The sequence below is a fragment of the Dendronephthya gigantea genome, unplaced genomic scaffold, assembly GCF_004324835.1.
Source record: "Dendronephthya gigantea isolate DGI-Jeju-01 unplaced genomic scaffold, DenGig_1.0 000030F, whole genome shotgun sequence".
In the NCBI taxonomy this organism is placed as follows: Eukaryota; Metazoa; Cnidaria; class Anthozoa; order Malacalcyonacea; family Nephtheidae; genus Dendronephthya; species Dendronephthya gigantea.
The window spans coordinates 1009362-1145000 of NW_021163040.1; the positions used below are offsets into that span (position 1 = coordinate 1009362).

At 36.8% G+C, this 135639-nt stretch overlaps 11 protein-coding genes across 11 annotated transcripts; 9 read left to right on the forward strand and 2 right to left on the reverse strand.

Moving 5' to 3' along the window:
* Window positions 1-7191: 7191 nt before the first annotated feature.
* LOC114524237 lies at window positions 7192-11144 on the forward strand. Its single transcript, XM_028545377.1, has 2 exons — window positions 7192-7274; window positions 9765-11144. Exon 2 carries the CDS (start codon window positions 9823-9825, stop codon window positions 10780-10782), a length of 960 nt encoding a protein of 319 aa, XP_028401178.1. The 5' UTR covers window positions 7192-7274; window positions 9765-9822; the 3' UTR covers window positions 10783-11144.
* A 15962-nt stretch (window positions 11145-27106) lies between these two features.
* LOC114524264 lies at window positions 27107-38098 on the forward strand. Its single transcript, XM_028545411.1, has 5 exons — window positions 27107-27555; window positions 27884-28285; window positions 34690-34974; window positions 36540-36818; window positions 37384-38098. Exons 1-5 carry the CDS (start codon window positions 27492-27494, stop codon window positions 37494-37496), a joined length of 1143 nt encoding a protein of 380 aa, XP_028401212.1. The 5' UTR covers window positions 27107-27491; the 3' UTR covers window positions 37497-38098.
* Window positions 38099-40329: 2231 nt separating this feature from the next.
* Window positions 40330-53439, forward strand: LOC114524184 (histone-arginine methyltransferase CARMER-like). Its single transcript, XM_028545312.1, has 17 exons — window positions 40330-40605; window positions 40717-40839; window positions 41915-42018; window positions 42306-42344; window positions 42774-42839; window positions 43037-43064; window positions 45462-45544; window positions 46707-46769; window positions 47374-47488; window positions 48308-48398; window positions 48472-48553; window positions 48949-49034; window positions 49715-49804; window positions 50881-50935; window positions 51878-51960; window positions 52274-52569; window positions 52902-53439. Exons 1-17 carry the CDS (start codon window positions 40431-40433, stop codon window positions 53036-53038), a joined length of 1716 nt encoding a protein of 571 aa, XP_028401113.1. The 5' UTR covers window positions 40330-40430; the 3' UTR covers window positions 53039-53439.
* On the reverse strand, window positions 53391-60738 carry LOC114524186 (protein YIPF1-like). The gene is made up of 12 exons (XM_028545313.1): window positions 60696-60738; window positions 59632-59665; window positions 58742-58816; window positions 58491-58537; window positions 58278-58358; window positions 57850-57937; window positions 57210-57320; window positions 56887-57041; window positions 55438-55504; window positions 55018-55070; window positions 54219-54281; window positions 53391-53891 (listed from the first exon to the last, which is right to left on the reverse strand). The coding sequence occupies exons 1-12, from the start codon at window positions 60726-60728 to the stop codon at window positions 53715-53717; spliced, it is 984 nt and encodes a 327-aa protein (XP_028401114.1). The 5' UTR covers window positions 60729-60738; the 3' UTR covers window positions 53391-53714.
* A 2531-nt stretch (window positions 60739-63269) lies between these two features.
* On the forward strand, window positions 63270-68391 carry LOC114524208 (uncharacterized protein C7orf31 homolog). The gene is given in 7 exon segments (XM_028545345.1): window positions 63270-63697; window positions 65188-65356; window positions 65358-65380; window positions 65962-66033; window positions 66807-66836; window positions 67136-67430; window positions 67997-68391. Coding segments are annotated over 7 exon segments (864 nt in total). The 5' UTR covers window positions 63270-63557; the 3' UTR covers window positions 68132-68391.
* A 1167-nt stretch (window positions 68392-69558) lies between these two features.
* On the forward strand, window positions 69559-78130 carry LOC114524199 (endoplasmic reticulum metallopeptidase 1-like). Its single transcript, XM_028545335.1, has 10 exons — window positions 69559-70402; window positions 71146-71319; window positions 71900-72226; window positions 72402-72646; window positions 72891-73289; window positions 74602-74748; window positions 75359-75555; window positions 75742-75860; window positions 77059-77243; window positions 77662-78130. Exons 1-10 carry the CDS (start codon window positions 69619-69621, stop codon window positions 77821-77823), a joined length of 2739 nt encoding a protein of 912 aa, XP_028401136.1. The 5' UTR covers window positions 69559-69618; the 3' UTR covers window positions 77824-78130.
* Window positions 78131-78959: 829 nt separating this feature from the next.
* On the reverse strand, window positions 78960-82418 carry LOC114524200 (intraflagellar transport protein 25 homolog). The gene is made up of 5 exons (XM_028545336.1): window positions 82235-82418; window positions 80959-81065; window positions 80508-80576; window positions 79648-79691; window positions 78960-79527 (listed from the first exon to the last, which is right to left on the reverse strand). The coding sequence occupies exons 1-5, from the start codon at window positions 82324-82326 to the stop codon at window positions 79423-79425; spliced, it is 417 nt and encodes a 138-aa protein (XP_028401137.1). The 5' UTR covers window positions 82327-82418; the 3' UTR covers window positions 78960-79422.
* Window positions 82419-83303: 885 nt separating this feature from the next.
* On the forward strand, window positions 83304-88163 carry LOC114524271. Its single transcript, XM_028545418.1, has 4 exons — window positions 83304-83381; window positions 84623-84863; window positions 85579-86580; window positions 87225-88163. The coding sequence occupies exons 2-4, from the start codon at window positions 84634-84636 to the stop codon at window positions 87865-87867; spliced, it is 1875 nt and encodes a 624-aa protein (XP_028401219.1). The 5' UTR covers window positions 83304-83381; window positions 84623-84633; the 3' UTR covers window positions 87868-88163.
* A 13599-nt stretch (window positions 88164-101762) lies between these two features.
* On the forward strand, window positions 101763-123331 carry LOC114524165. The gene is made up of 14 exons (XM_028545295.1): window positions 101763-102021; window positions 102468-102533; window positions 105220-105315; window positions 105946-106074; window positions 107687-107815; window positions 108786-108917; window positions 110142-110267; window positions 110934-111056; window positions 111333-111455; window positions 112462-112635; window positions 118536-118709; window positions 119539-120863; window positions 121146-121287; window positions 121905-123331. Exons 1-14 carry the CDS (start codon window positions 101763-101765, stop codon window positions 123329-123331), a joined length of 4425 nt encoding a protein of 1474 aa, XP_028401096.1.
* On the forward strand, window positions 123315-125704 carry LOC114524166. The gene has a single exon (XM_028545296.1). It carries the CDS (start codon window positions 123803-123805, stop codon window positions 125702-125704), a length of 1902 nt encoding a protein of 633 aa, XP_028401097.1. The 5' UTR covers window positions 123315-123802.
* LOC114524138 lies at window positions 125380-129825 on the forward strand. The gene is made up of 6 exons (XM_028545259.1): window positions 125380-125749; window positions 126582-126752; window positions 127148-127318; window positions 127831-128052; window positions 128879-128949; window positions 129315-129825. The coding sequence occupies exons 1-6, from the start codon at window positions 125704-125706 to the stop codon at window positions 129498-129500; spliced, it is 867 nt and encodes a 288-aa protein (XP_028401060.1). The 5' UTR covers window positions 125380-125703; the 3' UTR covers window positions 129501-129825.
* The last annotated feature ends 5814 nt before the right edge of the window (window positions 129826-135639 follow it).

Consider the following 135639-nt stretch of genomic DNA (forward strand, 5'->3'; position numbering starts at 1 on the left):
AAACAGGTAGGTGGTGTCATTTGCTGTCACTAAAACTTAAAAGATACAGTTTACTTGTATATGAGCTTGATATGTTGTTTTGCAAAGACATAACTGATTACAAAAAGCTATCACAACATTGCTTTAACTTCAAGAATGTTTTTGAAAGTGCATGTAAATAAGTAAATTTGTTTTTGATAAAACAAATCTCACTTAAAAATGTCGGTTGCAAAATGCCAAGATTTGCAGTAGCTATAAGCATTCAAAGAATAAGTAGCCTCTGATAACATCTGACATTTAGTCCTTGAAGACGCTTTATCAATTGAAGTTTGAACTGGTTTTTCAACCGTTACTTAAGGTGGTGTAATAACAAAAAAATTTCTTCAATTTTCAAAACTATAAAAATCTTTTAATGCCATATTGCAAGCCAAGTTGCTTTGGGGCCGGTTGTATAAAAATCTTAACTACATTTTGCGTAGTTAAATCGTAGTTAACTCAGAAATACATAACTCTGATTGGTCAATTCTGTCCCTAACTATAGTTAAAAGTTAACTATGTTTTTATACAACCATCCCTGAGTGAAAAAAGATTTGTAGGAATCTTCCATCACTACTGTTACCCAGACCAAAAAATAGACGAATTTTGTGAACACGATGACCAACTAGATTTTAACTCTAGAACGACGGAATTGGCTTTATTTAGTTGTAAATATTTTTGCCTCGGGGCTGAACTGGGATAAATAAAACCATTCCAGTATTAAACGTTTTACAGGCTATAAATATAAAACTTCTACGATCTATCTGAAAAAAACAGTCGCTATTTTACTTAGGCTGAACGGAATGAAAAACGTTTAGTTCAACTCCGAGTCAATTATTGTCTTTAGAGTCAACCATAAAAATTTTATCAGTTAGATTTATTATTTTTTTTAGTTATCGTGCGCGAAAGAAAGGGGAATGAGAATTTTAGTTTGCTAAGAAAAGCGACGAAAGAAGTTTTGTATATATTCATAAATTATAGAGAAAAATACAATAGAGCAATGAAACAATAGAATAAGCCAACCGATCCCTTTTTCTCGGGGTAAAACGCTAATTAATAAAACTTTTGTTCAATTCTCGCGTTATTTGTATATTTTTTGGAAAAAAAATTTGCATTTCTTGAAATTTTTAAAACAGAATAACTCATGATCTTTTTGTATTGGACCACCTTAAGCTGCACTGCTGCAATGATTCATAAATTGCCTGCTCAATGCAGCAGAAAAACGAGTGACTGCATGCATGCATGTATTTCTGGTTATCATTACTGGATGCTTAAATTGCATATATAAATTAAAGGCAAAGCGGAGGAGACGATCGTCTGAGAGAGCGGCAATACCAGTGCTATGAATTAAGAGTATAGGGTTATTTAATTGTTTAACAGGTGACACACATGCACACGATTGAGTCACCATTGCAATGTGGGTAAACTGGAACGCTAACTCTTGACAAACAACCCATGCATATTGAAGCCAAAATAGTTCAGTTCTGAGTTGCTGAAATACCTGACGCCAGACGTTGGGCTGTACCTCAAAAGTTATATTTTATGTGGAAATTTCATGGAAATATATGAAAAAATACTAGCACAGGAAACTATATAAAAAACCCAAAACCAATTACCAACCGGCAAAAAAACGGGAAATTTTCAAATATTTTTTATATATTTCCCTTTAAGCTTAACTCTAAAAATTTTTACACGAAATATAACTTTTTAATACCTTTAATTTCATATACGGCTCAACATTTTGCGTTGTATTCCTCTAGATCTTAACTCAGATAAAGTAAAAAGCACTGGCTTCAATTTCCCCTCCTGAGTTATCGTTCCAGTTTGTTTACATGCAGTTCATTGGGAGTCACTCGGAACAGATGCGAATACTGGGCAGAGTATCTATAAGTTTGCCTGACGTCTTTCCTCTGAGTTGATTCACCCGGACAGGCAAGGGGAACGTGGAAAAACTTCCTTAGCCAATAAGTCACAATGAAAAAGGTTAGAAGAAGATTATTCTAGGCCAGGTAGGTGGTAAATTATTGAAGACGTCGTTCTCACCTTTGACAAGTTGCCTGAGGTCGGACTGGAAAATATTTATGAATCTTCATAACAAGATAAGTTATGCCGCGCGTCATCAAGCACATTGGCATTTTTCAACTGAAATGTTATCGCCTCTTTCAGATAAAGCAGCGAACCAGCAGTAATCATTCACCCATGCATTTTACTATATATGCACTGCATCATAGTATGCAAAGTAGGTGGCTAATAATTGATCCAATGAAGTATAATAGGTCGGAAACTTTAGTTTTTATTATAGAAAAATTTGCATGCATGGCAAATGTTTTTAATCAATGCCGGCTCGTCCTTAGTGCAAGAAACAGCACTCGCGGGAATCTTCATGCATTCTTTATCTCGACTATAACGAAACTAAGAAAATAGAAATATTTCATTACGACTAGCTGATTTTGGAAAGAATTTCATTTATACTTCAAATAATTGAGTGGTTCATATTGGAGAAAATTGTTCATAGCCTAAAACTGTGGATATAAATGATGCATCAATCAAGACTGAAGTGCAGATTATTACCAATTATATGTTGCATGCCGTTAATAAAGAAAATCGCCCAAACGCCTACCTCGAATAAATAGGGTTTTTAAGCAACAAAACATGCATTAAAAGTGATACACAGCATCAAGATTTTTTTACGTAAGTAGAGTCTGCAGAGATGATCAAACATTTCATTAAACATTTATCCTATATATAGGATTTTACCGCAATTAAATGAAGTTATCGGAATCATTTCCTGTATACTTCTCATGCATGTTTTCGTATTTTTGATATTAATATAGAGACAACATATATATTTAGCTACAAGAGTAAAAATGACTTTTATGCACATGCAAGAGCCATTTGTTGGATAAATTTTCTATTGTGTACTCCCATGCAGTGCAAGTGAATATAATATTTTTGGCTGAAATGAAGATATTCGCTACAGCTAGGCATAGAGTGGACAAAAGTCAGTGATATATATTTTTCTGCCGCCGAGTCATTCTTGCTGAACCGTATGTTTTCTGTCAAACTAAAAGCACATTACAAAAACACAGGTTAGCAAACTTGTAATAAAATTATATACAGTATACTGTCCAGAAATAACCTGCTGGGACAAAAACCGCAGTTAACCTAGGTCAAACCACAGTTGTCAAACCTCGGTCTGATCGCGGTTGAACCGCGAGGTCAGACCGAGGTCGAACCGCGATGAGACGGAGGTTAGCCTAGGTCTAACTCGGTCTGACGGACATTTCTTAAGATGTTTTCGATATGATTATTGTGTTGTAGTTCTCAGCTGTTCATAACATTCCGTTCGGAACGAACGGCAACCGCGATCGTATGTTTCCGTTGCGGTCGTCTGCGGTTTCTATCGGTCGACCGCAACCGAACTGAATCTATAAATGTATGTTCTACTTGCAGGTCTATGTACTTGTATAGTTTGACATCAATTACAAGGGTATATAGAATAATATGAATGAAAGGCAACATAAAAATATTGATATCTATAATGCAAAGACATCAAAGCAAGTATAATCAAAACCTGCACTGGTTAATTTACTAAATTTTACTTCAATTTATCGTGCTAATCATTTGGTCCATATACTTTAAAATAAAAAAGTCAAACGTTTGCGAATAAATCTTTAGAAAAACAAGACAAATACGCTTTCGCTCGAGCATAAAATGTAGGATTCCGGACCGTGGTCAGATATCGTAAAATTCCTCCCACTGCTACAGCCACTAATAAATAGCTTTGTTATATACAGTAGGTGCTGTGTATTTTAAATGTGATTGATTCATTCGTATAGTCACATGACTTTAAATAAATGCAATGTTTCCGCCAGGTAAACAAGTGAAAAATTCAGTTGCCCACATATTGTCATAACAAAGAAAAGTTTTTTAAACGTGTTTTTGTTCTTATATATAACTAAGCACTTAATGTACACTACCTCCGGAAATAGTGAGTTTTGTTTTCCCTCGAGTTTCAATGCATGTTTCTCTCTACTTCGTCTCGGGAAACATTCAGACCCCAGTTGGGAAAACAAAACTCACCACTTCCCTCGGGAGCATACAAATTAAGTGTATATATAATATTTATCAATCTCTATAGTTGCTTATAATATGTCTTAATTTGAAAAACGACAAGCTCATATATCCAGGTTGATAAACTGCATTTCAGTTATACAACTGGAGTGTACTTGGTTATTAGCAGAATCCATCAGGCAGAGTCCTAGCTGAGTGTAATTCTTTGAAGTTAACTACGATTTTACTTTTCGAAAGATAGTTAATATTTTCTTAGACGCAGTCCTTGGCAGCGGACCGATAGCAGTGCGGGGGCAGCAATTTGCAAATACAAAAAGTCTGTTTCATTCTACCTATGGCAACGACACGCAGGGAAATCTCAAACAGATCTGTAGACTCACAAGTGAACGTATTTTTAATTATATTAAAGTTATCAGAAGGTTAAATAATGAGAAGAGAACGCATCATAATTAAATCATATATATAAATATACCAGTGCCCATTTCATCTGCATGTATAGCCTGAACACGAATAAAATTGGGTACGACTGTATTGGGTATTGGGTAGCCGTGCCGTGCGAATAAAGCGAGTGTATATATAGTGTAAACGTGGCTTATATTGATAATTATAGCACAGGACTTCCTCAAGCTAAATTTAACACTAATACATGCGGAACCGGACAGCGAAACGTGTTTACGTATGCTCTGAAACAACGCTGAAGCACTGGCATATACATCGCTTCAGGCGGAATTTCTGATCGCGACGTTTAGGCCTTGTTTACACTAGAGCGGTTGCTAGTCACAACTCACAACAACTTTGTTCGCCTTCAAAGAGAAACGGTCGGCATACAGCCAATGAATCGTTTACAATAAAATTTTTATAAAGCCGGATGTCTAGATCACGACAGGATTCTTAGAAATTAGAATCCTGTTTACAACCTCCAAAAATTTCCTGGTTCGTGCTGGTAGTGTGGAACGAGTAAACGCCCCGCATTATTTTCACGAAGGGCCGGTAGACAATGAAAATTGAAGGCGGATATTAGAGTCCAGTAAATATTAACTTTCAGTCTGAAGATTTTTTATATATATGCCTGGTATATTTATATAATTATATTTATGCATATATAATAATACTATTTTTGTTGTCCCAGTAGTTGAATGAGGAGTGCTGAATATCAGCAATTAGAGCAATTTAAATTTTTAATCTTAAAATATTGTCATTGCTACACGGTGTTAAAGTAAAGGATCAAAACTTTTCATACGCACGTACACGCACGTAAAAGTATAAATCCTTATACATGTTATATACCTTTGAAAAAATCAAGTGAATAAATCGAAGGAACTTAGTTTTCTACATATTTTAGTATGCATCAGTTGACCTAGATGTTAAGTAATAAAAATTTAAAAGCATTTAAAGCACGTATACGTGCGTATAAAAGACGCGTATAAAGTGGAAAGCAGCCTTAACTGCCAAACGATTGTATACATGCACACGTATACAAAAACGCGCGGTTATTGGAAAAAACGGCATATGGCTCAGTGTTTCGAGCTGTAATGTGCTGAGCCGTAGATTTGTTTTCAGAATTCAAACTAAGCCTAGGCTAAGGTTTCTGGCAGCTGGTGGGGTCGATGTTGCTACAACGTCAACGCGTTTAAGGACCGAATAATGAATTCATGTGTCAGTGTGTGTGTGTTCTGAAGCACTGTATACATAAAGCATCATCTGACAATTCACAGGTAGTTGATTCTGGAGCCGAAATATATTTGGTAAATTCGATCTTGTCTAAATTAGGTAAGCTTATATATAGCAATACATTTTCCTATGTGCCTTGAAATAGAGGTGCATGCATGTTTTTTTTGCAATATTTCGTTATATTGTATATATATACATATATATAGTGTCTATATATCGATTGTAAAATGAATGTTTATTATACGGTGTCGAATCATTTTAAATCTTTCCCTGTGATAAGAATTATTTCTAATTTTTTAGGCATGTAGCTACAACATGCATGATGTAGCTACATAAAGGGGTATATTTTCATTAAGGCTGTTTCCCATTACGCGCGCTACTCAGAACGTAAAGGAAGATCGCCATAACTTTGTTCTTCCGAATACGCCCGATCCGCTATATAGATACCTATAAATTTAAACCTTCATAAAGTCTGTAAGGTTATGTTCAGGACATAATATAGCCACTGGCTCAGCCGGAAATCGCAAGGTTAAATGTATATTGTAATTTTGTAATTAAACTTCTTGAATTTCTGTGTACGTGTAAGTGGATGGAGTCTCTATAATATTCGTTCTTCTTTGTTGCTTTATAAGCAAGCTTGAAGCAAATTGCATGGTTCAATATCAACTATATAGTCTGGCTATTCTTTTATGATATTGATTAAATTTAAATACTTTATAACGTTTAATAATAGAGGTTGCATGAAACATTCTTTGGAAGACCGCCATGCTGCATGGTTCTCTTTTATAACAATCAACACCAAAAAAGTGTAAATTCGCTAGCAGCCTTTAACAAGTTGTTCTAAGCATTGCCATCGGTCGATCGATTTACATAACTGAATACATGCTATTGTATTGATATATAATATGTTGTTATCGTGAATATTCACCTATATAGACTTCGTCGAATATTCAACGTTTTTACTCGACTATAATAATGGTTTAATATTACAGGTTACAGACTACGATATTTTCTGTCAAATCTTCTTCAGTATGAGCAACGGCAGAGAAAACTAATTATCCTGTGTAATTTTGTTGTTTTATTTTCTTAAGTCGCCTACACTGCGATATTGCTTTGCTTGTGTCTGGGCACCTGACCATTCGAACTTCGCTTTAACGTCACACAAAGTGTACACATATTTAATATGTTTGTGTCACAGGGTAAACACAACGAACTTATCATTTTCTAGTAAGCTTGACAAGCAATAAGTCATTATCAAGTTGCTAAATTTCAGCAATATGACACTGGAATTTTTCATACCGGATGTCATGATCATAGGTGTTTTTTAGCCCTATAGCTTAAAGAGGTTTCCCTGTTGCAAGAATGCGGAACCAGGAAGTGAATACGCTATACTTGTAGCTGCACGTCTGCTACGAAGTTAATTTAGGTGCGGTCTGGCATCGTGCGAGGCCACAATTTCTCATTCGGAAGTTTGAATAAAAATTTTGGCGTCATTTGCTTGTTTGGACACGCGGGTAGGTTCACTTATAAATTGTATATACGTAATTTCATTTTAATGTGGCATATGTTTCACAAATGCGATTCTATTAATGTAATACAGCTAGCTTAGCATTATATTTTTGCATCTATATACCATCAGCACACACGATCACCAACGGCAACCACCTTGACTTAATGAAACACATGCAGCTGCATGAAAGGCTGACGTACATATCATGTACATTTCAAAACGTACGAAAGTAGATCATTGTAATTGGCGAGATCAGCTGAGGTCTGATGCATTTCTGATTATAACTAGAATTTCCGAAGCGTAATTGTATATACACTATACGTATATCATACTCACGCACTTAAAGGCGTAACCTTATAAGTAAGACAGGAAGTTTAGCACATAGTATCAACAAGAAATGTTTGAACATATAATTTCTTACATTTTGACAAAGGTTAATATTTGTTTTTAATCCATGCATATATAGTATTTATCATTGTCGCGGCCACGAGAGTCAGCAGTAATTTGTCCATGCGATTATACGAACTCTAATCGAGATTGGGCATAAGCATGAAATGCGCAACTCGATAAATCCAATATATTATAACTTAAGGTTATTCATCTTCTCTTTTCGTCAAAACGTTTTGCTTTTGGTTCGGCCGTCATTGCATATCTATTCTGTTATATTTTGTCCGCTGTCTTACGATCAATTTTTGTCCTATCCAATTCACTTCTGATGGATGTTTTTTTCTGTTACCTTGCAACGCATATACACAGAAAATTAACTATAGTCATATTGCAGTACTGCCCTATCAATAACAAAATACATTCCATACGTCAGAAGTGAATTGGATCCGACTACGTTGGATCGTGTATATACGCGAAAATTAGCTATATACTACAGTATAACGAACAAAGAAACGCTTTGCTATATACTATATAAGTATAACGAACAAAGAAACGCTTTGTTGCAGTATAAGGAACAAAGAACGAACAAAGTCAAAGAATCCAGAGTAGCATACACGACTTGATCAGAGAGCTACAATAAGCTATAGCAGCTATAAGCACAAGAAAAATGTAGAAGATCAAACGTTCTATAGAGAAGCTGATCGAACGTGAAAGTGTAACAGAATGTGTGGTATTTTAATCATTTAATGATTGCATGAAAAAACAGCAACCTATATCTGGCATCATGAATCTTGTTATTATATATATACGAGATCTCTGTATTGGACTTTTTTTACACTTTGTTTTGCCTGGCCTCTCAAGGCGCGTAATATCTCATTATCATTGTTTCTTCTATGATCGAAAGTTCTGTTATAAAAACATGTTTATTGACGCGGTTGAAGGAAGTTTTTTTGCACGGGGAATGTACTTTTGTGACCAGAATTAAACATAATTATTGAGAAATGTTCTCTGGTTGAAATATTAATTTATAACAAGCCACTTCCTGGACAATATACGATGCTTATAAAACGTTGAAAAACGTTATTTGCTTGTAATTGCATCATATTTCATTGTTAGTGTCCTTTTAAAATTTGTATTCTACCCGTTGAAGGCTGATCGATAGACTGATAGCCGAAAGCTAGTAGGGCCTAATCAATTAATATTTCAACCAGAGAACGCTTTTCAAAATAAGGTTCTTCGTTCTCCTTCAAATCGTAATTTTATTATTAACGTTTTTAAATTATCATCACGATTAATATTTTCTGGTTGTTCTCGTCCTGCTAAGCTACAAGCAACCTGGTATCATTTCTGTTGTTACTGATCCTTATACATAATCTCTGTATTGGGTCTTTCTTTACATTGCGCGAAAAATCTTATCTTTGTTCGATCCGTCCACCAACGCTAATTGTGGTGTGTCGTCTATAAGAACGCGTAGGATTACAGAACCTCTGTTCTAGAGGCATGTTAATTATTTAATCAGAGGAAGTTTTTTGTATGGAGAGAAAAACTTTATACCTAATTAAACAATGGATATCGTAATATTTAGCGATTTATAAAACTCTCCCGTTATATATAGCTGATAATTGTTGACGATAATTGATGCAATTGCACGAACTGAAGTTGTCTTGAAAATCCATCCCCCATGTATATCAATCATACAGTTTGCAATAATTAAGTATATGAAATCGAAGTCGTCTTCCCAACGTTTCCTCCATCAATATTTTATGAAATTTGAATTACATATATTATATTTCGACTCAGGAATTCGAGTCTTCTCTTAAGAATCATACGACTCTAGTACAAGAATCTTTAAGATCGATTGAACAGGTGGTCATTTGCATTGGATATTGTGTTTGTGTATAATCTCCTTTTATAGATATTTCATTGTTCCAGAGATGACCAGTGACTAAAAAGGGATGGTTGGGAATAACTCAAACAATTCTATATCCACTCTTTAGTTAGCTGCAGCCTTTCCTTTCTGGTTTTGTAAAAAAGATCAAATACAGATAGTGAGAATCCAGCATCTATTCTCACCAGCGTGATCATTGAATTTAACTTTTTTATCTAGATATACAGTACAGAACAGGATCGTTCAGTGAGGCAAGCACAACATATGAAATCGAAAGATGAATAACAAATCCCTCAACACAGGATTAGAAGAGTGCTCCATTGCTGGCTACCCATATTACGTTATTGAAGAATTCCCTTCAAATGAATATGTCATCAGCCAAGTCGTTTCCTCTGTGATATGCGCTGTCCTAACCATACCGGTGATACTTTTGAATGGTATAACCGTCCTCACAATATTGAAAAGTAAAATTTTGGGCAGTAAAATTTGCCATTTTCCCGTTCTTATTCAATCAATGGCCGACTTGACTGTCGGATTCCTTACGCTTCCATTGTTCACGTTTCTTCATCTCAGCGAAGTTTACGGTGGGGTAAACTGCAAGTTAAGTTTCGCACTTTCGACAATCGCATTCATACCGTGGGGACTGTCGCTGGCATCTTTATGCGCGCTAACCTTCGAGAGATACATGGGTGTCTTGCATCCAATTGCCCATCGCATTTACCTTCGAAAGAAGACATTTGTGATGTACACTGTTGGGGTGATATTGGTCACATTTGTCATCGTGCCATTAGCTGGAGTATCAGTGATATTTTACTACATATTTTGCGGTGCCTATGCGATTATTCCTTTCTTCCTCCACACATTTTGCTACGCTCGTATCTTATGCTCGACAAGGAAAAGATTGCGACACCCAAGATACAGCACGAGCAACAGCACAAGCAGCGACCAAAGCGAACAAAAACCTCAGACAGGTCGTACTGCAAGACGGTATTCCCTGAGAGAGGTAAAGCTGACTAAGTCCTGTGCGCTGGTCGTTGGCACATTCTACATCTGCTGCATTCCCGGCGAGTTTCTCAACATTTACTATTTGGAAAAAAGCCTGATAATCTATCGAGTCGTGATTTCGTGGTATGTTGCAACTCTCGGAGTTAATACCATACTTAACTCGATCATCTTCTTTTGGACAAGGCCAATTTTGAGAAAGGAAGCCTTCAAGGTGTTGAAAAGTATCTGTTAGGTTACGGCCCAATTCAAACGTCGAACGAACCTTTATAATCCTTATTATTTATAATTATAAAGAGATGTTTCAGATAATAGTTTCTGAAGCCCATTGCATGGGAAAATTCATAATAACAAGTCATTTATATAACTGCATATTTGTGTAAAATACACAGAAAGACAATATCTATAATGAAGTATGTTGCTGCAGTGCTTACTCACATCGTATAACCTGGGTAATGCATACAGATTCTCATAAGAACACACGAAATCTGACTTGCTGAACACCGAGATTTTTGTAGGTCGTTTGGGCGAAAAAATCTTAAATACTTGGCATGCAGTTCTTGCTATTTCGATGCTTGAATGGCATGTAAAATATTCAGGGAATTTGTATATATATATATATATATATATTAATATATATATATATATATATATATATATATATATATATATATATATCATGATTATATCTATCATATATAAACATGTACTAACTGAAATACTTCAGCTAGTAAAACAGGCTGAGTCTGTATAACGTTAGATGCTGTACACACAAACATTGCATGTCATTGTGTCTAAAAATTATACAACTTTTGAAATAGTTATCGGAATTTCTTCTGTGGCCGCGGTTGTTCGAAAGGCGTTAAGCTTAAACGATGGATAAGCCAAAGTTTCAAAATACTCTCATACATCTTGTGAATGACTGCAACTACATCTTATGCATTTAGTCCATTAGAAATAAAGCTATTTACATGGAAATATTTCTGCTCATTTGTCCAATAAATATGTGATTTTGTTTTCCATTTTTAAATTATCCGCCGTTTAAGCTATGCGCGCCTCTAGAACAACCGGCCATTGGATTTTCCATAGCGGCAGAGTTTGTACTGTTGTTGTGTAAACGACCTTTAATATTATAATTTATGTTAATTAATATATTTAATCATATAATTAAAGTATATGGTATATACACATTATATAACCACGCTTCCTCTTGTATATATGCACATTAACCATGCACGCTTGCACTGCAGGTTAGTGGCAAGAGCATTGCACCGGCATTGCAAAAGCGTAGATTCGATTCCTGAGGACCGATAGTGTGTCAGCATAATTCCACTCGAAATTAAGACCCTTTGAACCTCTAGAATTTACCTGCATAGAGTGAAGTGCCAAAAATCATAATATATTATAGCTATGCCTAATGTGCTCTCTTCGCACGGATAATATTATTGAGTCCTAATATTATTGAAAGTACATCCTCCTATGGATCTGCTGCAACTGACCTGTGTCTACCTTAGTTTAGGCTTTCTCTCGGTGTGCATGGCCTTTTCTAAAACTTTGCCCCCACCGCCAACAATTCCATCCGGCCCCCCTACATTATTCACCGAAGGCGAAGCCGGAATATTATTGTAAAAACTAAAATAAAAACCAAGACAAAGTTGAAGTTTCTCTCAGTGTAATTAACTGAGCCTAAGGTAAATACTCTTTTTACAATCGTTAACAAACATCTAAACAATTTAAAGTTTAATTTAATAACGGTGCATGGTTTTCGCAAAGTTAACCACCAATCTACCTGCAACGTATAGTTTAGTTTAGAAACTTAAAAATAAATTTAGGCTTCAAATCATTTTTTTCAAAGTTTTTTTTTATTTTTTGTAATAACCCGAGGTCGTTTGTCACATAAATTTTCTTGTAGCTGATCACAAAACGTGCCGTGCCGTTTTGCGTACGCTCCGGGTAACTCTGGAACACTGCAGATTGTAAAATAACAATGACGTCGAAAATGACGCGATGCTCTTCCGCGCATAACTCCTCAAATCAAGTCTAACGCCAGAGTCCAAGTAGACCAATTTGTTTGAACTTGCGAAACATGGTGATTTATTAGAGGGAAGATGTTGCGAGGAGTTTCTCGTACTATTTTCACGGTTAACATGCATATCCAATCTATGATTGTCTATACGACTTTAACTTCCTGCCCTTCCTGATATTGTTCAAATTAACGTCCTGCATGTCATGTGACTGTGTCTGTGACAATTATAAATTATTGGACGAGGTCGAGCAAAATATCGTGATTTGTCGGTGGCGAGCAGATCAATTATTTGCCGATGCCGAAGGCAGAGGCAAATAATTGATCTGCGAGCCACCGACAAATCACGATATTTTGCGAGAACCGAGTTCAATAATTGTTTTATCATTCACCACTCAATTTTCAATTCATTCACCACTTAATTTTCAATTTTGAGTTCGTTTTATCGGACAGTTCGGCAAAGCGAGTCGCCATTGTTTATAAAATTGACATTAATGCGCATGCTCAGAGTATTATTTGCAGCTGAGTATTATTTGCACGCAGTTAACTGCAGGTAAATTCACCAATCAAAATTGAGAATACTATAAGTGAATGATAATACCTGTTACATCACATCATGCCGTGTTTTCAATTGTGACACGGATTTAAAGACTTCCTTACCTGAATACTTAATTTACTGTAAATATATCTCCGACGTCTCATTCAAACTATTCTTAACAGTCAACACTATACAAACCTAGGCCTGTCACATTATTCACTATAGGCATTCTACTTTAAACGTCATGTGATTCTTGTCAGGAAGTAGATTATTGGCTAGATTAGACCGGCTATATTGATTTAATTTCAGCCAATCTTTCGTTGAATGTTTACATATTTAAACACCCGCTTTCATGAACAAAAAACTGCTTTCTGCATGTCAGTTCTACTTGCCCCTAAATATTTTTATTTCAATTTCTGTTGATTTTTTTTAAATCTCTGGGAACTGAACTTTCAAAAAGTGTTTTAATTCCCTCTTTATCATTTCGTTCTAGCTACTCACCGCGTATAACTATGAGTATGAGCAAATATACGGTATCTCCACTAATCAGATTCCATGCCTGATAGTTCATACACATGCAGTATAAAGCTATATTATAAATACGCATATATATAATATTACTGAAATAATATTTCGACTGAAAAAGTCTGAATTATACTACAATAAATACCATGCCTTTGGCCTATGGTGATTATACGGTTATCATCTACTTTAACTTCATCTATTACTTAACAATTATACTTGACGAACGAGCGGCATATATGTATATAATACGTTTATTTTCTAATTCAACGTGTTGATCATCGATAATGGCACAAAATGGTATTCTTCTTTAATTTCCTGTTTTTCTAAGTTGCGTGCACGATAATGTACTTGCTTGTGGCCGATTGTTCTGGTGGCATCTGACTAAGCTCTTGAATGGCGCTGGGACGTGTGTCACGTCAAGTAAACTATGCTGGCAAGCCTTTCATGCTTAACTGTAGTCATTAGGGCAGAGTCAGGCATCGTGTGAACTGGTATAAATTTTTCATTCAGAAGCTGAAGAGTCTCTCGTTTTTTCCCTGAGGTAGGTGCACTAGCTGTATGATCCATATAGGACTCGATTACGCTGTAATGGTAATTTTTTAGCTTATGACAAGCACCGTGTACTTTCACAATCAGCAACGCTTGCTGGCGACCATTTTAAATTCGTTAATTAGAGAAATGAAAGCTGCATGCCGCGTGTAATCAGGCACGCATGCATGCATTACCAAAAACATGCGTGTAAAAAAGCTTTATTAATTGGCAAGATCATTGCATGGGTGAGAGCTTAGTACAGGCTCTCGTTTCCTTATTGTGGTTCTCGTTAATTCTCATTTCTACAGCACAATCGAGCAATGAAAGAAGCGGAACAAATGAACATTAAGATATAGTTACTAGCTGAATGGAAATACAATTACCCATATTTCGCAAACTGCATGGTATAAGATTGAATGTCATATCGACATACTGGTTTAATCAGTCATTTATTACGAATTCACGTTGATTTCACGCGATTATCATTAAAGCAAGCCCGCAGGAAATTACCGTTCAACTTGTTTTGCTTTGAGCTTATATTGTACAAAAATCGTGAAGTACGAAAAACACAGAGATGACAAGTTAATTCGACAGTGAACTATCGTGACAAATTATAACGTTTTGTGTAATAATTATTAATGATTTTAGTGAATACATATTTCTAATGCTAAGGGTTTACTTTTTTTGTTAACTTATTACTTGTTACCTATTAGTACTGAACAATAAGACACTTTCTATATATGCATATATATATATATATATATATATATATATATATATATATATTATATATATATATAATATTATATATAATATATATATATATATATATATATATATATATACAATTCTGGCTGCCTGGAGTGTACAATAATTAGAGCTACTATGCGTTATTTTTGGTCACCTGTCATCATGCTAGACGCACTGCCGGCCCATGAGATTTGAAAAGTTGTATCGAATCATCAAACTGCATGGTAAGCAGCTATATAGGAAGCAACTTTTGTCTTTAATTAAAAATTAATTATCAATTTCAAATGCATTAGCTCTATATAGTAAGAGAATACAATAAAAAATTATAATAATTGGTGATGTAATACGCCAGTTTCAAAGTACAATACGTTATAAGCCTCGTCCCCTGGCGCTTTAAATAAAAATATATATAGGAACACTACAGGCTTTTACATAGAACAGTGGCTAAGCTAAGTGAGCGCGCAGGGGATTTGGGGGAGGTCGCGGGGAACCGAAGCAAGCGCCTAACAGAAAATGCATAAAACATGGCAACGACGATTTATTATTCATAAATGCAAATGAGGAACTTTTAAATTTCTGTCCGAATTGGAAAGACCTATTCACAGAAATGTATGCATGGAAAAGAAAGTTTTATGTCCAAACAATGAGTGTTTGGAGAGAAAATATTTTTTTGTTGAAAATGATATCGCACATCATTTCCGAATAAAGCATAGGCAAGAATTTTCAAGCGAGGCAAAAGGCAAGTCCATCCGGATTTGCAAAATATATGAAGAAGCCGAAACAAGAAAGTGCATGAATAAGATATTTGATCATCGTAAAACAAAGGTATGCACCTCTATATACAATTTTCAACTTTTCAATATATCATTTGCCGTTTGAATGGAATATTTTTATGATATATTTCACAGAAAGAAATTTACAAAGATGTAAATGTTATAGCCTGTGGTCGTGAAATGGAGTGTGTAGTGCGAAATGAGCGTGAAGCTGTGTAATTTATTTGCCTGCTGTTGTATTATGGCGGAGCCCTTCATTCCAAGAGCAAAGGAAATAAACCATGCGATGTTGTTAAAACGTACTAAATAAATTATTACCACCAAATGAGAGCTCCTTCGATCAGCGATGCTCCAGTTCATCCATACTAGTGTCCACATTAAGACCACAAAGGGCCAGGCACAACTACCAAAAACGCAAGAACGCACGAGTAAAACGACGAAAAGCTCAATTTGTCAGAAATCGTATTTCTGGAAAATCAGTTATATTTTCATTCTCTGCCTGGCGCTGCATTTCTCCGTCGCGTCCTTCCCAAAATTCTTTTCGCGCTCGCTCAGCTTAATCACTGATCTATGTAAAAGCCTGTAGTGTTCCTATATTTATTTTTATTTAAAGCGCCTAGCTACGAGGCTGATACATTATACTTACTAGAAGGCTTAATGATGCTGGCAGGATCAACCGTTACATACCGTCCGTCCTTCCTTCAGGAATAAAGACGTTTTCACAACAACGTTTTCACTTTTCTCTGCTACAACTTCTTTTTGACGAAATATTTGATTCACTCTGAATTATTAAATAATACAGTTTCAATTATAGTGTATTTGTAGTAAATAGTGGTTTTCATACAGTGAATTGATTATAGTAATCTCGGGAGTTATTCACTATAGCCAGACGTGCATATCTCTACGTTGTGCATCAGGTAGTGTTTATATTCAGAACTAAGCACGTGTTTTCGTTATTATGAATACGCATATTTCGCCACTGGCAACATCACTTATTTGCCTCAGTATAGTTACGATGAGTATATAAGCACCTCGACAACGCCCATTATCTACTAATCAGCTAATGATTGTTAATTATTTGATAACACATGCAGATGCATCTTGATTGCGATTGGCTAAGATGAGTGCGTTTACAGTTGAAATTTTTCAATTTGTCTCTCTCTACATCACTTTGCAATATTACTTTGCAACATTCGCTTGTTGGCCGTCTGATTTGGTGAGGCATATCGTCGCTAGCCACAGTTTTTTACTCATGAAAAACATTTTCGCAGCCTTGTTGGACTTGCGGGTAGGTCCACTAAGCTGTCTGTATAGCTAATGTTTATTTTAATTCAGCCATATTTTAATATACCGATCACAGTTACTGTAACCTATACACCTATAACATTATACGTCTTGATACCTTGTATGGGGCAAAGTACATATGCTCTACAGAACAAATCAACATAAATATAAACCCCTAAAATGCAGAAATAGAAGCTGACTCGAAAAGCATTAAGCATTGTTGTTGATGAAGTTCAGAAATAAATTGTCTCAGCGACATACACCTGTCGCTGGGCATGACGTCTCTCTGTCATTATACTAAGCACCATTCTATACACGAAATGCAGAAATGAGTTACAACATATATAGAAAGGACTCTTAACAACACGCTTTTTCTCGCAAAATAGAGGGCCGCATCTTCAAAGCTGAAACATATAAATATCAAACTTTTGTTCTGTCCTCGAACTAGTGTTCGGCCCTCGCCATTTGCATGTTTGTTAATTGGATTTTCTTTAAAAGTTGATATTGACAGATTAATTGGCAATTACGAGCTGACAGATCACGACAATGCGTGATAATTTGTCGATAGGTGTCGTGTGAATTTTACACTGAAAATTCATTTGCTAAAAATGAAATGTTAGCCTGTGTATTAAAAGTTTCAAGTGTGTTATTGTATGGCCTCATGCATTTTTATAACGTCATATATTATGCTGAGAGTTGATATCTTAAGATGCTAAAACGCCAATTAATTAGAAACATGGCATGAGTATTATAAATACAGCATGTCCCAATGTAAGCAAAACCCGCATATATAATTAACCATGCATACATACATTAAAATGAAATCCATCTAAATAACTTTTAAGGCTAGTTTCTACTCAGGAAAAATCTCCTTTGGATCGGAACGGACAGGAAAATTTCCTTTGTCGGTGAGTTCTCAGGCGGCGTTAAGACAAAGGAAACTTTCCTGTCCGATCCAAAGGAGAATTTTCCTGACTGGAAACTAGCCTTTACGTTCAACTTTGTTTGCGTAATAATTCCATGTTCAGTAAACCTAAATGCATGAATTTATTCATTGAGATTAGGTAAGGAATAGAGTTAGTTTAGGATTTGGGTCAATCTTAATCACGCATAAACCTCATTTAAAATCCAATCCTACATAATCTCGAGGATATTAAATTCGTGTATATTTAGGATTACTGCATATTCAATTATCACCAAAATATAAAATCTCGTAGCATATGAATGCCCAGTTCATTACGCTATATAATTTATTGTGAATTGAAACTAGAAGCTCTTATCAGAAGGAAAAATTGCTGCCGAAGATACACATAATTTAACAACAAAAATGAAGAACAAGTAGCATATGGTTGATTACAAACATCAATGAAACGAATATAGAATTTATTCAATATCTTATGTCCTAGCGCATGTGTAACTAACGACGTGATATGTGATTTCAGAATTCATCTTTCTATATAGCTCAGTACAGCACCATGACGAATGATACATCGCTCAACACAGGCATCGGGGAATGTTCCATTGCTGGCTACCCTTATTTCGTTATTGAGGAATTCCCTTCAAGTAAATATGTTGTTAATCAAGTCGTTGCCTCTGTGACAAGCGCTGTACTAACCTTACCGGTGATACTTTTGAACGGTATCACCGTCCTCGTAATATTGAAAAGTAATATTTTGGGCGGAAAGATTTGTCATATTCCCATCCTCATTCAATCAATGGCGGACTTGACTGTCGGACTGTTTACGCTTCCATTTTTCACGTTTCTTCACCTTAGCGAGGTTTATGGTGGGGTAAACTGCAAGTTAAGTTTCGCACTTTCGACAATAGCATTCATACCGTGGGGACTGTCGCTGGCATCTTTATGTGCGCTAACCCTCGAGAGATATATGGGGGTCTTGCATCCTTTTGTCCACCGTCTTTACCTTCGAAAGAAGACATTCGTGATATACTCTGTCGGCGTAATATTGGTCACATTTGTCATCGTGCCATTAGCTGGAGTATCAGCGACATTTTACTACATATTTTGCGGTGCCTATGCGATTATTCCACTGTTTCTCCACACATTTTGCTACGCACGGATTCTATTCTCAGCAAAGAGAAGACTGCTCCGACCAAACCGCAACAGCATAAGCGTAAGCAACATCGCCAGCACTAGCACGAGCAGTGGGCAAACGGAAGAAAAATCAAGTCGCATTGGGAAGCGGTTCACCTTACAAGAGATCAAACTCGCCAGGTCCTGCGCACTGGTCGTGGCAACATTCTACATCTGCTGCATTCCCGGCGAGTTTCTCAACATTTACTATCTGGAAAAAAGTCTAATAATCTATCGAGTCGTGATTTCGTGGTACGTTGCAACGCTTGGAGTTAATACCATAGTTAACTCGATGATTTTCTTCTGGACAAGACGAGTTTTGAGGCAGGAGGCTTTGAACATTCTAAAGAATATCTGTTAAGCCTGATTCAAACGTCGAACGATCCTCAAAACCTTCTCTGGTAGAATGTAAGGCAACTATCGTTTTGAACAATTGTTCATGCAGATATTCGTTTACTGTAGTATTATATATAATATAAGTTATATTACTTATATAACATACAAGTACACAACCTCTATTGCAGCCAGCAGGCATATCAAAGCTATGTACATAAGATTGTGAAAATTGAACGTAAATATCGGGGTATTATTTGACGATTCTCTATATGCAATGGGACAAAAGCACTAAAGACTCCAGCCCATATTTTATCTTCTTTTCATAAACTAGGCGAAACCAAGCGTGTTTGGGGGGATATGTCATAGGATATCTGTAATCATTGGATCTCTGAAATTTTTTGAAATTTTTGAATGCATTTCCTGCAGTATCGGAATCGACACTTTTTAAGACGTCTTGTTAAAATAATGCACTTTGTTTCATGATATTAAGATCCATTACAACAGGCACTTTAATTAGAATTAAATCAGCAACATGTATGCTTAGGGTCTCAGTTTGGCATTTTCACCGTACTACATAAATTTGATAACGTATTTGCCGCCGAAACCTTGCGATATTTTATTACGAAAAGTCACGAAATTCATATTTAGTTGGCTTACGCGCTCGGTTTCCTATAATTTGAGTACCCGGGCTCTAGTCAAGTTACTCAAATTTTGTAATGTCTAAGAGTCAAATCGAGTGTTGTACACTCGGACAAGTGTGCCTATGTAATCAAATATCCATAATTTTCTCGCTAGACACAAACAATGATGGCGCCTCGTGGGCGTACCACCCCTCCAACAACTACCTGTTGTGATATGCGCCACCTGAAAGGTCCCTTCCTCCTGTGTACTGTGTAGGGCTCTTTTTTATAGTTCGCAGAAAGAGACAGGAAGTCCAGAGACTAAACTGTACTAATCCGTCTTATCGTCAGTAACGGTTGGGAGTGACTGCCAGAGACAAAATGAATGCAGTAAGTATTCATCGGAAATTTTACCATCGACATGGTTTTCAAAACTTTTCTATGATAATTTTTCACTTAACTTGATTTATCGGTAAAATGGTGATTTTAGACGACAATTTTGAGACTTCGTATGGCGCTCCCTAGTTCTTATAACGTGAAAAAAAGACCAAAAAATAATACTACATTAATTAACTTTATCCTTTGTTAATACCAGGTTGAAATGTATATATTAACATATAACCAGGGTGAAAACCATGAGAATGATTTTAATCATACATATAAAAATATGAATGTAAATATATAATACATAAATTACATTTCAATGTTGTTTAGATTATACTAGAACGCTCGTAACCAGATAGTTGTGAAATTGTCTCTTGAAATTCTTAGGCATTTAGTCAATGTTATATGAACCATGCAGTTTTCAAGGAAATTTGGTCTTGGGTTCCGGTGTCCAAAACTCGTTCTAGTGATGAAAATCTAACTGATTTTCCTTGGAAAATGAGAGTGCAGCTTCAAAATCATCAAACGAGGCCTGCAAATGCACTTATCACAAGGACACCTTCTGCCTTTGGAGGCAACAATCAGATGAAACTTGAATATGTGGAAAATTCTAACTCGCGGACCACTTTTCTTGCTGGTGATAAATGCGCTAAGGCTTCCTTGCGTGCTCATCCCTCGCTATATTCGCTCCTTTCCAGAATTCACATCCTCCTCCCAGGCCCCGCGCTGCCTTGTGCCCAGTTCGCGCGCGGTTTCTACGGTATTAACCTTGGTTACAATCATGTCTATGATTTCACGTACTTTTAATGTCATTACCAGAAATTTGCGACATGATAATTTGCATATATACTAATTTGCATTTAACTTTCAGCATAATGGCCTTCAACATTTACTATTAAATACATATGGTAAATACACAAAATCTAAAAATGCCGTTGACCTAGATCTTGCCCACTGTTTGCCGACCTCTGGATCAATAAAACAGCCGTTTCCCAACGTTTTAATGATCGAATTACTTACCTTAGGTATTTCTACGTTCGGCCAAATGATTGTGAACAAATGGGTATATAGCCTTCGTATTATTCAAGTTACAGATAAGACTGATAATATTTTTTAAAGTGATTGCAGTAAAAATCCGAGCCGTACAAGAAAGTTTATACACAAATACGAAAGACAATATCTTCAACAATTTTTTTGGTACATTATACGTCAATTTATCAACTATCTGAATCGAAATATTCGAATCAATGTGAGCGATTTTAAAAGTTCGTGGACAGAACACGGACAAAACTTTGAGCAATATATCTTTAAATTTTGGAGAATGCAGAAATGCCCAAGCTAAAAAATTCTGTCACCAAAACGTTTCTAAACTGCTGCTCTACCAATCTAGAGGTCGGCAAACAGTGGGCAAGGTCTAGGGCAACGGCATTTTTAAGTTTTGTATAATTACCTAATGTATTTTATAGTAAAAGTTGAAGGCCATTATGCTGAAAGTTAAATGCAAATTAGTATACATGCAAATTATCATGTCGCAAATTTCTGGTAATGGTATAACATGAACAAACATTTTTTGCCTTTTACAAGGACAGAAAGACTGGAAGGAAACTTTTTAATGCCTGCTTAATGGATTTACTTGCGAGAATTGAAAATATTGAAAATAAAATTGGGTTTAAATTAAAATTACATGAGTAACATGACCGTACTTGGGGAGGTGAGCGGTTCATTATGCAATATTCGAATATAAGTCGGTCTTACTCAAATAAAATATTTAGTTCGGCTTATTTGATTAACAGTTTGACCGTTTCTTGTCGGGGAAATGCTCGGAATTTTAATCTCCCAATCAGAAACTTTGGCTCAGCACCGCTCTACCTTTGAAATCCTAGGTAAGCATTAGCATTTAAAACCGTATAGAATTCTTGCCGAAAATTGTTTGATGCTTCGACTGATCAAGTGGACCACCAAAGTTCAGTCAGCGGTTGTTTTAGTTATGTATAGTTTACCATAGTTAAAAACAGGGCCATAACTGGAGCTTAGTTGATAGGATGCATATTCGTATATATTCGTCTTTTGCCGGACTGATTTGCCGGAAGCGATTGTTCCTACGGTATGTAAACATGAATATACGAATGTACACCTATTCTGCCAATGAAGCGGCCCAGCCACGGTCGATATATCCATTGTAGCTACTTTCATATTCTTTTTAGTAACGAAGCTTGTAAAGCACTGGTTCTTGTTTGATATGTTTCCTGAAATGTGGTGGATCACTATCACGTCATAGGGATTTTTAAATAAAGTGCTTAAGAAGTTGGGAGAAGTACGATTTATTAAAAAGTAGTAAATACACGAAACATCCGCCTAGAAACACACTGACAAACTCACTAAGAACAAGGCTGCCTTTTTTAATGAATGCAAATTCGGCGAATACTTAGTGCACAAACGGCATTCGCCATTTTGTGACAAAGCTTTCTATAATCTCTGAAAACGTTTAGACGTTTTAATCACAACGTCACTATCGCTATGTACGCACCCAGTCACCGCCCTTTTTACAATCTTTATTATCATCTTTATTTTATTAAATGTTCTGAGGTGCCTGTGTGACTAGTCTATAGCTATAGCCTATAATTCACGAACATTCTTTCGTTTTGCTTTCAATTACACGCAGGTTTAAAATGCGCTGACTTGTACATTCTTTCCATATCTCAAAATTATTAATTGATACATCCTGATTAATAACCATTCAATTACAGTGGGTTAGCGATGCAGCCCGAAAATTTAGTCATGCTATGCTAATATTTTGGTGTTCATCCACTGTGAAAACAATGAATTTCTAAAGAAATGGATAATGATAATAACAGAAAAATTTGCATTACATGACTAAATCGTCAGGCTGGCTACGCCACTGTTTAATTACTGTATGTATGTACTGCAATTTTTCATAAACACCATGTTTACCTAATTACTCAATCGACCTACCGCGCACAACAATTAAGTCGAGATGACCTTATTGACACCTATATAAAAACACATTTTTGCTGCTGTAATAAAACTATGCTTGCTTTATCACAGGTCAAGGGACGCGTCAATTTGAACAGTATACAAATAAATTGAAAGCACGTCTTTTATACGTATGATTGTTGAATAATTGAATTGTACCGAATGAAACAGCAATGGAATCTAGATATGGATCAGTGTCAGTAACTATACGATGATAGTCAGAACAAGCCTATAATGAGAATAACTTTTCCTTGAAAGTAATAAAGCAAAAATCTCTTGATATTTTTTCTCACGGTAAAGTCAAAGCTTATGGTAGCACTTATAAATAGCTAAGTGGGCGTGTAATACAATATTACTTAGCACTAAAATGCAATGATTGCGCGCACTCAAGCGTGTGGTTGTGTAACAGCATATGTCGGTTGGTAAGAGGAATGTTGAGGGATGTCAAGTTTTTGATGATGGTAAATTCGCGCGCCGAATCATACAAAAATCATACAAAAAAGTAAACGAATTCAAAACGATTTGTTGGCGGACAGAACCGAAAACGGTGTAAAATGTGAGGAATTTTCATCCGTTTTTGTCAAGAAATTTTTCGGGGCCTTTAAAAATACAAAATAATAAAATTTTGTGCCATTTTCCCTTGTAATTTGATTGGATAGTTACACTGAAATATTAAATTTGATTGGTTATTGTGATGCAGGGCCTCAATCTTATTGGCTTATAAATGATGTGATTAATGCTCAAAAATAGTGCGATTTGGGAATTATTAACACTATTTTTAACCAATGAAATTGCAAGAACACCAATGATTTCAAAATGAATATAATAAATACATTTATAAAACCTTTATCATTTATAGAGTGACGGCCATATTACACAGTGCAATTTTTCTGGCAAACTGCAATGCAATTTTACTTTTAAGAAATGCAAATTAGTGAAAGGGCTTCAAAATGTAAATGTAAGAAATTCTATGGATTGTAATAATGACAAAAGTTCGGTAGTTGCCAAAGTTATATCTTTGACAAGAAGAATACTTATAGAAGAGCATTGCAAGTTGCAAGAAAAATTGCACCGTGTAACGTACAGGGCCTTGAGGGGAGATTCGGCGTTTCTGGCCATTCGGCGTAGTTCCGGCCATCTCTTAATTATGCTCCTTGAGGAAGACTTGGCTAAAAACGTTAATAGTAGGCTTTTGTCAATAGGACGTATCATATCTTGGGTGCGCCATCTTGGGTGGCAAGAGTTCACAGATATTTCGCTTTCTTAAAAGCATTTTTCTCACGCCAATACTCGAAATTTAACGGCCCTTAGCTTCTATAACAAAAAAATGTAAGCTCATTAACGCCATACTTCAAATTTCAAAAGCCCTTTTACCCTTTTATGAAGAAATCACGTCTGTATATGCGAAAATGAATAACTTGTAGCTATATAGAGCGTACAACACATTATTGCCGGGATTTAGTTTCTAGCAATTTTTCGTTCAAGAGCGAACATTCCACTGATTCTAGTAGCAGTTTCACTCAGCGTGACTGCATCGTTCTCTTTGTCGCCACTGATCTGTAAGTGTCATTAATATCATAGTCATGATGGATGGGCCTGCTCATAGTAAATAGCCTGCTGAAGAGGTTGCCGCACTGAAGCTGGCAAGCGTTTCTCTCTTGAATCGTGTGAAAATATGAAAGGAAGACTGCGCGTACAAGAAAATTTTTTTCAGATATCCCCGAATCACATTATTAATTTTTCCTAAACGTAATCAATAAAGAATCATTTTCATTTTACTTTGACTGGCCGAGTTTGATTAAAATCTGATAGCTACATGAGAATTATCTCATGTCAGCCTATATACAAATGTACCGGTTTATCATAAATCTGTTTTTACCGGCGGTATATAGATTTGAAAGAAAAAAATTTGCTTCATGAAACATTGCTAGTAGTAATTTAGTTAGCTCGCCATAATCATGCACGCTTAATTTTTGATGATGAATGCAAGCTTACATGCAGTGTATAAAAAAATGATGTACCCAATTTCAACACGCTGCCGTGCATAGCATCGAATGCTGATCTCAATCATTGAAATAAAGAACGAAAGAGTAAATGATCAGCTTTCAAATGATACAATTCGTATTCCACAATAGCAAGAAATCAGAGTTGAGTGATACTGCCGGGATTGAATAAAATAAAACTGCATGCATGCATGATCGGTATCGAAATCAAAATTTTTCAAATGAATGCATGCGAAACGAAGCGAATAATTCCACGAATTCTTGTTTTTTACGACAAGAATTTATAAAGGCAGTTACCTCAGAAAGCTGGACATTTCCTGTTCCACGCTGTGTGAATAATTGAATCGTTGCCAACGTAATATTCTCGATCAGTACGCATGCGGACAGCATGTTGAATTGCATGATGTTACCTTTTTAGACACGCCATGGCAGGGCTTTCGATACATGAACGGTAAAAAAATATTAGGTGGTTTTGCAGGCTCTCGATCGCTCTGAGATATTACTGCATATAACATCTACATTATTACATATAATTGCAGATATTATTGCATATAATATCTATTATTTTATATATAATTGCTACAAACGAGTGTGTTATAGTACAGCCACTTAAATTAAAGAACTTTTTAAAAGGACAATTTCTCATCATTTTGGATGGTTTTTCTATAGAAATTTTAGATATTCGCTTTCCCGACAAAGATCGGCTTTTTATTGACTTTATTACAGATATTTTAGTGATGAATTTATTTCACTCAAGTTCAAACAGAAGATAACTCACTTATATCCTAATTAATTCATTTGATATGTTATCTTTATGGCGGTAAAGGCTCCTTGAGAACAAAAACACACAAGTGCAGTGACTATCAGTTACCGTGCATACTGGAAATCAGGCTGCAAGCAGTCACGCATATGTCTGCAAATGTAAATTCCTGAATTTCATAAAACCCTTTCTAAATCGCGGAATAACTGTTTTAAAATCCCGTTTAATTTTTTACAACATTGTGCCATATTAAAATTCAACTGACTTGAAAGCAAGCGTATACCTAAAGCTACCAATACTGAAAAAGCATGCTTAAGCACAATTCTCAGAAGGCTTATAGTTACTTATAGTCTAGATGGATGAGTGGTGCATCAACTTGGGTCGAGGGCCTTGCGTGCACATGTGGGTCCATGTGACACTGACATGTGTGACGTAATAAATAGACTAGAGTACAGTACAACTTGATCCGAACATTGACCTCAACAAAGATAACTCTAGCAAAATATTTAAAAATATTTAATCACCATGGTTTTATGAAACCTATTTTTGTCCATTTATGGAACGATTCGGAGTGTCACTGCAGCTGACATTCTCGCAAATTACGCCGAAAAACTTCCAACTCGAGCGGAATTTTAAGGATGGGAAGAACTGCTGTGTTAATTAGCCTTCAAAGATAATCAGGCCAGGAATCAACGGCGATAAGCATTCTAGAAGCAGAAACTGCGATAAGTAAACATTGTGGGGCGTGCTGGCAGAGCTAGGCGAATGCCAGATAAGGAAGAAAATAGCTGTGTTGCCCTAATGATATACACACACTTGATTTTGCTAGGATGCGGTTTTTGTGAAATCCCATACGGGCGGGTCTCGAATGCCGATCTAAGCGAAGCGAATAAATTTAAGTCGTGCGGTTAACGCGCCATAATTATAATCAAAACGAGCAGACCAAAAGGCATTATCTCGAGTTGCTCTAAGAAGATTGGCGAATTAACTGGCGCTCGGTTTAATAAAACGCGCATTCTATTTGAATTTTGAATTTTTCGCCCGTGTTTCTTTGTACGTGTGTCTAGACGAGTCAGCGAATTCCTTGTAGGCTTCATAATCCTCGTTGTTCACACGGCCATCTCGAGACATTCAGTCGCTGCAACTCAGATAAGGCCAGAAGCACACTTCCGGGGATGAGTATGGCAACGTATTATTAAGGTCAGGTGGCAATACAGAAAAACAAATTAAATTGGAGCGCGTCGCAAGTTCTATTACATAATACTCCAGACCGATATAGTCGCGTCGTCGTCAAACAACGCGAGGCTCGCATAAACGTTTGGATATCGAGGATGAAAATGGAGAAATGTTATACTATAATTTTGACACTTTTCCTTGCAATGTTTAATGTTGATTGTAAGTATATGCTCATCTTACATCGTTTCGTTCATTGGTTCTATTAATGCAGAATTATTCTCAAAAAACAATTATACAGGGGTGTTTGGCGAACTTTGACAAAAACCACATTGTAATTTTATGTGTCCCAAATTTTTAAAAGTACTAGGCTGGGGGCTATGCACTTCACGCCTGGGACATGCAGAAATCAATTTCAATAGGATACAGCGTCGCTTCTTAAAAATAGCTTTTTCATGATGAAATTTCCATACATTGCCGATGAGCAATCATATTAAGGTGTTGTCGCCAATGAAATGCAATGTATAGTCATATATTGTGTACTTTACAGGCACAACTACACCGGACCCGAGAAAGCCTCGTTTCGAATCCACCCCGGAGAATTTGAAGCCCCTTGTCGGAGAGGATATTAAATTGGAATGGAGCTTCACTTTTCGCTCCACCAGTGATCTTTCTCGTGTTCAGCTGTTCAGGTACGATCCGAGTTCGAAAACAAAGAATGGAATCGCGTCCAAGATCGTTAAAACAGGTGTAATGGCGTATAGCCCACTTTTACCGGAATATGTGAAACGACACGTTTGCAAGATCTCCTTGAACGAAAATGGCTTTGGAGAGGCGTCTATTTCAATTCAGCATGTTCAGTTCAATCGCACATACGAATACGGAGTCCTTTTGGAATTGACCGAGGATCACCTGCCGCACGTAGAACATTCGGTTTTACTCAAAGTTGTCGGTAAGTGGGTATAAAATATAAGTAAAATCTTACTGTGTGCAGAATCTACAGCTATAATACGGCCTATCAGACTGTGAGTCAATAATTACATTTTAATTTCCACCCTGTCGTCAAAAGTTTGAAAATAATTGTTGCCAAATCGCTTGCGTATTTGCTCTTTACAATTTATACAGAAAGGCAAATAAACTCGAACATTTGTACTTTTGAAATCTTGCGTATAACAGGTTGCTGGAGTCCGAGGCACTTCTCAAATGCTGAGTTTAGACCTAATGTAGTATACGTCAAGTCTGCGAGATGATTGTTTGATTATTTTGCTAACGCCAGGAAGTCTAATTAATGCTATACGCTTAATATATATTTTAAATATAGTCCGCGAGGTCATGAAGCGACTCCTTCCGAAATATGATATTGTTTCAAAAATAAAATATGCGAGTGCTTTGAGTGAAAACCTGACCTCATTGTTCTCCCTATGCTGCTCGTTTTACTTGAACGCGACGTCTCGCAGGTAGTGTACGGAACAATCACTGCTTTCTCATCATGAGTGGGACAAATATGTTGCATGCGTGCGGTGGGAAGACTGAAGAGTCTCGAGAATGTCTACTCGAAATTTACACCTGTTTCACTACAAAAAAATCATCATTTTGCCTGGCGGGCATGCAGATTATAAAGCCGAATAGTTGATGACGTTGCTGATTTTCGTCCAATTTTACTCTTTTATCAGAAAGAGTGAAAACTAATTTATCTAAGTCGCTAAAATATCGGCCATTCGGGACGGACAGTTCTGCATGTTTTCGCATGTATGTAATAAAATCTGACTCATACTGTTTGCGATGAAACATGTCCAGATATATGCATGTAGGAGCACAATTTTACTTGTTTTAATACAATTCGGGTAAAGATAAAATATTTCGTAGAGATGAAACTGTTTGTTGTTATCAGTATTTTGAGTATTTTGGTTATTTGACTTATGTAACGAATTTCCCAATTTTTTACAGTGTAAAGAATGGGAAATTAAACATTGTATTAACAAGCTTATCTTAAGACAATATAGATCCGCTAGACTATATTTAGTGCAGCTAACTTCTGGATAACATCTCTACTATCCTTGCCTATCGCAATTAATTTTGGTAATTTTGAAAACAAACAGATCGCAAAACTTGTGGTATTTATCTTGTCAAAGCTGAATGAAATCTGAACGTGCACTAACGCATATTATATTTTTATATGATGATGCTCGTGAGAACCTTCCGAACATCATGTACGACTCGTGATAACCGCTGGCTATAGTAATACAGCGATAGATAAAGATCTCAATTCTATTCGTGTTTACAGAAACATTGAAATATATGAAATATTTTGGTTTAATATTTCCAATTAGCGCAACAAAGCTCGCGGTTTCTAAATTATTCATGGACTTGATATCGCCGTGTCGCTAAACAAAGACGAATTCGTTTCTTCACAGGGGAGCGCTTGCATTTGAATTAATTCGGAAAAATTTACAGCTCATATCATAATAAAAAATATCAGATACACATGCATGCAGTGAGCTAAACTGGTAGGGTTATTGTCTTATGGATATTAAAAGATACTTCAATTCTATTTTTTGATGCATTTGTGAGACATCTGGTCGGTAAAATATTGGCCTGTTTTTTGGCCGAATTCGATTAGTAAACCTCGCTCTATATATTGCCGACATGTCTGGCTAAGGTTATTGACATATAAAACTCTTTACTCAAAGGAGTGACTATAGTGAGTACGTTCCACTTTGGTCTTTGCCTCGAGGGAAATGTGCATGCATGTAGGTAAATGCATGAAATGGAAGCACAGTAAGTTATCGTATCAGAAATGCAATGTGCGTCAAATTGCCACTGTGCGACACATTATTCTATACCAAACTGTTGTTTTGAGAAACATGATGTAAATTATTAGTATCGCGGAACTGGGCCCACGTTTGGGAAAGGTGCAAAGTAAGTGAAAAATGCACGTCACGTCTACGTGGGGAAAAATATTGTGCGCTATAAAAAAATTAAAAAATTCAAATAATCAATAAACCCGCATAGTTTTGTCGCTTTCCACTTTTTAGGAGGGCGGGGCAGTGAATATTTTAAAAATGCCAATGTATGAACATTTAACACTGTGGTTCATGACATCCCGTTATCTCAGTCGGATTAAAGGAAGAGGGATTTGCATCGAAATGTAGAAGGCTCATCCAGTAGACGCCACCATGATATAGGAGGCAATTGAGAAAATTTTTTTCAAATTGTAATTTCAGGCATGCGTGTAGCCCCCTTAAACAGCCTAGATTATTATATATTAACCTTGCAAAACCTTGTCAATGCTAGCCAGGTCCATGCACAAACCTTATGCTCATAATCACTATTACCTATATATTGTATCATTACTACAATATTGCTTACTCTCAGTTGCTTTTCAAATTTTACCATATCTTATTTTGTAACTGACGTGATTGTTTCACGCAGATGTGAGTTGCTTCCTATGGAGATTCGTTCCCATAGAAACTTTTTCCTCTCCTGGCGTTATATTTATAGCTGCCCTCTGCCTTGTAAGCGCCTATATGCATGATAAATCTCATGCATTCCAATCAGCAGGGTATTTAACTAATTTAAGCTTTTAGAGAACTGTAGTTCCGAAAAAAATAAAACATTCCAGAATATAAAAATAAAATAATTATTTTTTTAACAATATTAGCTACGGGATGGGATTAACTTGGGCATGCCTATCACAATAGTTTTGACAATTACAACAATATTACGAATAGCGTTGATCCAGGCTAGCCAGATTAGATGAATAAAACATAGACAAACACAGTCACGCAAGCGTGGCCCTGGATATTAAAAGATACTTCAATTCTATTTTTTCATGCATTTGTGAGACATCTGGTTGGTAAAACATTGGCCTGTTTTTTGGCCGAATTCGATTGCCAAACCTCGCTCTATATAATTATTGCCCACGTGTCTGGCTAAGGTTATTGACATATAAAACTTTTTACTCAAAGGAGTGACTATATTGAGTACGTTCCACTTTTCCTCGAGGGACTGTGCATGCACGTAGGTAAATAACGTGAATATTTTTGTTGAAGGGAAAGCACGTAAAGTAGGTTATCCTATCAGAAACGCAATGTGCGTCAAAATGCCACTGTGCGACACATTATTCTAATATACCAAACTGTTGTTTTGAGAAACATGAAGTAAACTGATATTAGTATCGCGGAACTGGGCCCACGCTTCAAAAGGTGCTACTTATTATAAGTGAAAAATGCACGTCACGTCTACGCGGAGAAAATATTGTGCGCCATAAAAAATTAAAAAATTCAAATAATCAATAGCTAAATCCGCATTGTTTTTGTCGCTTTCCACTTTTTAGGAGAACGGGGCAGTGAATATTTTAAAAATGCCCATGTATGAACATTTAACACTGTTGTGACATCCCGTTATCTCAGTCGGATTAAAGGAAGAGGGATTTGCATCGAATCGTAGCTAACATTGAGGGAAGAGGCTCATCCAGTTGACGCCACCATGATAGGAGGCAATTGAGAATTTTTTTTAAAATTGTAATTCCAGGCATGCGTGTCCCATATATTAACCGTGCAAAACCTTGTCGACGCTAGCCAGGTCCATGCACAAACCTTATGCTCATAATCACTATAACCTATTGTATCATTACTACAATATTCCTTAAGGCTGCTTTCCAGTTACGCGTTTTTCATACGCACGTACACGCACGTAAAAGTCTAAATCCTTATAGATGTTATCTTTGGAAAAACAAAGTAAAAAAATCAAAAGAACTTAGTTTTTCGCATGTTTTAGTGTTCACTTGTAGACCTAAATGTTAAATAATAAAAATTTAGAAGCATTTAGAAATTTCCGTGCGTGTAAGTGCGTATAAAAAACGCGTAACTGGAAAGCAGCCCTTACTCTCAGTTGCTTTTCAAATTTTACCACATCTTATTTTGTAACTGACGTAAATTGTTACACGTAGATGTGAGTTGTTTCCTATGCCTTATGGACATATTGATAGCTGCCCTCTGTCTAGTAAGCGCCTATATGCATGATAAATCTCATGCATTCCAATCAGCAGGGTATTTAAGCTTTTACGGAACTGTAATTCCGAAAAGATGAAAACTTTGCAGAATATAAGAATAAAATAATTATTTTTTAATAAAACATAGACAAACACAGCCATGCAAGCGTGGCCCTGTGTTTACATTGTTCTATTGAAATCACTGTCGAACTTTAAGTTTAGTCAGCCTGATTTCATTGCAACACGTTTATTAAGGAGTTTGTTCCCATGAGCCCGGTTACCCAAAATTTAACTAAGCGTAAAATGACTTTGAGGTATTGCATTGACTATTGAAATGAGTAAAAAACATGATTCTGGCAGTCGTGTAGTCATCCTATAACAATAACATACATGTGCTTCTTTTGCTTCAAAAAGACTTTTTATACCTCAAAATTTTAATACCTTAAGATCATCTCAGCTTCGTTAAACAAAACTGCAATAAAAATATGATTTGCATTATTTTCACTTTGTGCTTGCATGATCGCGACAACCGTTAATTCGTTCGATGTCGCTTTAATGCATGGTTTTTAGGTATAATTGCGGTAGAATATATGTGTGTATTAATGTACATTTTAACTCAAGAGGAACACTACCCTAATTTGATAGTTATAAATCTTTTCCTCTGACTTTGTTGTGGGGTTCAAGGTTTCTATGTAAACAAAGTTTTCAGTCCTATCAGAACCGTACTCTGAAATGTTATCCAAAAAGTCGTCAGCCCTCGCGTTAGCCGATGTAGCCGTCGCTTTATTCATTTGCCCGGCAGTTGTACCGCTTGTATACGTATTCATAAACAGGCCTTAACTGCATGCCATCCATCCAGGAACGGTTCCAAAGATAATTGTGCTGGATGCACTGATGAAAAGTTGGACACCACACAAGTCATGAGAAACTCTGAACATCAAATTTTCGCCTAACTTTACACTTTTTGAAGTTAAAGCAAAGCTATTTTAGAGTGCTTCAAGAACTCTGCATTCAATTATATCGTTATTTACATCTGCCTAGCACGCGGGAAACCAGTTTAGCCGCGGCGCTATATTCTTAACGAAATGCTCTATTTAAGGATTAATGCACTCTGTGAGTGCATTATCGGGTTTTACAAGCACGAGTTCACAAACAAGGAACGAGAAGTTCAATACGCCGAGTGCAGTATTGAACTTCGAGTTCAAAGAGTGCTTTTATAATGCTTTTAATATTCATTTTGAGTAAACTCGTAAAGACTTTATATCATTTTTAAACTTAACTAAACAACACATGCTTACCTTTAGATACTAAAAAACATTCAAGCGGTTGGCCGTTTAGTATTTTTCGGTGTAATTACATTAATTTCCTCTTAATTTTTTGTTTGTTGCCGCCATTTTGATAGTGCAATAAATCCTATAACGGCACTGCCGTGGCCATTTCACTGGCCGTGGCGTTGTTGATATATAACATTCACTCACGTGGTACAAATCGACCAATCAGAGCGTAAGTTTACAAAAAAGGAATATTAATTCAAGGAATATTTATTAAAGGAATATTTATTACAACATTCCATCAACCCCATCTGGTTATTTTTATTTCTATTTCTACACCCCTCAATTCGCAATTAACTAATCAACAAATCACTTATTTTGTTCCCCTTTTGCCCACATATACATAACGTCCTAACCTTAACGTCCTAACGCTGGTTTAATTCAGACAATTGTTACAAATTAACCTATAACTATATAAGAACTACAATTTGGTTCCAATTACCTATGTCAAAATATAAAATAAAACACGACCGGTCTGACCATTTTGGCCGCTAAATGAAAAGCGCCCTATGAGAACAAGCCTTTAAACATTAAAGGGTGTCTCAAGTTCAACGATTTAGTTTTCGCATGGCAAGAAAGAGGAGGTATTTAGCCTTCTACTTCTAGTTCTAGCAACGTTTTTTATGCAATATTGTCAACCATGCAAATAACTGTGTGTTGAAAGTTGTTGGGTCGTAAACCGCATTCTTTCGCCGCTGAGAATTGAATAAACAATCTTATTCGCGCACATGCACTGAAAGTTCACAAGAAATTCAAATTTGCTTCATATTGCTTTTAATCTGGCAAGTTTGATTTCAATCACTAATTTTCATTTTAAAAATATGTGGTCATTTCTTGCTGTTATGAGCCGAAAAAGATATCGAAGCTAAATAACTGCTCTTTCATACCGCATAAAGATAATCATCAAATTCAATCATATTCTTCGTAGAGGTTAATTTCATGCATTTGGGCTATTTGTAGACATTTGTGAACACCCTGTATTGCGTGTCCGTTCTGAGAAGTTTCTGTAGCGTGTATATTTATTTGTTCTAGATATGGTTCTCAGCGATGAAGGAAAAAAGATGAAAGTCATTAAATCATGGTTTGGCCAAAGGCTTAATTTAAAATGTGATGTCATCCACCACAAAAACACCAAACCACTATTCAAATGGTACAAAAAATCATTGACAGGGTCAACTTTTCGGGAACTATTGGTTCCAAAAAACCGCAGTACTTTGAATTTTGAAAGCGTAAATCAAACAAATTTTGGCGAGTATAGGTGCGAAGCAAGAACAAAGCTGACGAGTGTTGCGCAAAGGTTTAAAGTCTCCAAATTAGGTACGTAAATTGAGTTCGAATTTCCTAACGGATATGAAAACAAGAAATGCGACGTCTAAACCCAACCTTGTACCCAGGGTCTTTTAGTCTAAACTAAGCTTCGAAAAAGCCACCCGTGTAATTTTGGACGGAACGAAATTTTGATTGGGGGGCTGCGATTTGGAAAAAAGGGCGTGGTCACAGTAGTCCCCATTTCGCCCATTAAATTTAGTTTCACCATGAGACGTTACGTTGAAAAATATAATGTATAACCTTCAAAATATTTATCGAGTTTCAATGTCAATGCACTGTGATCATGACGATTTTATCAGTCCAACCTAATTCGCTGTTTCTTAAAAAAAAGGTATTACTGTAGTTTTGTATTATGGCCGGAAATCTGTCGCTAAATTGATTACACGGACACTTCTGCCCGTAATGGGGCTGCAGCCCCCCCCCCCACGCGCTTCCGACGATCCTGGGCTTTGATATAAATTACGCAGGAAAATTAACTAAAGCTGGAAAAATCATTTCTGTCAGTTTCCGCAAACCTTTCAGACAAATAGTAGGTTATTTTATTCGGAGCTTCGTTTGCAAGTGCGTTACGAAGTTCAAATATTCATAATTAAATCAACATTCAGTTTCTGCAAACAACGCATTTGATTGGATCATTTTTTAAATCCTGAATTAGAAGCTTTGTTAGTACTTCATTTTTAAGCTTTGTTAGTACTTATTTCAATATTTGAACTACTTAACGAACATGCGAGTTTCCAAACGAATTTCCGAATATTTGTTTCAAAGATTTGCTGAAACTGAATGTAATAGAGGCTTTCTCATGTTTTTGTGATTCCAATCCGATGAAAACTCCAAAGATGGGCTGCGCATGCGTCAATGCTGTCTTTAAAATTGGCATTAAAAAGATGTTCCGAAGCTAAGGTTCAAAATGGCGGTAAAAAAGGGTGACTTCATTGTGAAGAAGTTGCATTCTACAAGAACTTGAGTTAAAGGTGGCTGTTAGAAATTTATCGTCTAAAACGTTTTGTTTATCAAATAACAACGACAGTTTCCGCGAACTTTTATTAGAGAAGTCTTTAAGCGAGAAGTCTTCGTGCTCTCAATAATTGAAATTTAGGATGTATGTTACAATTAAAATGAATGAAGAAGCTTAACTTTTCGCAGTTTTTCTCAACAGTTTAGGTTTGAACTATAGTTTTCGAAAAATATTCTGGGGTGCAAGACCTCGTTGAAAACAAGAAAATTCACACGAATTCCATTTCGTTCTGGCATACTTTTTAGAAATATTATAATGCTTTTAACGATTGTTTCGCCGGTCTACCCGTCTTGTATATTTTCGCCTTTTCGCTTATAGCATGCATATATTTTGTCAATTAACGGACATGCTTTGTTTCAAAAATTGATATTCAGCTTTTCCACCATAGTTTCATAATTTGGCGCGTGCGCAGACGTTTTGGGTGTTGGGTGTAATTTACTGAATTTTGCTTAGTTTTTTATGTGCAAAAACATGCGCAGAATGGACTTTAGATCATCTTCAAGAGACTATTGAAATGTATTGAAACTTGTTTGAACAGGTTACGCGGGACCTCCAAAGAACTTGGGTCACAGTTATTACCCACCTACCCAAGGTTATTCTCTATTCTGGGAGCAACCATCCGAGAAAAATGGGGATCATGCGACAAAGTATATCCTAGAAAAATGGAACGCCGACCAAAAGGCCTGGGTAAAGCGAAAGGTCATAACAAGATTACAGGTTACTATTTCAAACCTTCAGTCAGCAACAAAATATAGAGTTTGCTCCGCTAATGAAATTGGTTACAAGGAGACATCTTGTTCAGAACCTGTGAAACTGCGTAAGTTTATCCACTTCTTTTCCAGTTGCGTAGTCAGCCCAACAATGTGCGCATGCGTGCAAAGTATTCGTATAAAATCATGAGGTGCTTACTTAGTATCATGACTACAGGATGAAATGGAAGATGTATGAGACTCGAGAAAATTCAGTTTAGTTGGTCATTTTCTTTGTATTTCAAAGCAAAGTTTCTTCAAGAATCTGTCAATGTTACGTAGAAATTAATGCAGCAAAATCAGTAAATCAATAGTGTAATAGGGAACGAGGTTGTAATAGTATTGAATTTAAAGTCAGTCTGGATCCCATAAAAGTTATCTTTACTCCGACTTTAGTGTTATAATTTCAGACTTTCGAATCTCAAACCATAACATGATAAAAACTATAGGCTTCTATTCAGTGGCAGAGTTCAAGGAGGTTCCTTAAGTAATTCAAGCCGTGAAATTTCAAAAAGCTGTCACAGTTGAATATAAAAAAAGTATCAATTGGTACCTTAAGCTATTCTGCTAAGACTAAAATGTTTTACACATTCAATTTCTGCAGCAATATTTTGTGTATCATTATTTTCGCAGCAATGACGAAAAAAGTTACGGCGAACGAAACGGGAAGATCAAATCAATCTTGGCCAAGTTTATTGCTTGTACTGCTAATGGCAATCCTGTCTAGCATACGTCCCGCAATATAGAATGTTCTATAGATATACGACCATTGCTATTCTACGTCTTGCCATAGAGAGATGAGAAGATGTTGCTGCAGGTCTTCAAGCTCCCCTTGGAAATTGCACAACTGCTTCATAGTGAAGGACAGTAAACATAGTTTTGCTTTCTTTGATTTACCTTGATTGTGTTTAATTTATGTTGGATGTAATATTCTATCCATCACTATACTATTAGTTACCATTTATATATATATAATGATGCGCTAGTATCTAATTTAATAATAAAAAAAGCGATAGAGAGAAGAATTAGATATAGCGAGAGATAATTTGTAAACTTATTTAATTTCTGAACTCTACAAAGATTCTTTTAAGAGAACACCAGAAATATGATTTATTAGCAAGAGCTTGATTTAAACAACTGCATGAGGTCTGTTGTATAAAAGACTAGTTAACTTTTAACTGTATAGTTAAGGACAGATTTGGCCAATAAGAGTTGTGTATTTCTGAGTTAACCAGAATTTAACTATGCAAAACTATGCAAAATGTGGTTAGAGGAGGGAACAAACCCCTTATGGACGAGGAGACCCCCATCAGACGTCTTGAAGCCGAGTGGGGGCGTGACGTTTGTTAAATTTGCTTTTCACGCGTGCATGATTGTCAAATTTAAATCGCTTCCTAAATTATCCAATTCATATTATAAAATTATTCAACTGATCACTCTTTCTCTGCATGCCCGTCAAATGTAAGACGCTGCCTGCGGAGAAGACCAGCGGGCCGATCCCTTAAATGTTGTAAAAATAAGCCATATACAAACGTGACCATAATTCAAACGATTGTATATCCATCTACCCCATGCATGCCATGCCTGTAAACAGTTACACTGTGAATATAAATATTAGTGTTGATTAGCAGCCATTTATACAGGGTACATAGATAAGGTTAGAGCGGTTCATATTGTAAATAAACTATAAGTAAAAGATTGATATGTAGCTAGTAATAATGTAATATTACTGAACGTTTTGGACATGCGAGCATTTCTTTTCCATGCATGCTATGCTTATATTTCCGTTGGAATCCTAATGTTAAACTTCGATGTGATTTATGAAAATGAGATTTAGGGTATAGTAGACCGCCTTAAAAGTTATAAAGCTATACGAGATTATTGTATTTAGGTAAACTCAAATTTTCAAAATATCCGGCTAGAAATGTTCTAAAATATTCATTAATTCGGTATCAGCTGTACAGGATGATGTGTTTTTGCACAACATATATTGGCATAAATAATTTAGTTCCAATGGCAATGAACTTGGTGCAGTGCAATAGACATTTTCAGGTTGCATTAATCCATTTCAAATCAAAATGAAATGTTTAAGTTTTGCAAGCTGAAATGGTCTATACACTTTTCATGTGTCATAATTTCTCTTATAAATGTTAAGAACTCAGAATAATTTATATTTTCCCCGTGAAAGATATTTCAGAAATTCAATTCAGTTGCTTTTGTCTATAATGCGATTACTTTTGCGCGACTGGGAATGGTTGGTTTTTCAGTATGAATTATATATATTAAAACGGCAACCCTTAAGAAATGCTGCTTTTCACGGGGCGTTTTTTATATAAACTACATAATATATATATAGTATTGTAAAGACTATATGAAATTAACGACGTTGAATTGAAGTGTACATTTATAATTATTAATCGTCATTCGAACTTTTTCGCCTGTATTCAAAGAACTCATGCATTCACACTCATGCATGCTCGTTGAGCCCGTTGATTTTGACGTATAGAAATTTTGTTATTACTGATCAATGAGAACGTCTTTTCTTAATATTACAATAGAAGTTTGATTAGAGTTTCTGTTTGGTTTAGCTAAAAGGAGCTTGTAACTATCTCCACGAATTTCGTACTTGCATGCATTGCACATAATCAGGGCCATCTCTTGAAGCTTATCAAGACGGTAGAACTTGTAAAGAAAAAAGATATAGCAGTGAATTGAAGTATACACAGCAGCATGGTAGATATCCAACACTACAGATGTTGCATGGTGTAACATGCAGAGCATCAATACTCTTCGTGCAACTACAAATTGAGGCATTGCATGCACCAAGTGGCAAAGACGCCAGCCATTCAGGATTGTCGCTAGAAGCTAATTAACTTTGTTTCGCTCAATTATATGTTCTCAAGAGACTGATGATCCCGTATTTTAATAATAAGAGTCATGACTGGCTCGAATAAGAGTTATCCCAGTTCTTAAGTACAACACGGAAAATAATTTTAATAATTAAAATTAACCTCAGAAATATAAGACACATCGCTTAATTAAACATATAGCTATTTGGAAGGCCTTGTAAAGACCCTGGGTACGAGGTTGTGCCGTGCCATTGAGCTATATTAAATTCCTGGAGGACCGGCTCGCGGCCAAATCGTGTCGCCAAAAAGATGGCGGCGAAGTTACCGAAAAATGACGAGCCGGTCCTCCAGGAATTTAATATAGCTCAGTGTGCCGTGCGCAGTTGCGTGCCCAACACCGCGCGCAAAGTGAAAAGTCTGTGGCCCTGGGGACGAGGATGTCTAAAACATTGAAATTGGATTAAGCCATTGTTACGAAAAGTCAAAATAAAGTAAAATCCTGTTGTCTATGACGGACGGGCGACGTGCATGCGTCTCTCGAATTTCAGGCAATGCATGTTGGTACACCATAATTCTTGGGGCGGGATTAATTTATGCATTTCAGTTTTCACTAATTTCAGTATTGCCAGTCTCTAGTGTTTAAAAAACACGGCTTATGAGATGTGGTGAGATCAGTGGAACCACACTGGTGGAACCACTGGGTGGAACACGATATGTTGTCACGAACCTGATAGCACGTGGTCCCACGAAGTGAACACGCACTCATAATCACATTGACGATCTTTTATTCCTTTCTCGCACTTCCCACTTCAGCTCATGTTTATATAAAAGATGGAGGAAAATTCGATGGATGGACAACCGTCTCGTCGAAAGCTCTGTGCCTTTCAAGCTTGTACACTAAAGGTTTTGAACAAGGACGGCGATTTCGCTAAAATCCACGACAGGCCGGTAGATGTAGTGATATGGTCGGATAATGACACACAGTGTTCGGTCGACATACATGACGGTATGTATGGACCTCGTCAAGTAAAATCGTCATCGTGATGAATATTTAGTCATATTCTAGTGTAATGTCTGTGTCAAGACCAATATACTATCTTTCTGCTCGTCTCCACAGGCGATCAGAGCGTGTTGGGATTCCCTGTAAATCGAGAAACGGGCCATTTTCATGCCGGCGAACGATTTTATATTTTCAACTTGAAGGATTTCTCTCCGGTGATATGTTTTCCCAAAAAGCAAGGTACGTTTTCGGTTCATACGTTTTCCTGTGTAAATAATAAGATATATCCATGTAAAACGTGATGGCTAGCTTCAAGCGATTTTATCTCCCACCATGTTGCTCGTGTGTTCAGCCGCCATATTTTGAATATTAAAAATAAACACATTCCTGTAGTTATTGTTTAACCCCATAAACTGCAACGCTGGCGCTCATGTTTGACATATTCTTATTTGTGATCACAACAGGGCAATTAATGAAGTAAAATCCTGAGGCATTAATAGAGTGAAATAATTAATATATATATATTCTTGGGTAGATTACCAGCTGAAGCCCTGTTTTCTTTATGAAATTAGTCTTCATGTCATGAACAGTTTTAGCGAGTCATTTTCAACTGTGTGAAATAGCCTGGGTACTTCTCCTATTATGTACTCAAATTAGGTGCCTTTTATGTACTCAAATTAGGTGTCAATACAGTCAATAACATACCCATGCAATCTTGATGTGTTCACAAGAAATACTTGAGTTAGAGACATTGACAGATATCACTGAAAGAGCAGCATGCTGGCATGCATCAATGCACAGAACACTAAAATATAACTAAGTAAAATGCTATTAAAGATGCATCTAGGTGCATTTCCAGGAAAATGTTGCATAATCAAATTGGCATGTTTATTAGGTGCATGACAATTAAGTTGTGAATTTTATTATAGTTTTGTTTACCTACTAAATGGGTAAAAAAGTGTTGCTATTTTTGTGAGGAAAGTCATCCTACTAATTCTGAGAATATGTTGAATATCTGGCTGTCAACAATACTAATAATGCATAAATGCAATGTAGATGATATGTTTGATGTGCTAATTGTGGTTTAAACAGTATTAGTGTTTGCCAGAGAAATCAAGATTTGATTATCTGGAAATAATGTTGTTATACACAACTGATATGCTGTCAATCCCCAAACTTAATTGTTGTTGTACATGTATATTGTGACACACATTTAGGAAGTATTTATTCTGGTAAATTTAAAACTGCCTTGAAGGGTAAATAAAATAGATTAACTTATCAATCAATGAAAAAGCTTCTTGTTTCTGTTATATAGATGTGACATATTTTAAACGAGTCATATCTGACTGTACTGGCTCTTCGCATGAATCTGTGTTTTCAGAAAGGACTGAAGAAAGTTCAGCTGTACAGTATTTCCAGGTATGAATTATAACAGTAGGACACCTCCCTCACATTTGCCTTTATATAAAGATATTTGTTCCAAAATCTTCAATTGATGATCAGCAAATTGAAAAGGTTTTGCATGCTTTAACCATAATTTCCATCAACATACTGTATCTTGAAGTATGGCTAAAATTATGAATGTCATTGTCACTCTTTCAAACCCCTGCCTGTATTTTTTAAAATACAAATGCACATTATACTTGTCATTTACTTGCTTTACGTACTAAACTGTGTTAATTAATACGGTATCTATTTTACTTTAGTTTTATGGATATCTTTCTCAACAACAAAATATGATGCAGGTATGTCATGCAAAGTGTCAGGCCTGTTCAAACCCCTCTTGTTATGTAACTCAAACATATACAAAATTATACCAACAAGACAACAGAGTTTTTAAGAACTGTGAACAAGGTCTTGTACGTCAGTTATGTGAAGAAATATCTAAATGATGTAGATTTACACAGATAATTTAAAGTTCATAGATCTGTGTTTGTGTTTATTACTTTATTTAGATAGATGAAGGGTTATATATGTCTATTGAGCCTTGGGAAGTAATACTTTTTACCATCATCCCACCATTGTCTTATTATATCTCAATAGCATACAAAGTTATCAAAATTATACAAATGCGATTATGTTGTGTCAGTAGATAGACTGCATAACAAATACAATATATTATATATATACCCTCATACGTCCACTTTTTTACCAGAATAGTTCCATTTTTTTAGGATTACATTCGGACATCTACGTATCAAAAAGCTATGCTCCAAAATGAAGTGGATTTTAAAGATAAGGTAATTTTTGTACTACACGTTATCTTACGCTAAATAAATAAGCAGCAAATCCGCGTGTTTTCCTACATGTTTACATTTCGAAATTTATAACCCTTTGGCAATATGAAAGTAGCCCCCCTGATTTCCTGATTACAAGAAACCCTTTCCGATTGTTTTAGCAGAAACGTTGACACTGAAGGTTTTGCTTATTTTTAAAGGTTGTCCTCGATGTGGGCGCTGGTACAGGTATACATCTGTTTATATTGGACCTATATTAGTGGCTAAATGTAGTTAGGATATATGCATAGACCTACTATGACTTTGCAAATCCTGCGCTGTGGTTAGTGTGGGTGCTAATTTGGCTTACATGATTAATAGTATAATGATTGTTAGATGGTTTGTAATGGTTGATATTTTTCCCCTTCTCTCTCTTTTAGCTCTCTCTCTCTCTATATGTATACAGATCTGAAAAGTAGAGTTATATTATTCGAAATCTTAAAATTACAATGTTTGTTCGCTACTCAGAGTTTCACGATCTATGTAGATCGATCATCAGGCGATTATGTCCTTTTAATGTGGTTTAATTCTCTCGCTTGGTTTCTTGATATTCAATTTATCTTGCTGCACGCGCGCGATGAAATTTTCTAGCTTTCTACCGGTCATTATGTGGACATTTCCTAAACAGTTCCGATCGTTTATTTAATAAGTTTTCATGGTTTGATTTCATGACACAAAGTTTCTGTTCAATACAAAGATTACAACGCGAGTTTCCGGGAGGATAGCCATCGGGTATCGAGACCACATTAAACGGACATAATCGCCTGATGATCGATCTATATAGATAGTGAAACTCTGATTAGCGAACAAACATCATAGTTTTAAGATTTTAAATAATATAGCTCTACTTTTTAGTATTGAGCACTATTTTTAGTGTTATCGAAGAACGATTATATATATATATATATATATATATATATATATATATATATATATATATATATATATATATATATATATATATATATATATATATATATATACAGTATTGGAATAAAATATGGAAACACTGAAGTTAGGTTTGAATTATAACAAAATTTAGCTAATAAATTAGGTTAACAAACTACCACAATCGTGGGACACAGATTCAGTGAATAAATACTAAGTGCATGTACTACGTTAGTGCCCATTGGTAAAAGTTCACAACAAAGAAGAAGAGAATGGCCCCTGGGAGAGAGACAACAGGAGTACAGAGAGTACAAATGAAGATTCTGAGGGATGAAGGCTACTCATTCAGGAAGATTGCTGACAGGATGAATGTGTCGCCGAGCACAGTGTATAAGTGTGTCCAGCGTCATGAACGGAATGGCAATTTCAGAAACACCACAGGAAGAGGAAGAAAGAAAAAACTGTCAAAATCAGACGAAAAGTACCTGAAAGTGACGTCATTAAGAAACAGACGAATGTCCAGTAAGGAGCTGGCAGGAAATCTGGAAGCTGCGACAGGGAAAAAAGTGTCCTCAAGGCTGGTTCGAAAGACCTTGACAGCTGGTGGTCTTGGAGGTTATGTAGCTGTGCGAAAACCTTTGCTGCGAAAGGGCAACAAGCAGAAAAGATTGTTATGGGCCAGAAAGCACAAACAGTGGACGTCCGACCAATGGAGAAAAGTCATGTTCACAGATGAGAAAAAGTTTGAACTGTTTGGAAACAATTTGCGGCAGTATGTGCGGCGACGAAAAGGGGAGAGGTACAAGGAAAACTGCGTTTTACCAACCGTGAAGCATGGCGGAGGATCTCTACAAGTCTGGGGTTCCATTACGTACAGTGGGGTGGGCAGTCTGTACAGGATCACTGACATCCTAACGGCAGCCAGGTACAAGCAGATACTCATCCACCACGCTGTGCCCACTGGGCGGGCTCTTATTGGCAACAGCTTCGTTTTTCAGCAAGATAACGATCCCAAGCATACAGCAAGGGTAGTCAAACGATACCTGGAAAACAAGACACGAGATGGCAGTTTGACTGTCCTAGACTGGCCGGCCCAGAGTCCAGATATGAACATCATTGAGCAAGTGTGGACGTACATGGAGCAGGAGAAAGTGAAGAGAGCTCCTGCAAACTTGCAGCAGCTGTGGGAGGTGTTGCAGGACATCTGGAGAACTATTCCTGTTGCCTTTATCCAAAAACTTTATGACAGTGTTCCCAGTCGTGTCAATGAACTGTGTAAAGCTAAAGGGCTTCACACTAAGTATTAAAGTTCAACTGTGTGGAAGTCTAGCGTTTGTCTTTTTCTTATACTAATATTACATACAATTCTTGAGTTACAATAAGATTTGTTTGCATGTCACAGAAAATATCACGGAATGTCTTATTAATGGATATTTTATAAGATGTTTCCATATTTTATTCCAATACTGTATATATATATATATATATATATATATATATATATATATATATATATATATATATATATATACATATATACAAGAAGTTCCATACTCTAAAGTAGACTGACGCCAACTCTCAATTACACTATAAACCTTAGACGAATTCATCCAATGGCAGTAATGTAGCTAATGAAAACCTCCATGTATCGAAGCCATCAAATTTCTCGTCTTATGGCAAGAATCTTTCATTTTATAGGCATTTTATCGTTTTTTGCCATTCAGTCGGGAGCAAAGAAAGTTTACGCTATTGAAGCCAGCACAATGGCAATGCACTGCGAGGTAATGAATATATGTACTGTATATATTGCTAATCTTCGTAAATTTTAAATATACCATGCAGTGTAGTTGCAGCGTATAAGTGCAATAAGTAACAATTATTCAATGAGGTTGAACATGATATGAAGAATTATTAAGCCGAAGTTTGTGGTTATCAGCCGAAGCTGGGGTGATAATGACAAACTAAGGCTTGATAATTCTTCGTATGTGAAAACCGTTGTTTTATTATTTTTTTAAAAGAATGAACCATAACAACTTTGAATTGTTCACTTGAATTTGTTTCGATTTCACATTCCCGCTCCTTTCGGACGTTAATGTTTTCGCCATTGGTGTGACGTCATAACGTGGGATACGAGTATTTATCACACGTTATGACGTAGTGACGTGCAAGAAAAAAGTCGTATCACACGTTATGACGTCACACGTTGGACATGACGATTTCACACATGGCTATTAGCCAATCACAGGCTGTGAAGTTGATGGGCTCCTTGGCTCGTTTGGAAAAACACGAATCTATACAGGCATAAAAAACGCTGTTGATAAATAAAATAAAAGAACAGATATTGATGGAATATGTAAATGGCAGATTTCGCCATAAAATGAAATTATAAAACTCAGATTATTAAGTATGATTAATGATGAAGTTGATATGTTTATTTGGAAGCCGTGGTCTTACAATGAACGGCTTCTTTCTGGATTTTAGAATTATTACTAACGTTTGATCTGCTGCCGACTAGTCGGTTCTTGAAAATTGGTAACGAAAATCTTTCAGTCGAAAAATTGAAATTAATTTGAATAGATCCATTTGAGCTATAAACGCCACTTAATGCATTTAACGCGAGATATAAAAGTGTCTCTATACACAGATGATGTAGACTTATAGCCATACTAGTGAAACTGATGAATTACATAATTTGTAGAACATGAAAACAGAAAACTGCATTGGCTATCATCTGACAGCAATGTGTGTTTTCTCACAGTGTCTTTCCTTTTTACTTTGAGCATGCATTCAATTCCGAATGAAAACAGATTTAGTTTTATAGAAACCCTCTTTAGTTTGACCCCAGACGAGTTTATATAAAAGTTAATGAAAACCCTGTATAGTTTACGTGTTCTATAATCGTTACCCAAGAAAACTTTTTAATCAACGTTCTTCTTTGTGTAGACTTTGACTAAAGCAAATGGATTAAAAGACAAACTGCATGTTATTGCTGGCAAGTTAGAGGAGGTGCAGTATATTTAATTTGTGCATGTCTAGAATATCGAAAACATGCAATGATTTACGATGTCAGAATATTTCTAACCTTTGGCTACATGTTCGTTGAAAGATAACATTGAGAAATGCGATAAAGAATGTCAGTTTATAATTGAGAGTTTACTATTCGGCTTACAGCCTATAGTATGCTTTGTCTTTGAACGAATCGAAATCGTCCTAGGATCGTTTCTCGCGAGGATGTCACGAACATGCCATAACACCAAAAATTAGGCGTTACAAGCTCAACCGAGATAACTGTAGCCCGAGTGAACGCCTGAGCAGGCGTCTTGTATTAGGAATATTTGGACCATTCTTTCGCAGATCAATTATTTTTTGCCTTTTATTATTATTGAGCAATTCTTATTGGGGATTTCATTAACCAATCAAGTTTTAATTTGTTCTTGGGCCGTCGTGATTGGTTAATGAACAGGAAGTAGGAGGTTTTTCAAGGGTTTCCCAAAATATTTGACGAATTTCCAAATCAACAGAAAATATAAGTAAACGCCTCTATTTTACCAATATTCTGGCACTCTTGCGAATTTGGAATTGTTGTTTATTGTATAAATTGTGTATATAGGTGGACATTCCCGAAAAAGTCGACATGATTATATCTGAACCAATGGGGTACATGCTTGTTAATGAAAGGATGCTTGAGAGTTTTCTACATGCGAAGAAATGGTTGAAACCTGATGGTATGTTCAACAGGTTTACGATAGTATAAATAAATATTAAAACGATGAAATTCTTGAAGGGGAAGGGACAGCTGATTCATATGCAATACATGCGGGCGGCATTTTCGGCTTGTGACAACAATAATCCTAATATGTTTTTTGGTAATTACTGTCGGTATAATTATATCTACTATATGAACAAGAACATTAACTAAAATTAACAACACGTGGTGAGATAAGCGAACATTGACGCTTTAAGAAATTATCCTATAGGAAATTATCCTACAGTATACTGTCATTATCATTGTATTCCAAGTCACTGTCTAAGATTTATCAATACGTTTGCCTAAAAACTACAGTCGACAACCACTAAAATGAAAAATGTTGTTGATTGACTCATGCACGCTGTTTGCAATTGATCAATTTTTCAACAAATAATTGATAAGTTTAAGTGAATCGATGCAAATTTTGATCATGACCTTTGCAATGCCGAGATTTTGCGTCGACAGACACTATAAACCTAAAGTCTAGACTTTAAGCGTCTTGGTGTATCTGTGATTTATTTACTATTCAGCCATCGTATGCATTTTGCTCGTTAAAAATGAGATCTAATGACTGCCTAAACTAGACAAAATAACTTCTCGACGTTTCAACCCAATGGCCTTCATCAGAAAAGTTAAAGTGTGTCCTACCTGCTGTATATAGTATGTAGTTATTTTGCAACAGAATGATTAAGATGTAGTCCTGAAAACTGTAAAAACCTGTTTGTGAAATGTCTGCATGCTGGCTACGGCGAAGTCTCATTGTGGATAATACAATATAGCTTCGTCATTTTTATAGGCAAAATGTTTCCAAGTCAAGGTAACATGTTCGTAGCACCATTCATGGATGACGCACTGTATATGGAACATTACTCAAAAGCGAATTTCTGGTATGATTATTTCAATTCCTATATGTAGGCATACGTATTCACACCCATCCATAATGCATTTCGGCATTTTTAGGTTCCAACCATCGTTCTATGGAGTCAATCTTACACATTTACGAGAAAAAGCGGTCGAAGAATACTTCAAACAGCCCATTGTTGTAAGATATTTGCTTTGTGGCATTCAGTTTGATGATGTTGGCTCGTGCGGTGCAAATATTAGAGTCTTTAATGGACCACTTGCATAATAAACCAACTTACAATGTGTAAACGGAGCCTAATTTAGTTACACTGTTTCGGCCATAATATATTCATTGGCGTGCAAAATTTGCCAACTTCGCTTGGCTATATCCTCGGTACCTTAAAATTCTTTGCTGCGAAACTTGGCAATTTATACTAAGTTTAGTATGCCCTCTTCCTTTTTGTCGCCTAAATCAAAAGTTGGTCCATGATGCAAGTGGTCCATTACATATCCTAAATTTGACGTCGTAACTACGTAGTTAATATACAGTGAATCCACTGTACGTTTCTATAGTTCCGTAATTTTTCACTGTAGGATACATTTGATGTACAGATTTTGCTGGCGAAACCTATCACTCATAAAATAGACTTTTTAACTAGCACCGAGGAGGATTTGCACAGGTTAGTACGAATTTACTCTAGCCTACAATGTAAGTTTATCATCCGATACCTACACTTAAAGTTTAGCAGTCCTGTCAATTCTGGAGCAAAGCTTTTATCGTTTGACCATGCAGGCCGTGAAAATTGATTGAACTCATTGTTGTTGCATAAAACTTCCATATTACCCAATTGTGCATGTTGAGGTTCTTTTTGATATGTTTTAAAGACATTCCATTTTTATTAGAAGATATGAACTAAACAATTAACTTAGCTTTTCACGAGCTTAGAAACCTTTTAACGTGAATAGTAAAAAAGCAAATGAAAAATAAAAAAAATGTTCTTTCATTCTATATGAACTTAAAGTGGTTTCACTATAAATGTGCTAGAGCATATCCTCATATGTATTATTTCCATATACTATATAACCTTAGTATGGAAATTGCATTTAGTATATCGATATTAAACTTTTATATTATTCCCATACTATTTCCATAATATGGACTTCCAAAAATTTCCAGTGATTTTGATAGGAAATCTTTACATGCAGCGCCACTTTTCAGTGTGGTATTTTCAATAATATGACGTCATGACCTAAAATAGAATACCTGATTTCAAACCTTTTCTCGTTCCCCACGCAGGACTGTCTTCTTTACCTGACTTAGTTACCATGCATGTAATTTCTTTTTCATTTTCCATTTAAGAATACACATCCCACTGAACTTCACTGCTCTGACGGCTGGGAATGTCCATGGCTTGGCTTTCTGGTTTGACGTGGAATTCCATGGAACGACGTAAGTTTTTACACGACATACAATATGTTCAACTTCATCGAATGTTCTGTCAAGGTAACGTAAGCGCAAATGCATCGTCCTAATATTATATTTATTCATGTGGGTTTTTTCTGTTCTACTCGTTGGGCTTAATGGGGCTCGATTCGTATAATTCTGAATAAACATGCAACATTAGAAAGGTTTTCCATGAAAATGCATGAAAATTACATTTGAGACGTTGTAATCTCACTTTTGTGAATACAACGTATTTATCTCCCCTGTGGAGACATAGTGAGAATAGTACTGGATGTGAACTTTTTTACTAAACACGCAAGAGAGTTACAATAGACGATACTATAAAACAAATCCACACGTGCAAGCAGCATTCACTGTTAATTGTTATATTCTGGCAACTATGTATGGTATATACCAAGGGCGAAGTTGCATGTAAATCACTGGCATGCCACAGTATGTGGAAATATAGAGTTGGTAAAATTAATTGAATGCATATTCTCAAAATATTCGGGCATGCCTGTGTTTGGCTTTTTCGTTGTCTTAACGTTGCTATTGAGCTATTCAATGGTACCATAGCATCAGGTATTAAAAGAGCTTCCTAGATCATTCGCTATTCAGTTCACTATTCTCTGTTTTTCTCCTAATCGATTTTGTATGGCAGCCTTATACAATATTTATATATTTTCAATTGATTCTCAATTTCTAATTGAAGCAACCATGCAATTATTCCAATTTTGACTCGTTATTCTGTATTTTATATGCATTCTGCAAGGTCGTTGATTTAAAAGTGCACAGTTTCTAAAGATTCTACATTGATATATATAGGACATATTAAACATTTGTAGCTGTTAATTTGGGGAACTTAAATTTTTACTTTCGTAAACCTAGGATAACCTAGAAGGGCCGATTCTTTAAAGCTTGACTATATGATAGCGCTGGTTTTACCTGCTGTTGTGGTTGAGCAAATTGAGCAACAAACGTACCGTATAGGTACAAATACTCGATTGGTATACATACGACCTGATAACCAATATGGTCATGTGGTATAGCCTGTGGTAAACTAATGAACGTAACATTTTCAGGCGATCCGTGTGGCTATCCACAGCTCCACAAGAACCTCTAACCCACTGGTACCAGGTATTTGAATAGCTATACAAGGTATATTCATGAATATAAGGGCTCAATAGGAAATGAAGATTTTCTACCCACTATCTGTTCAGTGTTTCAAATACCTCTGTCAGTGGTACCTCGATATACGATTTGTGTTCGTTTTGTTTAACAGTGGAGGAAACGTTGCGAATTCATTCTTTTGTCACCGTTTCATACCAATGTAGTTCATTTATATAAGGCTTTGCCGGTTATCATCTAAAGCTTTCGAGTATTGTAATTGGGCTGGTCATGTTAGTGGCTGCCACTACTGACAACGCTCTTATCATAATTCGTCTTGATTGATGAAGAAGACATTTGTACCAAATTGCATGTATTTTCTGCAAGCGAAATTAAATTTCCAACCTCTGTATATTTCTAGTCTCGATGCAACTATATATGTTCTTGGATTTTTATTTTGCTAGCACTAGCGTTTAGATAACTTGGTTGCATGCATGCTCTTCTTGCGAATATGTCTACCCGCATTACACCAATCTGGTTAAATCGTTTTGTCGAATCATGTATATTTTAATGGTATGAAAGAACTTTGAATAATTGCTGCTTTATACATACATCTCTATATCTAAACATTGATTACCGTAGAGTCAATAAAAACCTGGTCTGAATGTTTTTGAATGCAAATGCAAAAATGCAAATTTACCCACGCTCCATGACGTATCTGAAATTTTTTTCTGTGTAAATACTTCGGCAGTACATTCAGTTGAATGATTTAACAAGCTTGATGATGGAACTTTTTGCTACGTGATTCTTTTGGTCAATTGTTCTCACTCTGTTTTGTGTAGACGTACACAAAAAGATTCAACAGAGACTTTAGCCGAGTATGAAATTTACAGGTTCCATGTTCACCCCTTGCAAGTTCGTGTTTCTTATACTAATCTCACATGTTATCAAATAATTCACTTTTGAACACAGGTTCGATGCTTGCTACCTCACCCGGTTCATGTGAGGACTGGGCAGATATTACGAGGGCACGTCTTACTGGTTGCCAATAAGAAGTAAGGATTGTTGTTAGATTTTAAATCTGTATACGCACTGTGATAGACCTTTTCCCTACTAGCTTTCAAGCGCGCAATGCGTGACGGTAGTTGATAATCAAGGTCAATTTAAGTTGTTATTTCGCTATGTTCAGGAGCGATTTAGTTTAACAAAGGGGCAAAAAGAATCGGCAAGGTTTTCTTACAAACAAAATCGCTTCTAGCAAAGCAATATCGCAACTCAAATTTGTTTGATAATCAACTACCGTCACGCATTGCGCGCTTGAAATCTAACAAGATTGGTAAACACTAAAACCACTGCTGCAAATTTCAGACAAAGTTATGACGTTGAAATAGAAGTAACAGTAGATGGATCGAATATTATCTCTCGTAACGTCCTGGACCTAAAGAATCCGTACTTCAGATATACTGGTGCGCAGACTAACCCACCCACAGGTAGCAATACAACTTCGCCTACAGAGACATATTGGTCCAGTATACCTAACAACGTCGGTTCATCTCTGAACATTGTAAACCACGATCTGACGGCAGGCGGAGTTCTTAGTAATGGTGTCGTTCCGTCCAATGCTGGTTTTGGAATGAGTGGTGTTAATGCCTTAGGCCTTCAAGGTATTTCTGTTAATTTTACCCCTCCCCTTGGGAAGGTAGTACCTTTTTATCCTCTAGCCCGAAAAACAACCGGTAAGTTGTAAGAAAACCTTATTGTAAGGTCTGTTAACACGATCCAATTTTGTTGACCAGTTCACTTCTGACGTATGGAAAGGAATGTGTTACAGTAACAACTGTCGGAAGTGAATTGGATCCGACAAAATTTGACCTTGTGAACAGACCTTAATAAAGTCATACAATAGTCGTGCTCTTTGTGCAAGTACGGTACATTTGATCAAGTGCAATCAAAAATACAAGCGGAGTATGATAGCACATTTCGCGTTTGTTTCTAGGGCAAGTACTGACATCTGGCGGCATGCTAATGAACGGAATGCAGGGTGGTTACATTGTTGGCAACCATGGTCCGTATAACATGCACGGGGGCAGTGGCTATGGGGAGAGCACGCCGGGAAATGCGATGCAAAGATGAGAACAACTTGAATTTCTTCCTACGCGGATTTTAGTGTATATCCAAAGCTACAGTTAAGGTTGATTTTCCCGACCATTAGCCATCTTAGGCGCGAAGCCCGCTTATATCCTAGCAAGACTCGCCCTCAATCGGCCGAAAGCTATATAGTATATAATCGGTAATTCGTGTACAGATTCGGGCCGTTTCTCCATGGCAGTAGCATGGAACAGCTTTGATTGTCGGGCGTTTGATCTGAGGACCGAAGGGATCGCGTGACATAACGTAGGGGCTTGTGATCACGGTTGCATGAATGCACGTGCATGAGAAAAATATATGTTTGCCTGCCGAATAACGATGTACGAAGTTTTTGAAAACTTGCTGCCATATAATTTTGAATAATGCAAATACAATTTGAACTTTGGCTAATACGTGCGAATGTGTTTTGTTTTTCTATACCCCCCGCGTTAGAGTGATTATTTGCATCGAAGAAAATTTTTTCGGACAGGAATACCAAATTCATTCCAAATTCTATTTTTAATAAATCGACAACTTTTCGTCTTCCGTGGAAGAATGGTTTGTTTGTTTTTGCTCCCCAAACTTGGAATTAATATCTTATCTACATTGCGCACGATACATTTAAGTATGTCTAACTTCACAACCGCATATGCACGGATAACAAAATTGTTATCACACAACTTTATGTAGCTATACGGTTTTTCTCCGTTGTCGTCGCAATTGTTTTTTTCCTCCATGTTTTTTGCCTCGTTGTTGGTTTGGTTTTGGGATGTGTTACGTGGGATTCACTTGGTCGTGGTGTCGGCAAGTTTTTGGCTTTTACCTCCGTCGTTGATGGAGGAGCGTGGAAAAAATACAACTACAACATAGGAAAGGGAAACGATATGAATTAGTTTACACAAATTTTCCTTAAAAATATTTGCATTCACTGCCTGGGCTGAGGTGAGGCTTTGCTGGTCTGATATACAAACAGTATATAAGTATATCCTATAATATAACTGCAACTACAAATGTTGCTGCATCACTACGTTTCTTAAGTAGTTTGCCTGCATGCGTGGCATAAGCTGGAAGAACAACCTAGGTTTCCCGAGCCTATTTTCAAAATTTCCCGACCGAAAAAATATCCGGTGTCCCAGGCAAGTTACCCCATAATGTATCCAGTTTTAGTAGATTATTTTTTCAATACCTTGAAACCAATTGCCAGACTGCCATGAAGAAGAAAAATCACGAACAGTATAGTCCAAGCTACCTAAAAATATAATAGGCAGGCTGACGATTTATACAGTAAATCTTTATAACTAAAAAAAGTACTTTTACTAAGGGCGGGGCGGCTACGTCGGTCGGTAATAATACACAAGCGTCGGTAAAAAGCATAATTTTGCTCAATTTGCTTAGCCGTTGCGATGATTTACAAGTTTTTTGATAAATCGTTAACGTTTAAAGTGACTTTAAGACTCATTAAGGTCAGTGAAATGAAAATAACGATAAAACTCACGAAGGTCAGTGAAATGAAATGTTATTTATTGCAGTTCACTGATTAATGCTTAAAGTGAAATAATTCTGAAACGTCCAATCGATAACTATGTACACTTCTAAAACGCCTAACATTTGAGGCATTTCACCGAGAAATTCCTATCGCGTTCCATTTTGTAAAAACAGTTTATTCTCATTGACATTGCTTATATTCTTTCTTTAAATGCGCTTCAAGTGCCACGTGTTCGTCGAGTGTTGCCCCCCCCCCAGGTTAAGATAATCTAGGTGCTCTTCTGATGTTTACGTATCGTCATTAATCATGTAGGCTCTTCAGGCTCTGACAATACGTGAATTTAAAAAGACTGCCCGCAAAAACTAGATGAATCGCGGGCTCGGGGAACAATGGAACAGCACTGGTCGCAGGATAAAACTAACCGTTCTGCTCTGCGTTCCGCCTTTCGTTTGAACTTATTCGTGAAAGAGATTCAACAAAAAACATAAAATTGTGTTACCTTCTTGTCGTCATCCCTTACTGCAGGCCAAAATGTTAAAACCAAAACTGCTCCTAAAATAGAGCATTATTATACATACATCAATCTTTGCCGTTTAATAGACGAATAAAGGCGATTCTCCGACCCGTCACGGTCGCATGGACAGAATTTCAAAGGCCGCTTCGCCCGCGCGGGTGAAGCGAACGGTGATGGAGAATCGCCTTGAGAGCCTGTTTACAGGGAGCGAGTTATTCCGGCTAGGCCAGGTGAAAACTGCATATAATGAGAGATTAATCAGGTTAAGCCTTTGATATGATGAGCTTTTTACCTCACCTAGCCGGGATAACTCGCTCCATGTAAACAGGCCCTAACTTACAAAACTATATTTGGCGTATAAAAACACCAACTAAAGAGTTTCTCATGCTTCAACATGCACGTTACCGGATAAACAAAGTCCGAGTATAACCAAGACCCATCTAACCAATTCGATCGGTATCACCCACAATATCTACAAAACCAACACCAGATAATGAATAAGCAAAAATGTTAGTTGTCAATCCTATGCTCTAAGAGAAAATGTTCCTCATGGAAAAATGTTAGATCGAAATTGAATTTTTTCCAATACTCGAATGTCAGGTGATGCAGATGTTTCTGAGCCTTGGAAAAAGAGCACGTAAAAGGAATTCCTTTTGAATGAAATGCAGGAACTTTTTTAACCTTTTCAAGTCACACTTCGAATTTGGTCTTTTTTTAATGTAATATATGATACAGTGGCATAGGCGTACGGGCCTAGAAATTTTTGGGGGGGGGCGGGGATATTCTGCCCGACGAGCGCCGAAGACCGAGAAAAACAAGGATGGTCCAGGGGTCTGCTCCCCCGGTATTTTGGAACGTACAAACGCTGAAATGCCGAGTTTAGGCAGCGGCATAGCTAGAGTCAGTGTTTTGGAGAGCCGAGATGAGAAAGCCGAAAGCGTGTGCCATACTAGGGGGGTCCGGGGGCATGCCCCCCCCGAACGATTTTTTGAAAATTAGAGACCCGCAAATGTGATTTCCTGCATTTTCGCGTGAGATTTTGCAAAATTAACCATGTTTATTTCAATTATTTTCGTTTCCTTTAATTCGGGTTTACGCAAGCTGCAAGCGTATATATTCTACCATATTCTACCATATTTGAGGATTCTTAAAAAATTTTATGTAGTGTGGAGACCAAATTCACTTAAGTATAAATTGCCCGACTCGTAAATACAAATTGCCCGACTAATTAATATTTCTGACTAAACTGGGGGGGCTGCCGCCCCCCCCCCAGTCCCCTCCGCCTCGTACGCCTATGTACAATGGTAACAATATTTACAAGTCAACAACAACGATAATACCGACAACGATAGTAATAGTCATCAAAAGCGGAATATATAAATACCCATGTACAGGGTGTCCCAGCAAACCGGACAGTAAGTATCTACCTAATATGAACGAGTTTTGTGATTGGCTTTTTGTAACAATAGTGATCAGTGTTTATGATTCGTTCTTTTAGAAATCAATTTCTATAGTTCATTTGTTTTATTGTTATCATCAACCAATGGGAAAGCTTGTTCATATAGGTACGTACCGACCCAAACCGGAACCCGAATTAATTAATTTTGTATTCGCTAAAATTATATTCACACTGACGTCGCTATTTTTACAGCAGTTTAAAACATCACAAAGCTATTCATCTAGGAGATCAAAACATGTGAACTCCCAGAGGCATAGCTTTGATAAGTTTTAAACTGCTGCATGTGAAAAATAATTATGTCGATATGAATATAATTTCACATATACGGGTTCAGCTTTTACTGGGATACCCTGTATATATATTCAAATATACACTTTAAGCAGCTTTCAACCTACCGATATTGGAATGAAGATAGACAACGAGTAGCCGTACACGCAAATTATTTCCAAAAATGAATACCCCGAAGTGTTTCCACGCCATGCCAGCACACCCCATACAGCCACAGGAACCAACCAGGCGTAGCCAAATATAGCGACAGCAGCGAGGGTGACTAAAATAATTATCATTGATTTTTACGTACATGCAAACTTGCACATTGCAATAGGGCCATCTTGGTTAAGAGAAACCACTTGTCATCAACATGCACATTCCGTATATTTAAACAATTTCTAATATCGCGAATCGCTATATCTGCTATGTATATCAATGTGAAACTTACTTTTGTGAAAGTCGTACGCCCATTGGATTTCACCAGAGTGAATCAAATAGTTCGCGAGGTTTCCCGATATTGCTATGGTAACCACGAGGGTGGCGCAGACCCAAAACGGACCTTTGAAAAAAAAAAACGGGAAAAATTGCCAATTAATGCACATACTTACACGTGAGGTATAAAATGGATGCCTCGAATCGATGACCGCAGTATCTCTGTGACCTGTTTTTTGACCATCTGTTGCGTGCGATGCATTATTTATTAACAGGCCAACAATTAGGCCGTTCAACTCCACGAAGAAGCATGATGCAATAAATATCCCACAAACAGGGCCGTAGCTAGAAGTCTAATAGGGGGTATATATTCGTTTTATGCCCGATTGATTTTTTGTACGCTATTGTTCCTGCGGTATATAAACATGGGTATAAGAATATACACCCCCCAATTAAGCGGTCTAGCTATACAGAGCCCTGCCCACAAAGGATTACCGCTAGCAATTTTCTGCTACCAAAGTGAAGGTTAAATATGGTGCAATTCTTACTTAAATGATAACTAAAATTAATATGCTCTTAATTATACTCTATCTCATCAACGGAAATTTTCAGTTTGGATAGCTACAGAAAATCAGAAATAACGATAGAAGGATTACCATATAGATCAGGATTTGATCGTATTTGTGTTGTGAGAAAATTTCTCCTTCGGACAGGTACCATAGAACCGAGTATCCTTCTCAAGACCTTTGATAAATAAATACAGCAATTTAGAAAGTTGGTCGATTGGCAATACTCTCAACTTCTCAACTAGGCGTTCTTTCCCATTGAGCTGAATGGTTTCGACCTACTCGTGAAGAAAACTTCAACGATGAATAAAGTCTGTAAAATCACTTGTCGGAATTCGGAAAGTATTTTTTCTAAAGCAATTTTCAGCAGATATACAGTATGTATGGTAATCGGTTCGATTTCCCCGTTCACAAAAATTGCCCCGAATATTGAGCACTTAGACATTAATAATCCTTCGTAAAAAAGGCAGAGAAATAAAGGGCAAAAATAATAACGACAAAAGAAACAAAAATAATACCTGTGCGGTATCAACATCAAAGAATGTTTGATAGTATTCAAAGGTCCAAAAAGGCGGCGTCTTCTTTTTCCCCGAAAGAAGCTATGAAAGACATTTTAGCAATATTCTATAGGAAGATTGATAACATTTGAAGAGAATATCACATACTACAGCATATTATGCAGGTATACATAAGCGTAACTATGATAGATCATGCAATTTTAAAACATTTACCTCAGCGGTGTCACTGTCATCATCACCATCATCATCATCATGGCCTCCTGAAAGAAAATATAGACACACTTTTACTGCATGTTTGCCACCTTACAATGACCAACATTGCTTCCTGATGTTTAATGTTTTCACTTGTGTTTCATGCAAATGGAATAGAAAAAACGACCTTTTAGCATATTGTGATTAGGATCACTAAGAGTAGGTCATTATATAAACCAAAAGACTGAGTTAGTAACCCGAACCATGACTACCTTCATCGTCATCTATTGATCCCATGCTTCCCAAATTGTCCATGTTTTTCTCTTCATCACCCTTTTCTTTATAATCTAAAAAATACAAAATCGCTGCTATAGAAATACATGCATGCAGCAGCGCATTTCAAAGGAAGCAAAATATTTGCTTGTTTCAAATTTTTCGGAAACAAACACAGTTGTAAAGGTGAAATCGCCCATTTTCCTGCTGCATTACTACAGCATTAGGTATGTTGCATGCAGTTTACAGACTTTCAGAGTTTAAGTGAAAGTTAATACTTCACTATAGCTAAACCTTCACAACATCAAAACAGCGCAAATAATTTAAATCTCCAAGTACATACTAAACGTCGAAAGTTGTTTTTCGATTATTGAATTCATGCACAGATTTCAGTTGACTCTATAAGAGTTTTAATTAAGTGAATCAAAACTCCGAATTACACGTTCAAGAACTCCCTTTCAAGTGAAAACAATTATGTAAAGCTTTAAATATTCGGTAAGGTCTTCGCAAAACGACATACCAAGCTCAAAATAAAATGCATTCTTACAGCAAACACGAAATAAACAGAATAGACAATCACGTACCAATTCAAGGTTTTTTAAAATTTTTTTTAAACCTGGAAATTGTTGTGTAATTGCTAGGATTATGGTAACAAACTGAGAATAAGTGAATGCTTCAAATAGGCAACGAAACAGGTAGTAAAAATATATGTTGTATCCTTGAAAAAAATCTAAAACTGCAGCAAGTGTCTAAAGCAGTATAAATGAAATTGATTTTTTAGAAAAACTATAAAGTCTTAATTTGAAGATCAGCCGAGCAATATATAGGGATTTTTTTACACTTGATATAAAAAGAATAATGAATCCACCTCCAACCAAAGAAGTCTTACCTCCAAAGTTCTCAGGATCAATATCATCATTTATCTAAAATTGTTATATGTCTAATATGAGTACAGCTTCAATAAATGAGAAGGAACCTGTAAGCCATTGCCATTTTACTGGATAAAAATCAATTTTGTAGTTATAATGCTCACAAAATGGACACTGTATTGTAACTCTGCAGTCACTGCAATACCAATTGTGGGATCCATCTAAATACTCTAGGCCCCAAGTCCTGGTTTTGACCTATTCCAAAAGAGCAAGAGGCTTGCTACGAGTTACATGAGAACAAGGCTAGTCAGGTTTTCTGCTGTCAAAATTTCAAAATCAATTTTATATTTTTAAAGTTTGACTGGAAAAACTTTGTTTTTGTGTAGCTTGCAACAGGTCCTGCGAAAAAGTGAGAAAATAAGCAAATGACTTTAAATTCAGAAGAGAAAATCTGACTAGCCTTGTTTTTGGGTAACTCGAAACAGACCTCTTGCTCTTTTTCGAAAGATCTGTATTGACTGTGAATGTGATTAGAATTTAAACATCCTACTAATGGTTTTGCTTAGCAGAACTGCCCCAGAACACTGCAAATATTGTGACAACCTTAATGATTTGGCAGAGTTAAGTAAAAAGAAAAATTTTGATGACCATGATATAGCTTCCTCCTGTTGTGAGGGCTCTAAAAAACTGTTGCCTGTTGATAGGCTGTGGAATGAAATTTTTGTAAGATATAACTCATATAAGTGATAAGTGGTTCAACAATATTAATGTCCTTCAAGCAAGAAATTTAACAGTCGACGTTCTTACTTCCCAATTACCAATCGAATTATATATTTGCCTCGATATATTGCTAGTCTAACAATATAGCCACGTCGCAAAAATGTATATATGCATATAAATACTAGTCTTTAATATACCTAAGGCTAAGAATACACGTATAAAGTATTCAAATGAACAAATTATTTGACACAATTAAAACCATGTTGTTGCATCAGAACAAATCGATAGGTATAATAAAAGGTACAGTACGCGAGTGTATGATTAAAATGATATTGACTTCATGGTTCAATAAATTTTTACTTACCTTTACGTTTACAAGATCATTTTCATCCGCCATCTTGAAAACTTGACACCCGGTTCGTCTAATCACAGCCTCGTACCCAGGCGCTTTTTAGAATAGTAAAAAAAAAATGTTGCTGGTATCAATAGGGGTCCTGCAATTGCAATAAAAAATACTAATTATGTTACATAGAGAGAATTACTAAGAAATAACAAATATATACATATATACATTTGTGCCAAAAGACACGTGGTTAACCTACTTTCTAAAATTATTGTACACTATGCATCCGTTATAGTAAAAGGATCGTTTTGCACCCTCCGTCTTCACCTTTGGTAGGTGGAGCTGATTACTTTGCCTAGTTTGGCAAGTACAAGTATCACGATTAAAAGTGAAATAGTTCATCAAAAATTGGGGCACTTCTCCGTTCAAGGATTTCTTAACCAAGTTTAACACGTGCCCTTCCCGTCTCTTATGTAATGGTTGCCATCTCAGAAAAGCTATCGCGTCATCACTTGGGTTGATCGACATGAATAAACAACTTCGGCTGCACGGTTTTGTAATTTCTCAAGACGTTCAGCATCAACCTTATTGCAACCACTCCACACTGAGTCACAATAATCAAAATTTGGTAATATAAAAGATTTATACATTGAATCTGCTGCATTTCCAGGTTACCGTGATATCATTCCTAATTCGCCTTAACATACCAATTCGTTTACTAACTTTGGAGAAAATTGCATCAACTTGCGATTTCCAATGTAAACATTCATCCATAATAACCGACCCAAATACTTAAATTCAGTCACTCGACGAACAACAGAATTTCCCACAGTGATGGTAAAATTATCGACTTTAGAAAGTCCGCTACATGCAGTGCCTAATAACAGACACTCAGTTTTCTTCACATTGAGAAAAAGTTTGTTTTTCGAAAGCCATTCATGTAACTCAGATAATTCTCTATTCAAGATCATTTCGATTTCAGAGACTTCTTTAGATGCGTAAAATATCACTGTATCATTCACAAATAGCACAAATAGAAGAGCCCCCAAAATTGATCCCTGTGGCACTCCAGAAGGCACTTCACACGGCTGAGAAGTTCCATTTCCTACATTGACTATCTGTGATCGATCCGATAAGTAATTTGTAAACCCAAACCATGCATTTTCAAGATCTTCTACTCCATAGTTTCGTAATTTATCCAATAGCAACTGATGATCAATTGTATCAAATGCCTTGCTAAGGTCTACAAAAACCGATCCTGTTAAGAGGCCCTGATCCATATTTCGACGAATCGAGTCCGAAAAAGATATGGTATGGAGGTAAGCTGGAAAAACAGTGGAAAAAACGCGAGCGTGGGTGTGCTTTGTTTTGGCAGAAAATCAGATTTCAACATGCAAACAATCAAATGAATTATACAATATAATATAATACAATACAATATAATTATTTACTGTAAGTATTCAATTAGATTCAGATGCTTCCTCGCTAAAGAAAACCACCCCTGCGTTATATATCTACTATTAATTAAAGCGCCTGGGTACGAGGCTGGTCTAATCATCTAGTACGCGGTCACTGAGGGTTAATTCCCGTATTTCACAACGTGTTCACAGTGCTCACTCAATGAAGAAGACAACCAAGCTTAACAACGACTTATCAAGTGCTGAGTCGGGACGATTCAGTGTAAATCCATGTAAATACAAAAAAATATATAGCTACTGATCTGAAAGTCGTTGAAGTTCCAAGTTTCCAGCCAGGCTTGTAAGTTGTCACAAATATAGTCACAATATAGTCGGTTGAAAAACTCGTGCCATCTAAGATGGCGAACTACTCTCAGCAGGACCGCCGAGGGGGGAGGCAGGGGGGCAGTTTGCCGCGGCCTCCAACCTGATGGAGCCCCCGACTAAAGAAAGACCCTAAAGTTAAAGCACCTTTAAAAAATGCTGGGCTCAGTGTATCATTCGCACACTAGTCGAAAGTACGAGTGACAGTCATTGTTTTTTTAATTTCTAAGGTTCTTTGATATTGTTGTAAATTTTTTTGCCCCGGGCCCCAAAATTCCTCTCGGCGGTCCTGACTCCGAGAACCGATATCGATGATGCTATGATGGCGTATTTCATCACATCATACTTTATTGATTGCATAATCAATGATGTATAAGTCTTTCAGTAGACTAAGACTTGTAATAATTATTACACGTTTAGCGCGAAAGGTAAAATCAATAGGGAAAATGAAGGGTTTTCACAGAAGATCCATGCGCGCTCGGCGCTCGTTCATGATCATATTCATTCAAAGCCCAACTTCGCCGTTTCTACTTTTGTCTATATATTTTGGTATCTAGGTTATTGAACTAACATAGGGGTATTAGGGTGCAACTCCATCAATAAGCTCTTTTGGCCGAAAAGTTCGTTTTGTATTCGAAGGCCTTCTTTCGCATTATACTTCTTTTAACGCCAGTACATTTTTTGTATGATAAAAAAGGTATAAAAATTTCTGTTTCACACACAATTGTTAGGTTAATCGATTCAGTGACTAATGACCTAATGAATCGTTAAGCGCTTATTAATGACAATGTATCGTCTTACAGTAACCAAGGCGAATTTTGTTTGCTTCCATCATACACCAACTAGCTATTCCGCAACAAAGATCTCAGATACTTTTGGCTAACTTTGATTTCTTCGGTCAACATCAATACCAGTTTTTTGGTGAATCAAATTCAGCATGCACGTCCGTGGTTAAGAAAGTCGGGACTGAACAAAGCAGACATACACATGCTGATAAATAAATACTGAAGTTGTCGCGTTCATAATGTTTACACTGGAGTGATATGGTTGAAACTTCTCGTCGTTCATATCAGTGATAGTCTGGAAAAATAAATGAAAAAAAATGCCGTTCAACGTGGAGTATATGACACCGTACCAGAAGTACTTGTATAAAGAGAGAAGCCCTTTAGATAGAACATCACAAACATACAACTCAAGTGTATTCCAAAGTGCCCCGAATGCTGGTGGAGTTGTATTTGTTAGGTATGTTGGTATACGGGGTCCATACGCGGGAATATATAAATATTGTTCTTTTAACTGACCAAGTTACGCCCAGGGTAGCTATTTTGTGCTTGGGAATGAGTCAAAAGTATTGAAATTTTTTTTCTCGCAAAATTAATATCCCAGTATAGTACGTTTATTTATTAATGACACCGAAATTAAGGCACTTCCAACAATAATTAGTTACCGGTTTTGTCTAAAGCTAATTTGTCGCTTTTCCCAATAAGTTGATACGTTATTACATTAACCAAAGTGTGACTACATGCTGTTAAATTCATTATGGAAACTAGCATGCTTTAAAAATATTATTTCACAAATCTATTTCGCCTGTGTGAGTGGAAAATTTGCGAGAATTTGTCATGCACGGGCAAATGAATTTTGGCAAAACCAAGGCCAAATGTGGTCAAATGGTTTTTTCAAATCAACTGAAGAAGTTTGCCAACAAAAATTTGCTCGTATAAAGTCCATTTAACACAGATTTTCGGTGCGATTTTCCTTCTTCACAGAAAAGTTAAAATTCGCCGACACCTTCTCATGCTGTTTAGAGACATTAATTAATTCTTATAAGTAATTTGTCTCGGCTTTTTTTCCCGCAATAAAGGAGAGTTTAGATCGTGCACATGTTTGTTTTAGAATCTTTTGCCAGAAATTTAAAGCCAGAGAATTACTAGGGAATTAGAAATCGTTTGGATTTGGTCAAGGAAAAATATTCACTCAGACACATATATGCAATTGTTTAAAAACGTCACTTTTGTCGTAACAGTTCGAACACGGTTTCTAAACGGAGCGATTTGAAAACAGGATGCTTGTCGTCGTATACTGTGAACTGTGAACGGCATATATGTAAAAGGGATATGGCTCTGGAAACGAGGTTGATATGTGAACGGTGGTTAATTCCGTAGCCATTAAGGCTCAATTCGCATTATGGCGCGTAATTCTAAAAAATATGGCTGATGTTCTTCCTTGCCGACTTTAAGAAAGTTTCTGTTAAGTTCAATTTGACGTTCGACCCCAAAACATGAAACACTTTCAAATAAGACATTTTTACGCGCGCATGTACGAAACGATACCGGACCCGATGATGCACGAGTGTTGCTCGCCCCCAATAAAGCCAGGGGCCGGTTGTATGAAAGCCGGATAGCGCTATCCACCGCGGATAATGGTTTTTTCAACCGTTCTAAACATGCTTGAAAAGTAATAAAATTTCAACTTTGGAGCGAACAATTATTAAAGAGGATCTTCAATTTAAAAATACTAAGATTTAATCAAAGTTATATGCAATGAACGGGCGATTTTAAACCGATTGAAAAAAATCACTATCCGGTGGATAGCGCTATCCGGCTTTCATACAACCGACCCCAGGATCGCTATATGAATTCGAATTCCCTGTTTTTTGACCAGACAGTTCCCCGGCAATAATGTTCAAATTTACGAATACTTATATATATTACTTTCCAAAATTTCATATACAGCAATGCCGCTACGAATCATGGGAACAATCACGATGAAAATATCAAGGCACCGTGGGGTCGATCAAGAAGTTACGCTGGCGATGGACCTATATATTTACCGACAGAACACAGGCCAAAATGTGAACCACCACCAGTACTTCAGAGAACGCATAAGCACTTTGGCAGTGGTTGGGAGTCTTTTTCCTCATCCCAGGTGAGTTACCCCTGATTGTAAGGCTCTAGCTATCATTCTTCCATGCTTACCCCGTATCACAATTAATATCAGCACAACATACAACGGTGTTTCAATGAGACCTAAAAGAAACTAAAAGCATTACAATACCCAGCAATGCATTACATGCATTATTGCCTTTTTGGCCAGTTTCCTTTTAACATTTTGATACGTTGGGCAAAACCAGGGGAAATTGTCAAGATTTTTTCTGGGTTGCATGTGTTGTATTTCGAAATATCTGGTGGTATGTAGGTTTCAGACGTCGAACTTTTGAACTTCTGATGTGCCAAACCTAATGTTAATGAGCTAAAGTTTTTGTTTAAGTTCATTTGCGTTCGATTCGCCGGATTCGGCACACCCGACGCGTTTGAAACAGACTTATGTTTTCGAAATCGCATTTCTGTAGTGAGTAATTAGTTAATTTAGGTTCTCTCATACGGTATGAAATATGAATCTATATAGAGAATAGCCGTAAAGTGAACTAGCTACCTCTGAAGTTTGATGCCAGACGAAAACAAAACTCTTCACCTATGATGCTCTTTGTTTCTTTTTTGTCTGCATAGAGGATATCCTTTCGTTCAATATTACGACTTGACCCAGCTGAAGAGAAGTGACGTGAGAAGCAGCGACGAATTGTAAGGATCAGTAATACCTGTTAATATCTTCAGAAATGTTCCTGCGTTGCTATGCTAGCTGGAATGGAAAGAACGAATATAGCTAATTAATGCAATAACTCCTTCCAGCTGATCTGGGTATAAAAATCAACCAATGAGAAGCCAGACCTTCGACAAAACTGAATTATCATTTCCTTCATTGCATATGACTTCGACACTCGAAAATATCAAGTAATTTTATTATATATAAGCGAAAACACGCCTATTTTTCCCAACTGTAAATTAGAATTTAAATTTTTAGCCTTTTATACTATTAGTTAGAAGAATAAGGACAAATAACAACAGGCGTATGATAACTCAGTTTTGTCGAGACGACTTATGACGTCATGATCTCAGATCAGCTTGTTGCCTTGCAGTTTTAGTTTGTTTTAGTAACGTATTGCTATATAACTATACAGACATTGACAATCAGCGGTGCAAAAGATGTGAATTCGAAATTCCAGCATGAAATCTACTCGCATCTTAATTCTATACTACCGCGGTCACCATGCCCCTATCGACACCCTGCTAAAAACATAAGCCTTTCTCATATCTCTAAACTGAATTTTGAGACCAACTAATATAATAATATTATTACTATAACGCTTAGCTGTTCAGTATAAAATAGTAACCGCCATTACATTTTTAAAAGTTTGGAAACTTCGCTGCAACTACACTGTAACAACAATACAATATTTTTTTTCACAATACTGCCATGTCTTTTATCTTAATTTTCAATTTTCTTCACCTTTAAGGATACCAAGACCATCCACAAGTCAATTGCAGTAAGCCTTAGTCATACCTCCTTAAGCGACCATGTGCTTGCGAATTTTCTCAAATGTTGTGCCAAGTCAGCCTATAGCCTTGAACTCAGCAGGGAAACGTCTCGCCGGTTATGTTAAGTGACCAGCACTATATTTAGCCCAAACAATACAATAACCCCACGCGTCTTTTTTACACGATTATGCATTCCCTTGCCATGCGTGTCTTCCTGTATTTTCTCTTGCCTTATTGTTTTGTCTGTAGTTCCCCGATACCATCCACCGTCTCCCATCAATTTTATTTCTCATTGTAATTCCTTTAGCGACAAACAGATCAAAGTGGATTTTCCACAAGAACACCCCCTCAGTTCACACATGTCCAGACAAGAGATGTTTCCTAAATTTGAAGTTCCTACAGTTGATCCTTTGAGCAACGAAGATGATCCAGGTGCGACAGTCGAAGAAACCTCTCTTCCCCAACTAGTTCCTGTCCCCAACCCTACCGTTGTTGTTCAAAAGATTATGGGGAATTTCGCACGAAGGGAGATTTTCACCCCGCAGGCGGGTGCCGTACGACGTCCTCTCACCATGGGTCATAGAAAAATAGAGCGCCTCAAGGTATAATTTGTATGTTTTTTCTTATGCTAAAAGGTTACTAGGAATGCAGGTATATTAAAATAGGTTGTGTTTTCACTCAAAAATGTAAACGGGAGTTCTGATGGCGAATGGGATGATCGAAAGCCAGAAATCTGCTTTGAGCAAGTTCAGTAAATTAAGTATGCTTTCTGTTGTGGGCCATCTCTTTCAACTTATTATCTCTTCGACAAAGTTTTCTTTCAGGCTTACGTTAAATTAGGATAATATACGACAGGGGATCGACAGGGGATAAAGGTTATATATAAGCACTGGAATACCAAAAGGAACGCAAAAGATCCCTTAGGGGAGGAGGGGGGGGGGGTATACGTACATTCGTGTTAACAGGCCGTAAAACAATCAATTTGAGAAGGAAAAAATAATGCAACACGAATATATGAAACATTACCATATCCCCCCCCCGAATTAAGGATTTCCGTGGTCCATGTACCAGGGGTCACAAACCCCGCACCCCGCACTTTGTACTGTTGCTTACTACCAACTGAAGGTATATACCATGGTAAAATTCTACTTCAATATTTTTCCTGCAGATCGAGAATCCTTGGTTTTCGCAACACGAAGTCATGACGGAGTTCAACAAGCAACACCCTACTGTGATTCCAAAAATTGACTTAAATATTCAAAAAAAGAAACAACCCAATTGGCTTGTTAAAAGCGTGGAATAGTTTATTTTAAACTAATTTATATAATAAGTATTTAAAATATGTTGCTGTGGGTTGCCGTTGCATGTAATGGAAATGACGATAAAATCACTAGAATTTTGCCTCTTTGGGAATTGTTTAACTTCCTGTGTGTTGACTGTTGTTAAAATTTTTGTTTTAATTTTATTCAGCGCATGGTGTTTCTTTCAACTGTTGTAAAAATGGTTGGAAAATAATAAAATAGAAATATATTGATGCAACAATTATTTTTGCCAAAAGGGGCCGTTAACAAAATACATCACGCCCTGAGCAGTGGGGGACTTGTAACGTCACGGGACGCAAGGCCATATAGTCAACTATTTGATATCACCAATGAGATATAAAGAAATTTTATTTTGAAAAACACTATCTATTGAATAAATCCAGCCTTTGTATAAGCGATGCAATCTTTAACTATCAGAGATTTCATAGCCGTGTTGCAGCTTTCAGCTTGATTAAGCAAGAACAATAACAGACAACGCATGGCAGCGTCTTCAAACAACTTAGCATCAAATGTACATGGTATAACAACTCGGCCTAAAATAGACAAAACACTTCTCGATCGCGACGTTTCGACCTGAGAGCCTTCGTCAGCCTCACTCTCCTGACTAACTCTCCTGACGAATGCCCTCAGGTCGAAACGTCGCGATCGAGAAGTGTTTTGTCTATTTTAGGCAGTTGTTATACCGCATTTGATGTTAAGTTGTTTGATTACAGTAGACCTGTTAGAATAAACCAATATTAGTAAATTGGCAGGGTGGCAGCATTTGGCAGAAAAACGACCTAACAAACCTTGCTTAAGTAAATTGCGTCACTTTTTAATTGTTACACTATCGGTCACCTTTCTTGCCAATTTAAGTAAAAGGACTAGTAGCGGATTCACAACAATTGGAAAGAAAATCAAGCGAAAAACTTTGCAATTCTGGTTGACCAATTTCACCTTTGATTTAATTATTTTTACATACGGTAACCTATATAGCAAATTAGTTGATTTTCATAGGGCTGTGTAGGCCTTTGTCCTTTGTCCTGATTGTCCACTAGTACTATAGGCCACTATAGGATTGAAAATGTTTCTGATTGGCCATTGCAGCCAGTTACACGCTTTCATCATCGCTTTGTCCGCAAATACGTCACAGTCAAAATATATATATAGGTCCATTTAGTATCCAGCCAATCCGAAATCATTACCTCGCGACCTAAAAACCGAGTTATGATTTCCTTTGGCTTTGTAACTTCTGTTTGTCTGCATTAAAAACATTGCATTAAAGTTTAACGCAACTGACCCAGGTCGCTACGCCTGGTAAGAAATGCCGGTAGCTTCATTGTTTGGTTCCGGAAGTAGTGTGAGTGTTGTGATTTGTGACAGAGGCCTCAGCTTTGTTTCAGGTAAATTACATAACCACTGTGGTAATTACATATGGTATTTTAAAACTCTTAATAGCTTTTGAAAGGGCGTCAGATTTCATTTAAGTATGAGTACAATCACAGGAGACTTTTTACGCAGACGAAGTACACTAGATAACAGATGGCAGCAACACGAATACAGTTCTCGAAACGGAGACGAGAACGGACACCGGCAATCAGTTTATAAGTACGAAGGTTTGACATTCACACATTGTTTGCTTGTACTTGTATTTCACGTGCTAATTTTTGGTTTGGCTGTGTACACACATCATTACGTCCCGGAGACAAAAGTGAACGTGGATAAACGCGATTTTGCAGAATGGAGGGCCAGACAACACTTGGACGAAATTACTTCGTATGGCGTGAGGCCCACGGGTAGCTTTGCAAATGAGCACAAAAGTGTCGAGTATCTGCTTCGCACGCTTCGGACCTTTCAGGAGCGAAAGCGTGGTGACATAATTCTCGACATTGACCTTCAACGGCCTTCGGGAACTTTCAGCATAGATTTCCTTGAAGGTTTTTCAAGCTATTACAGGAATGTTTCGAATGTGATAGCCCGGGTATCATCGAAAAAGAGTTACCCGGCCAAGCATAGTGTATTAATCAATGCACATTTCGATTCGACTTTTGGTGGACCCGGTGCCAGCGATGATGCAGTTAGTTGTGCAACAATGCTGGAGGTTATCAGGTGTCTGACGGAGTCAAACCCACATATTGAGCTAGAACATAGTCTTGTATTCCTGTTCAATGGGGCTGAGGAAAATTTCCTCCAAGCCAGTCATGGTTTCATTACACAGCATCCTTGGGCACACGACATTAGAGTGTTTGTTAATTTGGAGGCTGCAGGTGCAGGTAAATTGTGATGAGATTAAATTTTATTGCATAGACCCTCCAAGCTTAAGCCTGTTTTAAACATGGAATGTAAGCATAAGCTTAAGGAAAGACAATTAAAAAAAATGAAATGCAATATTGAGAAATGTGAGACAATTACACAACTTTAAAAGCAATTATTGATCGAGCCAAGAGTCCAAGACTAGACAAAAAAAATTTCAAAAGAATAAATTTCCTGCTTTGTCTTTTTTCAATAATATAATGAAGTTAAATATGTTTAATTTCTTATGCTATTTTTTATGCCATGCTATATCAGGCTTATATTGTTACCATGATATGATATCATGTTCACACTCCTGATTATGAGGATGATATACAATAACAAGTATAAATGTATCAATTATTGTTACATGGTAGTATAATCCCCTTCCTAATATCAGAATACATTAATATACATCCTCCTAATTCAGCTTCTAATGGCTAGCTGGCCCTGATTATATGCTTATGGACTAAGAACTCAATTTCCATGTAGTATATAATATTTTCTAGATCTATTTTCAATATTTTCAGTAGTTCTATAATTTTAACTGATACATCCAAAATAATCATAGCCATGCAATCCCTTTCTACACACATAGCTTGCATAATTATACATATTTTTCAAATGAGAAAAATGAGAAATGTAGTCATGTATTCTGGTTCATACTGGATTGTCCACTTCCTCCTGCATGATGCATTACAAAATTTTCCACATATGCCTTCAGGTGGAAGAGAAGTAGTGTTTCAAACTGGTCCTGAACACCCTTGGTTAATAAAGATGTATGCTAACTCAGCAAATTATCCATGTGCATCCATTGTTGGGCAAGAGTTTTTTCAAACAGGATTGATTCCTGGTGAAACCGACTTCAGAATTTTTCGTGACTATGGTAACATTCCAGGTAAATATAGCTGTAAGTTGTTATAAATTACAAGTAAATTATGCAACCAAGTTAAAAAAATCCAACCCACAAAACATTAAAACAGTACAGTTCCCAGAGTAACCTTTGAACTATTGTTTTATCGCAGAGGTTTTTAAAATTGTGATCAGCTAGGACATTGCCTGTCAAAATTCAACGTCTACTGTTCATGACATAGAATTTTGACGACTTTAGATTTGGCTATATGATCTGATAAAATACCCGGAATCAGTACCCTCGCACGCTCTGGGATTTAACAATTCGACACAACAATTTTATTCAATTATACAACGATTTGTTATTAACGAATATATTAACTGACTTGTTCTGACATACTCAATTTTTATTAAAGGTATTTTTTCGTGAATATACCCATTACCCATTGAAAAAAATTAAGCCAGTCAGAAACAAAGAAAAATTGATCCTGTTTTTTATCTGGCGCGCTGCATGATTTTTATTATGGTGCATGCTCAGGGTTTTTTGCGCCATTCGGCTATTCGACTACATTTATTATGATCTTCGCCTTGTTCTTTTTGCCAAATGCCATTTTTTTTAATTAAAGGTATTGACATAGCTTACGTTACAAACGGCTACGTATACCACACCGCGCGGGATATCCCTCAGGCCATAACATCAGGCAGTGTTCAACGGGCTGGGGAAAACCTTCTGGGCATGCTCATACAGCTATCGCAGTCGCCGCTTGTTGCTGATCCTAGCGGTGATCGACATGGCGCGATGGTATTCTACGATTTTCTGGGTTTATTTTTGGTATTGTACCCTCAGCGAATCGGTTGGATCTTGAATGGTCTTGTCGCGGCCGTGACGTTTGTTTGTATTGCGTTCAAGTTTTCTAGGAGACTCGCTAAGGATACCCATGCCTCTGATAAAGGTAAAGTGAAATCATGTCTAGAGTATTTGTCAAGAAGTCTTGGTTCTAAAATACAATATAAAATAGATCATGATGTTAAATAAAAATAGCAACTCTAAATTGGTTATTTTTCCATATTTATTTAAAGTTGAACCGAATGAATTCACAATAACGTCACATTTCATTTTACATATAGCTCCAAACAGATCAATCAGTTTCAATGGGACCTTGTATATCACGTCATTTGTTAAAGCACTATTCTACATTGTTTTATCATGGGTGTTGTCTTTGCTGTTCGTTTTTCTCCTCGCTAAGATGATAACCGCAAGCGGTCAGTCATTGTCTTGGTATTGCAAGCCTTACGTTCTAATTGGTATATACGTGCTGCCAGGAATGTTGGTAATGTGTGGAATACACTACTGGCAGGCAACTCATTTTAAGGTACTGATAATGTGAATACCCAAATTAATCTAATCAATTTTCACATGTCAGATCATTATCGAGTATCAAGCTTGAAAAGCTTGACAGTACAAATCTTTGTGGATGGTTTTCGATGCACAAACAGATATTTACAACTTTCTTTTAATAATGAAATACTACCAAAAGCTCATGTTGTTCATGGAATTGTCTTCTAAATGTTGTTATAATTGCTTTGTTTCATTGTTTCGTACGAAACATTGTTTAGAACACGTCTAGTTGGCCTGAAAGATGGAGTCAGGAAGCCCACATGTTTTACGCGACCTTATTCTTATGGAACACATTATTATCAATCCTGAACTATTACAATATCGGTTCAGCATATCTGTTTATGTTGATGGTGGCGTTTCCGTTACTCGGACGTGTTTTTATCTGGGAGGTCTGTCTTGGAAAAAGTCGCCAAACGACAACCTGCGGCAACGGCAATGCCTTCGTAACCATGTATCTGTTGTCAGTCGCAATTCCACTAATGCTGTGGTCATATATGTTTTGGATGCTGCTAGATTTTGTTATCCCAATATTTGGCCGAACTGGTGGAAACGAACCTCCAGAAGTTCCCATATCGCTTTTTGTTACATTTTTCGTTTTAGTCTTTCTGTCATACACGGTAGGTTTTTAAACACGGTACATTTTTTAACATATACAACCTTTCTTTTTGTTCGCGTTCACCTACAAAACGGTAACGTACACAACGCATCCTTTTTAGGGATTATTATTATTATTACTATTAAAAATCATACTGACTTTGTATACTACATAAATAATTATACGACATTTACATATTGGTCGTAATTATCCAGGTACAATTGTTGGTGGCAATAGATGAGTTTTTCATTATGAATGTTTTTCTCAAAGAAACGTTCACATAATTTTTCTCGGCGATCTCTCAATGACGTCGACGTCATATTCATTGTAATAAATGCTTCATCATACTTATGTGTGGGGAAACAGTTCTCGACGTTTCGACCTGAGGGCCTTCGTCACGAAGTTGTTTAAAGACGCTGCGACGCTGCTCCCTGGTTATATTGGAACTTATGTGTGGGGAGGATAATTTTTAAAGCGCGTTTTTGGATATCCAGGGTATATTAAAGAATGTATAGAAATGAAACGATAAGGTGCTACCTAGATTGGCAGGGGCCAGGGCCTCGTGCAAGAAGGATTCTAGTCTATAACATTTTATATACGCCAAAATATTTACGATATAGGCACTGATTTTCGTACATTTAATTCCCTCAAATTTGAATTAGTACCTAAATCTGCACTCTCATCCCAACCGACTGATCCCCCGAGTAAATCCATCCCTTACATACACATCCCTACATACACAACGTAGAAAAAATGGCAGAAACTTTAATTGGGACAGTTCCTTACTATAATGCTTCAATTGAAATATATTATATCAGAATTACTATTACTCTTACCAGCTGCAGGATGAATTACTGTAAAAATATAAAGTATGGAATTATCTATGCTGTATGCATTATTTTTACTGCGAATTTGAAATGGCCCTTGTATAATCAAGGTACACGCCTAAAAACGATCAGGTTGATGCAATGCAAATGAACAGGATTGAATAATGTTGCGCTAGCTGCCCGAGTTCTCAACATGCATTGAACAATAGGCCAGTTTACACTATACACTCAATATATCGACACGGCACGGCTAAAATGGGTACCCGTGCCAATTTCATCGTGCTCGGCCTTTGTATTGGTAGCCTGAACACTAATAAATCTGGGCACGGGTACCAATTAATTTTAGCTGTGCCGTGCCGAAATGTAAACGGGGCTAATATTGCTCAATGTTGTTGAAAAGTGCGAACAATATCTGCGGATATGGTTCAATACTCTTAAACCGTGCACGAAGAGTTTTTAGCAGTGTATACGTAAACAATGTTGTTTCCTTGTATATGTTTAATATAGGTCAGTCTGGTTCACGTTGTTAGCCATGTCAAGCCACTGATATTACCCTTGACTGGAGTTTGGTTATTTTCCACCATACTTGTTCTCACTGGAACTCTTTTTCCATATTCAGCTGAACCGTGGTGTCCAAAACGCTTGGTATTCCAGGTAGCTAGGAGGAAATGTGCTCATATAATTGATAAGGTGTTTGTTATAGAGATAGATTGAAAAGAAAATTAGTGATCAAAATCAAACGTCCCCGATTGTTTCAATGCCTTCTGGCGCCGATACGATCGTTTATTATTAGCGTACTAAAATTACTGGATGCTGATTGTTTGAGAATTATTTCAGCCGAATTTTGCATACAAACTAAACAGCCCTGGAGAAACTAAAAGGTCTGAAAAGTTCGCGATAAAGCGTGACGAAAGTTGAACGATTTTATTATGCTAATATAATAAACAAATAATCATGCGATGTTGCTCGTAAAATTAGGGATTAATGATACTCCTGATGTTTCTACATTTTGTACTCGCCCGGCGGCTCGTCCGATTTTGGCAAAGTTTTCAAACAGCATGCACTCGCACTATTAATCCCGAATGATACTCACCATCGCATGATTACCTATACTTACCTACTTTTCCATTATGCAACAATTATCTGGTTATTTCTATTTTCTAACCATTATGGGCTAAATAACTCCTAATCTTGCAGGTAAAAATATTTTGTTTTGACTCACTATGTAATGTTAAAATGACTATTTACCTTGGCATATTTTTAGCACGTGTCACGGACATTTTACGATAGGACGGGCGAAGTAAGTCACAGAGATTCGGGTCTTTGGGTCGTCCCATTCGACTACCTTGGCATCAAGCATATAGATTTTTTACCAGAATTCAAGGACGCTCAAAATCCCAATATGGATGAAGGATTGTTTGGTGATTTCCCGTACTATATGCCTGTCGGCTTCATGTTCGAGTAAGTGAGTCATTTTCTTTTTCATGTTGGGGTTAAGGTGAATCTCCACTAGGCAGAATTTTTCGATGCAGGAAAGCTTTTCGTTCGCTTTTTTTTCAAATGTGAAAATTCGACCTAAGTAGATTCAATTCATTCGGATAACATCGACTTTTTCGTACTTTTGAGTTTTGTCTACTTTTTCTTCAGTAAAACTTGGTATGTTCCGGGTTCAGGCCCAGAGGTCTCAACCTTGGCGACCTTGAAATTAATATCGAGGGAGAGTGGTAAGCGAGGACGCACCGTGAAGATAAAGTTCGAACTTAACGGTAAGAACGGCTGGACGCTTCTGCCTTCTTTTATCGAGTCAGCTGTTGTGGGCTGGAAAGATATTATTTTGAAAAAAAAATTCCCCTTACTTAGACCATGAAACATTATTAGAAATGGATTTAAAGGACAATGGTAACAATTATTTTGTCTTTCAAAGATGCATGCGTTTAAAATCTTTTTACAGGTTTTTTATAGCCTGTCTTTTCTAATTTTGACGGAACGAAAAAACTTGCCCGCCATTTTGGATTATTGAGGACGGGCATGCGAGGTGATCTCGCGCTCATATTTTAGCCAACTCGGCGCTCAGAAAGTTGTCGGAAATAGTAAAAATAGAAATATTAAAAATTTGACAGCTATTCCTTTCCCGCCAGTTTAAATCGCATATTGCGAGGTCACGCAATTTTCTATCTTGACGGCCTGTTATCAAGATCAAGATGAACCTTCCTCCGCAGGCCTGGTGATATTTTTGCGAGTAGAAATTTAGAAACGAAAGCGAGAGACGAAGGTAACCGCTTGTGACCTTGTTGCTTGCATGTAACCCGCATTTCCCGAAATCGCCCGAAAAGCTCCCTAGCGCCTGCGGAGGAGGTAGCTGGTTCTCGGTTGCAATTTCTACATTCGTAAAAGAATAGAAACATTTTGAACAGCTTATAATTTGTACTAAGAAGTAATTTAGAAGTAATTTTATAAAGCCAATTACCCTACATCTGATCGTAAAAAAAGTCAACAAGTCAAGTATTAATCCAAGATGGCCGTTGCTTTTCGTAAAAATATCACAAGAAGCAAGTCTATAACATGATTTTAGTGATAGTTCCAATGAGGCAATAAATTTTTTGTAAAGTTAATGTGGTCTGAGATAGAAAACAGTTTTGTGATAATTTTATGTGGGAGTCATCTTTACCAACGTCTGTATATAGGCTAATGGTTAATATAACCGTGGATCTGTTATTCGTAAACAATAATTACCGTAAGAATAATTAAGAAATGGATGAGATTTATTCAAGGAATATAATAATGTTATGAAATGTAATAATTACATATAATAACTTTTATATGTATCGGATTTTTCATAAAATAGGTGCAGATAATGCTCGCGCTGCATGTCTGAATAAACGAGAATAAAATTATTAAACGCTAATTAGATCGAGGAAAAGGATTTTTTTATATTTATAACGTATTCCTCATATCATCATGCAGGTCCATCTCACATGTCTCTGTACCTGTCACCAAGATCCGGTGTCGAAATCATCGATTCATCCTTGGGTGAACTGCACGAAAGGGTAATTTACAACGAGAAAGAAACTTTTTCCCGCCCTCAATACTTTGTGTACTATTCTCACGGAATATATACTGGTCCTTGGTACTTTTGGGTCGAGATAGAGGTAAGTTGTCTAAAAAGAGAATGATTTCACTGCTTGATTTGTTATCAGGTTGCAGCATTCTGTAAGGCTTGAACATGTTACTGCAGCTTGATAACAACCATGTTGGTGACTTGCAGCATGCTCAACATTATTTTGTCCAGTTTTCAACATTATTTTGTCCAGCATTCAAACGGGAACCACTTAGCGTTTTTAAACGTTTACAGAACAAGTCCGCATTAGGGCTCTCGACAAATTAATGTTCCGCTATCCCTTACTGGACGTCCATGCGATCTTCTACCATAAATCTTCAAATCCCCCAACCAAAGAGGGTGGTAGCCTTGTTTCGCTTACTCAATTTGCAACAAACAAACAACGTATGGAGAGTTTTTGCCTTGACAGCTGTCAGTTGTAACCAAACGCTGACTTTACTTTTTATCAGTCTTTTAGTGCAACTGAAGATCTGATCGACATTGCAATAGCTGGCCACTACAGTCACGGAAAAGATTCGCAATCCACATTTATGAATAATTTTATCAACAAACTGCCTGACTGGGTCAGTACAACCGCTTGGGTAAGCGCATATCAAAAATGGACATTCTAAAATAAATATACCTATACTTGCTTGGAGTTCAAGGAGTCAATGATTGCTGGATTAGCCTTTCATTATTTTACATGTTCTTTCATTATATTGGGTATTGGCAACATTCGTTCGTCAATTCCTCTGAAATAATAAAAAATTATGGAAATTATTTAATTATATTTTGCGGTATGTTTTTGAAATCGAACTACATTTTAAATTATTTTCAATCTTAAAAAAATTTTTATATATGTTATTTAAAAATGTTTAAAAGTTTAACCTCCTGATATTATTTAACCAATATATTTGTTGTTATATTTACAAAAACATTAAAATGGCGTGTTTATTGCTTATTATATTCTCATTGTAATAATTATATGTAACGGGCAATTTGATTCTCTGCATGACGTGCATATACGCTAAATAATGTTCACGGTTCGAGTTTCTGAATCGTATTCACCTAACATAACGTTTCTTACACTTCATTTTGAAGACTATTTCCTATTTACATCAATTACATTTCCTAAAAATGAATTTCATTGCAATTCCAAGAAAAATTGCAATTAACTAAATGTACATGACTGTGTATGTAATCGCCCATATGTTCAACCTCGCAAGCCAGGCGCAGCGTGGGCCGTGGAGCGTAGGTAAAAGAGCCTGGCTTGCGAGGTTGCCATATGTTGTGGTTGTAGGAGAATGGTTTTATTTTACACGGGTAGGTTTTTTCCAAATTTTAAAATTAGTGAGAAATACTTCAGGGAACTGATGTCATGTGTTAAAAACACTTAAAGCAGAAAAACGTTGATGCCGAACATGGCAAAGCACCAATTGTGCTGCCTGTACACATTTACAATTTTAAACACATTTTCTTTGTATAATTCAATCTTCCCACTACATTAACCTAATACTAACCGCTAGAGAGCTGCATATGCAAAAATTGTAAGCATGCAAGCACACTTCGGGAATTGTAAACAAATAATATAAAAACCAAATCAAAGTTGTGCGAAAAGAGATTATGGACGTTGTGTGCTTTTTTATTGTTGGGCACTGACACTAAATACACAAGAAAGACCCTAGCGATTACTCACCTTCTGAATGGCTAAAACAAAAGTTTAATTGCATTTGAACGACTGGCTTCAGTTGTAAAAACAAATATTACGTAAATTTGAATCCCGTTAATTTGTTTGCAAACTGGAACGATTACTGTAATATGGGCACTCAAAATAAAATAAAAATCAGTAAAATAAACATTACAATTGCCAAAATGGATATAGCTATAAATTATTTTTAAATATTTTTACAACCTTAGTCTAGAGGTAAGGTCTAGAGCCTATATATGCTATAAGGCTATATATGGTAAGTCTGAGGTTTTACAAGTTAAGTTCAATTGGGTATTGTTAACGCCGTACAAAACTTATAAGATACTATTAGGAGAACTTCAGATTTGACTACGGGACCTCTATGTAATATATTGTATAGCACCTATAATCTTTGGTACATTCCTTTCTGAGGCATTTCACTGTACTAGGCATTAAAAATAGTAAAGATACTCAGCTCAAAAATGAATAAATAAGTGTCAGTGGCCTCTTTTAGAAACTTCAAACCAAACACATAAATTTTGGGTCAATCGTCCAGTGAGCCATCAATTGCTACTTGATAGACAGCAGCGAAATGATCGTAACCCGACTTGATTACAAAGCGAAGATGATTTGTAGAAGTCGCTGGCATCTGAAAGTCAAGCAATCTCACAATTAAGAACAATCACAATTTGTCAGCATTGCTTTCAATAACTAACAACGTGTATCTTTATTTGGTGTATACATTTATATGATATATATACTGTCTTACCGGAAATTCGTCCATTTGTAGTTGACCATCGAGATTGCTCAGTTCTAGAAACGGAATTTGTGAACATGTGATACAATTTTAATTCACTGAATTGCATACGCTATAGAGTATCAGTAGTGCACCACATTTGCTATCAGGTCGGACCAGTACATCGAAAAGAGATTTGAGTGCATTAGGATGCTAAAGTTTTGGGTGTATCTGCACGCACTATCTCTTCCTTAACCTGCAACAAATTAAAAGACACACTATTCAAATTGAAAATAGTGACAATGTACCTACAACATCGAAAGATATTCTCAAGGTACGACAAGACTACCATAGCCTATGACAAGTAACTTTCAAATCAAAACGTCTCTCACCTAGAATTTTTTTGTTATTAATATATGTTTTATTATATAATATGAATAATCAACAGTAAAGGCTTGTTCACAGGATCCATTTTTTTCGGATCTAATTCACTTTAGATGGATGTTTTATAGTCTGTTGACTCAAATGTATATAGGCAGCAAATCAACTCAAGCCAATGCAGTACTGCATTGTCAACAATAACATGCAGACTACATTTGATACGTCAGAGACTCAGAGGATCGTGTGAACAAGGCTCAAGATATCCACCACGTGATCACCTCCCGCGAATACCAGTGCATGCATGTGTACATCAGGAGAAAAAAGGTTAGTTTGCAAAGGCTTAGTGGTCTTTTTGAAGAATTAACGTTTTTTGAGTGATTTCAATTGTTTAATAGTCGTTAAAGTTTTTTTCGATTATTAAATGTAAACTTAACGTAATAAACTTTTAAATGAACGTAAAGAAACGTATAGGCATAGCTACTGTACATAATCTTAAACATATAGTCACAAACCTTTCTGTGAAAGTGGTTGAAAATCGATTGGTTCTTGTTCTGACGATTTTTCAATAGAAATTTGTTTAACTGAAAACGAAAAGGTAAAAATCCAATAATTTTTTCATCGATTTTCAGTGCAACGTCATATCAATGACAATGACGAAGTCAATATATGACAATGAATCGCTGCTCTCTTCAAAGCGATTGTTCACCCACTTCTTTAAATGAACTCGCAACATGATAAGGTAAGTCGACAAGATTTTGGAAGGGAGGAAGTGGCTGGTCAGACTGAAGCCTGGTAAACACAACATAGTATTGACTATTGTTAGGAACATTTTTTTATGCCTAAAAGACTAATACTGCTGTTGGGATAAAGTTTTGTAATTGGAAAAAGTCTTGCCAAGAGGAAGAATTAGGGGGAATAACATCATAGTCTACTCTGTTCAGATGCCCCAGGAAATGACATTACCATTTGAACAAGTCATTTTTATAGCATCGATTTCCACCGTGGAAGGAAAACTTATTACGAATTCTTGTGGGAACATTCCTGTTGTTGACCAGAATGTGTTTTTATTTCTAAATTATAAAAACATGAATTAAATTGACAATCAGGACAAGTACAATAATAACAGATCTGGAATAAAATGGATATTTTATGATTCTTGCAATTGTAGTATTCTTTGCTTTAATAATTAAATGTTAAAATGCTTGAAGAATGAGGTCAAGTATGATCTAGTTGAAAACTAAATTGAATGCTACAATGCTACATGCTAATTGAATACAAAAATCTGGTAGCATGCAAAGTCTGCACAACAATGTAATCATTATATACATTTGGGGCCGGTTGTTCAAAACTCGTTTAGCTTAATAACACTGGGTTAAACCAAATTTTTTTTAATCGCTTGGTTACAAAGTTGAATATTTCAGACAAAAGCCATATTTTGTAAAGGTTTTTTTTAAAGAACAGCAGATTAAAATTTAACCCAGGGTTAGCGCTAACCCAGATTTAAACAACTAGTCCTTGCATGTTCACTAGACCCTATACAGTCAGGTAGAAGAAATTCGACATTTTCAGTAGTATAAAGCACCTATATAGGTACAAAATTTTCTACTTGTACATAAACAAACTGCATTGGAGATGTTGGATGACAAAGACTTGCAAATAAGCCAAACCTATGACCCAATTTCCACTCTTACACATTCTTTTAAAAAGTGATGTTGACAACATTGCTATATATGCAGTAAGACAATTAAAAATAAGATATATTTTTGTGAGTTAGCGCAAGGCTTCATGTTCCCCTACCCAAATGCACTCTTATTGGCTAACGTCGAACATATTAAATCAGAATTCAAAATGTTACACTAATAACCATGCAGACATTTGACATTTCAAGCATGGCAGCTACATAATATTCAAGTAATTCAACTGAGTTCTATTAATAAAACAGAAATTTCCTTTGAAATTTGCAGTGTTTGGCAAAATGCAATCTATTTAAGGAACAACAAAATGCTGTAAAAATAATTCCCTTAAAGACCTGACAATTTCCAACCAATTGGCTTGTTTTAACAAATTGACATGAAATGCTATTACACAAGGACTTGTTATAAGCCTCTTTACTACGAAAGCAAATGTTAATCAAGCCTAGGTAGGATTTATTAGTCTATATGTTTCAGTATAAAAAGTATAAATATATCTGATGTAATTGAATAAATTATAAAAATGGGGTATAATATCTCAAACCTACCCATCAATGATATTTTCAGGAGGGTACTTCTCATCATATGCTGTTGATAGGCTTATCCTAGCTCCTCGTTTAACGAGTGCAACTTCGATCATTTCGTGCTGTTGCTGACTAGCTGCAAAGATACTTTGTAGCTCTGTATTCTGTTGTCAACAACACACATTCAATGCAACAACATCACTGAACAGAACAGTTTATTTTTGCCTAAATGAAGTACTTCTTATACGCTGTGGGAACCATGAATAATAGTCCATGATCAGTGGGGACTGGGGAGGGGGAGGGAACGAACCATAGATTGAACCGATTCACGATTGTCGGACATTGAACTCATTTGATCAGTGATTTGAACCATTTCCCTATTAATAAATGCTGATTGCTGACCTAAAAATATTCATCGGTTTTGAGATTTAGAGTTAGAAGATGCATACCAAAATTAGCTAAATTGGAAGGTTTGGTTGCCAAATGCTGAAAAATACGAAAAAAATATTGCAAATATTTTGTATAAATTAGAAAAATTAGTCTTACGCGTGTAATACCATAGACAATCCAGACATGTCTTCTGTATTGTCTTTGGTATACTAATTTATACAAACTTTGCACGGCTATATTTTTCACACATTACAATATTCCGCTACCAAACTTTCCACTTTACTAAGTTAGGCGTGTTCTTTCTAGCAGTGTGCCGATGATTACTCATTATTATTCCTATAGTTTTAAATTCACTGGATTCAATTTGGAGCTATCGAAAATTTAAAAATTGTTCATATTTTCTGTGCTGAAAGCCTGAAAACACTGTCTATGTCTTTATGACGACTTGTGAACGTCGATACCTAAACGGCCCATACCTATATCGGTGACACATCTAGCCTCCTCAGCACTCAGCAGCTATCTCTATACCATATTTATTATTGTTGTGATCATTTCCCAAACAATCACAAGTTCACAACGATAATCAATATGGTATGAATACCAATTGGTGTGAAACTGCGAAAAGTCGCTTTTTTTACCAACCTGGAACCTGGTGGCAGTGCGTTAGAAGTTAATGCGCCCCGCCCCCTGTAAAAACCAGAATGTTTTTAACAGCTGATTTCCGATTTGAAAGTTCTGTTCTTCTACGAGGTAACTACACCCGATCCTCAAGAAAGTCTAGGTATGTAACAAAATTGGATGTACCGGGGTAGTTTATAATATGTTTTGTTCGTTTCAAGGACCGTCACGTTCATTGGGATAAATTTAAGAATGTTTACGCAGAATCCTAGTTTCATGTATTAATTTGTATTTTGATCTGTTGATATTGTTCTACTGTCATGCATATACAGTATGTATTTAAACTAATGTAAGTCAGTGAACAACGTTCTACTGATATATACTCTATGAATTTCGTAAAACAGTAAGTTTCACTGATTGCTAGAAATGGAATTGCTTGCCCAGCATTTTCCAATATACTGTAGTTTTAATGACTAACAATTTTCTTTCCTCAATATATACAGTGTCAATTGACAGTTGTATTTTTGGTATATGCCCTTTTGTTTTGTGAAAGCATAAGAGCCTCAAGCTCCACTGTTTCACTATAAACTCCTGCATATTCCAAATCCTGTGTAATATGGCTACCATAATGAAAAATATTATGTCAGTAATGCACTCGACTTTATACTCATGCATCATTTCAGCAACAAGTGTTTATGAATATTTAGTTTGAATAATTTGGCAGCATCTTATGTTAACCATGTTAACATGACATTGCTCTTAAAAATGCCCATTTTTTTATATGTACTCTTTCTTCATATTTTGCCCACACAAGTAATTCATAAATTATATACACATGTAATTCAATTCAATTATATATACAGTAGCCAGTTGATTTAGAGGACCCCTTATCTGATGAAACCAATGGATTAATAAACTATTAGTAAACTATTAATATACACTATAAACTATTTGCTTAGCTAGTATTATTTAGAATTTTCCTTCTTTTGTGCTGGTAAATTTTCAATGAAATGAATTCAATTTTCTAGTAGCTGGGAGCATTTTCATAATATTGTCAAGGTAGTTAATTGATAGCACCTTTGAAATATGTAAAGTTGTGTGGAGTAAGCAGAAGCTAAATGTTTCATATATGGTGCATAGGATTTCTAATTTTTAAAATTATTTCTTACCAAAACAAGCTTACTAAGGCCACATACAGCTCGTTTGTAATTATGCAGTCACTCATTAACAGTTATAATCTTAAATCTTGTATCAATGATTGCACAGGCCTATTTAATAAGCTCACAACTTTGTGTATAACATATGTCATATATTGATCTACACACAAGGTGCAAATATGTTTTCATGACAAGTAATACATATGACACAGGTTTCATTCACATTGAATTTACCATAATTTTTTAGGCTTATAAAACATGCTATCCCTACAACTTGTATCAGAGATTCAGGCAGGCACTTCCCTTGTAACTCCATTTCAACCATGGTGGGAAATCCTTATAGACTACTCTCTTACTGGTATGCTGATGGCAGTTCTGTTAGGACTGGCTGGTGTTACACTTACTGGTACCACAGAAATTGTCTGCGTTCCAATCCTGAGGAACAATCAGACAACTGATCTTAGTATTGCTTCATATGTGAATTCGAGGTAAGCTTTTTATTATCGTGCCTATTTTGCAAAATTAAAGTTATATTTTAGGCAATAAGATATTTAAAATTAACGTAGTAACCTACTGAACACCATGCACACCCAAGTTAATCTGTCGAAGGGAAAAAAATTCTGCATGACATATTGTTGTGTGTATATATATATATATATATATATATATATATATATATATATTAATATATATATATAGGTCCATTAAGGTGCTTAATTATACATTGTATATGTATAAAGGTCCATTAAGGTGCTTAATTAGGGCCTGTCTACACTAGTGCGTTTTCGTTTGTATGCGGTTTCGCAAGACCGAAAACGCATCGATCGATTCGCGTTCACACTACCGTTTTCGTAGCGTATTCGACTGTTCACACTAAAACGCTTGAATACGATGATCGTATCGTAGTCTGACGTAAAACGGTAATTTGCGCATGCTCGGCATTTGTTTAGTCGATTATGGCTAGTTCTTCGCAGGAAAATAAACCTAAAAAGAATGCTAATAACAACAAGCAGGAGGCGTTCATATAGTAGAAGACCTAGATAAAATGTATGTTCGTAAGACAGCTATTTGTCTTCGGTGTGAAGCCATCATGGCGTTATACAACGCAACATTTAACTGCAAACAAACAATTATGTTTGCTAGAAGCATGAAAGATTTGAAAGTCCCGTGGTCTAAACATAACTTCGCCATATATTTGTATAGATGTTCCAGAACATTTGGTGGCAGTTTTCTTCTCTATTATCCATACGTTGCGCTTGTATTTTATTTGGTGTTGCTGTTTGGTCACATCGTTTCCGTGAAGTTGCCCTCGACAAGTTCATTCCTCGAGCTTATGTTTCAGCTTTTCGCTGACTTCAAAGCGCTTCGAAACTCGTCCGTCTATTTTGGAGGCCAAGCCGTGGTCACAAACCCCGAGGAACAACGGATGAGCAACGAGACACAGAAGGGCGGGAAGCTTTACAAAGTGCTGAAAGTCGAAGTCAAGCAGCAAATCATTGGTCTTGTAGAACGACTTATACTAACATTAGAATCAAATCCCGGATTCTTTCTGGTATACGTTATCAAATCAGTGATTCTCTTTCTCGGAAGCGGTTTGGTAATCGCTGGAAATGTTTTTGCCCTTGTTGTCTTTGATTGGGATTTGGTGTTTGATTGCGAGCTTGAAGCGTCCGTGGCATCATTGTATAAGACAACAACATGTACAATTCCCGCAGCCCCTTTCCTATACAGTTTGATGATTGTCACCTCGAGTTTCTCAGCTTTCATCCTCATTCTTACCTTGCGTGCGATGTTCTGGCTGATTCAAACGAGAAATTTTCGGTCTGATTATTTGAACACGTGGAAAGAAAGGAAGCACGTACTCAGCGAGCGACCAGGATTTCGAGATTTTATTTTTTGTTTAATGTTGATGAAGCATAATGGCACGGACGGCGAGGCAGTCTATCAGACTGTCAACTCCAGCCTGCAGATATACGCAAGCCTTAAGATCGAGCAACATTTCGAAAACGATCAACTCCTGGGCACAAGTGTCGCATCTGATGTACAGTTCGAGCGGGATAACTATATCTGCGACACAATGCTGCGGGAAATGGGCATGCAGAGCAAAGAAACGGGAGATAGTCACGATTTGATCCATACGTTAAGCCGTGTGTACGACCATATTATGGGAATAAATGATGGCGACAAGGAAGAAGCCGAAAAAAGGTATGGAATCACAAATTATAGATACCATTACCAGCTCACTGCCAACGATGATAGTGTAAACCGGCCGGTAGTTCGAAAGGCGTTTTGCTTAGTAAATTCAAAGTGGCAAACAATTTTTTTTATCGAACAACTGAGCTGAAGTATGTATATGTCCGGTTCGATATGTCCAGTCATTCACAAGGTGTATTAGAGTATTAATTTTTTAAACTTTGGTTTAATAATCCAACGTTTTCCAAATTAAACGCCTTTCCAACTAACGCCCCCAGAGGCTGATTACATTTACAGCATTTTCATACAATAGGCTTCTGAAGTATTGCATAAATGATTGTGTGATTTTTCAAATATGATCACATTAAGTCCCATATATATAATTCAAGTCTGCATTTTGCTATTTGTGCGGAAATTCATTTGAGTATATTGAATGTCTGCAACATTTTCTGCTTTTGACCAGTTGTTAAAAAATAGTGTGCACTCCTTTGTTTTTTGGAGAGAAAACGCAAGACCACTTTGTACGACGTGGTAGGAAGCTTCATGAAATATATCACACGGTACAGCTAGAGAGAGTAATGGTATTTCGATATTCTATTATGCAGTATAATCGATATAAAGTCATATAGGCCTAAGAATAACATTTCTTTTGTCAGATTGCGAAAGGCTCTCGTGGACGAATTGATCTCTCACCCAACCCGCTACAAAGACATGATTGACAACAGCAAAGAAAACCTCCTGTCGTTTCGGGAGTACGTGAAAAGCATCCAGGACGGTTCGTTTGAATCTGGTGAGGTGTTTGAATGTAACTTCGTATTGATAGCCTTTGCGAATTGTACTCGGCTGAAGCTTGTGGTGGTTAGACCTCACGTGTGCTCATTTGTCTTCACCCCTCTGTGTGAAGAAGGTGACAAGCTGAAAGACGCCTACCTGAAGCATATTCCCCCAAGGGATTACATCGCCGTCCAACCAATCGACAAACCGTCAGGCGAGCAAGTCACAAACAAAGATCGCTTTTTAGAACGCATGGACTACGCGAAAATGCTTCAGGCCGATGCACTAAAATCGTGGCGTTCGATTGGATATAAGAACTACCTAGAAACATTAACATCGCTGCTGCCCAAGTACCTTACCGGCACAGAAGATGTTTTCGATAACGTGGATGGTTTTCCGGTCAACCGCCCAGTCATGTCTCACGTGGCGCTTTTAGAGGACTTTGGTCTGGTAGGAGATGAAGACGAGCCGAACGAAGAGGGGGATGTTGCGAAGGAAGAGGACGGATCTATGGTTATTAATTGATGAGATCATTGCAAATATACTTTTATACTTAAAATATACAAAATTACATAGAAGAACAGCCAATGAAGGGGATCATTTACATTGGAGAAGAAAATGACGGAAAAGAAGAGTCGGAATTTTAAGTTTCTTAGAGCCCCCGAAATTGCAACTGATCAATTAGTGTCAGATTCATTATAATTTAATATCAATTTATTTAATAGATTTTTAGTATGGATCTGCACTCACATATATAGTAATCGTGTTTTCTATCTTGCATGTATGGTATAATTATATGTATATGATCACATATTTTATGGTGGGAAAAATCTATCGAAAAAGCGATTATTTATAATTTATTGACCCGGAGTGTAAGGGGATTCGGCGAAATATTTCCCGAAGTGATGATATAAACGAAATATCATTGCGTTTATTTTGCCGAACCCCCTGAGCGGAGGTTCTATAAATGATATATTATACCGAAAATTATAATATTTTCTCCTGGCTAGCAGAAAAAAAGTTTTCCAGAAGCATACTTTATCCACAAACTACGTCATAATGCTGAGTTATAAAGGTTTTTTTGACCAATCATACATACTGCGGGAAATGCATCACTTTCAAAGTAGGTAACTCCTGGCGCGCTCAACTCAAGAAATCGTTTGGATGTTGCGCCTTTGTGCTGCTGCTGAGTTCGCATGCATTCAACGACATCTATACTTTCTCTTCATGAGCTTTATACAATTGTCAGTTTAGAATTTACCTACTACCACTCTAGAATTTACCTACGTCGAGTGCAGTGCCAAAAATCATAATGTGAGGGGTGATTTACCCTCACCTATTCCCGGCATTACCATCATGTACACATTAACCACGCTTGCTCTTGTCAGCTACCTCTGTAGCTCAGTGGCAAGAGCATTGCACCAGCATCGCGAAAGCATAGGCCCGATTCCTGTCGGAGAACCGATAGCCGACTCATTTTTCCGTGAACGGTTCCTGGCTTGAATTTGAAGTGTGTATAATTCCACTCGAAATTAATCTTGATAAGGTTGGCAACTTAATCTCCAAACCAATACGTACCTGGGGAGAAATAGTAAAAAAACTTTGGGACTACGCAGCAAATTAAGATCACAAAAAACTACATAGAGGTAAATTAAGATACAATAGGCCATCGCAACAGGTGATATCGCTTCAAAGATGTTATCAAGTCTGAGCAAATTTTCTACTAAAAGTAAACAACATTACATAATTGACACCCTGCATCTTTCGAATTTTAATTGAATTCAAATAACAAAAACTAAATAGACTAAGATTCTATGAAGTTTATCCAAACTGTCGCGACGCCCGAAAATTTGCTTGTTTGTTATTTTATAGCCAAGCAAATTCGAAAATTCGATTAACCTAAAAATATGTGCAGAGAGGACGTTACAAATACACAATGTTTAATAAAGGACGTTTCGATTTTCCGCGTGATTGGTTCATCTTCCTGTTTTTTCATCTTCCTGGTTTGTTTCCTCATAGTATGCATTTTTTCAACAGAATTGCTGAATTTTGTTTACCACGTACTGCTAGATGTATGAAACTAAATCTGACACTTAATTTGCAACAAGTGAAATTTTTAGGATATGACAGCATCACTTTTAGGTGTAAGTGTAAAAAGCCAAATTAGTGCCAAACCGCCGTTTAATGAAGTTTATCCAACGCCAGGAAAATTGCTTGCTTGTTATAGCCGATCAAAATTCGAAAATTTCGATTACTATAAAATACGTACAGAGAAAACTAAATTTTTAGTAAAAATTTAACAATGATTATGATTAATAATGATTAAAGCTTTTATATTTCTACAAATGGTTATGTGAATACTTCAATTTGATCCATTTTTGCATGCATGAGTGGTTTATCTTCCTGACCTGTTTGTTCATCTTCCTGTTTGTTCATCTTCCTGTTTCTTCATGTTATCCATGTTTCCATGCAACAGGGTTGTCAAAGTTTTGATTTTCACTGGTAGACGTAAATATGCCACTTAATGTGCAAAAAGTAAAATTTATAGGATATGACAGTGTTTGCGTGTTAACGCCTGGAAATTAGTGTCATAGAAGAAAATAGCCAAACTAGTTCCATATTCCATTTAATGTCCAGGAGCCGGTTGCATCAAGCCCGTTTAGCTTAAACCGAGGTTGAGTTCAAAATAGAAAGCAAGTCTATCGTTTTATTCAACAATATCGAACCAAATGTATTCACCCTTATATAATACAAAGATACTGTTTACAACTACATATTCACTGCATAATATTCAAGTTCACTCATGACTGAGAGATTGATATTCATGAGACTGATATATATAAGAGTGCATTTTATTTAATTTTGACTTATCAACTGTTTAAGCTAAACAGGCTTGATACAACCGGTCCCAGAAGTCATGCATTAATTCATATTTTTAAGAATAAATATTAGATACGTATATATCCCAAGTGCCCGCACTTGCATGACCGGGAAAATTTTCTCGTGGAAGTAGTGTAATGCAAACTATAACGCTACAATTAGGTGTGAAAATGTGAAATTATTGTATATTTTAATAGAAAACTCGACTGTATTTATGACAGATTTTTACTTTTAAGTTGACACAATTTGCTTATAATTTTTCCGCTCATGCAACAGCGGCCGCGAGAATAGTAACAAGAAATTGGCAGAATTTGCTTATAATCTCGTGCCTCCAACGATAGCGAATTTAGATATTGGCAGCATCAGCTTGATTTTCAAACAATTTGAAGGCCTCTTAAAGTTTTAATTGAGAAGATATCTCGTAGAGGTAAGTTTGAATTTGACTACAGGCATGAGTAAAATCGAAAATGTTGCGTTGGCTTTAAATCAACAATCCGGGCTTTAAATATCCGTAATTTATTATTTTCAATTTTCGCCTCATTTTAATACCTCCAATTCGTCTCACGCTTCGTCGAATCTTGGCAAAGCGGAATCATGTAAACAATCCCTAAGTTGACATTTCAGTCCTCTGATTTACATAAATTTTATGTGACTCCAAGTTGCTCGAGCTATACTTCAAGAGGGAAGAGCACGGCAAGAATTCTCAGTAAGAAAGATCAGTGCCATTATCATGGAATTAATTAAGATGACCTTCATATAACCGATATTCCTATATAGAATCTCCAGTAATGGAATCTAATTTAGTTCCGTCTACTTTCCATACACGGAGACTGATGTTAATTTCGAAAGGGAATGGTTTCTACCATTTATACTGGTATAAAATATATATATATATAGTATATATTATAAATAATAATATATATTATATATAATATATATATATATATATATATATAATATATACATATTTATATATATATATAATTTTTTTTTTTGTCTGGACAACCTTTTTGTGAACCACTGTATATATGGGAAAATTATATACAGGTGTATTTTCTACAATTCGCCAATTCAACGACTTACCGATTAGTTATGGCGTATTCGTACGAGCACTAACCTGTCTCAAATTTCTGGCAATGTCAGTTTTTATACTATATATAACGCTTGTATACAAATACCACATATATACAGTCACGAACAGCGAATTGTAAAAAAAGTATACCAGTCACGGTTTTAGTTTCCTTTTTTTAAAAAAAATATATGTATAAATATCAATATGAAACGGAACCGAGTGAGACAAGTCTAAAAGTATACTGGATAAAGCAAAATAAGAAAACCCTTCAAGACCGGCGCAGAAAACCATGGGACACCCTAGTTGTATAGTTTTGTCGTTAATAATTACACGCATGTAATTATAATACTGAAAGACTGAACTATCGTGGCCAGATCCATTTATTTAAAGTAGATCATATGCACTTGTGTGCATCATAATTAAATCTTTTAAATCTTTCGTTTGCTTGAATGGTTCATCTTCCTGGTTACTTTTTTCGTAACCTTGCAAGAATTCAATACGTGGATATTCATTCCTCTCAATCAAATTGATCATGCTCTATATCACTGTTTTAGGTGATAACATTCCACGCGCTTTTAGTTGTGTGATCGTGTTCAGCTGTCAGGGTAGAAGCTAGTCCTGAAAAGGAAGTCGGGAACAGTTCCTGTTTGGAAAGCATAGCGCAGCATGTCATATAAGGACTATTTTAGAACTGTTTTAAATCGAACGTCTTAATGGTAATTTATCCATGAAACTTGTTTCCATTTTATACGTTTCGTGATAGTAATTTCTTGTCGATTTTTACTTTCTAATATTTCAGGGCAGAATGCAAACTATGAATGGAATGCAATTGAATTAAAAACAATCGGTAATCATTTAACATGAAATTCGACCAATGAAAAGACACCGTTGGCGAATTGCGAATGTTTATTACTTACAATCACAGAAATTATCACCAGTATTTTCATCTAGCTGCTGTCGAAGAATCATCTCTAGGAATGGAAAAATTAAGGCTATTACAGTTTTGTTTGCACTGTGTATTTTGCCTCATTTCTTTTGGTCAATGTCAGTTGCTTCCCAATGGGTAAGAATTTCACAGCCTACTGTTATTGCAAGCGGCTAGAATCTATTTTTGCGTGTGTTTATAAGTGCAGAAATAAGGCAATAGTAAAGCGACGTTAGTTAAAGCACTGAATGCATGGGTTTTCAAAAGATGGGTAATGTCCGAATATTTGCGCATTATGAGCATTGCGTAATCAAAATATAAATTTGCTATTTTATTGCATGTCTATAGCTTTTCATGATGTTTTATGTCTTGGTGTGTGAAATGACGTACCAGGTTCATAACATAAGCATACAAACAATTGAATTGTTTCAGGAAGTACAGAAAAGATAATAATTTTTATCAGTATTATAGACACTTCTCTGTCTCAAACGGTTCAATTGTAAATCTTCCCTCTTTCACCGCCCATAGTCTTAAATTTTATAGTCTTTTATTTATTACGAGTTATCTTGTAGTATGTCTTTGGCTTTAGTTTTGATAGCTGATAGTTTTGAGGGCTCAACCTTAATTTATAGTCCATGTAGACATGACATCTTTAGTTATAGGCTTATAGCTTACGAGTTACAAATGGCAGATGAATGATCCTCTAACAGCATCGACACAATTAAATACGGATTTTCGTAAACGCACCACAAGATTTGTCGCTCGAAATTGGCGGAATTTTCATTATACCCTGACATCTGATCCGACAATGGCAATGAACTAATATTTACCATTGTTATCGATAGATACATGCCGTATAAGCTTTTTCTGAGTAAAGTTATAAATTCAGGGGAAGGGCACCCACGGTCGAGGGGCTCGCAAAGTTTGTAAAACTGTTTTCTTTAGATTGTGAAAGAGCAACTATAGCCCCGTCTACATGCACCACACTCCATATTTCAGTGGTACAGCACGCATAAAACTGGCACCCGTACGATTTTTATCCGTGCTTTGACAACCTATTTACATGCATGCAGATACGCCGGGACAGTAGGGGCAACTACCCCCTTGCCTTTTACCAGCTGGGCAAGGGGGAAAATGCCCTTTCATTTAATTATATTCTATATCCGAAACAGAAGTGCCACAAACGAGCATTAAGAATAACACAATCGTCTAGACACAGAAATGAACTTGGACTGAAGAGAAATCACGACGATACGAAGTTCAACTGACGATGTTTTGCAAACATTCTTTATTATAATGCGCAGCTACAGGAGTACACTTTCACCAAAATCTTCTCCCTTTGCCCTCATCGTCCAGCGTCCCTGCTTATTTAGGTAGTCCAAGTACTTGTAAAATAGGCACGGCCGGAACTTTCATCCGTGCCGTACCAAATATCGCGCGTAGTGTAAACGGGGCTTATATTGTAGGTGTTGTAATTGATCCTGGGCCTTGTGTGCACTTCAATCGAAAACCGATATACTGTAATTACCTGTTTTGACTAGTTCGAATTTAACGTAGTGCAGCATGGACATAACTTAAAATCGACTATCAACTGATTACCAGTCGGAATTAGTAGCATCGCATGGTGCTTTGCGTCGCCCCGACGCTAATAGAAAAGGTCTCGTTACTTAATTATTCAATACTTAATTAGCATAATGTTTGTGTTGTTTTTTTGGCAATTAATGCTAAGGCACACCCGCCTGATGCTTTACGCTTTTTTAAAAGTATTATTTATTTATTTATTTATTTATTTATAAACTTGGTCGCAAGCGACAGGCAATCCCACAGAGTACTTACTCCAATTATGGTATGCCTTATAAATTACAAACATAGTTATTACAGTACTACATAACTTATAGGCAAGAAATTGAGTAGAATACAGACGATACAAGTAACTACAACAATTATTAAAATCAAACTATACAAATAGTGACTTAACAACACAGTTTAACACTAAGACTTAATAATGAGACTTAATATAATACATACTGTTTTATAAGTTTGAGGAGTGTCTACGTCATATATATGTTCGGTTAGGTGTCTATAATGTGACAGAAGTCCAGTTTTGAATTGGTGAACAGATAGTTGGGAGTTACGAAGGTGGGTTGGTTGAGAGTTGAATATTCTTGGAGTTCTGCAGTGGTAGCTGTTTTGGAATGTTAGAGTGTTCGCTTTAGGGATGTTCAAGGTGATAAGGTTAGGGTTTTCAGCTGGATTGTTTCTCGTAGCACGACCAGGTTGTTTGACAGAGATATTGGGATCAGTGGAGTTTTGAAGGTGTTTGAATAGGTGAAGGAGGTCCAGATATTCGTGCCAGTATGTTAGTGGTAGGAGTCCGGTTTTTAAGAGGCGGTCTTTGTAGCTGATTGGGGTTCTAAACGGGAGAGATAAAATAAACTTGGTCGCTCGACGTTGAACTCGTTCGATATTTTTGATGAGCATGACTGTTTGTGGAGCCCAGACTTGCGACGCGTAACAGAAGTGACTTCGTACCATGGTGGTGTAGAGGACAGAACGAACTTCTATGTCACGAACGTCGTGGCATGACCTCCTCACGAGTCCCAACATCTTGTTGGCCTTGGTGGATATTGAAGTGACATGGTGGTTCCATTTCAAGTTGGGCGTAACTAAGACACCAAGATCTTTGTGCACAGTAACCGAGTTTACGGGTTACCCATGATATGGTAGCCGGATTCGATGGGCTTCAGGTTCCTCGTTGTTCTGAGGTGGACACACTTGGACTGGTTAAGGTCCATTCTCCACGTATCACACCAATCGCAGATGTTGTCCAGATCACGCTGCAGTTCTTCCACATCACCACGATTGTTGATGGGATGAGAACACTTGGTGTCATCAGCGAACAACGCAGTGGAAGACGAGGTGGTAGCCGTCAACGGGAGATCATTGACGTAGATCAGGAAGAGCAGTGGTCCGAGAATTGAACCCTGTGGCACTCCAGATAGTACACGCACTGGTGCAGATGTTGCACCAAGTACAGTGACTCTCTGGTGGCAATCCGACAAGTAACTCTCGAACCACTGCAACAAACTACCAGAGACACCATATTGGCGAAGTTTCTTAACTAAGAGGCGATGGTCAACCCTGTCGAACGCTTTTGCAAAATCCAGGTAGATGGAGTCTGTCTGCACACGGTTGTCAAGAGCCTCGCCAATTTCGTATAGGACATGTAGCAGTTGCATGGTTGTTGATTTCCCTTTCAGAAAACCAAATTGAAGATGGTGGAGGTGATCAGAGACATGTTCAATCAATCTGTTGTAAACGCAACGCTCTAGGACTTTGGACACAATGGGTAGTAATGAGATTGGGCGGTAGTTGGTGGCTGATTTCATCGCTCCACCTTTAGGAACGGGGACAACGTTAGATAATTTCCAGTCAGTTGGAAATTGACCGAGTGCCATTGATTTGTTGAACAGGCGAGAGAGGCTTGTGGAGATGTGTGGAGCACAAATTTGCAGTAGTAATGCAGGGATCTTATCAGGTCCAGTTGCTTTCTCCGTGTCTAATGATTGAAGTACTGCTTCGACTTCATCTGGCGAAATCAATATTTCGTCTAATGCCTCACATAACACTGCATCAACGGTATAATGTTCGTATTGTTCATTTGTCAATGGAGCTTTAAACATGGAGTTGAAGTAAGTGTTCAGCAAGTTGGCAATATCAGTAGGGGTTTCTGCTGTGGACGTAATGTCATCATGTGACCAGTAGAGTTTATTTGGAACACTGGATGAGTTGGACACCGTCTTAAACACAGACCAGAATCTCTTAGGGTTGCGTTTTAAAACATTAGGTAAAGTTTGATAAAAGTCGTAACGTTTTTTTGAGATTAATTTTTTTGTCAAACGACGCAGCGATATTTTTCGACATGTTGAGTTTTCCCGGTTATTTTAGCTTTCCTTCTAGCCGTCTCTTTCTTATTTATAAGGAGTTTTAGTTCACTATCGAACCACGGAGGTGTATTGCGCCTGCGTATAGTTTTGGTTGGGATATATTGAGTTACTGCTTTTAAAAAAAGCTCATTCCAGCAGCGCCAGATCTCATCGATGTTCTCAGTCGTGACGTTGTAAGCACTTGCGTGGTTACGCGCGTCGCCATCACTTGCGCCGCTGTCGCCAGTCAAAACAACGTTTGAAGTTATGTCGATTTGCGAGAGTTTTTCAAACAAACCTTCCCAATCTGCCAATCGATAATTGAAAACTTTACGTGAATCCAAACATGTTGCTTTAGTATCGGCAAACAAAAATCAAACAGTAGTTTGTGATCGCTAAACATGTCCATATCAATTGGCGATATACACGATATGTCAGAAATGGTTTCAGGACAATTTGTGATGATTAAATCAAGAATATTAGCCAGTCGCGTTGGATGTGTGTTAGTTTGATGTAGGTAGAAATCATAAATAAGTTCACGAAACTCTACGGCCGAAGCAGACGTTAGTTCAGTTGAGTTTGATACCAAATTTGACTCCCATGTTAACTCCGGAAAGTTAAAATCACCAGTAATAAGTACTTTATCATAACACTCCGTTAGCTGTAGAAATTTTGTAAACAGATCCAGCCACGCCGCAAGATTACAGTTCGGTGGACGGTAGCATATTGAAACAAGGCATTTAGTGCCAGCGTTGTCTAAAAACTCAGCGGCAACGATTTCAAGTTCCGACCAATGTTCAGATGTTATTTGGTTGTATTCAAATAACATCTGAACATTGTTATTAGGGAATGTTATCTAACTCACTTAATTAAGTGGTGTTATACCCAAATTTACGATTTAACATTATGCTTCCTATATAGCTACATGCTGCATTGAATACAGAAGATATACAAATAATTAAATAACTGTACCCCTCTGGACCTATCAACATCCAGTAATTTTATCATGCTAATAATTTTAATTTTGTCTTTTGTAAAGGAGAAATGTGCAGACTAATTATCGATACTACTATTTCACGGAGGGAAGGAGCACCAAAGTTGTAAATAGAAGAGACACTTGTACAAGTACCTGCTCTTTATCAGTCTGGGGTTCGTGTTTACGGTACAAAAGAGTTTGTAGGTAAGTATAGAAAGCCAGTACAGTTGAGCAATGACAAGCGCATGTTCATCGACAGTGTGAATACGTCAATAAACCTTATGCGATAGATATAATAGACCTAGAGACGAAATCCATGTTTTTCAGTGAAAGATTTCTCCGGTGTATTGCTGCAAATCCCCCTGTTTTTTTTTCAAAAAGCTTCCCATTATGGGCTTTTTAAAGAAAAATGGAATGGAATGGTTGGACTGTATTTACACATAATAAATATATTTCGTCAAACATTCCGTGAAACGTGGTCGCTTGGCCAAAGATGTATGTTTTGTTACCTACAGTACTTTTCAGAAACCTAAAAAAACCGTGGTTAACCTAGGTCAAACCTGGGTCTGCTCCAAAATTTCATCGCGAAATACACTTGATAGACATTGTTTAATATTATAAGTTTATGTTTATTTAATTCACAGTGACTTGATGGCAAAAAAGTTAATTATAGAGTAAAACAAATATTCCTGCATTGTCACGCTAGGCTCTACGATTTTTCCTAGCAAAGAGCCGTAGGTAAAAATCCGTACCGAAAACTGTTTTCAGCTGTCCCTAACATTTTGTTCGGAAGAGAACGGCCACTGCGATCTGCGTAGCAGATATATAGCTGTTAGAGAATGCACGGCGCCGTAAAGAGGACTTGGGACTAGTCTGGCCAAACAGGTGGGCATTTTGTTCGCGCTGATCCAAAATTGCGGGCTGGCCATTTCTCAATCGAGCAAGGTACTGGGTCTAATCGTGAACCACTATCGTGAAGCATCTATGGACTGTTTGGAGGGACTGAAACCACTGAGCTATATAATAATTTCTGGAGGACTTGCTCTTCTAATTTCAGTAACTTTTTCTGCCATGTTTTCGAAGCAAAAAACATGGCGGACTTCGCCTTCTGCGCACTGCGCAGAAGCTCTGCTGACGCCACTTGGGTAGATTTTGACGGGTAGATTGTGACGGGTAGATTGTGACGGGTAGATCTTTGACGAGTAGATTGGCCTTGTAGAATTTTGACAGGTAGATTTTTGACGGGTAGATTGTGCCGGGTAGATTTTTTACGGATGGATTTCCCAACAGGGTGCTTAGGCATTCAAAATGTAGCTATTACATTGTTATGGGTGATTTCAATGGTTTTGTTTCTTATTGGGAATGATATTCGCTGAATTTTCTCTTTAGAAAACTGAAAGTATTATCCCCGAGCCGGTGCGGAGCACCGTGCGAGGGTACTAATTCCGCTCGGATATTTATACCCACGATATGCAAATGCGAAATCAAAGTCGTCCGCCATTATGCAATGGACCCACAGTCACAGATTACCCAGATGTCTCACTTCTCATTAAAAAAGCGTAAGCGCTTGCTCAGCAAGTGACTAGAGGCATTCCCCCCCCGAAATTTCAAAATGGAGCCGAACTATTTTATACATGGAAAAAAACCTCCTCTCATTTGCTAGAGAAGGCGACTGTGTAGTTAAGTTTGTGTCTGAATCCATCATCATCTATACGCGCTTTGGAAAAGTGAGTTTAGAGTACCTCGTTTTCAATATTGTACGAGTGTTTTATCTTTTTTCGATTGTCGTAGGAGCGGAAAATTATAAGCAGTAGAAATCTCCATAATTTCAAACATATTTCTTTTAAAAAGTGTTTGAATATCTTTACATAGAATGGAACTTCCTGTACAAATCAATAAATGTACATATATTCCGACTCATTTGACACATCGTGCAGTTTTTCACTTCAATTCAGTTCGTCTCCATTTTGAAATTTTATTTCGGGGGGGTGAATGCCTCTAGTCACTTGCTAAGCGAAGCGTGCGCAGAAAGCGATGCGCCGTGACGAATCGCTTACGCTTTTGAGTCAGAAGTGAGACATCTGGGTGTTAATCTGTGCCACAGTGCAACACAGTGAATGGACCTCACGCCATGGACGGTCTTCTACGTTTTACGCATGCGCCAGTGTGAACTACTAAGCTCTTGATTGGTCGAGACAAAAATTTGTATTCTCAAACGTCAATGAATAACCATAGGCAGCCCAGAAATCTGTTTATACTCAGTCTTCGACTGCATTGTTTACGCGCGCGGTCAGCTTCTCCTGCCTGTACTAATTACTGTATTATATATTAATTAATATTTTAAAATATATAATACAGTAATTAGTACAGGCAGGAGTCGAAGACTGAGTATAAACAGATTTCTGGGCTACCTATGGAATAACTGTCATTTAGCAAAATTTTGATGAAATTTACAAATTTATATTTTTATATATATGGAATATGTGTATTTTTACTAAATTAGAGGGAAGCTCGAATGATGTCAGGACTTTTCACGATTTAACAAATAACAAGATCAAATTTTCGACCGAATTTACCGTGTATAATGAACTCGGAATATTTTACACTTGATAATATTTCATCCGGAAGACCGGCACAGCTTTAAAAAGTAATTCTTTTCTGGCAAACACAACTTTAATATTCTCAAATGTTTTTCACTATAAATCTGAATGTGTTATGTGATAAACGACATTAGAATTTTATTTATAAGCTTCGTTTTCATAATGACAAAAAGAAAACAAAATCAAAACATTCCCGTACAAAAACCAGTCGAAGCGTTGTATGAGACGTCTGATGTTATATTTCATGGTAATTAATAATTAAAATAATTTACCATAACACTGACTATAGATGAGTAACTTAACTTCCAGAAAAAGGTAAGAATCTTGTCGTATTTTTGCCATTTTTTCACAAAAATATGAGGTAAACTTTGATTCTTTAAAAATACACGGCCGTTGCGAGTTGCTATGACTACAGTGTTTCCACGTGCAGAAAAATATTTCCATACTTTTCTCAATTTCTATTTCTCACATACCATCAGATACCATGTACCCTGCAAAACCCCCAAACCACATAAAATTTCTAACAATCATTAACTAATTTCGTTTAACCGAGACGAGGGGTTGCTGCATGCATGTATTTCTAGTTCTTAACTTTAGAAGTTATCTATGGATGATAGCCATTAATAAATTACATTAATAAATTTCAGCATTTTGAAAGTGTGAAGATATTTATTTTGTCACACTTATAATCCTTAATTAGGCAATTGAGTGCAACGAATATGAATTCTTTTTTCAGTGATTGCTCACTGTTTGGTTATATTTTTCTTGTTTAAATGCTACTTTAATCCTGTTGATTTGTTGGGAAACAATTCAAAGACTATTAGTTGCCAAATTTACATAGATATAAGTCAGTTTTTATAGCAATTTATTTATACATTGATACGCATTCAATACTGTTGCCAGAGATGTGGGCGAGAAGCGTTTCGGTAAATATATATTTAAGCCTAATTTAGTGCTTTTAGTAAAGACAATTTCAACAATTTAAAAGTAATAAAAAATATTTCATAGTGATGTTTCGTCTTAACTTAAGACATCTGCTGACTAAGTGATAAATAACATGCAAATTTAAATAATTATGTAGATATTATAACGCGGCCCTTGCTTTTTCCTTTGAAAATTGATAAATATATTATTTGCATTATTAGACTACATTTACTAGAATATTATTTTTATTATTGACTAATAATATTATTGGTTTACATACTAAATTTTCATGTAATTTATCACTTAAGCTGAAGAAGTCTTTTATACACCCAAAATTTTCATAGCAAATCGCAAAATTGGTTACAGTAAAACCATTTGATACTTGCTGGCATTCATGTTATAGAAAAATGTTTGAATTTTGTTTTTACTGATAGTTAATATTACAGATGTTACATTGGAACACCCATAATGTTAATACTATATATAGCATAGTAACATCAACTTTTACAATTATACTAAAGTTATATTTTTGCCCTGTTTACGCACAATTTATTGACACACCACAGCTGAAATTCGTACCTATACCCAATTTTATCTATGCTCAGGCTACCAGTACAAAGGCTGAGCGTGGATTTTAACAATGCCGCACCAATGAATTGAGAGTAGTGTAAAAACAGGACTTCTGTTTTTGATGTTCATTATAGGTATATGACTGCTGCTCTTCCTGCCCTTCAGTTGCACTGTGCAAAATAAGTAATTTAATGACCACTTTGAAAATAAAAAAATAATAAATTCCAAATATATTTTAATCAAGTTTAAAGTGCTCCTGGTAGAAAAATGAATTTTACATTTTTGGAATCTTCGTGAAACGTAGATAATGAAATAGAAATCATAATTGAATTTGAGGTTTTTTTCGCTGAGTTATAGGGCAATGAAATTCAAAATTTTTGAATTTTAACGGCAAAAGTTTTTCAAAACCGCGAAGCCGGAAAACTGGTAACTAATACGTCACAGTAGGATCCGGTTTGGGCATTCGATACATAAACATATAGATAGTACAGACAGATATAGTATAGAACGAGATATTTGCGATCGGACTCGTACAATACTTCTGAAAATGTCCTCATCAAGCTCAGATGCGGAAAGTAATAGCTATCAAAGCGACGACTCAGATTGGAATTCTATTCCCGGTCCATATATAATAAAGAGACAGAGCGAAGCGGCTGCGAATATAGACGACCAAACTACAGACGAAACGTCAGAACTTGGTCCGTATGCCAATGAACCGGCGGCTGACGAAGAGTGGCTCGCTAACTACCGTGAAAAAAAGCAAACTTATGACGAGCGTTTAAAGGAATTTCAACGGAGACTTGATGGTATCGAAGAATTAGATAAATGGTATATTTCCCCGCTTTTATATTTGCGTGTCTTTGCTCTGCGTGACTTAGTTCGTGTGATTTCGCGCAGGGTACGATACGTACAGATTTTATTTCAGGTGAAAGTGTGGCAACTGTCGTATTGAACTCCTTCACAATGCTAAAGAATGTCAGTGTTGCGTAGAAATCGAAGAGCATGTGAAGAAGCGCTGAATAGCGAGCTTGCAGAAGCTGGAAAGGGGAAACCCTCCATCTTGCATTGTCGACCATCCTGGATTTAACAGTGTGTGCTTAGGTCGCTTCGTTTAACGGCAACCAAATTACGCACAAGGAAGAAAGAACAATACCGCCAAACAAGCACAGAAGAAAAGTAAGTACATTATACACATGAAATTTAAATGCACAATCACACACTGACATGTTTAAACATGCTCTATAATTTGTAGGTTCTATCGAAGCACAGTCTACAGAAGTTTTGTGTGGTTGGTTTTTGGGCATCTGGGAAATAGAAGGTATCCCTTACCGGCATGTGCATATGAACGAATAAGACGTCATTTTCCACCTACAGACAATGAAGACTTTGTAGGATTTGTAGAGGAAGAGGATAGCTCCAGACAATTTGTGTATATAATTATATTATTAATGTTATATGTTATGATACTCCAAATTATATATTATTTTAGATAACTATGTACATTTATTGGTGTATATTTACAGCTTTGACCGCACGAAATCAATCCACTGCTTTCGTCTCTTTTTTGCTTCTGGCCTTTCGTCGCCAGAAAACGGTATAAAATGAAGGGAAATTCCTTTCTCTGCATTAGAGGTGTTAGAGCAACCCCCGAAAATACATGTATTAGGCATATTTTTATTTGCATGATTTTTTGCGCCGCCACCTTTCTTTACAACAACATCTGAATAATACACGCTACTGATTTTTGTAATATGAATGAGTCAAACCGGTTCCTATTGTGACGTCACATCAATGATTTTGTTCCAATCCCTTTTGCGCGTTTTTTTTTTGCCAAATTTTATGTTTAAGTGGCAATAACTAGAAGTTATTAACTTCTAAACTAAAGTCGCAATTGCAATTCGGTTTTCGAATAGAGTATACACTGCTAACAAAGATTCTAAAAATGTAAAATTCATTTTTCTGCCAGGAGCACTTTAACTGATTATGTACAATATGGTTAAAAGTGTCACCTACTGCACAGGAGTAGAACAAATAATGCGCAGATACATCTACGCTTACGGGACTTTTTTTCCCTTGCGGTCCTCTGCGATTTCTATCAGTCAACCGCAACCGAACCGCGACCTAACCGCAACCTATAACCGCAACCGCAGTGTTAGGTTATTTCTGGAAACCGTCTCACCGAGGTTTGACCTCAGTCTGACTTCGGTTCAACCGCGATCACACGGTTTTTAGTTTATTTCTGGACAGTATACAGTATTGTATTGCATAGTCATAAAACTAAAAAAAAATTAAATAAACAACACCCTTTTTCCCGCTGCGTTAAACAGCCAGACTCTAAGAACTCATCTAACGGTTAAAAATTAAAATTCAAACATCAAGATACAGTAGTCCCTCGCTAACTCGAACTCCCAAGGGGGAAGAAAAAATGTTCGAGTTACTGGGGGTTCGAGTTAACCGGAGTTGGTGTTAGATTACGTTTATTATACGTAATACAGTAAGGTATAAAATCCAATCGAATCATTCTTCAAGAGATACCATGCCTACCAATATGAATGGTCACCGAGAGTGGACGACGTTTTAAAATTAAAAAGATCGAAAGAATACAGAAGGAACTAAAAAAGCTAGATAAATAACGACCGTGCATGGCACTACCGAAAACCTTTTGAAATTTAAAATCAATTATACACCAATACATTTATACATCGATTAACTTGCATGGATAGTTTAGTTGTTATTTGGATAGTTTCCTGTTGTCAAAATGATATCTTCTCACATTTTAAAATTGCTGATCTATGATTCGAAACCAAAGTTCGAGTTAACCGGATATATTTGACCAAGGGAAAACAAAATTTGTTCGAATTAGCGAGGAGTTCGAGTTAAGCGAGTTCGAGTTAAGCGAAGTAAATTACTATAAAAAACACTGTCAAATTCAAGGGCAATTGGATTTAGTTCGAGTTAGCGAGGAGTTCGAGTTAAGCGAGTTCGAGTTAGCGCCGGGGGACTACTGTAGTACAAAATTCTCAAGGGCTATAAATGCTTTTTTTTCGAATATTTATGCATATAGAGCAGTCGAGTCTAAAAGCTTTGAAGTGATATTTGTTGTATCAAAATTCAAAATTACACTTTGAGACATTCTTTTTGAAGTTAAAGCGATGGTGTAATAGCCGTTACTAGTCGGTTATGTCTTAACAAAAAAAAAACTCATACACAAATAAACTAATAAACTAAAAGAATAAACAAAATAGACACCTACTTGTTTAAACACTTCAAACTTATAAATGATGAATCGTTCCTCTTTCAATGCTAGCTTTGAAAAACTTTTTTTAGTGTTTATATATACTTTTTTTACATTTTAATTCGCGATTTATAAAGTTTACAAAATATGCGCATGCGTATAACTAACAAAACCATGCAACATCTACCGTCCATAACATACAAATTGGACAAAATATGTTCGGTCAAAATACCTGGGTGTAAAAATCAATTCCGGCGGAATTAGTATACCCTAGCTCGCACGGTGCTCCGCTCCGGCACGGGGATTACGCCCAGCCAGCAATTAATGATATTTTTGTCCCCCTCAGGAAACGGAAAAAGAAATGTGCGCGCGCTCTGAACAAATGGGAATACCAAAATATAATAAAATTAATAATGTTGTGATATTTATCGAATGCGGCATGAAAATAATTTGTTTCTTTATGTGGTTGTGAAAGAACTGTCTATTACCAAACGTGGAAAAATGTGTATAAAAGGGTTCTAAAAAGAAGTCCAATTTATTCTTGCAAACCTGGATGGCTACCTAAAGGCAAAGAGTGTTTAACACGTAAGTCTAATTAAAGTGTCACTATTCCTTATAGCATTAGCAAAATCTAAGGCCGTAAGGGCAGATTTGCGCCCAGTGCCGCACGATGACAACTGTGTAGGATTGTGAATTAAAGTTTTAAAACAAGGTAATTACAAAATTGTATGCTATCCTATAACGATTCATGGTCTACTTATTATACTAGCCGTGTGCACAGGTGGTTGTAAGAATGGTGGCAAATGTATCGCTCCTAACTCTTGTCGCTGTGCAATTGGTTGGACAGGATCTCTGTGTAATAGCGGTAAGCATTTTCTATGATTTTTCATTCCTTTATTACAGTGTAGTTATCTATTATAAGTGTGGAATTTAGATTAATTTGACACTGCACACTGGGATAGTGTGATGACTTGAAATTGCGGGAGCTACATGTATCTATAAGCCGCTATATCTTCAGGTTATCCGTGAAAAATTCATTCTCAACAGTTTAAGTCATAATATTTATTTTTTAATCGCATCAAATATTCCTCGTCGGGCGTTTGTAACGTCCAAAGTAAAACGCCCGTCATCAAAGTTGCCATTTATTTTGTTTAGCAAGATGATGGGAAGAAATAGGTAGTTATTACAGTGTAAAGGCCCACACAGACAGGACGCGAATTGGCAACGCGGCGCGAATTTTCAGCGTTTTATATTTTTCAAAAGCAAATAAATTTTAACTTATCAAAATTTTCTTGTAGATTACATAAAAATAATACATTTTAATTGCTCTAGCGTCCATAGATTCCAAATTTTGATCCCAGAATTTAATTTATATGCTTCTGAAAACTGAAAATTCGCGTCGCGTTGCCGCTTCGCGTCCGGTCTGTGTCGACCTTAAATCCGGTGTTTTTCATGCGCGCGATGTTAGTGAAACAAATTTAACTGAATACTTTAGATATCAATGAATGTGCGACAAGTCAGAATCAATGTGGATACAAGCCTGGATGTAGAAACACGCAGGGTAACTACACCTGCAATTGTGCTTCGGGCTATTACTTGAAAGAAGATTTGCGAAACTGCGAAGGTGGGAAATGTTTTTATAAAGCGATATTTACCGATCTGAGGTGAATAGTTGTTTTAGTATAGCAAAGTGATTATTTGAAAACACCATATTTTATAGAAAATATATTTTCAGAAACGTAAACAAATATCTCTACGATGTTTTAGACGAAATAAAGTTGGCCACCGTTCAGCCTCCGATCTTTCACCTCGAAATAATTTTAGGCCTTTTTCACGCTTCTTTCGTCTTTTTAAGTAAAGCATTTTCGTTAGAATCCAAGCTTTTTTCATCTGTCACTGACAAAAAGAACTCCCCCATTTTGAAAATTCCAATTGATGATTTTGTAATTATCCAAGGTCGGCCGACCAATTAGGGGCCATAAATTTCAATAATTGCCTTTCTAATTATATTAATGGTAAATGGTGAATTTCTGATTGTAATGTAAATATTTCTGGTTGTATTGATCTAATAGTAATTGGTGTAATAATAATTGTATATAATAAGAGCTAAATTTTAAAAGTCAAAATTGTAAGCGCTAATTTTGAGCTTAGAAGAGATCGCAGGCATCCAAAGCATGCCATGTGTAAAATGGAGCCCATGCAGTGGCTGACTGAGAAGAATTTTCAGCAGTCTATGACTTTCGTCTAATCGACCTGCGCTTTCTTGTAATGAACTGACGTTACCTGCGATACATTTCGAGATGAAAAATAGAGAAATTCTGGAAGAAAACGGCACAAATAAATGCTGAAAAGGAAATTTAATTGCTATTAAAATTAATAAGATGTCTCCAGACGTTTTTACGTAAACTAAATAATGCAATGTTTCATTTTTGTTTTTCTCAAATGCGTACTAAAACACTAATACGAATTCGTGTATTTCTTGTTTGTTTTAAGTGCAAATGCATGCCTTCAAAAGACCTCGATTCGATATTTCTCGGTTAAGACCGAGTAAGCGAGGTTAATAAGACGTTTTTATCACGGTATATATCGCTATATAAATAATGCATGCTAGAAAAGTAATTCCCACTAGAGTCCATGAAGACCAAAAAGCCTTGCATTTCAACAAGCGCAAAATATAAAAATACAAGACAATAATGTTTCTCGTCACCTCTGACAAAAAATGCGTTTTAGTGCAGCTAATATTAAAGGAAAAGTTGAAGCACTTTCTACGAATTTTTCATTTTTTATCCATGACTGTGTATGTATGCCTAATTTTTGCATTAAGTTATTTTGTTTGCGCGATTAATTTGTCAGCGCTACAAAAGTTACAGTGTTATTTTTATAATAATACATTGATGATAAACAGTATGGAAAACGACGATTATTGTTTACTATTATCACTGTTTTGCAATGGCTTTGTTCATAAAACACCTATTTTCCACTGCCTCTCGCAAAATACACCTTTGTGTGTTTTAGATCTAAATATGGCATGCAGTTACTTAGAATTTTTATATATCTGCTGCCTAGGCTTTCGATTCTGTTGTTTTATTAAACAACGTAACAAAGTATGTTTTTTATAAATCTTATTAGCCGGACTTGGAAACAACTATATATCCCCAATGCAGCATTGCTCTGGAGAGACTAGAGAGTTTGGATCTGACATATAAATAGTATAAAAAATAATTGCTATATTTCAGATATCGATGAGTGTATTGCCGGCAACTATTCCTGTGGAGCGAACTCCAGATGCGTCAACGTTCCTGGAAATTACAGTTGTCCCTGTGTGAACGGATTTGGCATTTTACCGACAAGTAATTCATGTTTAGGTGGGAAAACACGCATAGACCAAAATTTAATAATATATACGACATTTCAACGAGCAAACAAAATTTTTAACATGAGTGATTTAACTTGAAGTGCTAAAGCTTATCTTACTTCGACGAAGGAAAGTTTTGGAAGCGATAAATGCAATTTACTTTAATTTTTAAGTTTTACATTTAAAAATCGAAAATGAATATCTGGAAATTTGGCTGCGGATATTTGAACTAAATTACGCGAATACATTCAATCTATTATTTTACTAATAAAAGCTGGGTCTGAAATTCATTGGGCTTTCAAATATTATAAATCGACATTATCGAAGGGAATGACACTGAGAAAATTAAGAAACAGAGTGAAGTAATGTCGCTAAGTAAAGAAACATTCATGGCGCATTATTGAAACAAGTTAAAGTGCCTATATCACTTGTGGGATCTTTACGGATTTGAATAATCTTTAAATATTTGTTTATAAGTTCTACAACCTTTTTTGATATAATTAAATAGTTTCGAAAATACGTCGGTTGGGGGGGACTGGGACTCACGAATGATTTGCAAACACGCCGTCTTTTATAATGTAAACATGAAGAGTTTCACTGGCGATATAGTTTGCGCTTTTCAAGAAAAAAATGCGGGAACGGTGCGTTGTGTATATTTGTAGCAACTGGGCGAGTTTTTCTCAAAATATTTTACGTTATTGGAAGATCGAAGTAAAATTACAATTGATTATATTATGTTTGACAAGAACTCGGTTCCTGAGTCCCAGGCCCCCGAGCACGACGGAAATTTAGGCAAATCGTCATGTTTAGATGTAAATATTTCCGGAACTGTTTAATTATATGAAAAAGGGTTGTAGAACTTATAAACTAATTTTTTAAGCTCTATTCAAATCCGTAAAGATCCCACAAGTGATATAGGCACTTTAATGGTCATTAGTGATACACCTGAGCGAAACTAAATTTATATTAAATTTTTACAGATATCGACGAATGCAATCCAAGCAGTGGTTATGTGCACGACTGCCAGATGAAGTGTAACAATTTTGTTGGTGGATATAGGTGCAGCTGTAACAGCGGATATAACCTTACATCAAATGGAAAGAATTGTTCCGGTAATAAATTACAAGCTGAGTTACCGCCTTCGCTTATTCCCGTCTAATTCTCTACAAGTGTACGGACCTAAATTTCGTTATATGGTATATATGGTGTTATATCCACTGACTCTTAAAGTCAACGACTCAACCGTGCGGGCAACGCGACAAAACATACATATAATGTTATTTATCGGCTGCGAGGTTCGGATAGAAGAATATTTTCTTAAGGTATCGAAAACTACCTGAGGCCGCAGGCCGAGGGACGTTTTTAGCGGCGTTTACACTGCGTGCTTTGACCTGGCCTGGCCCAGGCCTATGCCTAGATGTGAACATTGTTTACTCGGCCAAGACCATGCAGGCCTGGACCTGTTCTAGGCCACAAAATCCAGGCCAAAAGCACAAGGGGGCCTGGACCAGGCCTGCATGGACCTGACCTGGGGCAAGATTTTGGTAATGTGAACAGGCTTTACCTAATGCTGACAAATTTTGAACTTAATAGTATGACGTGTATAGGATACATATAGTATTACCACTTTTTTACAAGTATTTTGTATTACAATTACTTTGGCTGTCCGGTATGGTAGGTACTCTAATATAGGTCAGTGGTGTGAACGTGGAACATATTATACCTATAGGCTTGTCCTAGACCTGGTCCAGACCTGGTCCGGCCAAGTCCAGGCCTGTAGTGTAAACGCGGCTTTTAAGACCCAAGAGAAATATTTTTCTATCCGGACCGACCAAAACAGTAAAATTAATATTGATAACTGTGGAATCAGACTCATGAACAATCAAAACCTCGTTCGTTTAATTTATCAAAATTCATTTTAATTTAAATGAGGTTTTGATTGTTTATGTTTTTGTCGCTATTGCTTAGCCTGACTGCGCGCTCAATGATAATACGACCAAACGCCGAAGAAATACTTTTTGTAAAAAAATAAATACGTTATTTACATTCTTGTTCGGTCCCGATAGAAAAATATTTCTCCTCAATCTCAAAAACGTCCCGGTTTGGTCTACGGCCTCGGGTCGTTTTTGAAACCACGAGAAAATATATTTTTTATCCGGACCTTGCAGCCGGTAGATAACATAATTATATGTATAATATATATTAATTGTTTGTATATTATATGAATTGCTGCCTCGATATGCTAATTATTTATATGTGTATAGAGATGTTAGCCTAGAATTTCTAGAATCTATTTCCCTAAATTCCCAATGTCACTTTTTCCATCCTTGTTATAGATCATGATGAATGCGAGGGTAATGTGCACGGATGTGAGCAACACTGTATAAACTTGCCTGGAGGTTACACGTGTTCCTGTTTACGAGGATATAGATTGAATACTGAAGATGCGAAGACATGTGACGGTATTATATATTATAGCTCTCATTATTGAAAAAGTGTATTATTACCAGTTTTATTTTGACCCTGATGATCTACAAAAATGCCCCGTTTTTTTGGCAAGTTTCATCACGTTTTCACCTCGCAAGCTATTAGACTATTAGCGAATGTTCCAGATCGAATTCCACTCGTTTTCTTTATAAGAAATACGCCATCCGAAACACAGTGTTTTGCGAATAAAGTGTCGTAGCATCTTAAGTACATCTAAAACAATTATTATTTTAGCTGCCTCAGCATTATAGTACTTAGATTTTCAGGAAAGATTTCGCTAACCTCGCGCACACGATGCGAATTACTTCATGGTACTTTCTCAAAGATTGCCCCTTCTTAAATTCCCTGTATAATACCTTTGTCGTCCTTTCCCTGTGTTATAGCTATTGAAGCGTAATATTGAAGCGTATATTAAATCTTCAATCCTGTGCAAACTGCGACGTGACAACGCGAATCTACATGTATTAAATATATTCTTACCCCAATCAACCCGTTGCTCACGCCGGAGTAAAAAACAAACGAAAACAAGACTAAACCTAGGTGATTTTTCAAACTCCAGTAATAATACAGCAATATGCTGTAGCTAATTAAGTTTTACATAGATCGTCGAGGAATTTATGAGTATTTCTTTCTCTCTACAGAGATAAATGAATGTTTGGAGAATATATCCGGGTGTGCTCAAGATTGTACGAACACAATTGGTGGCTTCAATTGTTCATGTAAAAAAGGCTACTTCCTCGGCACGGATCAAACGTCTTGTATTGGTAAAGTATCTCTGCATATATTTCAATATAAAAAGTACTGCTTTATCGAATCATTCACCTTATCACTATGCCAAAAAAATTAGCTGAATACATCATGTCACGAACTTGTACGAAAGCTGGATAGTGATTTTTTCAACCCCTGTAAACATGAACATCCGTTAAAGCAATGAAATTAAAGGTTTGAAGGAATTAGAGCTAACAGTCCCCTGGAATAGTTGTTTTCTTATTCTTATATTCAACTTCACTGTTCTAATTCGAGCTTACATTTAACGGCAGATATCGACGAGTGTTCAAAACAAGTGGATTACTGTCACCACATATGTTCAAACACTCCAGGGAGCTACAAGTGTTCCTGCAGGGAAGGGTTTGATCTACGTCTTGATGGAAAAAGTTGTATAGGTATAACTTTATAATTTAAATTCTTCAATAGAGAAATTCAGCATGAAAGTAGGAACTGTTGGAAGCGAAAGTTCGAGTTCGAGTTCAGGTTTAAAGATGAGGTAAAGTCCGTTCTGCGTATATATTCCGCGCAGCAACACATTCCATCAGTGGGGGAGCAACTTTTAGAATGTTAATGATATGCGATATTAGCGTTGTATTACAAACGGACAGTTCGAGTCCTGGCTCGAGTCCTGGCTCGAGTCCTGACTTGAGTCCTGACTTGAATCCTGCCTCGATATTTAGGTACCCTCGTTCGGGGAGCACAATTATTTTATTTTATGTCGCAAAGCGAAGAGGCTCGAATTGCGAGTGACGAAGATAAGGCTGCTAGAGAAAAGCAATATTATGCTGAAAGGAATGCTCCAAGAATTTATTTGTTGAATGAGGACGCGAGATGGCGAGGCTATTTGTCGTCGCTACAGACGCTACCTTCTCGCTTGTCCTACAACCGGTTTATTTACTACAAGCTTCGCTTTATAAAGCTTCGCTTTATATTTTCTTCAAAATATAATAATATTTTCCTCAAAATATAATATAAAATAAGCATATTCATCACAGATCACAGCCGGTCGAGCGAGAAGAAAATATGAAAATTAAAACGACACAATCGTACGCATACGTCATGAAAAGATTATATAACCAACGTAAACAAACATTGTTATGCGCAGAATATATGCGCAGAACGGACTTTACGTCATCTTTATTGTAAATCGGGATAGTGTGATTTATTCCTACTGACGGAATATAGTGAAGTTACAAAAACTAGATGCAATAACTTTTTTATATTTAAGAAAAAAAACAGGTTCACAGGTGAAAAAGTACATTTAGGCTACTACAGTACTTTAAATTAAATTAAATTATAGTAACAGTGATTTTTTAAGAGGATCCCTCGTCTATACTATGCATGGTTCCTCTTATGGCTCGTCTCTTCTCTCTTAATTTCTTTTAACCATCTTATGGACAGGTCGACCATGTTTTCCGTTACACAAACCTGTAAATGGAATAAAGAACTGTACTGGTTACAGGACGGATGATAGATGTAACTTTGGCTGTCTGCATGGCTACAATTTAATTGGCTCCGTGGACAGAACATGCGGCTCAAATAAACAATGGACGGGAAATGATACCAAATGTAAAAGTACGTTTTAGTGGTGTATTGTTAATTATTATACGGCAAGCGTAAATTTCGGTGAAATGAGGCTCAGTGATTGGCTGAGAAGAATTTGTTTTCAGCGGTCATTACTTTCCCGTAATGGACCGGTGTTACCGGCGATCAGTGGCGTCGCCAGCATCGATAAGTGGGGTGGACATATTCATATATTCATGTTCAAAGACCGTTAAAACAATAAATTTGAAAAGAAATGAATAATGTTAAACACGAATATATGAATAAGTCCCCCCCACTTATCAAGCTAGCGGCGCCACTGCCGGCGATCCATTACGAGATGAAAAAGAGAGAAATTCTTAGTGGGGGAGGCACAAATAAATGCTCAAGAGAAAATTTAGTTGCTTTTGAGATTAATAAGACGTCTCCAGAGCGTCTTATCAATAAGACGTCTCCAGACGTCTTCAAGTGCAAAACATGCCTTATGCCATATAAGAAACTTTTTATTAACTACATTTTAAATAGTTTATACACCTTCCATCTTTAATTACTACTCAACATGAAACCTTAACTCCAGCAAGTGAGAACAAATCTGCCTAATATTTTCAAGGGTGAGTGCGGCCTCGTTGAGTAGCCATTCACACTCATACTCAATTCTCACTCACACTTCAGATCCACTTGAGTGCATCTCACTGGAATCGCACTCAAGTGTGAGTGAGCTTTTAGAATACCGGGTTTTAGAGTATGCTTCAATTGTACAGGAAGGCAATATCGTGCTGCCAATTGTAAAAGCAAACTCAAATGCCAAAGAAACATTATATCTCCTTTTGTGAACAATTAGAAGAACAATTGTTGGTTGCAGGCAATGACCAGCCTCGTCCCCGGCGCGGCGGGGGAACACGCGTGGGTCAGTGGGGAAGCTCTCGCGGGCGGAGCGCCTGGCAGAAAATGCATTCAAGATGGCGGCCAAGCAAAGAAATGAGCAAGTATTTCTTAAGTTGACAGATCAGTAGTGAGCGTTCTTTGCTGGACACAATGCGAAGACCAATATTCGATGCGTTTATTGGAGGAAAGGTTTTGTGTGGGAGAGAAGACTGTGTCAAAAATTAAGATGTAACAAAATGTAACAAAATACACTTCTCTTCGATTTCTGTAGAATGGCTTGCATTTTCTGCCAGGCTCCATTTCGTGTTAAAATCCCTGCGCGCGACATTCCCCACGCGCACGTAATGGAGCCTGGGGACGAGGCTGGGCAATGACGCGAACACACGAGTGACGCACCCGGTCGTGATAGTCGAAGTTGAAGGTGTTAAGTGTAGAATCTTACTTGACACAGGCGCAGGCAGTTTCTATGCATCTGCTGCACTTTTGGATCGTATTTTAACGAGGATGTCGAAGAAAGATACCCGGAAAATCAACATGATGCTCAGTGTGACAGCGAGGGAAGTCGAATTGTCGACCTTTGATATCAAGTAAAATTTCTGTCAGTAGAAGTGACCAATGTGAACAAGGGGGAACTCTTATTCATAGACAATCCGAGATATCAGCACATGATTGAGCAAAACCCACACTTAAAAGGAGTCGTCATGGAGGACATTGACGAGAAAGAGCGACTGCTGGTTCACATCATTCTGGGAGCGAGCGACTATGTGAAGTTCGAAACTGATCTGCCCCCCAAGGTTGGCCAACCAGGCCAACCAGTAGCAGATTTGTCACGGTTTGGATGGACTATTATGTCTTCCGGGAAGGAATCTTGCAACATAACCAACATGCTTTTGACTCAGACATCCCAAGCCGATTACGAAGAGCTGTGTTGTCTAGATATCTTGGCTTAAAGGATACACCTACTAATGACCAGTACAATGTGTTTGATGAGTTCAAGGAACAACTCACCCGGGACCATGCAAAGTGGTTGGTAGGGGACAGGCCTCCCATGGCGTGGCAACCACCCTCCATTGCTCAACAATGAATCTTACAGTTTGCGACAATTAACAAGTTTAACGAACAGACTTGAGCGCCAGGGTTTAACAAGCAAATACGGGAAGATAATCGAGGAACAAAAATCAGAGGAGATAATCGAAAACGCATAACAGCTAAGTATATGAAGAGAATACCACACCTCCCACAAAGCAGTTATTCAACCTGATGCAGAATCTACAAAAATCCGAATTGTATATGACGCTCCTGCAAAAGCACGTAACGGTATTCCATCGCTGAATGAGTGTCCAAATTCCGTCCCCCGCTGCAAAATAAGTTGTGGGATGTGTTGGTTAGGGGGCGCTTTCATCCAGTGGCTTTAACGGGCGACTTGCAAAAGGCCTTTTTGCACGTACGTACTCGTGAAAACGACCGAGACGCGCTTCGCTTCCACTGACGTAAAGACCCGCAAGGAGAACTAAAGACATTGTGATTTACCAGGGCTCATTTCGGGCTGGTGTCATCTCCTTTCTTGGTGAGGGGAGTTATCGATATACACCTGAGTAGCTGGGAAGAAATGGAGCCTAAAGTAGTAGAAAAACTTCGTGAGAAGTTGTACCTGGACGATCTGATATCAGGGTCAACCACCGTCTCAAAGACGACAGAAGTAAAAGAGAAAGCAAATTCACAAATGGCACTCGAATGAGCGAAAATTGGACCCACGTTCAAGATGGTGATCCTATACCTACTCGAAACAGCAATTAGGGACCCAGAGACAGTAGCATGCTAAGATTAGTAACAGTAGCATTCTCGGACAGGCGTGGAAAAAGGAACGAGAGACATTGGCGGTTACAATGCCCACTACATTATAGTGTTGACTAAACGAGGCATCCTGGCAAAGTCGACAAAGATATATGACCCGTCGGGTTTCGTGTCTTCTTTAACACTCTCAGGTGAACTTATCTACCGTGCAGCACGCGACACCAAGCACTACTCTCAGATAAGGTTGTGGAATAAGTGGAACAGTGCACTTCCAGTACAAGTGGAAACTCCACGATCTCTGGTAGTTTATCAAGAGCCAATGAAATCCATTCAACTGCACTCATTCGAAGATGCAAGCGGTAACAGGGTTGTTGCGTGTGTTTATGCGGTATTTGAACAAGAATCGGGAACCGACCAGGGCTTGGTCGCGGCGAGATCAAGATTATCGAATGGTAGCGGCGCACATGGCTGCCAATTTGCCTTCAAACGTGAAAGCAGCGTTGATCAGTTTTCCAGTGATGAATGTTCAATGTTGGTCAGGTAGCTTTACATTGGATTACAGGAAGCGGGGAATACAAGCAATTCATGGAAAACAGAATTAACAAGATTAACGAACACCAAGGAGCTGTGCATGTGGCGACACGTTCTTTCAGCATCAAACCCTGCTGACCTTGCAAGTAGAGGAGGCCAAGTAGAAATGGCAACCTTATGGTGGAAGGGTCCTGACTGGCTGCCTAACACAGAACTTTGGCCAGAAAACATAGTGACGGAGCCAACAGCAGAAAGCCGTTACGAAGTCATACGCTCATGGTTTTGCTAAAGAGTACCCCAAAAATGGCGGCATATTCGTCATCGTGAGAAAGGCTAATTGGAGTGGACTACGGCGGTCCTTTACAATACCGAGTATCCAAAGGACAGGAAGGGAAGCAAATATACTGTTCTATTCCTGTAGTTTGAAGAGAGGAGTTTATATGGAACTTTTGCCCATGTTAGAAACGACGGATTTTCTCGACGGCCTAAAACAATGCACGAAGAGGGAGACCAAAACGAATTTACTCTGACAATGAGAAAACGTTTATCGGCGCAGCAAAATGGATCAGAGCCGTGGCGAAGGATGAAAAATTACAAAATTACGTATCGATCAGATGATAAGATGGCAGTTTAACCTGAGTCGCACCCCACGGTGGGGAGGTGAATTCAAAAGGATGATTGGGTTCGTAAAAGCACGCAGCATTGAGTATCGGGGATGGTTATCTACGATGGAAAGAGTTGCAGGAGGTCTTGCCTGATGTCGAGGTGACATTAAATAACCGCCCGCTCCCTTACGTAGAAAATGATGTTCAGTTTCCTGTGTTAACACCAAATTCAAAGTTGTTTTTGAATAGTAATATTCTACCTGAATTGCAGCCACATACCATTGAGGACGGTGACCTTCGGAAACGCGCAAAACACTTGTTGAAATGTAAAGACGTGATTTAGAGAGGGTGGACACAGGAATATTTGCGAAGTCTTCGGGAAAGGCACATCCAGGACATCGGGGAGCAGTACCAGTACCAAAAGATGGTAAAATCAGTGGAGACAAAGTACGGACAGAAAAGTCGCAAATGGAGCGTGCTGTGCAACATCTCTACCCGCTTGAGCTCTCGGTAGACAAGAAGGAACCAGTTCCAGCAATACTCAATGCAGAAGCAGAGACATTCAGACCGAAAAGAGGTGCTGCAGTTGCGGCAAAATTTCGAGTTCAGGATATCGCAGCGGATGAACAATCGACGTAATTTAAAGTGAACATTCCGTAGATACTGAACTGTGAACATGCAATCAGAACTATTCCAGAAAACTGACGTTTATTATAGTTACATCCACGATCAATCTTTGGGTTTAATGGAGAACTACATTTATCTCGATGGACTGATGAATGGGGGAGGGTGTTGGGGATTGACTTTATATGTTATTTATTATATTATTATTCACGTGCATGCCTATATAGAGAAACCGGAAGTGTAAAAAAAGCATGTGGTTACATTTTCGGTAGAGAGAGAGAATTTTGAGATTTTGTAGTGGGCAAGGAGATTTTTGTGAGTGTTGTTAGATTTTAGAGGCGAGTTTACGACAAGGCGTAATAGATCGGATCTCACGAGCTAAACAGAATCCCGCTTGACTTTTTCATACTGTAGCTATGGAATAATGTACTGTACTTTTTACCGAAATAGACAATATTTATGCTTTCTGATCGGATTATTGAAAAGGTAAACAAATTTGCTGATTGGTTTAAAACGTTATTCTTCCTAGTTGCCGCGGCAAGAAATTGACAACTAACTTTAGCAGAATTTCGAACCCATGTCCTCGTATATGCAAAATATATCGGTACAATAACTGCAGCGCGGTGGCAATGGTTCCGTTTTATTCTCAAATGGCGAGGCTATATATCCAACGGTTGTTGATATAACACTTCCTGCACAACATCTTACATATAAAATGAAAATATATTTTAAAGTTGAATACCTTTGAACAATAATGAATGATTATGCATATTATTTAAAATACCCTATTACGCGTGTTATGCAATTCGCTAACAAATCCGATCTTATGCATATATATTTTCACGTTCTATTTGTCACTGCTTTTTGATGCACATATTAGCTGGCTTTACTGCTATGACTACAAAACGATGTACCTTACTTATTATCAGTTTTTCATTACTAAAAATGCAATATCCCTTCGCCTGAAGCACTTAACATATATTTTCAACAGTGAAATGTTCTCGAGTTATCAAATTCAACTGTAAATGTGCTGCGAATAGTTTTAAATACTATTTTTAGCGAAATTTCAACTGCTTTTTCAACCAGATTCACCTTTATTAAACTTACTTTGAAATAACGGAAACAATAACAACTCCGAAACACCTTTTACATTCCTTTTCAATCAATTTTCGGAGACAAATTTCTATATACTTTCAAGATGATTTGAGATTAAAAATATAATTTCTAAAAATTTTAATTAAAATAGAAGCTATGCCGCGTGGACCAAAACCTTAATTTAGCCAATCGCACGTTTGCAACGTTTGCTACTTACGAGATTAAACTCTTATTGAACACATGCATGCCCGTATAAGTTACAGAAACGCCCAACCTCCATAAGATGATGGCGGACAACTTCAATTGTTCATTTAATTTGCATTCCCAGGCTCAGGGATTACTTTCGAAGTTGTAGCATAATTATAAAATTTGTTAATTTTTTAAAGTTTTTAATTTCAGTAATTCATTGCGTAAATGCCAAAAGACCGTCCAATGGCTTCGTGTACTCCCCGTGTTCCACTCATTATGGCTCAAAATGCTCGCTTGGCTGCAATGATGGGTATCGCATTAACACTGACGTAATTACCTGTGATGCTAATGGACTTTGGCAACCAACCAATGTTTCCTGTGAAGGTTAATTTCAAATACTAATCATGAGACTATAGATATATGACTATAGATATTCATGCAACGACGAGGACCATTAGGGATTAATAGTACGAATAATGCTTAAAGTTTTGATCAAGTTAACACAAGCATTATATTTCTTTGCCAAAAAGCAGTCCTCTCCATTCGTTGGTATTTTCGTTTAGCGTTCTAGTCTCTCCCCTGCTTCCTTTGAGGAATGCAAACACATTTCGACCATTTACACGTTATTTAAAATTCTAGCCACTGATTGGTTGAAAGACCTCGAATTATTACGCAATACAGCGGATTTTTTAAAATGGCGGCGAGTTGTTTTACAAAATTTAAGCGCCTGATAAAATCAGAAATTTTAAAGAAATTGTTGCAACTAAAACAATGTACGCAAATGCGTAAAAATCCCCGAATAAAAACTTTGTTATAGAGCAGTGCATAAATTTATTTTGCATAAAACATGGTTTTATTTTAAACAGTGGCGTAGCCAGAACGATAATTGGGGGGGCTTATATTCATATATTCGTGATACGCAGGTTTAATTTTTTTTCAAATCAATTGTCTTTACAGTCTGTTAACATGAATATATGAATATGGCCCCCCCAATTATCGAAGCTGGCTACGCCACTGATTTAAAACCTCGTAAAATTGTCAAGATATAAGTATCAGCGCCCCCCCCCCCCCGATATATTTGAAATATATAAAACACGGTACAAATAAGGCTAACTGTCCTTATTAAGCTTTTGCAAATTACAAGCGTCCTACGTGGACGATTTCATTAAATCGCAAACAAATCATATTAATTTAATCTATATTTATTTTTCAGAGATTAAAGTTTGTCGACCCAACCCCTGCTTTCATGAAGGAAAATGTTCCATAGTCAATGGGGACTCCTATAAGTGTGACTGTTCCAGCACTGGATACATAGGCAATAACTGTGAAGTCGCTTATTTTACAATTTTTGAGTACCCCATCATATTCCCCGATGTTCTGTCGCCACTGATAACGATCATTGCATCACAACCAACCGACCAGGTCATACTACATCTGATTAATCGTAATCTTGAATTCACTCCATCTGTGCTTATTTTTCATCGCAATAGTTCATTGAATCAGTCTATAACGGTTAAAGCTAAAAAAGAAGGGCTTTATTTCATAAAGTATTCGCTATCTGGTCCAAGCGCGGGAGAATATTCTCTGCCTGAAGAAGATACTCTATTTGTGAGCTCACCTAAAAATTCAACCGATACTTTTCAAATGGGAAACAACATATTTCCTTTTCCAGCTGGTTGCCACAAAAAGCAAATCGGAGTCGTTCATGGATCAAAACTTCCCATTGTGGTTTCTTCAACATCTTCTTTCGTTTCTTTTGGACCATTGTCAGTGACCGAAGGCATAGTCGGTATTGATGTCAGTGACTCTAGCAAACTACCTTTATCCCTAGTTGGTCTAAATCTACCTAACACAAGCATAATTTCTGATGCGACCACCTGTGTCGACAATGACGTCGTTCCTTATAGTATAGGGTCACTCTTAAGATCACGTGTTCTGGCTAAATCTTTCATTGATGCCATAAAGAATAGCTTGCCATCGTGGATAAAAGTTACGTTGAGTGAGGCAAATTCGGTTAAAACGATGTACTCCTCGGAAAAGAAGACGTACTTCCTAAATGGAAAAAATATGCGCACGGCAAGCATCGGGAAAGGTCTACCGGTAGTCGACGAATCGTTTTATTCCATGCTTTCCACAAACAATTTGAATATAACCGTGGAGAACAATACTGATATTTTCAAATCTAGGCTGATCGCTTTGGCTGTGGAACTGGACGGAAAATTGCCGTCGAATGTTCTCTTGCGTTCTTCTTTGGAAAACGACGTTATTAAAAACATATCTTTTTTGACGCAGATTGAAAAGTTCGGGTGGAGTTTTGAATTTTTTTCCCTTCAGATTTCCAAGAACAATTCAATAGAAAGGCCAAAAAAGAATGGCTTTTGGGACGGTGACAAATTCTTCAACGTTAAATCTTCGTCAGACGGTACGTTTGCAGCGGTAACGTCGCTTGAAAAACATTTCAAGAATACAACTTTCGCCGCTGATTTAAGAATGCAATTTGATGGAACTATCATTGCTCATGTGGAAGATATTAACAAGGTTTGGAAAATTTTTTCTATTGGAATAATGATATTAATAATAATATTCTCTAAATTTACCGTTTTGCTAATTAAACTGTTCCGGAATTTCTGCAGCATTCGAGGTTGTCCGCGAATGCTCGGAAGTAGTGATTTAATAAATAGCAAAAATGAGGTGAAGCTTGGGGGGAGCTTGAATAGAAAATTTATTAAGCTTCTCTATTTATTTCTTATTTATCTCTGCTCCTGGTGCGGATTTAAGCTTCTGGTATGTATTAACCGATGCCTTTCAATTTTCTTTTAGATCTTAGATTCCCCGTTATATCAGCAATGGGATGTTGACCTATATGGTAAAATAACTCTCACGATTTTATTCCAAATGCAAGGAAAGACGGTCAACCTCCGTTTCAAAGGACAAGAATCAGTTAATTATGCTGATTTCGGAGGTATTAACATACTGTATTCGTACTTTTGTCATTCATTCTTCTACAATGTTTTAGATTCTTAAATTTTATCTAACATAATACATTTCTGCATCGTGGCTGCGTTCCCTATATTGGGACTTCCGAAGGTGCGCTTATAATTGAAAAGTTATGTGTAGCTATTTGCAATTGCATATTCAGATCCACCGTATAGTCTATTAAAAATAATTTAATCGAATCTGGCACCTATCCTGTATCGAACGTTCTTCACGGGTTATTAATGATAGCTAGATCTCGTTTTTATGCTAATTTAGGACGATAGCAATTTAAACCAATAAACAGTATTAATTGAGTTCGTATAAAGCGGATGATCTAGAGGTTAAAAAAATGGCGATTCAACTTACGTTGCCAACAGCCTGTATAATATAATTATGAGAACACAGCAGTGCACTGCTATGATAATTAGTAAAATATTTCCAATAGTTACACGAGGGGGGGGGGGCATATTCATGCTCCATTTTGACAGACCGTAAAGACAATTTATTTTAAAGAAATTAATCTTGCGTGTCACGAATATATGAATATGGGCGCCCCAATTATGGAACTGGCTACGCCACTGATTTCTATATTTGTTTCTGTAGGCAGCAACGAAATACAGCAAGGAAAAAAAGGATTCTTTCTCAGGACTATTATGGAAAAAGATCCATTTCTTAACACGTCCTTTGAAACATTTCTCGATATGAGTGCCAATAGGACAATTTCATGTTTTCTTGACACCGACTTGTATAAGGAGAAGAATAGTTTTAATCATGTAGAAGTTTCCAACGGACTAAGTTGTGTCTTTCGCGGCAACTTAAGAATTGGTGATTTAAAATTTCAGCCAATGCAGTTGAATCTTCTTATGGGCAGACCACTTCGTAATAATAACAATGCCGAAAGTGCTAACAAGTCAACCGACGACAGTGTTCACCTCATTGGATCGTACGCCGAATCGAAAAACGAAACATTTGGCATATTCAAACGCTATCCTGGTGGGTGCATGAACGTTCGATATACATTTTCACGACATTCTCCAAACTTTGCAGGATCGTTCTGTGCAATTTCTAAAATTTTAGGCGTGGAGAAGTTGTTAAATGTTAGCATTTCGTACGAAGGATTAAAGTTTAAAACTAGTGGTAAATTGCACGGATTATTCGATGCGAGTATGGATTGCTCGTCTAGACTATTGCCTTGGGAAAATCAAATCTTCAATGTTGAGGGTCGATTTGAAAGAAACAAAGATGGAACCGATTTTGCGACTGCGTTACAGAAAGAACTTGCTTCATTTGCGAAAAACATTATATCGCAGGCCTCAAAGCGTATAGAAGCAGTCGATGAAACAGTCAAACGGGCACATACTAGATTAGAGAAAGTACTGCTATTAAAGACAAAATCACTGAACACGTTACAGCAACTAAACAGCGACTACGCGTCAATATCGGAAAATTTAAGAATGGCCCAAATCCGTTTAAAATTCCTCAAAATTCAGGCAAGGAATTATTCGAAAGAGCTTGATCAATTAAGTTCAGATTTAGATGGCATGTGCAAGGTGAAAAAGTGTCCGAAGGTTTGTCACAAAGGCGTGTCCTGTACAACCTGCTACGAATACATTATTGGAAACTCTATGGGAACGTGTCCAGCAACTTGTTCCCATACAAAACAGCACCGTGTTCCACCTCTTTCTGAAGTTGCATCTTGCGTTAAAGAAAACTGCAAAAGAATTCATAGCACCAATGGATTTTTCAAAATGGTATTTGGGAAGAAACTTGGAGGAGTCATGAAAGCGGGCTTTTCGATCGGCATAAAATTTCTGGCTACCGGACTCGGAGTACCACCACCACTTGCTGGCGCTATAGCAGGTGGTCTCACAACACTGGTAGATACTGGAAGAGTCGGAGATGCAATTTGTGCTTCAATACGGGGAGCTCATGGTGGAGCCATAGCTGGAGACAGTTCTCTACCTTTTTTGATAAATTTTTCAAAGGAAACCGCAGTTAAAATTGGAAGAATTCTGCCGGGGGGCTTATGAAAATTCTTTAAGATGCCACCGAAAACAAAAGGATGGAAAATGGGACTGCAAAGACGAGAACGTACCATGCGTTAGAGGAAGATACGAGTACAAATACACACATACCCCGTACATATGCAAGCAACCGTGCTTGATAGAGAGAATTTCGAAAACGATTGAAAAAAGCTGTTGCAGAAACGTGTCCTGTGCCTCCTTTGTCGTTAATGTTACCTGTGTTGCGGAGAATGTCCTTTGTAAAAAGGTTAGAGTTTATGAATTACAGAAAATATCAAAAACGCAATTGAAGGGGCAAATATCTTAAAAGATTTGGAGTATACAAAGTCAAACATTTCTTTCTGGAATATAAAAAGGCAGAGAATATATAGTGTCCTAGCAAGAGAGCAACGTTGGTTAAATACGACAGAAAAAGCTGCCAAAAACCTTCAGAAAGCATACGATAGAACAATCGAGGCCAAAGATAACCTTGTCGGTATGCTGTCCGCACCTCTAAGAATAAAATCGCTATTCAACGAAAAGTTGAGTTCATTTGATGGAATAAAGTTAATAGATATACGCTTTGAAACAAAAGTTTTTGGCAAAGACAACAGTAAATTATTGCCGGTCGCTATCTCATTTCAAGCGAATGGAACACTGCGACGGATATCAACCGTACTCGATTTTTCTCAACTCAACGTATCTCTTAAAAGTATATCTGAAGAAATCGTGCGTGATGTAATTGGGAATATTTACAGTAAATCAAGAAGAAGACGTTCAGTAGTAGACACCCGCACGTTTGAACAAGATCCGTTTCTTCATTCTCTTAAGAAATACCACGCTTATTGCGCAAATTTCAAAAATTACCACGCAATGTTATATAACGTGGCCATATCACTTTACAAATTGTCTTCGGAAATTTGGTCTGTTGAAAAAGAATTATCCCAAAGCGAGAAGACAAGTTTAAATTTGACTAATCTGCTAGCATCATCCAAGTTTTCTTGGAATCAAACAACGTCTTTCAACTTTACTTTGGATGATCCTGAGATGTCGGAGGCATTGGAGCTTGAATCAGAAGAAAAGAGACAAAACTATGAGGAATTCAATTCCACAAATAAGCTTCTTGTGCAAAACTGGTTTGTTGCCATGGAAAGCATGTTCAATTCTTCACGCCTACATTACGAATGTAGTGGAATGAAGGATTGTATGCTACATATTCTCGATAGCTTGGCCCAAATGTTCTCTGTGGTTGAGACGGAAACGGCAGGTCGCATTCGACGTCAGATCCCAAGTCTTAGGACTGCACTTGACGATTTATCAGATTCCTTCGATATTTCTATTCACGCAGCCTTGAATGTGTCGTCAAGGATTTTGGATATATTGAAAGAAATGACTGAGCTGGAGGACGTTTGCGCTCAATCCCCTAACATTACAAGACATCCAGACCCTGTTACTGAATTAAGAGTTGGAAAAAAATTGGTGCTGAACTGCAACGCTACTGGAACGGCGCTAATATATTCTTGGACATTCAACGGGGAGGTTATCCCGCATCAAAGATCCAACGTGCTAGTCTTAAAAAATACAACCACATCAAACAGTGGAAATTATACGTGCATCGTGTCCAACCACATAGCGATAGAAAAATCAATACCTGCCGTTGTTACAATCCATCCTCCTCCAATCATTACCGACCAATCTGAAAGGTTTTTGGCGGTTGTAATAGGCGAGGATGACGAACTTCAATGTAAAGTTAAAGAGACTGACAATTTTATCTCCCACGAATGGTGGTTTAAACCTGCTAATTCTTCATCATTTGAAATACTGTATAACGAAACCTTTTCGTACCTGGGATTTTCACCAATGAAACGCGAAAACGAAGGCTGGTATTTCTGTCGAGTTTCTAATGCGTACGGTGTAACTTCGTCGCGCGTAAGTTTTGTTAAAGCCCTGTCTTTTACTCTTCCCGTACCATCAGCAGTCCTGTCGTTTTCTTTGATCAAACAAGCGGATCGAGGCAATTCAAGTGTTGAATCATCAGGTTATAAAGTGATTCAAAATTTAATTCTTAAAAATGTCTTCCTCGGATTCTATGGCGATGGTCTTCACGTAAAAAACTTACGAACAATCGACTGTCAGTTGGGAAGGTCCAAAAATGATACCGAGGTTGTCGGGATATGTTCTTGGAAATTTCAATACGTTGGTAAAAATATGACCACCAACACTACCGTTCACAACGATTTTAAAGATAACGCCGAAACAGTTGTTAATGCTTCTCAGTCACTAAACGAAAGAATGAGAGAGTTAGTTAAAGCAACCAACAATGGTTCACTGTATTTTTCGATAATGACAACGTGTATTATGCAGAGAAAAATAGCATTGCTGTTCACAAATTTTCATTGATGTGCCCAAATTCTCAGGTCCTTGTTCAAAGAGATTTTAAATGCGGTAAGATGCACATAGTCAATACAGAGTGTTTAAAAATATGAAATTTAATTTCAACATGTATCATGCTCAATGAGTGTACATTGAAATTTTACATAGAAAGAGAAAGACCATTTAGCTTTCAACCATTCCTTTTCATGCATTAATATAGTAAGAACTAAAAATCGTGTGTAAAAATTTGCAGGTCAAAAACCAAAAACGTCCACCGCTTAACCATGATAAATGGACATGTTTATTGGAGAATACCTGCATAATATAATGAAATTTGTCTCAGATTTAGAAATAGCTTAAGATTTTGAAACTCTCGGGTGGCACAGAAGTGAACTGGTCATGAAATATGAAATTTTCGTGCAAGAAATTTTTCCGATATTTTAAAATCACTAGTGAAATCATGAATAATTAATGAGTCTAACTTCCAATCATTGCGCGGTATCACAGTAGGTCACATGTATAAATTTGCATGTAATTCTCCATAAAGGTCTTATGATTTGGTAATTCATATAATAAATTTGATACAACTAATCTCAATTAGTATTCAAATAACTTCATATGTCACATCATTATCTATTCATTTCACAAGCACGTTAAAATACTCGCGGCCGATCTGTATGGGGTTCACAATTGCGAGTGCGTAATACCCATACAGATCGCCCGCTCGTATTTTATTAATTAGTATCTGTCGTACTTGCCATGTTAAAATCTGAATAGAGAAGGGATCTCAAAAGCCATAAGAGCTACTACCTCTTGTTAGTCTATTCGCAAACAATTTAAACATGCATGTCTGGTTATTTATTTTTTCTTCCAACTATTCCTTTTCTACTTATATTTTAAAAAGTGGATTGTCCACCGGGATACCATGCTGTATTTAACACTGAAGAAATAGCGTCATGCATACCTTGTCCATTGGGCTCCTATCAATCGGAATCAGGCAAAATATCTTGTGATCGTTGTCCCAGAGGATTTACTACCTGGAACGCAGGATCATATGATCATTCGCAATGCAAAGGTAAGATATTTTGCTGTTGGGAATATTTATTTGCATAATTTCGCAAATCTTCAAACCAATAATCTAAAAATATAAACATCAACCTGCTGTATTTATTGTACAAATTATTCTCGTTGGTGTGTCAATATGTTATTTTCAATTTTCTGATAGCGCGGTGGAAATCGAACCTATAATTAATTTTCAGAACTGGTTGATATTTTGTGGGTGAAAAATCTCTTTGTAATTTTATGGATATCTTATTATGATAATTTACCCTACTGTATCAAATTATATATAGTACAATGAAGTTGTGTGTTGCATGTTAACATGTGCTTGCTATGTTTAACCGTATAATTGTTTAACCGTTTAACCGCCGTTGATTAATCGTGATTTTTATCCTTTTTGTTGACCCTTAGTAATTTGCAAGGCGGGTCACTATGGTGTGGTGGAAAAAGGGATTGGTTACTGCATGCCATGTCCCAAGAACGAGTACCAGCCACAGGAAGGAAAACTACGATGTATACCATGTCCTGAAAATCATGTCACAGAAAAGGAAGGAGCTTTAGACCCAAAGCAATGTTTGATAGGTAAGCAGATAAACTCTAAACAAAACTGCGGCACAACTTTTAGATCTTTTTTTAACACGAATAAAAAGTTTGTAGAGTATATGCCGGCAAATGAGCAAATTACAATGATAACAATATGTACTCCGAACATTTTATTAGGCTTATGTTAATGATCTTGCAGTGTTATCACAAGAAGTTCATTGATGCTTTGTATTTTATATGCTTCTATATTAATTAAAACTGGTAACATGTTCTTTAGAAAATAAAAGGAATATTAGTGTTTTCACAGACTAGCCTCAACTCTTTTATGATAAATTTAAACAACCTGTTTATTATGGATTGGTATCGTACTTGGCTCGTACTTGGCTGTATTCGAAAATAAACGATTGATGGTGGGTTAAGCAGGGTATAGTGAAGTATATAGAAACATACCATAATTAAACACCAAACGGGAAACATTCTGAAAAATGCAAATGCACATAATACCAGTTTCTTTGTCGAATTCTTAGTGTACTGCATGTTCTCTTTGGTAGGAAAAGTTGCATTACCAACGTTGAGAACAAAAAGTGCAACGAAAGTAACAAACACTGATGTGAGAGCAAAAGATGGCACGACCAACGATGCAACCAAAAAAGAAGAACCAACAACAAAGGCAGTTTTTGATCATCTCGATGGTGACGATCATGGAGAATCATCAACACATTTGATTATTGGTTTGTCGCTCGGCGGTTTTTTCCTACTTCTTTTTGCTATAGGTAATTCAAATTTACCTTCTTGTGCGTATTCTCATTATAATTATATAATGTAAAATAATCCTTCAAGCTCCGTGTCGTATAAGCCAAATACTTCCTAACATTCCAAATGATCGAAGATTGATTGCAAATAGTTTTATATAAAATACAAAATTTTACATATTTGAATTTTTTTTATTTTTACACGCCTATTGATATTTTTTGATTTCCCGAAATCTGATTGGCTGCAATAGTGGACGGGTTTTACGATATCTTGACCGTTGGCTATATTTAGCAGCAAAAGTTTTTGCCAAGTGCTTTTAAACTTTGCTAATCAATTTGAAAAGCCAGGTCAATTTTTGAAAGACAAAGCAAAATGCATTCAGATTATATATATTTTAGTTAGAGTGAATTTTACTATCAAGACGAAGTCAACGTTGTAGAAAACAATTGAATTTCAGTCTCAACATGCAAGCCAATGTTTGTTTAACACATATTTTCTATGTTAATTCGTTAATTATAGAAAAAAATGAAAACTTTATTTACCGTTTAGGTCTTATATTTTAAGTACGGACCTCTCTAACTAAATATAAAATTTTCGATAAAAAATCTATACCAAAATTGATGTCGTATCATATTTTATTGATATGTATTTGATAATAATACAATTCAATTTAATACTCTTTTGATAATGATACAATTGAATTTAAAACCCTCCGGAGAAGATCATGGTTTAGTTACCATTTCTTACTTATATTTCCTTTTCTTTAGCTTCATATTAATCATAATATACCCTTATTTCCGTTGTAAAAATTGATTAACGGCCTCAATTGCTCTTTCTCGGATCTAGGCCTCGTTTTGGTGCTTCGTCGCTGGAAACATGTGTTTATACCGAGCAAACGCCCGAAAAAGAGAGAAAAGGTGCGTTCTCCCAAAACACTTGCTAGGAATGACATGTTTTTTTTCTTTTATCGCAATGCATGCCATAGTATAACCTTGAAGTATTTGTGTCCAGTTTCACAATGTTATAATAATTATCATATCATGAGTTGCGTGCGCATGTCACAGACGGCAATATACATATATGAAACTTTAATGTAAAACAAAAGGGACAGAATTAGCTTTAGATGCGTCCGTCTTTGGACGTGCCACGTCATTTATTTGCCATTTTTCATAGGGTTGCATCTATATAATCGCGTCTCATTACCAGTTTCTCATATTGTCGGTATTTCCGGTATATATAGCTATAAGAGATGACATATCACAAACAGTATTTTTTTTATTAGTTGGCCGCAGAAACATCCGTTGTCGTTCAAGACTATCCTGCCACCGTTTCTTCTTTTACAAATGTAATATATGACGAATCGTTCAAAACGGATGAGAACGTAATATCGAAGGATGTGGATGAAGATTTTCACTCGAGCCCTGTTGACAAGGCAAACGCGGATTCCTCTGAATGTGATGCAAAGTAGGACGGCATTTGGGCGTTATCCTTTTTTCATGAAAAATAATCTGAGGTAAATTAGCAACAATATAGACTTAGTATCTATTATACCTATATAATCTTCAACTACAATTAACCATTCTTAGGACTATATAAACTGTAAAATTTGTAGAAATTCAGGGAGAGGTTGTGGTATAAACTATAACAATCTTTGATTCGACTGTATGATATTATATACAAGCAATAATTTGAACGTATATAATCAATAATTTGGACGTATATAATCAATAATTTGAATTTATCTACACTGATAAACAATAATCATGCTTTTCCAATAGGTAATGAATTAAAGGCACGGGTAATTTTTTTGTGAGCAACGTTTTGATTTTATAGATTCACTTTGTTTGCCATAATAAATTATTGTTCTTTCATGAAATCTGCAGGTGGACATGTTAAGTAGCTATAGTGGTGCGCATGTTTGACTCTCCTCCCTTAAATAGTCCTCCCAGGTTGATATACAGGTCGCTTGTTGCTTTTCAGAAAAGTCAGACACTAGATTTTTGTTATAGTTATGCGGATGCGCGAAATATGAACAAATATTTGGGAGCGAAATTTGGGAGTTTACGTTTCACGACGCGGCCAGCTCGACGGCGCGCTTGCAAAACAAAACCCCATATGCGAGGCAATATATATAGCTTCAGATCAAGGTATGAATACGAGTACCGGGCGACGAATTAGCATGCACTACTTGCAGTCGTTTATTGTCGTTTCCGCCGAAAATTTGAACGTTCAGAAAGTTTTTTTTAGTACGACGACCATATGCTTAAAAACAAGAAGGATCGCATGGTGAAGAAAAGCACGTGAATTATCCCAATTTATGTACTACAATCAGTACAATGACGTTATCGACGAACTTGATTATTGCCTTGTTCATAACAGTACCACAAGACAAGCTCCAGTTTTTCCGTACTGGGATTATGGAAGATTTAACCTTTAGTTTGACCGGTTTGACGGTTTAATAAAACAGATTTTCAATTTTTTACTAGAATTCCTTATCATTCCGGACCGCGTCAGATGCTCATATGTTACTTTAGCTTTAGGCATGGAGGGTTTATGCACTGTCCTGAAAAGATTTGCCTATCTGTGTCGACTTGGTGACATGATACCACGTTTTGGAAGATAGGTTCCCGAGTTAAGTGGAAGATGCACAGAAGTCACCGCATATATTTACAATATTATGTGTTAGCGCTAGATAAAAGTAGGTACGTTACGTACATGTGGGTAGCCTGTAAAGCCATAAAGCTATGTTGTATTCAATGTCAAACTACAGGCTGCTATAGTGGCGAGTAAATATCAACTGCATGATGCTTAGTCTTACGTTCTAATACCATATATACAACGGCAAAAATGCGCTATAGTTAGCTAGTTAAAGACAATTATAACGAAGTCGATTTTAATACACAATCTATATATTATAATATTATTATCATATATAAAAGCATATTTTAGAAGAGATAGGAAATGCATATTTTTTAAGCAGAATAGTTGGAGAGAACAAAAAAGAGAGTATATGGTTCCAGGTTGGTGGTACACATCCCCTGATAACATAAAGCTTAGTTTAGAAGGAGAGAAGGAAGATTTCAGACGTTTTCAAATTATTTTGTTTTGATGTCCCTTGATTATCAGCATGTCTTTGTTGCATACAACATTGGTTATTCTGTCGATCAATGAATGTTATAAAGTTAACAAATGTTAGAATGGTTATTGTTCCAGTAAGATTATGCGGCTTGTTTGCCAAATTTTATTGACAATACGTTATCACCATTAATACTGAAGATATGATAGTGTGATTTCATAGATCCAGTAGGAAGTTACAAGGTGTTCGCAATGTTGATTACAAATAACTTATCAGCATGGAGATAATAGCACCAGCTCATAGGCCCAATAAGACTGCGTGGCTTGTTTGCAAGTTTCATTGACAATATCTTACCACTGCATGTGGTTCAGTCCGACAATCAGTCAACATTGAATGCCATCATTCATCATTGGTATAAACGTGTATTGCTGAGTAGTAGTAACCAGGAAAGAATGTCCTAGGACCTGGATTTTCCTCCACATCATCTGAAAGTCTTAGTAATAATAGCACATAAACATTGTGATTGTATACCTTTATGAATTGAATAAGCTAATACTGTGTTCATTTAGTTGGCATGCAAATTTTCAATTGAATATCTATATTCAAAATATAATGCAAATGCAACAAAACATATGTTATGGGAATAACATTGCTCAAGAAACTTTTCTGTGTATATAATTTTCATTTTGCTTCCTATAGTATGTTTTATAAATTATAATACATTATACACATGCATGTATAATTGTGATCAGATCCATATGAATACTGATAGAAATTGTAGTACTTACAGTTTTGTCACTTTTGTGTGTTACTTTGGAGGAACAGGGGAATTGCCCGATTGGGGGAGTTAGGTAGCAGGCGAACTGGGGAACAGAGCCACATAGGAATTTCCTTTCTCCCGCCACTTCGCATCCCTGGTTCCCCCAATCTCTTGTTCCTCCACTCTCCAGTTCCTCCATTCCCCTGCTCTCTAGTTCTCCCACTCCCGAGTTCCCCCATTACCCGATTACCCCATTCGCCGATTCCATGATTCCCTCATTACCGATTTCCTGATCCCCCTATGATTCGCCGATTCCCCCATTCCTCGATTCCCTGATTCCCCCTTTCCCCGATTCCCCCATTCCCCGATTCCCGCTCCCCCTTTTAAAGATAGCCAAACTCAAAGCAGCCCTTCGAATGAAATTCTAGATTAAATTTTCCGGAAGTATTGACGAACGCACGAACAATATGTTCGTCACCTTTCGTTTATTCGACGAATCATCGCCGAAGATTAAGAGACGTACAGACGTACGTATACCCACCGACACTTTTTCCGCAACAACACAGTGGTTAGCCGCGCGTGCGCAGCGGCTACGTACCACAAAAACGAATCACTTGCGGTCAAGTGACAAGTGTCTGTCGCAACAGGTGATATCGCTTCAAAGATGTTATCAAGTCTGAGCATATTTTCTACTAAGCAATATTACATAATTGACACCCTCCTTTCGAATTTTAATTGAATTCAAATCACAAAAACTAGACAAAGATTCTATGAATCCAGCCGTTACGCCTGGAAATTCGCTTGTTTGATATTTGAAAATTCGATTACTTAAAAATATGTGCAGAAAGGACTTTAGAATTACACAATGTTTATTTATGGACGTTTCGAGTTCCTGCATGAGTTGTTCATCTTCCTGGTTTCTTTCCTCCGATAGTATGCATATTTTTAACAGAGTTGCTGAATTTTGATTGCCACTGGTAGACGTATTAAACTAAATCTGACACTTAATTTAAAACAAGTAAAATTTATAGGATATGACAGAATCACTTGTAGGAAATATGAAAAAATTATATAAATATATAAATATCAATCACGTGAGCATTAAACTTGCTCATTTATTATTTCGCTCATTTTTGTCTTGTTTCTTTATTTTTATCAATATTGTTAACCTTACTATTATATTTATGAAATTTTTAACAAAGATTTTCACGGATTTCCCATAAAATTAACGTATGCAGTAAAATCACATGACTGATATTTACGTATTTATATATATTTCAATATGACAACCTTTTTGATAACGACTGTATATATATATATATATATATATTATATATAATTATATATATATATATAATTATATATATATATATATATATATAACGTAAATATATTACCGGTAAATATTACCTAAATACCAATCAAAAGTATGCCCGCAGTACGTGACCGGGATATTTTCCCGTGGAATATATATATTGGCAATATCAGCTTGATTTTCAAACAATTTGAAGGCCTGTTAAAGTTTTAATTGAAAAGACATCTCGTAGAGGTAAGTTTGAATTTGACTCGCTACGGGCATGAGTAAATCGAAAATCTTGCGTTGGCTTTAAACCAACAATCCGGGCTTTAAATATCCGTAATTTAGTATTTTCGACTTCACACTTATTTCAATACCACCAAATAATCTCACGCTTCGTCAAATCTCGGAAAGCTGAATCATGTAAATGTATCACATTGGTCAGAAGAGAGATCGACAATTTGTGAACCAGATGGTGGGACATTAGTCATAACATCTGAAATAATGTAGACACACCTTTTCACTATAGTAACGATGAAAACATTAGCAAAACAAACATGCAGCTATAATATTATATAATCTCTGTCCTTCTGCATTTAAAATATTTTACTAATACACCTTGCATGTAGCACTATTTTCAATGCTGCTGTGAAGTTTAAAATGCATTTGGTGATGGAATGTAATTACTTGGAATATATCCTATAAATACCTTCATTATTTTTTTAAGTCCCTAGCTGTTTCATAATAGCTACTGCATAAATGGACATTATTTTACTCATTGAAAAGTCTTTGCCAAATCGAATCAATTTCATCATCTAGCTATATCGAATTGAAGCCGAATAAATGTAGTGCCTTTAATTGATTTGACTAATTTTATCAATTTGAATCATTTTCAATATCGTTATATAATTTCAATATCGCACAGCTGGGATCCATTATAATTTCAACAAAATACAATTTAACTTTATTTATATTCATTTTAACCGGGCTACATTCTGTGCTGGCGTCGAATTCATAGACGACTTTATTGGCGTTTTGTGTTCGGCTATATTATGCAGTTAAGCCATCATGAATGTGCAAAAAATCTATGCTACCTGTAAGTGTAGGTGTCCATAATCCTATATATGTCTTTTCCAAGGCTGTTGTTATTAATCGCTCGAATGGTCCGTCTTCCTGTTTGTTGCGATTGAGCTCAACAACTTTTGTTTCCCTGGTTTAAATGTAAGTTTTTTGCTATTCTCAACAAACTAGTTCGTAGTTTCTCCAGGTTTTGGCTTATAAGAGCAATGATCTTCGTATTTGCGTCGTCGATTACGGTAGCTGTACGGTTATAGTCCTAACAAATAAGTTCGCCAATTAATAAGTTGTTCTGTTCTGAGAATAGACCGTACACACATAGACATAGTCATAGTCGCAGCAGGTGTTTATGGTATTCTGTTTTCTTGTATTTTAAAAGGAAACAGCATGCTGTTAGCATATTATTATGTAAATTACAAACCCTGCATCGCTTTTCCAAACATTTTTAGCATGAAACTTTTTGTTATGAAAATTTGTCAGTCATTTGCTCGTCGCGATCTTCGTTTTAGAATGCAATAAATATACATTTATTGAAACACGCTCAAGGAGTATAACCACGGCTCGAGGGTGGTCGAGGAATAAAATCTCAAAGGTCACAAAAGGCTTATAAAAGAAAAATACTTTTTTGCCAATTGATTTACTAAAAGTACACAGAATTGGGATATATCAACACAGCTTCCGGCCAAAGCGCCCCAAAATTAAAAGTATCAAAAAGTATCAAAAGTATCAAAACGTTATAGATGTTACCGAGAATTATAAACAAGAATGTTGTTTACCCTCGTCCGCCTTCTGCGACTCTCTACTCACAAAAGAGACACGGAAACTCTAAAATGGAGCTTCGGTGTAATTACATGCATAGAAACAGTATGTTATCATTGACTAATGCATGCGACCAATGAGAAGACAGTGTCAAGGGTTGCGTATGTATATTAACAACAATAACAGAAATTATTGTCAGCATTTACATTTACCTGCCGTTGAAGTATCTTCTCAGGCGCTGAGGGATGGGAAAATTAAGACTGTTGCTGTTCAGTTTGCAATGGATATTTGGCCTTATTGTCATATGTCAGTGTCAGTTGCTCCCGGGAGGGTAAGAATTTCAAAGCTTACCATTAATTGCAGCATCAGCTAGTGTATCTATGATAGCTACGTATATACGTATATGGTGTATATAGAGGTGAAGTATTAATACAAGTAAAAAACCATTGCGTCATTAGCTAATATATGCCATTGCTAACTGCTTTAAAGCTAAATAGATTGAATTTTTCTGTTATTATTGGAAAAGAATTTGAATATTGCCAGAAATTTTCGAGTCAAATTGTAATTAACTAAAATATCTGGGAGCACACACTTTTTAGCTGTATTCGCTTATTATTTCGTCATTGGATTGGGTGAGC

Bases quoted from the DNA above. Each gene is read 5' to 3' on its own strand.
- LOC114524186 (XM_028545313.1), bottom strand. From the start codon at position 60,728: ATGGCGGATGAAAATGATCTTGTAAACGTAAAG. The intron at 58,538-58,741 runs GTAGTCATGGTT...ATTTTCTTTCAG, and splicing joins ATCAATAGATGACGATGAAG to GAGGCCATGATGATGATGAT. The intron at 55,505-56,886 runs GTAGGTTGAAAG...TTGGTTTTGTAG, and splicing joins CTATCTTCATTCCAATATCG to ATATTGTGGGTGATACCGAT.
- LOC114524271 (XM_028545418.1), top strand. From the start codon at position 84,634: ATGCTATCCCTACAACTTGTATCAGAGATTCAGGCAGGCACTTCCCTT. The intron at 84,864-85,578 runs GTAAGCTTTTTA...ATATTTGTATAG, and splicing joins GCTTCATATGTGAATTCGAG to ATGTTCCAGAACATTTGGTG. The intron at 86,581-87,224 runs GTATGGAATCAC...TTCTTTTGTCAG, and splicing joins AAGGAAGAAGCCGAAAAAAG to ATTGCGAAAGGCTCTCGTGG.
- LOC114524165 (XM_028545295.1), top strand. From the start codon at position 101,763: ATGTCCTCATCAAGCTCAGATGCGGAAAGTAATAGCTATCAAAGCGAC. The intron at 118,710-119,538 runs GTTAATTTCAAA...TTTATTTTTCAG, and splicing joins AACCAATGTTTCCTGTGAAG to AGATTAAAGTTTGTCGACCC. The intron at 121,288-121,904 runs GTATTAACATAC...TTGTTTCTGTAG, and splicing joins TAATTATGCTGATTTCGGAG to GCAGCAACGAAATACAGCAA.
- LOC114524138 (XM_028545259.1), top strand. From the start codon at position 125,704: ATGTGCCCAAATTCTCAGGTCCTTGTTCAAAGAGATTTTAAATGCG. The intron at 126,753-127,147 runs GTAAGATATTTT...GTTGACCCTTAG, and splicing joins TGATCATTCGCAATGCAAAG to TAATTTGCAAGGCGGGTCAC. The intron at 128,950-129,314 runs GTGCGTTCTCCC...TTTTTTTATTAG, and splicing joins GCCCGAAAAAGAGAGAAAAG to TTGGCCGCAGAAACATCCGT.
- LOC114524200 (XM_028545336.1), bottom strand. From the start codon at position 82,326: ATGATCGAAGTTGCACTCGTTAAACGAGGAGCTAGGATAAGCCTATCA. The intron at 81,066-82,234 runs GTAGGTTTGAGA...TTTATAATTTAG, and splicing joins CCTGAAAATATCATTGATGG to AAATAAAAACACATTCTGGT. The intron at 79,528-79,647 runs GTAAGACAGTAT...CTTGACTTTCAG, and splicing joins TACAAATGGACGAATTTCCG to ATGCCAGCGACTTCTACAAA.
- LOC114524264 (XM_028545411.1), top strand. From the start codon at position 27,492: ATGAAAATGGAGAAATGTTATACTATAATTTTGACACTTTTCCTTGCA. The intron at 27,556-27,883 runs GTAAGTATATGC...TGTACTTTACAG, and splicing joins TGCAATGTTTAATGTTGATT to GCACAACTACACCGGACCCG. The intron at 36,819-37,383 runs GTAAGTTTATCC...TTATTTTCGCAG, and splicing joins TTCAGAACCTGTGAAACTGC to CAATGACGAAAAAAGTTACG.
- LOC114524237 (XM_028545377.1), top strand. From the start codon at position 9,823: ATGAATAACAAATCCCTCAACACAGGATTAGAAGAGTGCTCCATTGCT.
- LOC114524199 (XM_028545335.1), top strand. From the start codon at position 69,619: ATGAGTACAATCACAGGAGACTTTTTACGCAGACGAAGTACACTAGAT. The intron at 72,227-72,401 runs GTAAAGTGAAAT...TTTTACATATAG, and splicing joins TACCCATGCCTCTGATAAAG to CTCCAAACAGATCAATCAGT. The intron at 73,290-74,601 runs GTAGGTTTTTAA...TGTTTAATATAG, and splicing joins TAGTCTTTCTGTCATACACG to GTCAGTCTGGTTCACGTTGT.
- LOC114524166 (XM_028545296.1), top strand. From the start codon at position 123,803: ATGCTGTCCGCACCTCTAAGAATAAAATCGCTATTCAACGAAAAGTTG.
- LOC114524184 (XM_028545312.1), top strand. From the start codon at position 40,431: ATGGAGGAAAATTCGATGGATGGACAACCGTCTCGTCGAAAGCTCTGT. The intron at 43,065-45,461 runs GTATACATCTGT...TTCATTTTATAG, and splicing joins CGATGTGGGCGCTGGTACAG to GCATTTTATCGTTTTTTGCC. The intron at 48,554-48,948 runs GTAAGATATTTG...TTTTCACTGTAG, and splicing joins ACTTCAAACAGCCCATTGTT to GATACATTTGATGTACAGAT.